This window comes from Seriola aureovittata, chromosome 17, assembly GCF_021018895.1.
Source record: "Seriola aureovittata isolate HTS-2021-v1 ecotype China chromosome 17, ASM2101889v1, whole genome shotgun sequence".
Taxonomy (NCBI): domain Eukaryota; kingdom Metazoa; phylum Chordata; class Actinopteri; order Carangiformes; family Carangidae; genus Seriola; species Seriola aureovittata.
Window position 1 is genome coordinate 9,650,797 of NC_079380.1, and position 125,435 is coordinate 9,776,231.

A 125,435-nucleotide genomic window follows, 5' to 3' on the forward strand; every position below is an offset into this window, starting at 1 on the left:
AACGTCTAAAACTGTACTCTTCAACAGGTCTGATCAACTGGAGATCAAATGCTCAAGTAGGCTATCTTTGACATTTCCTGTTGCTCCTTATAAACCTCTCAATCAAAAGGAGCACAGACTGTTTTAACATCCATACAGGGGAGCGTAAGGTCATACAGTGCTGCCATTTGCATCAAGATACATATTGATGTCATGCTTGTAATTGGAGAAAATATTTCTTTAAACCTGACTGTAACCATTAAGCAATATATTATGCATTGTTTTTGATTGCATAAATATATATCATAATATAAATAAAGTTAATATTTATGTTTAGTGTAAACTTTTCCTTAAACTTAACATTTCCTTTGACCAAAATCGTATTTCAACAATAAATTATAGAAAAATATACAAAAATCCTGAATGTTAAGAGTATAACGGACTTCAAATATTACCAGAGAGCAACAAATGTACGTATGTATGTCACATAGTATAACTAAATCTGTACTATAAATCGAAATGGAAAAACAAATCTGGTTAATAAGCAAGTTTATTGTGGTTGTGGCTGAAAAGTTGGTATAGAACCATTTTTGCTCAGTCCTCCTTCATATTTGGACTCTTGTTATTTGTTACTTTAGGCCAGTTTGCCACAAGACAAATAGACCTTTTAGTTATTTATGAATGGTTTTTTACTGATTTCTATTTTTTGTCGATTTCAGGAAAAAACTGCTTTGAAAATAAGTTATAGTGATTAAATGGGGTCCCTTGTTCGTTTTAGGTATTAGCAAGTCATATGATAACATAAAATTTCAATCACATAAAAGTGCAGTCTGTAATAGTATTTATGAAATATGATTGCTGATACATATAGTTACATAATTTGTCATGAAAATGACCCTATGGGGGAAAGTTTACACACTGCAATACCATCTTTGACCACTGGGGGGAAATCTTAAATACACCACTTTTGTTCCCTTCAAGGAAACTACTATCAACAGGCGGTTCTCTCTGATTCTAATGTTGTGTGTGTACAGCGAAAACTCACACACACACACACACACACTCACACGACGATACACAACATCAATACACACATACACTTCAACCTCCCTTGTTGTCTTCGGACAGGCAACCCAGTGGTTTAAATCGACCAGCTGATGTACAGTATGTGTACATTAAAGTCCCATCCAAACAATTTTCAAAGCAAAATGTGATCCATCTCAGTTCCCAAATGTTTGCCCTCTTCCGCCTCGAAGCTCTGTGTGCTTGCAAATATTTTTAAGAGTCAGTACCTGAGAATGTATCGACCCTTCTGACTGGATTCAACTGTTTGGTTTCCCAACTGATAAGAGAAAATGTGAACTGAAAACAAGAGTGTAGATGTAAATGAAAGTGATGAAGGTTGTTTGATGGAATGCTATTTGACAAAATAAATGGTAATATCTTAGATTTGTAGATAAGTAAATCAGAGTTAATAGTAGTGTTAGTTTAGGTAGATGTGTTCCTATTAGATTATATTGTACATGAGATGAGTAATAATTATATCATATAGATTATAACATGTAGAATGGAAAGGAAACTGTAGGCTACATAAACTGGAGCTGAATCAGGAGCACAGGGAAGCAAGCCAATGCTTCATTGTTGGTCGTGGTGGATGTGGAAATTCAAAGTATGAGCATATTTGAACATATGTGCGAAATTATAAAAGTGAACTGCATCAAAGGTGAATACACTGCAGCACAATACTGTAGTTCCCCTCTCACTCTAACTGATTGGCTGCTACCTATACTATATTCTTCAAAACGTCTCTCCCTGCACACTGCTGCTGTTCCTCAAAGTCTGATCTTGACATGATCTAAATTAAAATGATTTTCACCTGTCTTTAAACTCCAGCCACCAGCTCCAGAGTCATTATCTAACTCAAACACTTCTGTAACGGCTGAAATGTCAGTTGAAAACCTTGTTCCATTGTCTGACTGAAAGTTGCTTCCTGTGAATGCGATGTAGTTTTATTATGTTGCCGCCTGTATATTACACAAGGACTTAATTCATAAAAGCTGTTTAGCTATTGTGTGTAGATGTTCTGAACATGATGAGTGTGTTATTGACCACATTGCATGTTAAGAGTTCAAATGAACAGAGGCACTGAAGATTAACAATGGTATAAAAGGCAGGAATTGCTGGTAAACCAGGTGTGCACAAAAGCGCAGCCCTCCTCATGTTAGTTTAAGTATGGATGCATCCTAATAAACTCTTAAGCACTCACCATGATTAGCTATTGCATAACCTGAAACAGTGCCAAAGGGTTAAAGCCTAGTTTTAATGTGGTTCAGGCATTACTGGGCTTCAGTCTTGGGCTTATTCCAAAAGGACAATTTAAGAGAATTACTGTAGGCACATCAAGTTGTCAAGATACCCATTCCATCAATGAAAGCCTGAAGAAACATTGTATTGCTGAAGAGAAAATGCATCCCACACACGTGGCCTTTGTTAATTTGCCACATGTATAAATGAACTCTCTTCAACTGAAACAGGGAAGCTTAATGACTGTCACAGTGTATACATTGTCCTAAGGTTAGCCTATTGTATGCAGCTGCATATGGTGTTTTTCTTTTGTGTTTTTGATCAGTGAAGTGTAGACTGTGTGGGCCGACTGCGCCGGAATTAACCATGACATAGTAACAGTGGTCTCTTGCTTTGATTTGAGTAAATTTATAAAGAGCACAATAGTTTTTTATTTGGAAGAGGTGAGAAGAATGCGTTGTTCATGTGTCTTCCTACAGCTTACATATGTTTGTGTGCATCTGCCGTCATGATTATATTTAATATGAGATGGAAAAGCCAAGAAATATGGCAGTGAAAGCACTGAGAGACCTTTTGTTCAGCTTGTTTTTGAAAGGTTTTAGAGTGGTGTTCACTTTTGCAGAAATCCTTAAATGAACCATCAATCGTAGGCGATTAAATGCAGTAATTAACAATTTTAAAGCAAAACAAGACATTTTAATGACTTTACAGATTTAGGTTTATTGTCTGTGCTTTTGAGACGAAATAATTTAAATTCAGAGATATTTTTTTTGCATGTATATAGCTTAACTGCAGGCTCACAATATACATTTTATATGTAGAATTAAATTAAATATAAGGGTTAAAAGGTTACAAGGGGTTTGGGTTTGGATGGCTAAATTCATGTTGTATGTTTTTACCACAGATGCCAGTTGTTCTTGGAAGATATTTCCAACCATTTATTAAAAAAAATATTGGTTTACATGGCATCAAAGTCACTTATTAAAGACAATGGGTCTGTCAATGCTTTAAAAAAAAAAAAAAATTTTTTTAAGAATTGCATGACTGCTTTAACTCAATGTCCTGAAAAATATCTGATAATACTCACAGTACAACAGCTAGAGGATTGAAACTGTAGATGTTTATTTCTGGCTTATTACCAGCATTGTTTCACACTCGCAGAAAATACACTGACGACTTTCATGTACACAAAGTCTCTGTCTGTGTTTGCAGACCCCAGTCTCTCCTACCGTGTAACAAGAACTAATAAAAAAAACTAATTGTGTGCTCATAGTGCTGTGGAAAGGTGATCTATCATTGCAAAAAGAGGGAGAAAGTGAATATTCTAAATATTACTGTTTCATCTGGATTACAACAGATGCACAGTGAGAGGCTAAACCTCAAATATTACACAGAGCTGCAGAAATGATTTTGATGAACAAACGATGTCTGGACTGATCAGAGAGTTCATGAAAATCTACTAAACATGGGATGTTGGCACTGTCATGACTTCATTTTTGCCAAACTTTGATGATAGCTGTTGATATTGGTTCAACACCATCAAAGCATATTTTTCATAATTTTTTTTTTTTTTTTGTGAGGTTCCTCTGGATCATCCTTAGAGCTCAGAGAATGATTGGAAAACTGTAGCTTAAAGGGGCTATTTGTAAGTTTTTTCAAATGTGGTTTCTTGTTGGGAGTGAGTGGTGGGGATTGTTGCTTGACAAGAGCTTCAGCCATCATTGTGTTTACAAGACTAGAGGTTATGATAGGCCCTCTGAGCAGTGCTACGTCTTCAGGGCAGATTGGAGGCTACAGTGACTCGCCATCAGATAGCAATAGCAAAATTTGCAAATAGCCTGTAGTTCCTTTAAAAGTCTCATGTACAGTACATTTAAAGGAGAACTGCATTTACAAGTGTCGATGAGTATAGCTGTGTCCCAATTCAGTGGCCACATCCCTCGAAGGCTGCATTTGAAGACTTATTGCGTCACAGTGATGCATCCTTCTTTTCCTGCGGATGGATCCCTTGTGGCCAAGATTCATTGTGCGCTGTTAATGAAAATAATATGGCCACAAAAAACACCGCCAGAGAGCCTGAGGATTACAAGTATTACAAGTATTGTGTTTCAGCTCAGTTCAACAGCTAGCAGTACAACTGTTAAAACCACAGACCTTGGAACCTTAAGTGTTTGTGAAAAAAAAGCTAAGAGTTGTCAAGGTTTCTAGGCGACGGAAGCTGTGCTTTGCGATGGTCAGACCGCCTCATTTCGGTTTGGCCATCGCGCTCTACGATGGCTAGGAAGGCTACAAAGACCACACCTTTGTAGACTGCGTCCTCTAAAGGATGCAGCCCCTGAATTGAGATACAGACTGCATATGTGGAAAAAGTTGAAAAGATATCTGGTTCTTTTCCATCAACCCTTTTTTAAAAGAGCAGTGAGACCAACAATGACCAACTATATACTTCATGTTTAGTGAGATTTCTACCTTAACATACAAATATCCAAATAAAGATGTAACATGTTCTTTTGAAGGCCTGTGAGAGAAAGTTTGGGCTGCAGTCTACCTCTGCCTGCTTGCTCGTAACGTCCTTTTAAAAGACCCCCTCATTTCTTGCCAAAGAACATACACAAGCAGCGAGGTTACATCGATACAGAAAGGCAAATATCAGGAAAAGGTGGCCTTCAGTCTTTTCAATACACGAGTCACTGTGCCTGACCCCCGTACTGTGTTCAAGATTATGTAACTGCTACAAAAGGTGATACTGTAAGATTTGACAGAACTCTGAGATAGCCTTCACTTCTTTCCTCTCCTTGGTTTTCCTGCGAGTTTGTTGTTACATGTAGACTGAATCCTCTGGTTTCAGTTAAAAGCGAAAAGTTAACATGTGGGAGTGCTTCATTTGTCTGCATTAGTGTTGCCTTTGTTCTTCATTAAGAGAGCCCGGCCTGACCTGCTGTCCTCTCAGAAATTCTGGCCTGAGTTGATGGACACGGACTGAGCATAAATATTCAAGCTCTGTGGCACCATCTGTGCTGCCACATTAGAAACAGCATTATCATTTCACAAAACAAATGCCACACCTACTTGTGATAGAATTATAATATTGTTTTTGCAGCTTCAACAACACAAGTGTACCATTATTCAAACAAAGCAGAGAGAGATAGAGCGGAGATTCACAATGGGTCACTTTTACGATTATTTTCCAAAACAATCACTGACATTCAATTCAATCCAATGGATGAAACTGAAATCATAAAAGATCAACATTAGCCCATAATTTTCTACAGAGGAAACATTATTGAATGTTATGTTATGTTGTCTAAGATATCATTTCCTCTCTGATTTCATTTTAAACTGTGTTTCAACTTTGCTCTTCTGCGTTGTGAATATGTAAGAAGTATTCATATTCATTATTGAATGTTTCTAATGTGGTCTAGTGTGTTTACTGAAGCAGCTTAGTTCTTTTGACTGCCACTGAATATAATCATCAGTGGAAAAACGGCACATAAGTGTTTTTTAATTAAAGTCTCTTTCTTAGAAATGCCTGAGGCAGCCTCTAATCTCAAAGCTGCATGTTGTTGAAAACAGGGATATGTTATTTTCAGGTCAAAATTAAATTCTGTGCAAAGGTTGCTATCAGAATCAAAGACCTGCAAAACGGATGTCACTTCTTCATGTTTTCAATTTGGAATTCTTTTTTTTTCCTAAGATGCAAGAAAGAAAAACATCTGAAGTTGTGTGATGTCTTTACTACTGAGTGCAGAACTCGATGGAGCTTTTTATGTCTAGCTGCTGTCTGGCTGCTTCACTTCCTCAACAGGATTCACCTCTCCATTACAACCAGTTTTACTTTTTCTTGTAGAGTAAAAAGTTAACGGAGTGCTATAGAGGTACCTGAAACGTGTCCTGTGGTAGAAAATACTGTAATGAAGAGAGAGCAATGTCTGCTTTTAACTTTAGTTAAATATTTAGTTTGGCAATTTCAGCATTTGAATAGAGTTAAATATTTAGTTTAGAAAACCCCTTAATTTGGGATTTAGTGAAATATTTAGTTCAGTAAAACTCTATGTGTACGATTCAGTTAAATATTCATTTTCAGAAAACTTAACATGTAATATAGTGGTTCCCAACCTGTGGGCCGGGCCCACTGATGGGCCGTGAAGGGATTGCAAGTGGGCCGACAAAATTTTGGTAAAAATGTGTATAAATTATATTTTTTAAATGTTTTATAATTAAATGATTTTTAAAAACATTAAAACTGTTCAAAAACATTGTTCTCTTATTAAAGCCTATCACTGTGATAAGCCAGTGATAGGAACTCTTATGTTGTTGCCGCTGGAACACATTGGATACTTGTTAACTATCTCAGTCTGTTTGTGCGGTAAATGAAACATCCATGGCAAAAACTAAAATTGATTGCAGGTTAGCAACACGAAGAATTTAGAGGAAAGGGAGTCAAGAGTCAGATGGTGAAATGACAGGGGCGAGCTCTTTCAAACAAAAAGAAAAATTGAGCTTCCCTTGCTTTCAGTTCAATCCTAGATGTTCAATCATTACGTGAATAAAAATTGTTCTAATGACGCAATATTTGACCTCTGTATTGTTACGTGGTCAGATGTGGGCCGCCAACATTTTTTACATTTTTCAAGTAAGCCGTTAGTTGGAAAAAGTTGGGAACCACTGATTTATCATTTAGTCATATATTTACTTTGGGATCAACTCTTGCCATATGAAAAAATGCATTTTCACAGATTTTTAAACCAAATTCACTCAGACTTTTCTTCTGTAAAATGTCATTTTTGATTACAAAACAAATGGGGGCAGGCATGACAAATCCCCTGACTGAATCAGCAAACACATTATTGGAGGAGAGGTTTGACTTAGACCTGTCATTTGAGACATTTTGTTGAAACTCAGTCCTCCCCCAAAAAATAAAGAATAAAAACAGCGTTAGTTGCTGTTTCTACAACAAACTATGCTATGCAAACAGAATAATGCATGTTCCTTCTTTTACGAATCAAATAGAACCAAGAGCAAGAGCAAAAAGCAAGAACCAATTTCTTGCAAACACAGGTGGAGTGCGCGATTTAAAAAAGAATAGGTTTTAAATTAAGTAAAGAAGATGGTGGACGTGCAGGTCTACAACCCTAAAATCCCTGAGACCAAATCAGAGCAGAGTTTATCAGGGAGGGCAGAGAGGGGGAGAGTGTGGCAGTGGAGCTTGTAGGGTTGGATGAGGTCAGCGAGTCAGGTACGTCCAAGACCATGTGGGGATTTGAAGACGGCCATGTCCAAAAGCTGCATATTGGACAGGGAGCCAGTGTCAGAGCCGTGCTGTGGGGTGAGGTGTTCACAGGATCAGAGTGTACAGGTGAACACACTGAAAGTTTTGGCCATGCTACTACCTGAGTAGATGTGAACAGAATAGTGGTATTTATGTACCGGAAGCCTGCACTGGGTTACTGCTACACTGAAGCAGAAGAGTACATCATGTGCCCTCGATTTAGAAATAATAAGTTTACTGTGTCAATGAATATCTTTCATTAAGAGATTAAGTTGTTTTTTTTTCTTTTTAGTGTAGGCTGGCAACATTCAAATATTTGACACAAAAGGAGGAACCTTGGCAGTTCTAGCAAATACCAAAAGCTGCAGACCACTTCAGATCTGAATTTGGCTGGTACATGCAGAATATAAATTAAGCTCTCGCTGCACAGACCTCTGCATCATCTTTTCTTACTGTTTACTGGAGAAAACATTATTAGGAACAGCCCAGAGGAGAGTTATTTGTAACAATACACCCATAGGAGGGAGGAGGGCGTTTCGGCAACTTAGACTGACTAAAAAAAAAAAAAACAATCAACATACCAATCAAGCCACTTCTTAGAAACTACTATAGCACACCTTAAGTAATGTGAAGGTTATAAGTCAGAATGAACTTGATGTAAAAAAGGAAGAATGAGTCACTCAAAAAAGGATTCCACTTGAAAGCCACAAAACCTTTCACTATAGAGGAAGTGCAGGTGTGTATCTTCTTATTGTGTTTACAAGCTTTTCTGCTCTGTATCAGCTTGGTGGCATCTTTCTCTCTCAGTAGCACAAAGTGACATCGTTAATGTTCACTAATTCTAATTTAGACACACAAATATTTGGGCAACTGTGTACTTTAGAGACACTGGGAGCTATAAGGCAGTCTAATTTAAATAAAGTTTCCATAACTCCAGTGGCCAGGGAAAACATGAGACGTGATTTACAGCCTGTGGAGACGAGGAGAGAAACCACAGCACTGGTTCAGTCAAAAGCACACATTGTAAAATGTGCTCTTTGTTTCCTACTCCAGGAGGAATAGGAAATAATATCACAATGTAATAATATGTCACAGTGAAAATTCACTATTATCACAATTTCCCTTTTGATGTATCAACTTTTATTCAATGCTGAGAACTGTTCCCTCTCAATGACTCTGATTTCAAACCATGACACCATCTTTCCTTAATTTTCCCAGGGAAAATTACATCTGCTTATTTGGCAGATGCTTTTATCCAAAGTGACTTACAAGTCAGTATTCAGTTCAATATTATATAGATAATAATAGATTATAGATAATAAGACTCAAGCGGCAACCTCTGGGGCTGAAAAATTAAGCAAACATGGAAGCGCCAAAACTGCAGTTCCTGGAATGACCATTCGGGGCTGGCCCCAAAAGGGAGTCCCCCATAGACTCCCATGTTGAAATGTGACAGGTGACAGGTGGGTGTGTGTGTCCTTGCCACAAACCGTCATGCACCGAAGCCTCGGCTCCACACGCGCCCCACCTTTTTGTCCATTTTCTGATTAGTTTAGCGGAGTCAAGCACTGCCAAGATGGAGACGGCGGAGCAGCTCACTCTTAGCTTCACAACCGCTCTAACCTATGGGTGACATTACTGAGGCTATGGCCATCTTTATATACAGTCTACAGGTTGACTGCATCTAGCCATTTAAAGTTCAGTTCTACTGACACACACAAACTGTGAGTCTGGTTCAGTTTCATGGCTCTCAGTTCCCATCATGTTAAACCCTAGATAAGCGTTTCCAACAAGTTACCTTACAGTTACCTTAGAAAGAGGCAAAGTTAACAAGTGGCTGGTAAAGTAATACGAGAAACAACCTAAATACCAAGATGTGTTTCTGAGAACTTGGTTGGTTTTTCCTAAAACCTTCTCTAGGAGACGAGGATGAAGCAACTGTCACTGTGACAATAACTAAAGCATGTTAACAAGAAGATGCAGAGTGAATCAAAATTTAATAAAACACACAAGAATCCCACAGCACCACAGAAAGTCCTCTTATCATCATAAATTCGTTTTTACAAAAGTAGAACTGATACAGCAGCTATTTTTATTTCTACTAATAACTTTTTACTCCCCGTTTGCTAGCTCAGCTTCAAATAGGTCACAGACTTCCCAAGGATGTTGAGGACTAACAAAATGATTGCACTGAGTGATTGTTTGTGTTTTTTTTTTTTTTTTACTCCTGACTGAACATCTGATAAGAACTCTGCGCCGTGAACGGCTCAGTTCGACAAATGAAACACGCTGAAAAATGTGCTCATCGCTTTGTAACACGGGGTGAATGCTAATTGAGCAAAGTTTATCATGATGATGAATTTAAATGACAACAATATCTTTTTGTCATGAAATTATCATTTCAAATGCCTTCCTATTCAAGTACCCCTCTCACCTTCATGACCTCCCCCAAAGAGTGAAAATGTCCTCTGAATTTTAAACAAGCAATATGAAGTTCCTTGATGTGAAAAGGTCACAAGGTCTCGATTTTCATTTAGCCTTCGAGACTGTCAGCGACTATCGTGTTATTATTAGCGAGCTAACTTTCAAGGTTTAGCGGGAGTTCAGTCCAGACCGCTGAAGCCTCAACGCTGATGACATTAAACTTCCCGGTGTCAACTTTAAGTATTCATTGAAATGTACAATCTATTTTGAATGGAATGAAAATGCCATCTGTGCAACAAACATTCATGATTTATTGATGTTAAAAAAAAAATAAAAAAAATGCAGGATATAACACAGACCTGAGCCTTTGAAGATCGCAATCACATCCCATATTTTTCACTCCATCTGCTATGTTGATTTGCCAGCTTTCACACACTGACTTGTTTTTTTTCTGCATACACTTTGTTTGTGCAATTCTAAACTTTTGCAAAAGTAATATCTTTCTCTGGTACAGAGTGGACATGGAAGCCTGTCTGTTGTGAGCCTGTTTTCTTTCTGAACCCATGGACAGAAAAAAAAAAACATAAACATCACTGCCAGCAGCAAATTTCACTAATAATGTAAATTCAGTACCTAATTGGCAGCACACCAGCTGTTTCTCATCAAAATAATGAGTCTGTTTTTCTTTTATGAGGGAAATTATCTATGTTCTTTGGACGCTGGAAGCTCAGCCTCAGTTTTCATGTGTGTCCTGACTCCACCGCGACAGCCTGAGGTTTCCAGATAGAGATCCAGTCTGAACCTGCCTAATGTTGCCAGCAGCCTGAAAAGAGAGAGGGAGGCTTTTTACCACCAACAGGCACCTCAGCTGACTGATCCATTTCCTGCCTTTGTTGGTCAAGACAATATAGACCCCCTTCACAAGTCATCCACCATGTCTTCATCCTCCTTAATGGCTTGCTGCACAGTTTGATTGTATGTAGATGAGGGAGCCTGATGAAGTCAGTTTTTGTGCACTTGCATAACCGCAGGGTCTTAGATCCGCCACTTAAGTGCGAATTATTAATGATTTCTGGGACTCCAACTCTTACATATGCACTGGGCGACATAAAAGGTTAATAGGTATTTTATTTTCTCGGTCCAAAGGAAGGCAGACACCAGTGGTCTGAATGCAATTCTTGCCGGGTATTAAATAAAAGAGCCTCCTGGCATCATGCTTTAAAGATTGAACGATAGCCATTCAGTAACACTAATGAATTGCTGATGGCTGATTTAATGAGACTGCCTCAACTTGTAATGTATCTGAGAGCGAAGACATCCAGCTTCTAATTAAGTTCTTGTTTGATTTTAATGAGTAAACATTCAAAAAGTGTCATTGATCAATATCTGCTTGCTGCTCATAAGAGCTCGCAAGTTTCTTCAGATTTTACATGGAAATGTCAAGAACCAAACAATTGCTAATTATCACGATGGTAATGTCATTAGCTCTGCAGGTATTTAGTCATAAAACAAATTACTGGAAAGATTAAAATTTGGACGTGATAATGGCGCTAAATGATGGGTCACAAGATCACAAAAGTTATTACTGTTCATCTTGAAGGGCACGAGAACATGTGTGCAAAAAATCATGGAAATCCATCCAGCAGTTGCTGAGATATTTCTCTCACAAACACTGAATTCAGTAAGATTCATCCTCTGGGGACCATGAATGTCTGTTTCATCCAATCCATCCAATAGTTGTTGAAACATTTCAGTCTGGACCAATGCGGTTGGGCTGACTGACCAGCATTCCCATTCATAGAGCATGGATAGGAACAATTCACATTTAGCTAAATCAGCGAAATGTTCGAAAGAAAGAAATTTTGAAATTTTGAGCATTACTCACACATACAGCACACACTGTGCTCACTCACATATACACCCATAAAAATATGAAACACATGTAAAACACTTTGGAGACTTGCAGCGAACGCAAAGCTTACTGTCACTCTCAGCGAGTTTTTAGAGAGCTCTCTGGGGTAATTTTCCTGCACAGCACGAGACGATATTGTAAAGTGATTGCACAGGTTGCATGCGATGCTGTAAGTTGAGAGACGTGTCGCAGAAGGTTCACAGCCTGTGCGGTGATAAACAGTCACTGCATATGTTGCTCCATCTTTTCCCTTTTTTTGGCCTCCCTTTGATTTCTAGACTCCCCACATACTGTGCATGTGAGTCATAGACACTTCTGATTTGTTTGCATGAACATTTGACATATGTTCATGTACGTCACGGCTTCCCCTAGAACTGCACTCACATTTTCTAACATTGATGTAATTCACTCCATAGGTCAATGAAACTGAACATGCTCATGCATAAGACAAACATATATTGTTGCTTAATTTATGGTGGTTTGTCCTGCTTGTGCACCTCATTATTATTAATTGCATACTGTTATTGATTACTTGCACAGGAGCATAATCTACATAATGCCGGTATTGTTGTGATTCATAGAAAAAAAGATGCAGAAGAAGACTTTTAATATGATATACTAGGCTATTTATTTACAGGAGTCACCTCCCTCAAAACCAGGAAGGGCATCCGCTGCCAAACCTAGACCAAATCAAATATGCGGATGGTGATCCACTGTGCCGACACCTCATGGGAGCAGCTGACAGCCAACCACGACAACAACATACTGAGCTATTTGTTTATCTGGTCTGGACAACTACTCTACTTTAGCTGCTCATGTCACCGGTCTAATTCAGTGAGCCACAAAGTAATAATAGCATAACTTTAAATTCACAAAACTGCTGCTTCCTCATTATGTGACTTCAGCCACCAGAGTTTAACTACTGTGCATGTCGCTGTCATGATGTGTAGGTTTCTAGCTCCACCGGAAACAGAAATTGTTTTTTTTTCTCGTGTTTCCAGAAAGGATGAGAATGTGATTCGTTCGATTGAGCTGCCCATTACATGTTACAGTCATTTTAAGTTATTCTTTCATAATCACATCACATTTGCAGTGGACTGTACAACCGCTCTGACTTCCTTGTCTGTGGAGCCCAGTGTGACAGACCATTTCATACTCGTCCTCAAAACTGAAGAGATCAGCCAATTACAGAAACGATCATACTGTCGATATTACATGGATCTCATTACCGAGCTGCCTTTTAAACCTTATATGACACAGACCGTGTGACTATAATTCAAATTCTACAACTTCAACATTGATATTAATCCTCTTTATAATAATTACAGACACCATGGTTGATGATGAAAGAGAAAAAAACTTGCTGAGTACAATACACTAAAGGGTGTTACATTTACATCCCAGTAACGAGAACTCGCAACACCTCATGGTGGATGCGTAGGTAACCTTGAGTAAACCTGCATAATGTCTCCTATAGCTGGGTTGTTCAAATTCTACTGGGCCATACCGTGGGACTCATAAATGACTATACTGAATATTGAAGTGAAGGTGACCCCAACTTGGATGGAGTTATAACATAGTGATTCCTGCATTTTTAGACTGATATAAATGAATGGGTGGCTGTTTTGAATGCTCCCTAATGCATTTATTACTGAAAAGTTCATTCTGATTATTTTAATTTTGCCTACATACTGTAATGACAAAAGAAGTCTAGTGTATATCGACTACAAAAAGAAAAGGGGGCTAAAAAAATGCTTAATCAATACTTTCATTTTGATGCAGTTTGTCTCAACATCACAACTCTAGAGACACATTTTTACCAGTAACAGCTAAGCAATAACTTCATTTATTATCTTTTTTGTTAAAGTTAATCCGCCCCACATGTCTCAGTAGTTTGACAAACAGTAACACAATAAATATGAATGCAAGCTGCAATCACATTTTGCCAGGAGACGTAGCCAACAGTCTGTTTGGAATAATTATCTTTGCACTTTTTGTATAGGCAGCTAAATAAATAGTTGTGTTTAACTTGTATCAGGCCTTATTCACAGGTAATGTCAGTGCCAGTGACAGTCAGACTTACTCGCATGACAGCTGAAGACATCGGCTCAATCAGCTGCTGCGAGGGGATTAATGATGTTTGTGCTGCTCGTTGGGGTGTTTTTCTTTACAGTTCTGAGCAAACTTCGGGATGGAAGTGGATGTTTTATATATTTGTGATTGTATATTTGCTTTAGGAAACAAAGGGAATTACTGCGGTTACTGAAGTTTTCATTTAGCAAACTGAGCAGGATCAAATCATGCCTGTAAGTTTTGCACTGTAAATAAAATCCGGGGGACAGAGTCCTGTGTGAGGCAACCAGCTGCTCGCTCATTTGCACTCAGGTTTTTTTTAATAAATCCTTTAATGAGAATTTTTTTCATTTAGTGTGACATAGCATAACCAAATTCTCTAAGGCATCCTCTGAAACTTCCATTTAATTTAATGCCCAAGCTGTTACGGATTTGACGTTCAAAAAAAAAAAAACAACGAAACAGGGAGGAAAACTTGAAAGGTAACAGAGAAAATTGTACAATTGAAAATGAAATCATGTAGCCTCCTAAAGAGACTCCAGTAATTTGCATAATAATGAATACTCATGTGTTATTGTGCAGTCCGGTACATGCTGTTTAACTGCACTAAGAGTTTGAAATGGTTTGTTTCTGGGCTTTGAAACTCTCGCTGTACAGCTGATGACTCTGCACTGAGCAGAATGACAGGGAAATAATGAAAAACCATCTCTCTCACATCAGAGTTCTCCATGAATTCATTTGAACACATCTGTTCCCCTGGAGTGTCATCAAGTGATGCAGCTGTAAAATATGTTGGAGCGACATTTGTTAATGGGGAAGAGCACAAATGGCGAACATTACCCATCAGCCACCATTTATTTGGGAATAAAATGGGCTTATTTGTGTACTCAGTCAGTTTTCTCTGCTCAGGGGACAACTGAAATGATATCCTAGCAGCGGAAACAATAAATCGAAAGTGTACCTAAATGCTGAATAGCTGAATAAAAACCACTCATCTAATTTATCAATTAAAAAACACGCTTTGCCTGCCCATATGCCCGCCATTTGCATGTCTGTTATTCACTGTGTTGGCGAACAAGTGTTTTTTGCCCTTCACCTGAATGAAATATTCAGCAGGGAGCTTCACTGACACACAAACACACACTCACACTCTCTCTCTCTCTCTCTCTCACACATACACGCACACACACTGAGGTGGCGGAACACAAGTTAGTGTTAGCTTTGGGTGGGCAACAAGCAGACATCTTCATCTCCAGTGGTCTGAGTCACCGGGGTCGTCATTGCTATGCTCTGACCCACTCCAGGCCGCAGAGACACCTGAATCATTTTAATGGTTTCATCATATGGAGCCTCAGACACACGAGGAAGGATTACTGTGATTGCATCTGTCCCGCTCCAGTGATATCAGTCTGTGTGGCGGCATCACGGGGTCACGCAAGTCTGTGATTGAAGAAACCACTGCAACATTTTAACAAACCTACAAAAACATGACTGTAGTCTGGAGAGAGAGAAAAGTCTTTTTTTTTTGTAAAGTAATTTCAGATTATTTTTTTTTGTCTCCCCTGATAAGCAATTGAAAAGCAATTTCATGTTGAGAGTTGGGGGTAATATCTCACTTGAATCATATTTAGGTCAAAAATATCTGAGAAATGGATCTCATCTAAAACTGAGTTTTATAGCTCAGAATGTCACTGGTACAATACCGTATCTGGACAAATCAGGCGTGAATTCCTCTGATGAAGTTTTCCATACATGTCTGTGCAGTAAAAAACAGTAGCTACAGCTAGAAGTCAGTTAGCTCAATTTAGCATCTTCAGGGCTGAGCTTTAGAGGTGCTGATTGATAGACTGGTTTGGTTACCAATGGACAGACCTGGGCTAGCTGTTTCCAGTGTTTTTGCTAAGCTACGCTAACCAACATCTGGCTAAATATATGTCCAAAATTGTAAACTTTTCTTTTGAATCATATATATGTATAATTAAAGTAGAAAGGCATGGTTACATACACAGGATAAAACAGGGCTTTATGTTGTATTTGCTGAAGGAGCCAGTGGGCTTTTCAGCTGACTGCCTCCATATGCTGCATGCCTCACACGTGAAAGCTGCAGGCCGGAAACGAGGCAGGAGCTGTTCTCAGCGGCCCTTCCTACATGCTGCTTCTGTCTCTGTGGCTCTTGGGTTTGCCTTTGTGAGACCAAACTTATACAGCATTAACACTCTTCCTCTGTTTCACACAAAGTCCTTCATGTACACGTACCACAGTCTATGGCAAAAACAATGGCAAAACAATATTCATTCACCCCTGAAACTCTGAGTCAGAACAAACCTTATCCTCAGTCTCTTTTCCAGATCTGCGCTGGGAAAAATATGTTACTATTTCAATGTGATGGAACAGGCAACTTGCTTTTGCCAACAGCAGATTATTCATTGGATCATTACAGCAATACCAGCTGCTGCCCTTATACTTGCTGATTTGCGTATTCGACACCTCTGTAAACACTGCAAGCGGTAGTATTCATAACTCTTCCTGGCAGAGTGAATAGTACCAGTGAGTTACAGCGATGTTTAAAATCTACAGTAATTATTAAAAACGCTGCTTTCGCAGGCTTAAAGTAGCTGCGTTTTGATTTCTCCACATCCAGCCTTTCATGAAGCCTAGAAGAGACGTTTGGATTTATTTTTCCTTTGGCTTCTGTGGTCTCCTTTAAGGGACCCCCACCAGTGCTGTAGTCACTTGATTCAAAGTGTTTCCCTCCGAGAGCTGCTCTTTCAGAAAGTGATGTGTGATTATCTCCGCTAGTCACAATCCTAATCAAAATAAAGTTCAGACATACCGCGGCGTGAGCATTGTGTGGGACGGCACAGATGCTTCGGATGGTGAGAATCAGGTGTTACTCCTATTCTGCTGCGAACAAACAACCTGATGTGCAAGAAGTGAAGGGAACATTGAAAGTTTTATGTTAGGTATGAGGCCCGAGAGTCCTTCTCTGGGATTTTATTTAAACTTTTAGGAGCAACATAGGAGTATCTGTCCAACTACTGCTATGTTTTAACACTGCTCAGTGTCTCTGTGCAGGTTCTCAGAGACACCAGCAGAGTATTATAGCGGGAGAGACTGTCGGACAGTAAATACCTCCGAAAATAATCCAGGGTAAAACAATTGGGACCTGAGAAGTTATCAATATTTCATGACACTATCAACAAAATATTAACATAATGGAAGTGTGTGTGTATAGTCCAACACACACACACAGACAGACAGACAGACAGACACAGACACACACACACACACACAATCTTCTGTGTCAATATATGACTACAGTAATTCATTTATAGATTCAAAAAGGTTCATATAAGTGCACGATCCTCACAGGGATGGTGGTCCGTTTAAATTCCTGAGCTTTTTACTGATATTTGGAGTATATTATGCAACAGCAGCTCAAATCTCTCTTGCATAAACTCCCTATTCTTTTTGACTGCCACAGCCTTCATGCTAATGTCACAGATCAGTAACTGGAACTATCTATAAACCCCGCAGAGCTCTCTGTGGCAGCTCAGTGTTTGTATATCCTTGTGGTGACGGAGGCCTGAGCGGCCAGATGACAATTAGCAGCTTGTGCTGTACACGGCTCATGCATGACTTGACACTAACTGAATTTGATTGTAAGCAGCAGTATCATGTTTGCTCAGGATGGGGGAGATAAAGCTTCATTGGAGTTTTGGTTGCGGCAAAAAGTTAACATTCGCTATAATCATTTTACTGCACAATAGATCACTAATTTATAAAACAAGTTTCTTGAATTCCGTATTCTAGTTTAATTAAGCAGCCCCGCAGGCCTGAAGCCATTTGATTTCTTCAAATTAAAGCAAAGAGCTTTGTTAAAAGGTCCACACACAGAATACTGAAAACCCCTTTTTCTCCAAAAACTCTCCCGTGTAAAAACTTGGCAACCCAGGAAAAAGGCACAACTAATGGTTGTTTTCAATAATTTGTATGCCCAGACCAGTAAAGGCGTTATGCTTCCGCACAGAATAAGACTGAATGCACATGAGTGTAGATTGCTGCTGCATCAGTAATTACTTTTTCATTCTCGAACATTCAGTCAAAACCATCCTTTTGACACTGAGAGTTTACTGGTGCAGTGGTTAGCTCTGTCGCCCCACAACAAGAGTGTTATGGGTTTTAACCTAATGGTCGATCAGGGCCTCTTTCTTTGTGGTTGCCAGTTTGCATATTCTCCTGTACACGCATGCGTTTCCTTTGGGTGCGGGTTAGATTAATTGGCGACTCAATTGCCCAGTGTGAATGTGATTGTCATTGTTTTGTCTGTGGCTGATGTTGAAAAGTGAGAAAAATGTCCTTTCCTCACAACTTCCTCTTGACCTAAATGGAAAACATCATGAGGTCAACGAAAGATGTGAAGAATAATTTATAAGGATTTATAGGAAAAGGCAACCACGGTGCTGAGAGAATCTGACTGGATCCGACACTTATTCTAGGCTTAAATACAGTGACAAACTCAGTGCTATAGGCCTACAATTCAAGTAAGGCTTCCTGTCTCAAACAGAATCACACCCCTAAGAAAGGATCTTTTCAGCTTATAGGGGAACATTCAACCACCAATCAATCATAGGAGGTAACAACAAAAACAAGGACCGAAAGTTTAGCCAGTAAAATAATAATTAAATGAAAGTAAGGAACTGAGCAGGATGTGACAATAAATCATATTTTCCTGGCATGGACGCTTTTGAACTTTTTTATACATTTGTTAAGTATAGAAAAAAAATTTTTTTAATGCATTCCACAATGGGAGGGGATTTAATGAAACAATATTTAACTAAAATTCAATATGCTTCAGTGTGCTTGTTCTTTGAGATGACTCCTAACTGGATCTGAAAGAGAAGAAATCTATATTTATAGATTTTGATCTCAGCCAAACATGCAAAGATTTCCATAAGTTTTTAATCATGCCAGAAGCGTAAAACAGATGCTGTGTTGTCTACATTTCTGTAGGGTCTGTTGTGGTGAAACTGCAATGGTGCATCAGTTTAAATGTTGCTGACGCAAGGTACTGTGGGACGGCATTATTATTTTTATTATTATTATTACTATTACAGCTCTTATTGTGTCTGACACTTCCTAAGTTAGGAACCTACCTAAGCAAAAAAGACTATTCGACTGCAGCCTGGTTCTAAGTGTAAGCCCTGTGATTGACTGGCAACCTGTCCAGGCTGTATGCCACAACTCTCAAGGATAAGCAGGCATAGCTAAAGGATAATGGATGGAAATTATGCAAATTTGAATATCAATAATAAGCAGTGTTCGTTCTGCTGATGTGAGATATTTTAACAGCATCCCTGTGTTCATTTTGCAAACTGGTAATTTAAAATGAACAAAGTTATTACAAATAATGTACAATATAATATGGGTTCATGAATAAAATCCTGTGTTAATGAGCAGTAATTAACATGTCACACTAATAAGCTTATGAGGGATTTTGCGTCATGTCAAAACCTGGATGAAAATTTTAACTGAGAGTGAAGCCGTGCCCGACTGTCAACTTCCCAGAAATGAGTGTACGAATGTGTGCGTGTTCATACGTGCCTGAATGTGTGTGTGACATGCTTTTATTGCTTTATAGCTTCAATAACAGCACCTGCAATAATAGCTGAACATATGCCTGCTGTGTGTGAGTGCACTTCACTTGCCCCCCTCTCACCTTCACAGATGCAGTGGCATTCAAAAGAGTGAAGCACTTTTACCCCGAGTTTATCAAAACAATCCCTTTCCCTGCGCCATCTGTCAGAAAACACAGACCAGCTCACAACCTTTAACCCTCCTCTTTTTATTCAAGCAAGTCTGCAGAGCAGTAATGAAAAGTTTTACAGGAACTGAGGCAAGTATTTCTCTAAACACTTTCCAACCTCCACTGATCATACACTTCACAATCTGCTCTGCTTTTCTCACCGTTACGTGAGCTAGGGAATCATTTAAACAACACGATGTAGGCGGATGTCCTTTTGTCGGTATGCACAGCATCTGTGTGGGCTGCCTGCTGGGCTCAGCTCTCTTATGGATAGGGCACTGGAAGGCCCAGGCTCCCTGGCTGCAGTCAGACAGATGCAGACTGGTGGGCGCCTCATTGCTTACTGCCTGCAGACAGACACACAAGCAGCAGCTAGAAAAACACACCGGTTTGTTACGACTGGAAGAGCGATGTGGTTATACAGTCCATGCGTGCCTCAGTCCACGTCCCTGGTCTCTGAACCCACCATCAGTCTGTTTACATCCCATAACATGAGTCAGATGTTGTGAATGAAAAAACTAAATTGTGTAGGATGAGGAATGTTTCATCAGGATTATTATTATTATTGCCATTATGGATTTGTTTGTGGTGTGTACTAATTTAGCTTCAAAAAACTACACATACAGAAAGGAAGGAGGGTTAAAGGAATGGTTTGTCATTTTGGGAAATGTGCTTATCGCTCTAGAGAATTAAACGAAAAGATTACTATTGCTCTGTATGGTAAATATGAAGCTCCAGCCAGCAGCCTGTTAGCTTTGCCTAAAGACTGAAAACAGGAGAAACCAACTGTCCATTGTGCAACCACTCGTAAAACTTCACCATGTCATTAGTAAACGTTGGTTTTTGCTAAGATTAAACAAACAAGTTCTATCCATCCATTTTCTACCGCTTATCCTCTAGTAGGGTCGCGGGGGGGCTGGAGCCTATCCCAGCATCTTTTCAGGTGAGAGGCGGGGTACACCCTGGACAGGTCGCCAGTCCATCGCAGGGCAAACACATAGAGACAGACAACCATTCACACTCACAGCCACACCTATGGTCAATTTAGAGTATCCCATAAGCCTAGTCCCCATTTTGCATGTCTTTGGACTGTGGGAGGAAGCCGGAGTACCCGGAGAGAACCCACACTGGCACGGGGAGAACATGCAAACTCCACACAGAAAGATCCCACGGCCGAGCCGGAACCTTCTTGCTGTGAGGCGACAGCGCAAACCACTGCACCACCGTGCAGCTAACAAACAAGTTGCAGTGTGTTAATTATGCTATGCTAAGCTATCCGGCTGCTGATGGTAGCTTCATATTTAGCATACAGATATTAAAGTGGTATTGATCTTCTCCTTGGCAAGAGAGTAAACAAACATATTTCCCGAAAAGCAGAATGATTCCTTTACTACTATGAAATAAAGCTGCTCATTAAAATACTCAGTCAGCCACACAGCATGCATTATGTTGATGGGACACCAACACAGACAAAAGAAGAAGATAAAGTACTACAAAACTTTTACCAGATACTTTTTCCAGTAACATTTCTGGTTCAATCAAACTGCATGGCAAGTTGTTTATATTGCTTTGCAACTGAATTATAACAGTTGTTGGATATACACATATATAGCTAAATGTGTGGGTGAGTCTGACTGTGATTTTCTGTTTGTATGTTGTGCATACTTCAAGTAATAAGTGGGTGGATGGATGGATGGATGGATGCAGCGTGGTTGAGCAGTGGTCAGTGTAAAAGATAATTTTACATCAACTAAACATTAAAGCAAAGCAAATCTTTGTCAGCATGAACCCTTAATGATGGCTGAATCAGTATTGATGAGAGTGCCATGTAGTTTTTTCTGGGAATATTATTCATGTGTTATGAATGTATTTTTAGCTCAGAAAGTTAATGTGAAGGTGTCAGCAGTTTTTTTTTTTTTTTTTGTACAAACGCAGCATTTTCCTGCAAAATATGAGTCTGACATAAAGTATGAGCTAATATTAGCAGGCCTGCCTTTGTATTAGGTCCCATAATTACTACTAAAGAAGATTATAAAGAACCTGAATGAGCACCATCCTTCACGACTCAGAGGTTTTCCTCATCTGCATCTCTATTGGTATACTGCACGTCTCTACTGTCAAGTTGAGATGTTTCTTAAGACATTTCAAATGATGAAAGATGGCATCAGTTCCACAAGATGAATAATTAACTAGTTATTTTTACCTCTCTGGGGCATGAAGCGGCTGCCAGTACGTGTGCAGACAGGTGAGAGGATTGCTGACTGTATAAACGATGGCATTGAGTCAGAGGATCTCATGGTTTCACAGGCATGCAGCCAAGCTTGTTAATAAAAGGTCCTAGTAGGGGTTTGCTCTGCATTCAGAGTACTCTCAAATTTGAATAATTCAAATACAGAGGTATTGTACAGTTTGTCCTACACCCTGTGCCGCTGTTCTTGTATATAAAGTCATTATTGGGGAGAAATCTAAGAAAATGTTCCTCATTGTTGGGTTCTTAAAAAAGCACTCACTCCCTCACTTATTGGCAAACTTATTGGCATCAACTTGACGGATAAGGTTATGTTATGATACTCAAATGAAATCAGTCAATCCAAGTAACAGCGCTGTACTTGTTGACAATAGATAAATTGAGCCTAGGAGGCTGAACAAGCCTCTGAATCATGCATGTGGTACAATCCTCGCCAGTACTACGTGTAAAATATAGGTACAGCAGTATTTCCTATTTCTTGCCCCCAAGCTAATGGATAGAGAAGGAGTAGTAGGTAAAAAAAAATTATCAAAGCAAGCACTCAGGCACTTAGCCAATTTTAATTATATATGTCTTACATTCCCTGTCAAAATAATCCCACTGTGCATTCCCTGTAAGTGTATCAATACGAGCTGGACACTATTTACAGACATGGAGCTCCATTCCCTTGGTGGGGGGGGGGGGGGGGGGCAACCCTAAACCTAAACCAGAGTAGCTGGGAGAGCTGAAAGCACCAGCATCAGGTATTTTCAGCCTTTCTTCCATCTAAACCATAAATAAATCTCGTTCATTCCAGAGTCACGAGGTACAAGCTGCATGTCACAGCTGTTGGAATAACCGTGCCTCTTTTGTAAGGCTTTTAGTGTAGGTGGTGTGTTTATCCCACCGGTCACGCTGAGGCAGCCACCATGGGGCCTCGGCCATCCTCTCTGAGTGTTGGCTGAGTTTGCCCACGCTCTGCTCTCCACTGCGAGCTGTCTGTCTCTCACGGTGCCCGAGCTGTCAAATATCTTCACAGGAAACATAGAGGAGGAGGGGGCGCCGAGAGGGGACATAATTTTCACTAAATTACAGAGCAAGTATGACCCTCACACTATTTTTCTTTTTTCTGGCTCTTGGGGAAATTATGAGGTAAGTCTGACACCTTGACTGCTGGATGATGAGTGTCGACACAGGCAAAGCAGAGAGACAATAAACTTCACCGAGGGTAATACCTTGGCTTAAGCGACATTTCACTACCCCTGCAGAGCCACTGATAAGAAGATAAAATCTCAAATTGGTCTCCTTGTCTTAGTCGACAGGTGATTGATATTTCAGCGAAACAAAAGAAGTTTCAAAACCAGCTGAACCCAAACCGGCGTGAATGAAAACAAATCCCTCACTCAGGGACGAGTGCAAGTCCATCTCAGATGCCATTTAAAACTTTGGGGGACCTATAGCACGATATATGAGATGATTTATTATCTCGGTTTATCTTTGCTGACTAAATATTTAAATGAATGCAAATGGTACTCCCACAAAGGCTCATGGCTTGGGATCTGTGTCGTAACCTAGTCCCACTCAGTGCTCTACCTAGTGTTTATGCAAATGATTCAGAGTTAGTTTGCTTACTGCACTTCTTTGGTTAGTGCAGTGCAGGTTAAACTGGTGCCTACATGCATATTTTCTCTCCCTTTTATTGCTCTGATTTGTCTTTCTGTCGCTGCTTGTTATTGTCCACTGAGTCGAATTTCATATAAAGCCATTAGAGCAACTACAAAGGCTTCCATAATCTCTCATGGAATTATATACTTTATATTGTATATTGCATATTAGATATTGGACTGTTGGTCAGTGTGACAGCCCCAGGGCCACTACCAGGGCTTGTGTGTGTGTGTGTGTGTTGTGTTGCTGCTGTGTCGTGTTCTGTGTTCATGCAGGTTCCTGGGTGGATGGAGCTGATGAAGCCATCAGGGAAGTGGAGGCAGCTGGCCACTGTCCTCCACCTGGATTATATATATAAGACCTGAGGAGGCTCCCTCTTTGCGCTTCATCATCTTCTGTTGGAGTTTTGATTTTCTGTTTAGTTCATTTAGTATTTATTTTGTTAGTCTGGCCCTAGGTCCATCTGCCAATTTCCTTTGTAGAATTTGCCATTTTTCTTATCGTTGTTAAACAACACTCATTTCTGTTCAATAAACCTTCCTTTGTTTTAGTTACACCCATGCGCGCTTAAGCTTATTTGCTATGGTTTCAGAGCCGGGCCATAACAATCAGACAAAGCAAGACATCTGAGGTTGTTAATTTGAGTTCTAGGTAATTATGATGGACATTTCTCACTTTTTTCTTATGACAATAAATAAACAATGAATGGACTAGCCAAGAAAATAACCAGCTGATTGATCCTTAATGAAAATGCTCATCAGTTGAAGCCGTATATAAAATTGTTAAAATTACCTCCACCTTCTGCAAATGCTGCTTGAACATGAATGCATCACTTATAATATACTATTAGTGGGGTACTTTTACTTAAATACCATTTCAAATGCAGGGCATGTACGTTTAGAATGTTTACAGTATGGCATTGTAAAAGACTTCCTCTACCACTGCTAATATTTGTATTCAGATGTGCACGTGTGTGACAACATCATATTTATGGATTCTTCGAAGAAAATAAATAAATAAATAAATATATATATATTTACTATATCACCAAGTAACTCCATTTTGTCATTGGGTCACTGTTTATTATTCTACCAGGATCAGCTGACTGCTCTTTACTATGCTGTCATTCATTTCATTTTGTCCTTGGTTTAATCTTACCTCTGTATTTGTCGTCTGTAAACAGGGATGACAACAGAGAAGACGGGAACAATAGCAGAGAGACATTAATGCCAAGACATGTGCAGTCCCTTCACACCGCTGCAACACTCCATCTGTTCATCATGTCTGTGTGTTGCTATGAAGACAATAACAAGGTATGTAAGTAGGGCTGTTAAATGGCAACAAGCACCTCTGAGTGCAGCTCCCTATTTCTCGCACATAACATCATTGGTGAAGCAGAGCTGCCCGTCGCACTGCTTCACCAGTAAGATGGATCTCCTGCACTTCACTGACAGCACATATTCCATTATATCAACCAGCAGTCACCGTCTCCTCCCTTGAATCACTGCCAGCACTGGTACTTGCCTCAGCACCAAATTGGCTTAGCCAGTAAATGAAGGATTTGAATAATACATTCCACCTATCTGTCTCCTTTTCTTCTCCACCCGGACTGACTGGACTTCATTTAGTGACATTATAATCTTTCCACTTGCAGCAGTTTCTCCAGATTTACATGGCGCAATAGCAGTCTCCTCTGAAGCAAAACAAGTCAAAGTCTGATAACAAAAGCGGTATTGCTGTCATGTTTGTCTTTTAAAATTGCCTATTACACTTAAGTATTTAAAAACCTAAATTTCAGTTATATGTAGATGTTCTTAACTTGATTTAAATTTCTAAAACCAGTGGTACCACCACAGAGTTTTAGACAAGCCACAGGTAATCAAATCAGTTCCTGAGCAATACCAAAGCCTGCATCTACAACCTAACCTAACCACTTCAATGGTTAGAATTACCATTGAAGTTTTATGGAGGCTAAAATATTTATCATTGTTTCTGGAATCTCAAGGACAGATTCTTGAGTTTAATTTAGTATTTTTTTTTCTTCACAATAGCTCAGATAGATTCGAATTAAAATATGCATTTGTATTAAACTTAAATAGTCAATATGTAAATACGGGATATGTGTGAAAAAGTTAAAGAAAAAAGGAAATAAGATGCATATCAATGAAAGATTTGTTTGTTGTTTTGAATGCAATATTCAGACTTTGCTCAGCCATTCGTGAAATAGTAGACTGGAAAATCAGAGACACAATAATTGAGACTAATGTTTGATTTTAGCATTTGCTGAGGTGAAGTAATAAAATGTAGCTTAAAGCATGTGTACACTGTTGTGAAGTGACAAATTCAATGCTGCGCTTGCTTGTCGGGAAGGGACAATCAGGTTGAATGTAATGCTCAGCTTCGAGTTAAAACCCCTGAAAACATCAGTTTAGCTGGAAAAGTGGTAAAGCCGCTCAAATGCAAAGTGACAGAATAACTAGAGTGTTAAATATTACAATGTAAACACACATACTGCCACCTTGGATTGTATGCAAAGCCTGTTTGTTACATATGGTATCACCTTGTACCAAAACACAAACTAGATTTCTTGATTTTCTCAAAACCCACAAACCTGCTACATCAATAAACCCAGCAGCAGGGTGAGAAGAAGCCACTGCATTACACATTATACAGTCCCCTATATAGTATATATACTTACCTCAACTGTGCATTATAAATCATTAGTATATTATGAACAAAGGCACCTCATTCCATTGGGAATCAAAGCTCATACCTGGACAACATTAAAGCAACTGTGCCCTCCAGGTAAATTCAGCTGGGAAGGTTCATTCTAAAAGCCCATCCCACCTGCTGCACTCTGCAGAGTCCTCATGTCACATCTGAATAAAAAATAAACAAGACAAAGAGCCAATAAAAAAAAAGGCCTTCTCCAATATATCATAAGTAATATTTAGTGTGTTAGGATTCAGAATCAAAGCAGAAACATTGTCATTTGTCAAAATTCATGTAGCTTTAGCTGCTCAAAAGAAGAATAAGACCATTGGTTCTTCCTTATTCTGCCAGCTGTGGGCCCTCATATCTTCCAACCTGTATTTTGTGAATTCAAGGTGGTGTGCAGTGACGAGCGCAGAGGGCCGTCGGTGTCTGTAAGGGGTCACATTTCAGGTTCGCCCCGGGGTTGTGAAGATATTAGAGAGCCTGATACAGTGTGTCTGTCATTCAGAGTGCTGCAGCTGCAGTGCTGTGACTTCCTGGGCCGGGCTGTCTATGTCCACATTTCGCAGCTCCAATGTGACTGCTGCAATGAGACAAGACATTGCAGCATCTGTGCCAAGTCCTCACACAACCACTTGCTCCCTCTCAGAGAAGAGCATCTGCAGCCTGGCTGCCGCTTCCCGACTTGCTCGGGTCATCCCCAAGACTACGTCATTACAGAGGACATCAGGCTGCACTCTCCATAAATTAAATCTGGAACTGCATTTACACAGGGACAGACGATCTGGCTTTAACCCTTGAGGCACACATCAGATTTAGCCACAGCTACCATTTTCTATATTTTTTCTGCTCCTCTTGCACTGATCCCATTCAAGCAGGGGTTCCATCAACCTTGCCATGACTTCGACTGCAGGTTTGACCATGTTGTGATCACATCTGTGTGATAACCTTTGCGTGATTTTGTAAATAAACAGAGTGAAGAAACAGTTGGGTAACCACAAATTCAAATACACCTACATTTAAACATATTAACATCTCCTGTTTCTTTTAAGCACCGTCCTCTATCACACTGAGCGGGCGCAGGTGCATATGGGTGGGAATTTGTATTCTGGAGGTTCTTGCATTTAATAATTTATCATTGATATGTATTGATTTACTATCACAGGGACCAAGGCCTGACCTCTTCAGTGAAGTATGGTCTACTTCAATAGCTACCCTGTCTCCTCCCTTTCCCTACGCCTCCTACATTTAACCCTGAAATTTACAGACAAGTGCAAACACAATGTGCTCCTTTTTTCTTTTTTTTTGTACTTGTCCATTTATGTTACTGTGCCTGTGTGCTGTCATGACACATGCCTGTAAACATGCATTAAGACTTAAGACTGAAATCATACTGACTACAGTATAAAGACGCCATTTTTCAGAAACAATCTGTAGACACATTCATTTCTTTTAATTAGAACATCACATAGTCACACCAAATAGTATTAAACGGACATATTAACAACTTCTTTTGAATATTAAGGAGCCCCCTGCTGGTCGGACCAATGGACCTTTGTGCGAGGAGGAAAAAAAAAGAAAAAGATCTCCTTTCATGCAATACCAAATTGAACACACCCCCAACTCGACTGTGAAATTGAGCAATTCAAAAGCATTTCCAGCGCGGCGCTGCAGCCCATATTCAGAGGAGGGGGGGGGGGGGGGGGGGGGGGGGGGGGGAGGAAAGTTTGCTCATAGAGAAGCTGCTCAAGCCCCAAAGCCCCATGTATGTGACGTCGCTGACACTTCTCAGTCGCACTGTCTTCATTAACGTGACAATATTTTGCCTTTGTTGTTGTTGTTGTTTTTTTGTTTTTTTCTTCTCTACGAGACACTGACGACCATGCGTTTTTCACTTCAGCCGCTGGAGTTGGCATAAACCCTCCCGGCATCCGTGTTGAACCCGCCACCATTTATAGCCTCGCGGTGACAAACAATCTTATTATGAGATTTAAACTTTGCCTCGGCTAGACAGGAGGATCAACATGCGCTCCTCTCGCACTTACTCCCCACAGCTTCCCCAACTGATACAGTAGATACCTACCTACCTGCCTACCTACCTACCTAACCTACCCGCCTCCTTTGACTGTGGTTAAACGCCGGTGTCAGCTCTCGGTGTAATAGAAAAAGCCAAGCAGGGCTCCGGGTCTGTTCAGCATACATAAAGGCGAGCGCTGAGAGGAGCTCAGCCCTGAATTAAATCACTCACCGCTAAATGGATCTTTGAGACTCTATCTCGACGCAGTCAGCCGCCGCTTTGTGCGCCTTCAAACCGAAAACAGAAAACTGGGATTCTTTTTATTTCTACTATTATTATTATTACTTTTTTTTTTTTTTTTGACAATCTGACAGAAAAAAATCTCCCGTCTCTTTGAAAATGTCTCGTGTTCGTGGTGACATACAGTAAGCTGCCAGCTTTGTATCGGGAAGAGGCTCTTGCTCCGCGATCGTCAAGCAGGTAAGCTGGCACAGTGTTGCTGGATTTTACACTTTAATGTCGCAGAGTTTTACGCACAGCATACTGTATCCTACTTTATGTCTTTTGGATCCGCCTATAGCTGTCTTTAGGCGCTACGCTTTAAGGATTGAATATTAATGTTGGACTGTTGTGCTCTTGCAAAAATCTAAATGTTACTAAGTGAATACAAACGTTAGAAAACGCACAGCTGAACTTGCAGAAGTCGGTGCTTTTAGCTTCTGTTTCTGTGAGACCTTTTCCAAGCTGTCACGTCCTGTGAGCGGGACATGGAGGCACTTTTATCGCCTCGACTGCGATTCATGTGCGTGTGCTTGTGTGTGTGTGTGTGTGTGTGTGTGTGTGTGTGTGTGTGTGTTGCAAATAGTCTTTTAAGTTGAAGTTTTATCAATGTGAATATTCATTTACCTAAACAGTGGTGCGTTTTTATGACAGAATAGATTTTGCGTTTGTAATGCCGTGCAAACCCTCCACCTGATACAGCTCCAGTGAAAGTACTGTGGGCACTTCGCAACTGTAGACCTCCGGTATAACACCGCCCGCGTGAGATGTGCCTTCAGCACCACGGACAGCTCCCCGGCCGCTCTCCACTGAACCTGCAACGGCTCAACTTCATTTCACCTCTTTCTTCCACACACATACAACTTACATTAATTCACGTTCAAATGAGAACTAAACGCTAATGAGAAGGGTAGCTATTACTTATTACATCATTTTGATTTTAAACACAAATTAATAATAATAATAATAATTAAAAAAAAGAAGCTTTTTCTACTACACCACCAGGCCTACTCAGCCTACACAGTCACAGAATGACTGCCAGTTTCATCAAACTGCCCATCAAGCTAAAAGGACGCTCCACCATATCAAACCTTGCATTAAGTCATGATTCAGACAGTTTAAAGCACAAATATTAAATGATTAGTGCTCTGCATGGCCAGAAACTATTATGTTGTCATTACACAGGCTTGTGCTTACAACGCAGTGGCCCTGTGCAGTCTCACAAAGATTAGCTGAGGATTTTGCAGCATCTGAGCCATCTGTCTGGGAAATACATACTACAAACTGCATGCTAGACATGAATCTGATTTTAACTGCACAAGGATTGATTCAAATGAATCGACTTTTTCTTTTCTTTTTTCTTTTTAAGTCAGTACAGTCTAAATTTTCAAAAATGTTTAGTAGCCAGCTCTGAAGTGTTTCACACAAATGAAGAGTGAATTCTCTGTGTGAGAAAGAGGAGGAGGTGGTGGTGGTAGCAGTTGGGTGGGTGGGTGGGTGGGTGGAGGGAAAAGAGAGAGGGAGGAGGGGTCAGTCTGTAGTCCAAAGCATAGGGGTTGAAAAAATGCTGAAAGAATGCCAGGTTTAATATAACCTACACCTGCGGTCACAGCCAAAGAAATGACAAGCCTATAGGAACAATTCTGTGGCTTTCCACTCAGCTGCACTATGGACGTAGGTGTGGGAGTGCTGTATCATCTCTGTTCTGGCTAAATAATGTGTTACTGCCTTGGTGACATTTAAAGCTGGAAAGCATTTTGAATGTAAAGCTCAAACAATCTGTTTTATGCCACCGAGCTGCAAGTATTCTGTTAATTGTCAGCGCGTGCCCTCGTTCCAGTCATTTCAAACCGAAGATCAGCCCCAGCTCAGCCTTTTACCATCAATGTGAATCACATATCTTCCAACTTTTAATGTCTACAGTTACAACTGTTTGAAAACATCTCCGTTTTGCTGCTGTTGCTAAAGCTGTCTCTTGCATTAGCCTTCACATCTCCCTTTTCCTGTCCCCGTCTCCCTTATCTTGATTATGCAGCTGGATGATTGAGTCAGCTTTTTTGTATGCAAGTTGCCTTAGCTTGGTTCTTTGTGGAGGAGTGAGAGGGAGAGAGAGAGAGAAAGAGAGAAAGAGAGAGAGAGAGAGAGAGAGAGAGAGAGAGAGAGAGATCGTGCTGAGGATACTGAGAGAGAATTACAGCTTCTCATGACGGCGAGGAGTGGAAAAGACGAGGCCGCCCTGTACGATAAATTGCTGTTTGAGAGAGACAGATATCCTGGGGGGACAGCGGTTTTGGAAATGTGACCAACCTTTCTAAATGGAAATGGCAGCGCACATTATGGTTTTCCACAGCTCTATACCGAGGACGATTTAAATTGATGCATCCAAAACTCTTTGTTACCAAGTTTCTCTGATATAAACCTATTGTCTGACTTGACTGACGCACGTTATACAGTGAGTGTACACATATTCATGCAGGGTTATGGAGAGGACTGTACAGAACACGATATACAGTTTAAAGCACAAAAAAAAATCCTGGAATTGAAACTGACATCCGCAGTTTGAGTCTAGTTGGGAACTTTGATTAGATATCATTGCTCTCTTTCTCTCCCCATGTTTCCTGTTGCTTTCTACTACAAACTAAAGACATGAAATCATCTTTTAATCTATCCTGCAGCACTAACACAGGATAGATACAGTCAGCAGAAAGTACTCATGGGTGGATATGGGTGCGCTGAGGTGCTTATGCTTATAAATATGTCGTTTGCTGTGTCAGTAAAAAAAAAAAAAAAAAAAAGTTTATTTTCTCACACTAATGTCACGTTGTTGAAAAGTTACCGAGGCTTGGCCAACTGCACGATCAAGCAGCGCTGCTCTGGTTGTATGGTTAACAATGTGTAAAGTGTAATCAAAGGGACCAGTCAGGGTTTGCAGACAGAGCTGTGAAACATATGGCACAACAGCATGGCATATATCAGCTGTACAGCTCTCCACAACCGTAAAAATTCAAACGGCAATATGCTGTGCTGCGAGTAGTGTGTGGCATTTTACAAGAGCTGTTGCACCACCTCAGTCTGAAGTGTCCCATGTGACACTCAGCTGTTTAAAAACAAAAAAAAAAGGAGGAATGGGCTCTTTTTCCTCAGTTGTGAAGAATGGTAAGGTCATGAAATTAGTCACAGGGGGGAAACCAAAGAGAGGAAGAGAAAAAAATGTAATTTCTTCCGTATTAAGTGCTAGATGTCTGGACTAAAGAGGAAAAAAAGACCATATAAAGTAGTTTAGTTATAGTTACACACTTATTTGTGGTCCCATTTTTTCAGCAATAGCTATTAAATATATTTACAATCTGTAATTACCTCGTCATATATGTTTTTTTTTCAATGTTAATGGTGGGGGGCTCCATTCTTGGGTTGGATTAAAACTCATCATGAGGGATACACAGGAAATGATGCACACTTTTAATCCAGCATTACTGCTTCTCATGTTATCTCATTAATAACAGTCTCACTGTTCACTGAGTTGAATTAAGATACTGGCACTGTTTCACATCAAACACAATCAACTGGCAGAACGCGCGCTGGCGTTTTTGTCGCAAAGCACTCACGAGAATCCAAGCCAAGTTGAAATGATTTGACTGAATTCTTCATTAGAACGACACCAGTTTGTTTGTCAACAGATACAGTTGCTCTTCTGTGGTGCGGCTGAAAAAATGTTTGCTCCACAAGTGTTTGCGGCAGGACTGAACAGCACTAACTATTACCATAGACTGTAAATAAAGATGGACGTAGCCTCTGTGGTGTCCCACAGGTTTCTGAAGAGCGGTTTTGAAGCTCAGAGTGGGCTGCTCCTCTGGCAGCATCTTGGCAGTGCCTGACTCTGCCAAACCCTTGGCAAATCCCGAAATGGCCAAGGAGGTGGGCAAGTGTTGAGTGCCGGTTTGTGGCGAGCATACGCTCACCCACCTTTCACCCAAAGCAACATGCCCTAAAATATTCTGAACTTTAAGCCTTCATAAAATCTAAATATAATCTGAATCTGAAATATATATAAAAATTCAGCCGCTGTACAGTCATCTGGGGGGAAATTAGCTATAGAGACCAAAATTGTTCTTTTGTAACACGCTGTGACGCGCTATGACGCGCTATGACTGTACAACTCGCTTTTGGAGACAGCCTCTAGTGGCCATTCGAGGGACTGCAGTTTTTGGCACATCAATGTTGACATTTTTAGGCCCCAGAGGTTGCCGCTTGACTGTTACTATCACCAAATCAAGCCTGCCTGACATCCTAAGGATCACAACTTAAATGAAAATGTCAAATTATATAACATTTAAAAGAACGGATGAGTTACATCATCATATTTCAATAGGAAAGACCTTCGATTCATGAATCACAAAAGGTTAACCTTCATTGGTTTGTTTGTTTGATAATGTGGTCGCTACCCACAGTTATGAGCCACTTATTATCTTAGATTTGAAAACATATGGCAATGGAAGAATTATAACTGTAGGAACACACTGTGCTTTGAATCTTTATTTCTCAACATTTCAAATTCAGTTTTACAGTAGCAGGACTTGTGTAGAGTACTTGATGAAGGACAGGCCCATCAATGACACTGTCAGAGCTGCGCCGCAGGACAAGAGACATGAAAAGGAAATGTTATTGACAGTAACTTAACATTCAGGAAAGAAAGGCAATTGGTTGTGGATTTCCAATATCTAATAGAGGCTGTAACTAGCAGATAAGACTGAAAATACAAAAAGTGCTGCAAAAATGCAGCTGCCCTTGGCCACATTTTACTCAGCTGCTGCAAAACAAAGATGCACCTTTGCAGAGATGATATCTCTTAGAATACATGCAAAAATAAAACATTAGCACAATTCACCTTGAATCAGCAGCTCATGAGTCATTATCTGCACATTGCATTCAAAGAGCGGTGGCCTGGTCTCATCTCAGGAAAGAATGCATTTGAATTTACTCAGGGGAGTTTATTGAAAGTGGCAGTGATGGCCCTTTGGATTCCAGGCGCGTTTCAAGGAAAAAAAAAAAAAAAATGGTAGGTGCAACCATTATTGCTGTGTGCTTTCATTTTTTTTCTCCTTACATCTTATGTGCTGATTACTGTTGAGTACAAAATGAGATGACTGCCACTTACTGTGATTTTTACATATTCCCTGAAAAACCGATCGGCCTTGAGAACTAAGGAGAAGCTGGAGACAAGCTGGAATGAGCTACTGCACCACTGACAGATTGTGGGGATCAACCCGGAGATGTAGGGATTCACTCGAGGGTGTGAATCAGTCATAATTTAATTTAGAAGTGCACAAAAATTAATCCACGCGAGAGTGCCAGAACTGTTTCTGTGTAGTTTCCCCAGCCACCTGCTGGCTGCCTTATGATAGACAAAACCTTTAGTAAACAAGCTTCACGAAATGGCAGAGTAAGGCATATTGAACATTGCTCTGTCTCTTCCTTGCCATCTTCTCGGTAAAGTAATTAGATGCTGGGATACAAAAACACCATGGCAATGTATCTGCAGGCACCTGCTCTGCTTGATGAATACCCTGCACATAACAGCCCATTAAAGCTGGTGATACATAACAGTTCTGTCAAAGCTCACTTCAGAAGCTGGATTTTTTTGTGTGTGTGTGTGTGTGTTTGTCAGACGACCATGATTGCCTTCAGGGAATTCATGCTTTTCGTAACATCAGATTATGGGTATGCTGATGACCAAGGTGATGCACCCTATAGCGTGTTGGTCACCTTTTAATTACAGACTGGGTGCAGGGGATCAACATTAAAACTCTAAGCAGAGTTTGTAGATACGCTGCACACTAACATAGCGCTGGTTCCAAAGATGCAGCTCTGTGTGGCCAGTATGCAACATATTTCCTCTGTGCATTGTGCGCTCAACAGCACAAACCAATACCCTGCACACAAACACACACAGAGCTCTGGCATAAAAATAACTCCTATCTACTTTACTTTATGAAACGAAACTCTTTTCATTAGTCGTATTATTTCCAAAAGGCCATGTGGCATCACTTTTTGAATCAAGTCAGATGGTATAAATATATTTGCATCGCTAAGAAAAGTTCAACTGCCAACAAAAATAATAATATTTCAATCATGCGCAGTACCTTAAATGATCAAATAATAAATATAATTTGTTTTCGAACTCTGTTGTCAAATATTACTGAAAAAATTGGGATGTTTTTTGGATTTGTTCAGAGTGCATGATTTTTGCACATCTAAATAATACATTAGTAGACATCCTTAATTCACAGTCTGTGACAAATTATACACTAAAAGCTATTTTTTGTTGTAAATCTCTTGCCACGCAGGCCTTTCTTTTCATACTTTTGACTTTGAATAAAACGAGTTCTCTGTCAAACATCAGCATTCTATACAGTCTAATATACTGAAGGTGTCAATCATGAACTAATAGCATAGCATAGGCAATGTTTCGCCGTCATTAATGTGGGTTGCAAATATGGGTTTAATTATGTCTATTGTTCATTTTCTTTGGTCCAAATGATGCCAGAAGAGAATGAAAACAAAGTGTGATCTGAATGCTGCGCTCAAAGGTTTCACCTTTTGTGGTCTGACGAAGAAACAGACGATGAATGAATAGTCTCAGAATTAGTCCCATAGATTCTCTTCAATGACCACAGAAGGGATGCTGTGAAAATGAAGAGACAATGCATCCTACACTGCAGCTTCTTGAGGGACATGATGAATGATAATACAGTATCCTGTTATTTGAGTTCTCAACACAAACAGGCTGCAACTGAAGGGACACAGGCCTGTTTTTTTCGGGTTTTTTTAAGCAGTCTTGATGCATTTTTTTTCCAGTGCACACTTGAGTGTAAATTAAACTGATCTCACCTGCTCAATCAAACCAAACGTAAGGACAAAGCACTGAGGGATTCTCATGAATTACATCCAACAGACACAGTGTGAATGTACCGTCATGTGATGACAATGTGCCATAATGACGTATTTCATTCAAGGGGTGTAGCTAATTATCTTAAGTGGAGACGCTGTTTTTATAGTATGATTTAGATTAGAGCTTAGTGGCATCTTAAAATGATTAGACACTGTAGTTACTCCATTCACTAGCCATTATTTTAATGACTGAGAACTGCTTTCAGGAAGTCTTCGTGTTCTGTCTGTTCCATGACACACAAAGAGGCATACATGTGCTTGCAAAGCACACACAAACATACTCCCTCTCCCTCTCTCTCCCTCCCTCTCTCTCTGTCTCTATCTCTCTCACACTGAGAAGACAGGACACCAATCACATTAATTGGTTCCTTGGGGAAATCTAAAACCCCAAGAAGCAGGTCTGCAAAGTCCAAGCCACTCAAAGTCCCCCAAACAAGAAAATATATTTAAAATTGTGAGATGTCAGTCGATCAAATTAAAGTCATTTTATACAGCAGGCTTGATATGTTGTGTTTGGCTGCGAGCTGTACATCTCTTGTTTGGATAATTATATTAGATTTCGGCGCAGTTACACACAGCGTTGTAAGATGCAGCTGATTAGATCCCTGGTTGGTAATGCAGCGTGATTAGGCAGTTTGCCGTTTCCTTCCAATTATGAAATCTAAAACCAGCCGCTTTTAAAGAGGAGAGATGCTCTGTAAATGAAGCCACTCCCACACGTGCTACACTGAAGGCAGATACCTTTCATCAAACACCGATGAAAATTCTCAGAGGTCAATAGGTGCCAAAAGTGGCAACGTGATAATCAATGCATGGGCCCTCGTCCCTATGAATGTTAAGTGACTCCAGTCCGTGCTTGTACACAGCTACTAATGTTTCGCTGAGGAAATTAACCTGTTCAATGACTTCTACAAACATGAAGCACTACATGTGTTTTCATCTGTTTTTTTGTCTCATTGCCAGCATGCAACAGTGTGGCTCTGTTTGACCCTCGGTATTTCTATCCTGCACTCTGCTATCAGCCATTACTCCGCCTCTACATGGAAAAAAGTCTAATTCCTCCAACTACTGTTCAATGGCATTTCTTTGCTTTTCTCAAACCTTTGTAGTTTATCTTAGCGTGCACCTGAAGAAAAACTTTTCAGATTGCTTCTCGCAGCTTCTCCGGCATTTATTCGATTCTTAATGCAAGGACAACAAATTTCAACTGGAGGCTTCTAATCTGTTTAGTTAAGGTAACTCATCTCTCCAAGTAAGAAGCTCACGCTGCTCACTGTTTCATATTGATTCACGCAACATGAGAGCAAAATTGTAAAGTCACGCTGTTTCCAGGTATGTGTCCCATTTCATTGTCTGTGTCTCCAAAATAAATCATGAAACCAACCAATGATGGTTTTTTTGTGTTGATGTTAGAAAGGCTGTTTGTCAATCACAATCCATTCAGGAAAGTAAACTAACTTTTCGGTTTGTCTCATTCGACTATTCCGCCTGCTGTAGTCTGTGAAATATAACAATCACAGCTTAAAATTGCTGCAGTTTTCTTTAGTTGTAGTAAGATAACTCATGACATCTGGAGCAGGGATGGGTTCAGACGCCAGAACAGGATGGTACTACGGGTATTTGGAAAATAAATAATGCACAGCAAATAGAGGCCTTTGAATATTGAAATATGAAACGATAATAGGCGATAATAATGATAATACTACGATAATAAATAGCTGCTATTGGTTACTCCAATTAGCCCACAGGCTCCACCTCCCAACCTCACCCTTCCCAAGTGTGAAAGAGACACAATGTCAGTGTCAGTGGTCATTTTGCATCTCTTTGTGGTCATTTTGAATCATTTTGTGTCTCTTATGGCCTTTGCCTGGACTGTTTTGGGTCTCCTCATAGGGGTTTCTTTGTGGTTGTTACGTGTCTCTTCATGGTTACTTCCTACAGTTCTGATACTAACAACACAACATCAGAAATTTTGTAGTCGGTACCAAATACCATTGCACCAAAGTAAAAGCTGCTGCTGTTGTAAGCACCCAACTCATTTTATGAGCTGTCGCTATGTTAGCCTAAACAAGCTAATGTTAGCCTTTGTGAAAGTTGTGTGTGGAGCGCACTTGCACTTGCACTTGCTGCTGCCATTTCACGCAGTGTTACTGTTTAATGTGCCTGCCTTCTTCTTCTCTTCGAGTTTGATGTCAGTCTAGGAGGCTTGTAGAGTTATTATACTGCCTGCGTCAGGGTGTGAGGAATCACATCTCTGGTACCTATGATATTTATACTACCTTTGCTACCTATGGTACTGTAGAGGAAAAGGATTTTCAGAATTTTGGCATCGACTTGGCACCGAACTATCAGTTCTCGTGACATCACTACTAACAAGCCAACTACCTGGCCACTGGTGAAGCGTGTTATGATGAAATCAAAAATACTGGAGTGATGTTAAAGGAAAAGAGACCATAATTATACCAGAATTGTCCTCTCACTGTTCAAAGCCAACTTTAAGTCTTCTGCCACTCAGAGTGAACTCACCGTGTTGCTGAATAATGTCTCTTCTGACTCGGAGCATTGATTGTGGAGCTGTTTTGCCGTGCACTCAATTGCCCCTCACCGACTGAACAAACATTTCTTTAAGTGTACAATCATCTGAAGTGAAAGCCATGAAGACAAGGAGCAATCAGATGATCAGTCCAGGACTCATCTACGCTTTGATGTTGTGTGAAGGTCATCCCTTAATCTTCCCTCACACGGCAGCCAACCACATTGTCGCGTAAACATCTGATGGATGATTCCAGTGGGCCGATTGCTTCCCAGTGAACCAACTCCATAGAAGCCATACAGAGGACATACTGCAAAGTTCGTGATGGCCTGATGGCTGATGGGCAGCCCCCACAAACATCCAGCTGACCCAAATAACAAGGTTACCTTGGTCAACATCAGATAGTATTCTTTTGATCATAGAAATCTATGGACCTCTGAATTTATGACTTACTAACATTGTCTGGATGGTTATTGTTACCACTTCTCGTAGAAAGCAATCCGAGAAGAAGTCTTCTTTAGAGGCGGAAAAAAAACAATACATAGTTTATGTCACCTATGGAAAATGACGTCTCCTGGAAACTGCTTAATGACAGGAGCGTGTGCAGCTAGACCATAGATTGAATCTGTTGAAAGCCTTGTGTTAAATCACCTCTTCCAAGCTGAATTTGAATTGAATACTGAATTTTCAAAATGAGCTTTTATTTTGTTTGAGCTGTTTTATGTTTGCTTGTCTGCTGCTTGTAATGGGCATGTTTCAACGGCTTTGCAGAAGGCACATGGTCAAAAAGTATCTCATCACACATTTGATAAATTTTATCAGGACAGGGCAATTAAAACACCTAAAAAACATTTATATATGACTTCTATACAGCATACTTTTATACTTACTACAAAAAAACTTGCAGTAATATTTTTCATTTAACTTAAATTTTCAATGCAGGCCTTTTACTTGTAATAGAGTATTTTCACAGTGTGGTTTACATATCTCTCTTTTTCTTTTTCCTGCGTCAGAGATACATTGTGGCATGTAGACTTAATTCTCATTCAGAATGAAGAATAATTCTACACAAGTGATTATGAGTGATGATTTCCACTTCCTGCAGTAACAGCCTCTTGACTCTGTGTGCGCCTGTTGTAACAGAAGGCTTTTATCTCACAACAATCCCAGCATCTGTTTTACTATTGAAGTTCTGTGTCTCTGCCTTCTGAAAGATGGCAGGGAAACAAAACTTAAACTCCCCACTTTAGATTTTGAACAGTTCTGTTATTATGGGATCATCAAAACTCAAGTGAATGAAGTTTGAGCAGAGCTAAAGCAGCAAACCGACCACCAGTACTTCAACTGAGTATCTTACAATTTCACAAAGAAAAGGATTCACAAAGTCAAGCTGCGCCGGATAAGAGGATGGTTACTTTAAAGACCAGCTGAGAAGGGCAGGGTGTAAATAATAGGGTGACTTGACTCATCAATAATTTTATCAGCCATATGTCCAGTCTTTGCAACCTGCAGACGACCTTGTTTGTTGTATTGTGGGGATCAAAGGTGAGTTTTGTGGGGGAAATAATTAAGTAAAATGTCTTTTGATCACTATTGACTTACAGAGTGTGCAAGCTGCCAGAATACCTCTAATGCACCTCTACATCTCGACTTAAAAGCCTTTAAGCACTTCTGTCAAGATGGTGTATAGCTTTTAAGTTTTGGCCAGCCAGCAGCTTCGCTTACCTAAGCACATGCATCTTGTCATGATTAAAGAGTGCAACATGTTCCACACTGAGTCCATGCTATGGCTCTGCACAGGCTCGAGCAGAGTTTGCTCCAATGCAATCAGTAACACTGGCTAAATCTACAGATTGTCAGTGTGAAAGTGAGGACAGGACATTGTTACCATAGAAACTGCTTCCAAACTTGGAGCAAACGTACTAGCATCTACTTATGCTAAAAGTGTGCCAGTATTCACACCATTTATCAGGCCACAGTGTACCATAACACTCATACTGGAGAGCGTCGCTGTATACTTGACTTACTGTTCACTGACTCTATCAGACAGCTTTAATACGATGCAAATTACTCAAAGAGCGTGATCTGCTGAAGCCGTCTGAAGGCCTTGGTCTAAGTGCTTCACAGAATGACTTGAATAAGAGACCTTGAAACAACTAACATGATAAATTAATTAAGGCCTGCAGTGTTTGTGAAGAATCCCACTGTGTTACTTGTGTTTCCATTTTTGTAACTGATTAAACAATTCAGTTATGTTTTTACAAAAAAAAAAAAGTATGTGTCCTTTACAGAGAAGATTGATTGCAGAGCAACAAAGCGAGGCAGAACACTGGACTTTCAGAGCAATAACTGAACCGAGTCACATCAACTGGAAAAAATTGCTATGTTTGGTCTGCCCAGAGCAATGAAGTCGGTGTTGTGCTGTGCCAAGTTTTGAGAGTGCTGTTACCAAATACTACAGATCATGATTCAGATCGGATGCAAGACCTTTCTTGGCAGCATCCTTGCTGCTTACAGCAGCAAATCAGAAACATATCAATATTTACCTGGATAACTGCCATGCTGAGAGCTGATGTCTCTTAACAACAGCCAGATGAATACCATCTTGTGAATATAACTTATTTCTCACAGCAGCTGATGAAATCACAGTCGAATGTCTTGGTAGAGAGGACACTTTTGCAAAAACACTTTTTAAATGATTATTATAAAGGCCGACAGCTGGCGAGAAAAGTGGCCCAACCCCAGCTGCAGCGCATCAATCTGACGCTCCACCTGTTGTCTCTTCACTCACGCCCTCCATTGCTCATTAAACAGCGCTGCCTTTCAGGCCGAATCAGCTCAGCCTGGTGATCACCCACTGCGAGACCAGAGCACAGAGAGAGAGAAGGGATCTGGGGTGCCAGATTGTCAGGCCTGTGAGGTGTTATTCCTCAAATAAATATGGAGATTATGTGTAAAGCCTGTGCGCCAATTATGCTTTCCCACTTCTTCAGTAAGACCACTTGGAATTCTGTGCGAAGCTATGCACAAAGAATAATATGTACGGTTAGGGCCTCTTGTGATCTGATGAATATGTGCAATATAAAATGAACAGGAACTGGTGAAAAGCCCTTTGGGTGTATTCTTGTCCGTACAAACCAGGATGTGCATTGTTCCATCTGCACATTCACTGTTGGAGTCTCAAAAATCAAACCCTCTGCGACAAAACTGTAAGTGTTTTGTATTTGAAGACAGACTCTGTCCCTTCCCATGGGCATATAAAGCCAATTCCACATGCATATTCTCTCCTCAGTTTCTGTTTGCACCGCTTTACTGTCAAGGTGCCACTCCATATGGTACCTTGATAAAATGAAATATTCTGTGATTTTTATCCCAGGTTGTTACTAAGAAGTGGGTTTATGTCACTATGTGTTCAAGGCGCATGTCTCCCAAGAAGGAATCGGCTAGTCATCTTCACTGAGCCTGTAAAACCTTTTTACTGCGTGCTAAAACACTGAATATTCAAGAGACTTTACCGCACATTGGGTTACTGCATATTCAAACATGTGCCATGTTTTTCTAGCTCATAGACAAGCTCCCTGGTTTCAGTGTCTGGGGTTAAAATTTTTAAAAGCCGAAAACAGCCAAGACGCAGATCCCTACAGATATGTACATGACTGTCTACATGTTAATGATTCAATTAAAGAAATGTTAGCACAGTTTGACTCAATGATCAAACAAGTGTCCGTGGATTATAACACTGGCAAACACTGACTGTTTGACATCTGATCCTCACTATTATTACTGTCAGCGTGTCAAACTGTGCTCTGTTGTACCTATAAGCCAGCAGTTAAGTTCAGGTGTCCTGACCACACCTTAAATCCCTTTTTCCCAGCACCAAGGTGAGCACGGCAACCTATGGAAATCAGCAAAAACACGATTTGAAATCACTCTTTAAAGCAACTCGTGGCTAACTCAGTAGGAGTAACCTCAGTGTCTTCTGGAGTTCAACATAACATCTCGTCCTATCTAATAGTAGTAACATTGACAGAAATAACGCTGATCAAAAGCTGAGGAAGAAACCATTGGAATCAAATTATTACCATCCGCCAGTTTTTGATTAGTAATTTGCAGCAGCTAAATAATAATAGAGGTGTTCTCTGTGTTAGCAATTTCAGTAAATTGATTTCTACCCTTCCACGAGATGAGTTAGCTCTGCTGTTTAGGCATGTTTTCAGGCGACAGACTGCACAAACACACAGTTCAGGTGTTGGAGGAAAAATGAATCCAGAATAACACAGCTGCTAAAACAAAAACAGGAGACGGAGGCAATAAGAGAGCAAAAAAGAAAAAGAAAAGATGCTAAGGATTGAATAAATAAATCAAAAAATGCAAAGAGACATCAAGTAGTCAACATCACATTAATGTGAGAGAAAAACACTTTACATGTTTAATGCAAATGTAACATGCAATACATAATGTACAGCATTCTTTGTGGAAGATGGATTGTTGAAAGAGGTCTGTTGTTGGCTTAGAAGTGCCATTAAAAAAAGGATGCTTACACTTAAGGGAAAATACAGGCGCCAACAATTCACATTTACAACCAGCTTCCTGAACCGCATGAACTACATGAACTACATAAACCAGAGAGAAAAAAAAAACTGAAGCATGTTTGCATCTGTTGTGATCTGTCGAAGGTCCCATATTGTGGAAAGTGACATTTCCATGACTTTTTTGATTACAAAGCAGGTCTAAGTTCTATATGAATACTGTAAAAGTATCAAAGTGCGCAATCCACGGACAAAATGCTCATAGCATAGATTAAAAAACTGAGCCTTAAAATGAGCCATCAGGATTCCTGTAACTTTGTGATGTCACAACAAAATAGTCACCACTCTCAGCCATGCCTGCAGCACAGGATTTGGTTTCTAAACAGTGTTTACCTGCAATCTGCCTTATTTTTATTGAATCACTCAGAAAACAGTCAGCCAGTGATCCGACCGACCTGTTGTTACTAGAGCTTCAGGAAGAAGAAAGGAGAGAGGAGATGTGCATTGTGCAACTACACTGAGATGGTTTTTGGTTGGCAAAAAACAAATATATATCTTCTTATGAATATAAAAATGTAAAATAAAACAGCAGAGAAGTGTAAAATATGGAACCTTTAAAGAAATATAGCATTTATAATGTGAAGGATAAAATTATTAAAAAATTAAAAACAGATTGTAGAAATGCTGCCCAGTAGTTTCTGCTGCTTTTGTTGAGGTTTTTGCTGGTGTGTGTATGATTGGATTAGGATATGTGTGTGTTTTCGCGGTTTCACTAATGCATGTCAGAGTCAAAGTTTAAATTATAGTCTTTACTTTAACCTATGTATAGGCTCAACCTACAGTACATACAGCGCCATAGTGGAACATAAGTGATCATTACAGGTCCTCACATCTGTGTTTTTTGCTCTTTGAGCGTTTGACTAGAATATTACAGTTGAAACAAGAGGCTGAGAGATTGTCACCATTTCATATGCGAGTACGTGTTTGGAAAAGCAATTCCTGGTCTATCATAAGTAAGTGAGTGACTAAACTTACTCAGTTTAGTCACTCACTCTGCAGTGACACAGGAAAATGATAATCTTGCCAGTGACCACTTTAACTTTACATTTGCAGGCTTCATTTACATGTTGTTCATTACAGTTACTACATCAAGAACTTGAAGAAACAGAAAGAATCATGGATCTACAGTGGCCAAAGTACTATTCAGAGAGTTTCATAGTTTCAGGGCATGGACATAACCTGCAAATGAAGGGTGGAGCAGGGTGCTCACCTCATTATATAATGTATCCAGATCTCGTCTCACTTGCACTACATGTAGGGGATTTACATCAGTGAAATACACCTGATAAAATACAGTGTCCCTGCATGGCACAGGCAGAAGATATGTAGTAGCGCTCATAAATAATCAAAGAAGAGCCCGCTGTTTTCTTCTCCTTCCCCTGGCTTAGAACTTGAACCGTTTGTCAGTGATTTGACGCAGAGAGAGAAGCACCTTATGACCTGGGAGTGATGAATACCAGGACATGCGTTCTCCCCCCAGAGGACACCTCACTATGGGAACAGACTTTAAGCAGATGGTGTCACAGGGAGGAAAAATTCCTAAAAGCAGACACACGGTACATTACAGTACAGTGCTGTAGATTTGCTCACCTTGGGCGAATATGACAAGTGTTTAAGGCAATATCAGTAAACGATGTCTGCTCGGCTCTGTAGCCAGCTGGGCTTCAGCTTATAGTTTTACAGCATGATGTTCCACAGTCTGACTGTAAGTGCTGCACATATAACTCCCCGCACCATTAAAATAAACGAACACCACTCGGGCTCTTCAACATCCTCAGAGTGCTTCATAGGGCGCTGGATGAACTGCAGGAATAAGCCTGAGCAGTGAATATTACTACAGTATATATTGTATGTTTTATTTGAGGACAGGGCCTCCCATGAGGGTCAGAGTGCCTATTAGCCCTGTGGGTGTACCCGCTCAGACTTCAGTCCTATCTGCCGCAAGCTCAGTCCCTCTGTCAATTCCTCCGCGTTGTGCCTCCAGTCCTTCCTCCGGGGACTTTTTCAAAGAGGTACATCTGTTGTCACAGTAATGCTTGTCTGAACATGATGATGAACTTGTTTTGGGTGGGTATTTTTTCTACAAATTATCAAGAGCAGTTTTAAAAAAAAAAAGTTTTATCTTACACATCAAACTGAACCTTTTAATTATAATAATACTATACATGAATTTGAGTTGATCAACACAGCATTCATGTGGGAGCCAAAATGGTCTTTGCATTAATCAATGATAAATTCAGCTTTCCAACATTAATTATGCATTTAGTAATAGTATCATTATCATTCATTTCATTAATGGGAATAAACACATTCCTGGAAATGTGAGAAAACCCTTCAAAACAGCATGTAACACAAAAAAATTAGCTTTATTATAATTACATTAATCATGCATAAAAAAGGTTGAAATTTCAATTAGGTTTCCTTGATAGTCTTTGAAGATATGAGCTTGATTAAAATAGTATAATCCATTTTCACCAGCGTATAAATCCACATCAGAGGAAGTGGATATGACCATGAGGAGAAGTCCACCCTGTCGTGAATGTTGGGCTCATCCTGTTATTAGAGGTTAAAGCTTGACTAACTGTATCCTTTTCTGTCTAATCTGATTTGCACAGTTAAATGCTTATGAGTAGTGTTACGTGCCTGTGTCACTGTGATTTTAATTAAAACTATTAGGTCTTTCACTTTTCATTATTCCTGCTGTTAAAGGATTTTCTGATCTGATGTGATTATTAATATATGTAAATGTATATGACTCTGACTGGAGAGACTGAGCACTGCCTGTAACTACAAACTAGAGGACAGACTGCCCGAGTACAAGCGCTGTACTTTTAAACAAAGCAAACCTCACAGTAACACAGGAAACGATTCTAACTTATATTATATGAACGTCACAATCTCATATCTGACAATGTAAGTAACAGTGCTATAATAAGACTTCTATGCAAAGTACTCATTTACAGGGTCACGTTATAGAACACATATAATTCAAAGTGTCCTCATCTTTTCCACATTCATTAAAGTGTGAAAACCTGCTTGGTGGAAATGAGGATAAAAAAAATGTGTCGAGATGTATGAATCTTTAATGTGGACAGCGTTCGAAGCGATGACACTGTGCAGCTTCCATCATACAAAGAGCACAGGATGTTTCAGTCGTTAAAAATGAAATATAGCCTAAAGTATGTCGCTCACTGGTGGCCGGCTTGTACATCAAAGCTTTTAAAGTTTTTTTTTTTTATGTCTGAATACATCAGTGGGGAGAGGCCGATAGACTGGAGCCGGGTTCGTGTGGGCGAGCTTGGCCGGTAACCCTATAGCTCGGACTGCAGCCAAGGTTTCAACTGAGGCGGGGGCTCCAAAGTTTAAAGGGCCCTTGCATGAGAGAAAGAGGCATTTGAACTTTAGATGCTATTTTTATTTGATTGATTCAAAGTTGAGTTTACTGTCAAAATGAACTCCCTGATACAAAGTGACTTTGACCCTCCTGTCCCAGCTTCCATCAGAAGTTTTGTTTTTTTCCCCAGAAACATTCTCAAACTCGCCAAAGTTCACAAACTTTCAGATCTGTCCAGTGGTTTATATACATTACAGACTATACATGAGTGACTACAGACTAGAGCTTCATCAAGTATGGTATTTGTGAAAATCTTCATCCATGTGTTTTTTGAGCGGTTTCCCTGCCGACAAGTTCTAAAGACGACTGAAGAGTTCAGTTAGCCTCTTTTTCTTTCTGCTAAATATAGAAACTGACCCCTGCAAATGGACTTACTTGGCTTAAAGTGTATGTTTGGGCTGTAAAGAAAAAGATTAAAGATTCAGCTTCCCGTGTTATCTATTTTTCATGCTCGTATAATAATGCAGCGTTACAGAGGTTAAGGCGGCTTTTGGAACATTTGAATGTTTACATCTTTTTTCAATAAATGTAATATTATTATTAAGTAATTAAAGGCATCTGTAATCCCTGTGAAAAGAACTATAATAAGATTAAGCATTTTTGTTTTACTATCTTGAGCTCATTACAACCCTCAATTTCTCATAATCTGCAACTATCAAACCATTAATCTGCTTAAAAATTGCAACTGGTAAAAACTAAACTGTATTTCTCTGCTATTGTCTCTGTGTCTGTGTATTATGTTTAATTTTGTCTTTTTTTTTCCCCCACATCTGCAAATTTGACTTAAGAATCATTCACAACAAAATAACAAACCCTCGTCCTTCCATGTATATTTTCTGTATAAAAGCCTGCTGTCTTCCTCTGCTGTAGCCTGAACTGCCCTGCCATGATTCATTTGCATTTATATGCATCACAAACCATGCACGGCCCTGACCACATGGGGCTTCCCGGTGACCCAGTGTTGTGCCATGTAACCACGATGTCCTCAGTCTGGGGGCCTTTGTCACATGTCATGCCCTCCACCCCCCCGTGTTATTTGTCACTCTCCGCTGTGAACTGACAAATGAAGGCAAAATGCCACAAAATGATAGAAATGAATGATTACACTCAAATAATAAGAGTTATATTATAGAAGTTTGTCTTTTTTTTTCAGCTGCATGTGCAGAAAGTATCACTGGCCTCCAGTGATTCCTGTAATCGCACTGTATCCAGTAATTACTCTGAGTCAAGCTGGAGCGTTAAACTTTCTGGCGAATACATATGAATGAAATCAACCACTTATACAAGGATACACAGCAAGAGCTGGACGCCGCAGTGCAAAATACTCTCCTGGTTTTGAAGGAAAAACAAACCATGTTGTTTTTAAAAACCTAACACATTGATTTTTATTGTTGTTGCTTGAAACCTCTCGGGAGTTGAAACTCTAAAATTAAAGCACAACAACATATGGAATCAAACAAGCGATACCAGTGTTTCCCTACAGGTGGATGTTGTTTTTTTTTTCTTTATGAACAACAACACATCATAATGTGATGGTTATTTTTCATGAGTCTTTATGAATGAATTTATTTATTATATTATAGTGAAATATAGCATGCGCAGTATATTTAATGCATGGCTCAAAATCTCAGCTCAGCTTACTCTGCACGTGCAGCTCAAAACAATGCACTTTGTAATATTATTCAATGTATGCACAAGACTGCTGGTGTCTGCAAAAGAGACACGGGAGATTTATCTGGATTTACATCTTACTCAAGTTAACATTCACAAAAGAGCATTGTATCCGCACATACTGTTTCATTTTTTTTGTTATTTTTCATTCAGCGCATGGATTTTTGTGAACAGCCGGCTGTATAGGTTTTAACAACAGTGAAGTATGAGAAAACAGGCTCTTGTGGAATTACATAACAAGTCCTCTCAGTAAACTGGAGAGATGCCAATGGCATCTTTGAGGAACCAGCTAGACCGGGCCACTCTTCTCTTTTTAATGTGCTCTGGATACATAGCCATGAGCCATCACACTTCCCCTGCTAGCCTACATACACTCGCCTCCATTTTTTTTTTTTTTTTTTTTTTCCCCCTTTGGGTTTTGCCTCTATATCCTGCAGTGTCTGACTTTACCCCAAAACACCAGCATTAGTTTTAAATGGGAAAGTGGGAGGACCACTCACCTTTTAATATTGTTTTTATTGACTCAGACTGTTGAAGAGCACAGAGTGAGAGACTTGGAGAGGAAACAGAGACAGAAGTGTCAGGGACGATGCTGAAGGTACTTTTTGTTCTGAGGCAATGCAGAGTTGTACTGTACTGCTTTTTACGGCTGATATCTATAATATAAAACTACTGATTTCTGAAACCAATGTAAATAAATGCAAAATAATAAATGCACACAGTATTACATGTAAAACAATCCAACTAAAGGACAATGCAATGTTGCACTGTTACACATTACAATCCATGTAAACTAAAATCTTAACCTGTTGCACCCAATAGCAACAGTTTGTTTCAAAAATCTGACGTCTTCTTCTCAGAGCCATAACTCATTCAAATCTGAACACACAGATATGTTACACACTTTTACATTCAGTATGAATCATCACAAACATCCACACATCTGCTTAAATATCATAGAAAAAGAGACGTTCCATAAAACGACTCGCACATCCATGGTACAGTGCAAACAGGTTAACTAATTCAGCATACTTTTGACGGTGCCAGTTTGCCAAGACATAGATAAGATGTGTCCCCAAAAAAACATGGTTTTAAGTTGTAGCCCTGAGGTTCAGTCCACCTGCTGTGGGAATGCTCCTATAGGTCTTATCCAAGACTAGGCAAAAATGGCCTATATGATCATTTAGGTTGGAGGACTTGAGCAGCACCGCTCATATACAAAATGATGAACAGCCCAAATTATTCTGAAATTAATTTTATATAACATGCAAGATGTGTAGTGACTCTGCAAAAAGCCTGTTAGTTAAGGGGGGAAAAAAGCAAACAGGTTTGATACCACTATGACTCTATTGAAAGTCAGTAAATAAAATATTGTATTGTAATGTACTGTAACAGCTCTACTGTTACATAATAGGAACTGCACCAATATTCACATCATTTTACTTGAATAAATAAAAGGGTATTCCAGCCAGTGAGAGATGGACAATTAACTTCAAACTTTACTTTCCTGTCTCATTATCACTCTGCTGAGTTGTTCTTCAGCTCTAAAATATGTGTTCATCTGGACATGTATTAGAACTGCCAAGCACTTTGATTGCATGGAGTGTAGCAACCAAGGCCACACAAATGCCCTGCCACTCCTGCAAGCTGTAAGCTATCCCATGCACTCCTCTGAATTACCTGTCAGCATCGATTACAGAGAGTCAGTGTGGATGGGATCTTGGATTTTCTCTCTCTCAGAATTAAGATAAGCTCCTGCCTGCCTGTTTGAGATGCCCCTTGTTGACCCACCTGTGGAGTGTGATGTGAGATGTGTGTTCCTCCACTGTGACCATATTATCCTGCAGCTACACACAAACACGCGTGCGCGCATACACACACATGCACTCACACCGAGCTGGCAGCACTCGCTGTCCTCATCTGTTCATTTCTCCCTATCGCCCCCGTCCCTCGTCTCTCCTCTCACCTTTGTTTTCAGTCCTTGTTTTTCTTCTCTCTTCTCTAACCTCTCTTGCTAAGCTATCTGTCTGCTCCTATTCAACCTCATCTCTCTCGCCACACCTCGTTGACAGCGAATTCCAAAGCGAATGTCCCATTTCAGCTGTTATCCAAGCAGAAACAAAACATTCTGCTCATTTAGTTTGTGAAATTGGAAATATATAAATTTAAATAGGCCGTTTCCAAAAGGTTAGGGTGCACAAGAGTATCCACCATGCTTTATGAATACAACTGATGTCTATTCGCATGTAAAATATTTCTCTTTATCTGTTAAATCTGGAGATACTCCACTGTCTTTTTCATATTTAAAACTCCTGTGTTATTTCCTCAGGAGGCTGTTAAAGGTTATAAATTGCCATAAATGAATATTGGTTTTCTCAGGAAATCCTAAAAAGCAGTTGATGCATGTTTATCGATATTCTGTCAAAGTAATGAGTATTACACACTGATCATATGGACGGACCAACGAGTCCTACAAATTAAAAGACTAAATATATTGTTTATGCTGTAACTGCCCCCAGAAAAAACACAGGAAATATTCAGATCTGACGACATAATTTGTTTTGTACCTTCCAAAAACCATTACAAATCACTGCTGGAAAAATAAAACTATTTTCTGGTATGATTCAAAGTTTCCCACCGGTCGACAATTCACTTGTGGTGGTGGGTGGCCCGGCATATGATCGATGTGCATGCAGACACTCATGCAGTTCAGAGGGGGAGAGTATAACCCAGGTTATTTTCTGGAGCTACAATTCCCAGGTGTCCCCTAAATGCCTCACATGTGACATGGGTAGGAGCTAGCTATTCCCCACTCTAGTTTCTGCAGCACGCACAACTCAGATAGGTGTGTGGCTAAAAATGAGTTTGAAAAGCATGAAATAAGGCGTTAGGTTGAAACTGAGTGATTTTATCTACCTGGGCTGCCCAAGTGGGGAAATGCTGTGATGCCATTGTGGTTAAGGCTTCCTGAGATTTAGAGAAAGGTAAGATGGTATGGGTTGAAATAACTACTTGGTGGATGATAATGAAAACATCAAATTTGTGCGGATCGATTAGGAGACTGTGACGTTCTTTAAATTAATTGATGAAACAAACATAACTGTCATATTTCCATCTTGTTTTTCCACATCAGTTGAGTTCACTTGTTGTTTGACTGGCGCTCTTTTAATTACATGATCTAGCCCACTTGGAGAATTAGCACCATCAATCGTTCTTTTTATAGCCAACTCCTGATCAAAACAGTGATGGGTGGAAACACACACTTAATCACTTTCGCCAATTTCCAATTTAAATTTGGATGGGAACACTAGTTCATGTTTTGCCACTGACAGACAAGAGTCAGAATTCTTACAGGAGCTCTTGGCCACTTGTTAAGCATACAATGTTACCGGTCAGTTTTCTGTGAAGAAGTGAAGAATACTGCAGGAGTGCTTCAGGAAGGCTGCGCTTGTCATTTGAACCATAAATTCGACCACCAACAGCAGCATAGTGGGCATTACCAAATGAAACTGAAATGGATGTTGAAATCCTTCCTTATGAAACAAATAGAAAATTTGTGCTTCAGGATGTGGAGCTTGTCTCCATTTGACACTCACACACACGATGGAGTTTCAAATATTCAAACAGATATCTCTGCCAAAGATGAGAGTGCAGCTTTAAAACGTTATTCCTGCTTTAGAGGACTTTGACTTGCTATAAAATTCTCTATTATTAACATTAGCAGGAAAAAGAATAGATTTTTCTGACGTCTACTCTAATCTCCAGCATGCTTTTCTAATACATAAGACAGCTCCATAGAAAAAAAGACATTGATTAAAGGTTAGAAAAAGTGACCGTGGCAGTAAAGAAAATATTCTATTCTTAGCACACGACATCAGTCTTCTCTTTTCTGATAAGCAGGCTAATGTAAAGGTCCTTGTGCTGTAGTTCAGGCAAACTATTTATGAGTCAAGTCTGCATTGTGCATCTCTATGACACTCCAGTTAAGTACTGGTTCTCTGGTTTTGAAAGGGAGTTTTTCATCTTTATGGATTCTGATTGGACTTTCTAATACCCCAAGAAAATGATATGTGACTGTGGTGTTCCCTAAACCATCACCTAAGGTTTCATCAGAGGAGAGAAGCCGACCCCTTACACAAACGCTTTCCATAATTTCAAGCCTAATGTTGAGTTGATGAGAGTCCCATGGATGGGAGTCTGGGATCTAATATAATTTCAGCAGAGGGCTGATTACACTCTAAATGATGTGCGGACTTTTCAATATGTTGGGTTAAGTAGATACAGGGAGGATACATTTTTAGATTTCTCCTGAGGGATTTCAATTTTACAAACAGTCAGAGGACTTTTCAATGCCAGGAGAAATAAGATGTGACTTTGTGATGCTCTCCTGAACTCTAAATACATTTTCACCTGGAATGCAAGCTGAGTCTTAGCTAAATTTGCATTCAAAGACTAACGCCACCTTGGAAAAATGTCTTGAAAAATGAATTGATCTGGAACGTTCACACTAAAGGTCATTTTGGGTCATTATGGCGTTAATACAATCATGGGTTAACTTCACCCTATAGATAACTGACTAGATGACCACTCAAGACATGGGCTTGTTTTGACCCTGTGTTATTTTTATATCCCTATTGGGTTATTTACCAAGCTAAAAAAAATTGTCAACATTTGTTACTGATTGTCCATAATAGGTGTATACTTTGCAGTTTTGAATGTCATGTGGATGTGAAAATACATATGTGACAATTTTAAGGTAAAAGTTGAGCTTGATGTGTCATAGTAATCATATTTTCATTGGGTAAATAATCAAAATCTAAAAAAAACACTAACATTAGGTCAAAATAACAGCAACCCAGTATTTCAGTCAGCACTATTACTTGACGTTGAGTTAAATCGTACTCTGAGTTCGGTTTCCACCCTCGCGTCAGCAGTCAGCGGGAGCCCATTTTCAGACGTGACAGCGACTCAGGCCCTCGCATCCACGTTGCTGGCCTTTATCAGCTCGTCTCAAACATGGCAGCGTAATTGTGTCCTCGTCAAGCCATTTTGTTATTGTGCTTACAGTTCCTAATCCCCCAGGTAATCCCATCGACTTCACTGCAGCCACAACCTCCCTGGTTGAGCTTTCCTGAACAGCTGTCATCTGTTTCTATTTAACTGTCAAACTGTTAGGACAGATATGAGTTTATTAGCTCGGCGTGATGCGGTCAACAACTTTTTATCAGCTCTCTCTGGCTGAATGGCTGTGCCCATATGAAGACATGAGGACTTGTGAGGTGTGAGAATAACAGCCCTGTAATTGACTTCATTTGGAGATGATCATTGTCCCCATTAGTGCCATTTGTGTACAGTGATGTAGACTCAATCTTTCATTGCCTTTCATTGCCTCCTCCTCTCCCCTTGGAAATGAACAATTATCTTCCATAAATTGATTTCTGCCACACACCGAGTTGCACATCAAACACATGCTCATAAAAACCTCTCGGTCCAGAGCTCTTTTCTCTCACTTTGTGTCACGATGCACACATACTGCCACACTGGGCTTCAGTTTGTCCTTTGTTAAGAGTATAAATCCAAAGCATTAGAAATTCAGAACATATGATTCTTTTCATGTTTGTTTGCCTCTAATCCTCCAAATCCATTATTTGTCATGCTCAGAATATGCTCTACGTGTTTGAACTTCAGTATCATCAAATGATACTGGTGGAGAAAAGGACTCGAGTGGCTATCGTCACCAGTTGATACTCAAAACCATCTTGGGCACATCCCAACCTGAGGTTGACACCATTTCCTTAATGCCATCACTGATCTAATGTGGTCAGGCCGACTCTCAGAGCCGGTGTTTAAGCCAGCTGTTCAGAGAGGATTTTATGGTAAAGTCCCACTGCAACAGAAAAACACAGACATGCTCAAACCTCACTGTCTCCTATGGTCAGGTGCCTAAATCAGCTTATATCTTACAGTAGTTTGATTTTCCACATAGTACTGACAAAGGATGAATATAGTAGAATTGTTTTGTCTTGTATCATTTTGATGGTTGTTATTTTTCCGTTTATACAGTAATCAGACCATCCTGGATGCTTTAAAGGGTCACTGCAACATTTTGGTTGCTATGCTTTTTTGTTTTCTTGTTGAGACTTAGATGAGAAAATTAATACAACTCAGTTATGTATGGGAAATACAGATCTATATCCAGTTAGTGGAGCTTAGAATAAGGGGTGGAAATGAGGGGAAAACACTAGCCTGGTTCACCTAGTTATAGCGTGTGAGCTTTAAATGTGCCAGGCTGTTTCCTTCAGTTTCCAGCCTTTGTACTAAGCTAAGTTAACCAGCTGCTGGCTGTACATTCAAATTCACCATACAGTATCAATCTTCTCATGTAACTCACCAGAGAAGAAAACAACTAAGCATATTTTCCTAAATGTTGAACTAAATAGGCTTTTTCTTGATCTTTCCAAACAGTATGAGCACATAGTTACAACGTGGGCAGAGTAAACTCTTCCTTTTTGACACTGAATGATGCAAATGAATATCTACAATGTTTGTTAGAATAACATGTAACACTGAAATTCTGTGGTAAATCCCCCCTTAACATGTCTCACAGCCTTGTGTAGAGGATTAGAGGGAAATTCCACAACCAAGCAGAGCTCAATCTCTGTATTGTGTTTTCATCATCTTGAACAGCTTGGGGTCTCTTCACATACACGACTTTCACCCAAACTCGGAAATGGAGCCAAGCATTATATCAAAGAGCTGCTATAAAGCATGATGGTTGCTGAGCCCCTTCAGAGCTCCACAAAGCACATTGGGGTGCTGAGCCAGTGGCTGAAGGTGCTCTGTAGCTGCATAAACTCACCAGGTGTTGTCTAAGATGCAGTTTAGACCTCAGTCTCTTCTCTGCCGCTGCCTCCAGGCTGTCCAGCCTCAGCCACAAAAAACAAAAGCTCTTTCTCACAGTTTGTTTATCCTGTCTGCCTCCACAGATTCCCACCACAGAGACTTGTGCACTGACCACCACTGTCTGAGAGAATGTTTAATAGTCTGTTACATACATTGAGCCTGAGCCTCTTAAGAAAAACAATTCACCTCTTGTCACACTTTTCCACTTCCACCTCCACCACTCATGCTTGTTTACAGCGCTGGGAGTTGCTTGCTCTCCGTTAGATTTTTCTTTGTAGTTTCGGTATGTTGATATGTTTTGTGCACCTGTTTGGAAATTTTTAAATGTCAGAGATTGGGTGGGAAAACCAAGGTTGAGAAAGAATAACTGAAACAAATTTTTCAAATCAATCCACACCAATAAACATGAAATATAAGGGAGAGGGGCAGCAATAAACATGTCATGATGTACCTCCCACAGGTCCAGGAGGTAGGACATGAATCCACATACGCGTTGAGCAACAAGTCCTCCAAATGAAACAACAAAATATACAGAAATATATAGAAAGACGCACGTGAGCCTTTGCTGACGCCACAATCAACAGGATGACATTGCCATTTCAAAAATGATTTTCTGATCTGACAAAAAACAACATGATCAAGGTAAAGGAAAGATCAATCTCCGGGTTGAAAATACTTCTTTGTTAAGGTTAGACGACCTTCATTGTCATGGTTATGCTGATAACTACTTGATTATGGTGAGGGAATTACTACAGTCATGGTTCAAAGACACCAACGTTGACGGCCAGTCGGAAACAGGAAACAAATAGCAGATAAAGTTCAAAGTTTTGGCGACCCATTCATTCAACTGCTCTATAACAATATCACCCGACATCCTCCTTTGGCTGGACAGGCAAGTACATTTACCTAGAGCTGCTTTGAGGGCTTTGTGACTTGAAATCAAAGACTATGATTCTCACAAGATTCCTCTACAGGTGGATCAAAAGCTCTATGTAGCAGGTACACCGTGTCTGTCATCTACAAGTTTATACAGCTACAAACACAGTGATAGTTTTACATAATCAGTTGCTCATTAGGTGTTAACACAGATGATATGATACTTTGCATAATGCTACACATGTATTCTATATAGGGCAAATAATGAGAGACAATAATAATGTGATTTTGCTGATTCTACTCAAGTCATTTTCACAGATTTGCGCTACTTAAAAAAAAAAAAGTGACACATGAAATATTCTTCCTTGAATATTCACAGTTAAAGTCTATTTTGTCATATATGATAATTTAGTTTTCAGTATATAACTTCTTATTATTTAACTGTACATGGGGATGTGTGCTGTACATGAAGGTAGAAGGTGGTGAACTTAATCCCTCATGCCATGTGAAATTTTGCCTGGGTCTTACATTAAGCAGCGCACCTCCTCTGAGGCTCAAAGGGAAACTTGAAAGCAGCAAACTGTCACGCAAAAGTGTTCTTTTTTTTTCTTTCTTTCTTTTTTTTTTGGCTCCTGACAGAAGTGCCGTACCTTTCTGAGCACTGAGGCATGAGTCAATCACAACTCTAAGCACAGGACATCTCTGCAGGTCCCATCTCCCCTGAGCTCCTTCAATACATTACAGTGATGGACGTGTGTCAGGCGCTGAGGAAAAAGTCAAGTGACTTACACCAACCGTTTGCTGCCTTACACCTCGGTGGTTTAACGGGTTCGTGTAAAAGGGAAGATAGACAGAAGTAAAGTGTTCTCTCAGTTCTCCTGGAGAAGACAGACCTCTTCCTACAGATCAGCTGTTAAAGTCAATGAACTGACAGTCGCCTATTTTCTCTCTCAAAGAAGCTGTAGCCCGCGTCTGCCTGCTGTGAAATCGTTCCATTTTTGAAACAGTTTATTGTACGATATTCCTCTGAGTGTGTTGCCCGTTTGCTGTGGGGAATGTTCTTCCACTGGTTTGTAGAGAAACTAGCACAGAGAAACAAGTGTTCTGACAAGTCGTGGAGTCAGTACAATCCCACATTGCACCCTAGCTGTTGTTTTCGTCGAGGTTGTGTTGGCCTATGAGCGAGGCTGTTAAGTTTTCACAGCCATGTTTGGATGACATGATGGTATACTGTGAGACATTGGGGTTTTTACCATTTTCACCAGGTAGCTAATCCTGAATATCTCTGTCAGGACTATGCAGGAAATGTTGCAAATCACTAAAGATTGATTCATGCCAATATTTGATTTAGAGGATTTTTGCATTAAGGGCAGAGCTGATTAAAAAAAAATCAATTACCTAATTTAGTAGAATCAGCTAAAACAGACGTTTAGACATCCCATTTTGTATTTTGTATTTATACATCATCACAATACACATAATATACAGTATCCTATCACAGCAGCTATGATAAAAGATTTTGTTCATATCAGTGACTCCTAATGTGAAAACGTGTTATATTAAAAAATAGATTATTAATTATTAAAGCCATATCATATACATATAACACACATATTAAATAATACTAGTAGTTCAGCTGCAGCCTTTTACTTACAGCACTAAAATAAAAAGTGATCTGGATTAGATCATGGAAAAACATTATATTTGCCAGGGGAACGTCAAGTACAGAGAACAGACAAAACACATTTTTTATACATTACCCTACTTATCAAAGTTGTTGTTTTTTGGTCTTTAATGGTCTTTGCCCAGCACACACACGGTTGCCACTTTAAGAAGAACCAGTAAAATGTAATCTAACAGTACAGTCATACAGTTTCAGATACTGCTGGACTGCTAACAATGGTCGATGTAGATGGGTTTTTTTTTTTTTTTTTCTGTTGTTTTGTATTTGACTACATTAAAAAGAGGATTACATGACATAATAATACATAAAAATATGTGAAAGTGCTGATTGCTACCCCTCTGCACACAGCTGCTGACATACTGGCCTGAACCTAATTTGACCCACCGTGATAACAGTATTACTATAGATTTGCTTTTCCAATGTGCTGACATCCATCCATTGTGACGCTCACAGTCACAAAAGCAAACTAAAGAAAAAAAACGCTGAATATACTCAGTGTGCAAGGGGATATTTAGTGCTCATCATTAGCTTAGTTGGTAAATTTCAGGCTTATTTACTGATTACACGAATGGGACATCATGAACTGAAAGTCACCAAATGGGCAGTCATTAGGGAAGCGGGCGATTTGTGGAAGCATACATCCTGCTGGCTTTGACAGCACTCGTGGATTCATTGTTCTAAAGGATCCATTAAGTACAACTCTACAGATTGAACGGACTGATTAAAATGTTGCCATAGTGATGATCATTACGTATTGTAACTCTAGTCCTACAATCACATTCAGAGCTTTTTATTCAGGCTCTTTGCCACCTATCTCTGAATCTCTGCATGTGCTCAACCAGTCACGATGATCTAACTCAGCCCTCCTGGGGTGGGGGGTGGGGGGTGGGGGGGCTGCAATGCAACACCACTTCTCTTAAGTTTGTGCGGTAAAGTGCAATTACTGCGACCTCTGCCCTGACACTGACACAGCAACGTAATTATATCTGAAGTTGGCCCAGTGCAACTCTCATTATTTAACCCCCGTGAAAAACAGGTCAGCAGGGATGGCCTGCCACTCCCCATCTATCCGGAAGCATGGTCTGTATCGAGCCTGACAATAGACAACTGCCTAACAAGTAAGACAGGAACAATCCATCACGTCCCACCTCTGCTGAGACGTTGATGGGTGGCCTGACGCAACACTCCACATGTGGATCGGGAGTCCCACTGTGCGGGACAACACACAGGAAACACACACTTACAGCCATGCAAAGCAAACCACATGGAAGCAAAAAATAAGTGATATCAATTTCAGTTTCTAAAACATACCTACTAAAAAAAAAAAACATGGTTTTTGTTTTCTAATATTTCAGTGCATCAAGTCTCTTGTTTTTAAATGCTACCTATTGCACCTGGCAACACCTGCTATAGCTGTAAATGCTCTGCAGTTGAGTCATTAGTTGTTAAAAAATAAGTCCACCCACATAAATATTACTAACACCATGACGTGTTGTTTGTGAAATTAAAGTTTAAGTTTAAGATATAAAGTTTAAACAAAACAGTGTCACTAGAGTTGTTGCAGGGAATATTTGTCTTTAACATATGATGGAGCTATGCTCCTCTCCTCCTCCTACTACTTTACTGTCATCTTTGAGACACATTTCCAATCTTACCAAGATGGCAAACAAGTGAAATGCTCCTTTGGTAGCACTAGCTTTCTAACTAATAACCAGAACACACAGGAAATATAATAGATAGAGTATGCACTGATTGAAGCACTGTGAATATTATACAAAAACTAATTAGTGGTAAAGAAAGAAAAAGAAAGAATTTTATCCATTCAGATTTTATATGTGTTTACAATTTAAGCCAAAATATTTTTACTCGAGAATAATTTTAGTGATATAACAGTTGATTCTTTGAGGACAGACAGTTCGTTACACCATGTTTTTAATTGCTTCAGTGATGCTGCATCAACTGTCATAAGACCACTGAAAGCACCAACAGCTTTGATCACCTGAAAAACTTTTCACTTTGCACTACAGAACACAAACTCTGCATGAGTGGGCTGGGAAGTGTTGCAGCTGTTTCATTAAGAGAGTGTAATGTGTATCCTCTATATGCTACGTATATCACTCGCCCTGGATAATGAGTGTGTAGTTTAAGTTACAGTCTGTAGTAACGTAGCCAGTGTTTTTCAGGTCCTCTGAATCAGATGGTTCAGTACATTTTGGCAAACATCTCTTCCCCCGTAGAACGATGATGTAAGCAAACAGGCTTTTTAGGTGGCTGGTGTGCAGCCAGGTAGAATGACATATGGCAAGGAGGCATGTGCAATGTGCTGCAAATCACACTTAGGTGAACACAATCTCTGCCTTGACTTTTAGGTTTCATAAATAATTCAGCGCGGGCTAAGGAAAACATTTGGATTTCCCAGGAGCAAAGACAAATAACTTTTAAATCCCACTTTTAAGTGCACTTGTTTAAAAAAGGAAAAGGGACTATTCTCATCGACCCTCACTACACTACTCAGATCCAAGGGTCCAAACATTTATAGCCACAGTAGCCTGAAAAGATCCACTTGACTGTTCAACTTTGACCTGGAAAAACACTCATCTATTTTAAGACAGGACATAAATCCAACCGCTGCAGGTCTGGGACTTGAGCAGAGTCATGTTCAGACAGAGCTGTGGCTGTCTCGGTCAGGTGTGCCCAGGTGGTCAGAGTTCAGGCAGACTGTCAGTGAAGCCAAATTCATTCACAGTGTGTTCGTCTCTGTTAGAGACTGAGCCTCCACTGAGGATTGTGCTTCCAATAATCGGCCACACATTCTTTAAACAGTCTTTGCTGATAATCCTACTGCTGCACCAGGAGACGTAGACTGAGTTTCAGGTGATACAACAGTGTGAAAAACAGTGTGAAAAGTGTGTACAACATTTTCAGTGACTGGATTGTAGTTATAGTTGGGAAAAGAGCAAGGGGTATGTCTGTGATAGGAAGGTTAGGGGGGAAAAAAAAAAAAAAAAAAAAATATATATATATATATATATATATATATATATATATTTATTGGCGTTTTGGGTAATTTGAATATTACAAAAATGTGCTTATTAAAACAGATTTTATGAAAAATAGATGGCGCCCCTCAGCTGTCAGGTAAGAAAATGTTTTCTACAGTCTTTCCTTAGGGGGTGGAACAGTTAAGTGTGTCTGAATGTGGCAAAGAGAAGCCTTAAGTAAATTTAAAAGCCTCCAATGCCTGCCAGTATTTCCTTGAGCCTGACTTCAGGGCGGAGAACAGACTTCAAAAGGCAGTGACACTGAAAGAACGTCAATAAGGCATGAGTAGGTCACAAAAGCAGAGAGCCCGGTGGCAGCAAATACAAGTAACAATCCAGAAAATCAAAAACAACACAACAGGGACACCAAAAACAAAGCCTCTGTGGTACAACAAAACAGTTTAAGAACACAACCAATGCAAGAAAAACCTTTCGTTTCGACGTCACGGAGCGGATTTTTTTTTAAAATTGTAATCATTAGTATCACTTTTTAGGACTATATAGATATTCCATGTGTCTCTTACTCTGATGGATCTGGATTAGTATTGGGTTTTTAGAGTAAGGAGCTGCATACGCTCATACTGCAGCAGTGGAAACAAGTCAATGAATAAATGAGAGAGCAAAAGTGAAAAAGAGGGCGAAGAGAGACAAATGAGGAAAGAGAGAGAGAGGAATAAGAAGAGAGGCTGTTCTGCCTCAGACAGCTTGTGGGCTTTTGTGTGATAGCTGCTGGCTGTAGGAGGCTGTGAAAAGATAAGGTTTACTAATGGGGTGTTTAGGAGAATGTTTCATTTATTATCATACTTCACTAAGGTGAGCATGGAGTAATATCGAGGGTCGGGCGCTATTCATGAGAGCTCTGAGAGGGTTTTGTATTGTGGGGGACTGTTAGTGGTGCTTCCAAAAACCGCTAACCCTGGTAGAGAAGAGGCAGCTGCAGCGCTGAGAGGCTGTTATGAAGTGTGGTTTTAGAGCAGCCATGGGCAATGTTAGGTCTTAATCCTTCCCATGAACACATGTCCGGTACTGTCCAATCCCCCTTGGTACTTTAATGTTGCAGTTCAAAGCATAATTTCGTTTCTCCCTGTGCAGACTAAACACACACACACCGAGTCATTTACAGAAAGTGACGCCCACATATAAACATGATCGTTGCCTTTTTTTAATCTTTACAAAAACTGCAAATGGTAGAGTGAATTTTAACTGCAATTTTACATGTGAAAGGGTTTGCACGATGTGACGCAAAAGGGGCCATCATCGGCACAGCTTTCAAACCATTTAATTCTAGAGATACAAACAGGCCATCAGACTAACAGCAACGACCAATCAATCTTGGGTGTGGCCGCTCGACGTACAAGAAAACCACACTTAATGCGTACAAAATGCATATGTCTTCATACACATCTCATGTATATATACACACAACAAAAAGGAAAGGTGGCAGGATTAATCACCAGTTGGACAAACATTACAGAATATTAATTAAAGACAATTCTTCATTAAGACCGTCTTGATATATTCATATTCTTATTTGAGCTGACCATAATCCACACTTAGTATTTCTGTGTTTGATAAGTTTACAGTTACAATTTATTGCTTTTTCCAAATGAGTTTTCTTTTTTTACTTTCCAGGTGGCAGGTCTTTGAAATAAAAGCTTCCCAACCACTTTGGTTTTCTATTTCCACAATAATGCATGGAGCAGCAGGCCACACACCTTCCTGGTTTTGATCTTAAGCCAAAAAAACAAATGAGAGAGCGGTACTGTTACTGCAGTATTTAGCATTGTGATATATGACCTCATCACTGAGCGTTTCCATTGGCTCTCTCCCGTATTTAGCTTGGATACTCATTTATTGTGTATGATGTTATTATTTTGTCATGTCGGCTGTGCCAGAAACCTCTGTAGGAGGCATTAAGCACCACCAGGAAGATAGTTTATTACTTAATGCCTCTAAACTATGTATGAAACTGGACATTATTCCCATAAGTTGTAGTAAAGAATATAATCAGTAATATTACACTGAAATGCAAGTCTTATGTAACTAAAAATTTGACATTTTGTGTGAAATGATCCGTTTAACAGCCAGTCAGATCTATAGATCCCTAAAAGTTTTACTATAGGAAGAGTTTACCTTTATCATTTAAGGCAAGACAATGATAGCCTAAATGCAGATGATGATAAACCAAGAAACAGTGTTAAAAATGACTCAGCAAATATAGAGTAGGATGCCACAAACCAGATAATCAACAGGAGGAGGAACATGCATTCATTGGACAAGACGTTTCTCATCAGTGACCAACGCTGGGGAGTTCTGGAGGCAGAGAGAGAAAGGCAAAGCCCAGGAACACAGCCAGTACAAGCAGATGTTGGAAATTGTACCAAAAATCCAGCACAACAGCAGGTGCCGGTTGGAAGAATGAAAATGGAAGAAATGTGGAAAAGGAACAGTGAGGAAGAATTCTGCCACTGCAGGTCAAGTAAAACATGCCTCGGCTGAAGAGGAATGGAGAAATTATGGTGAAGTGGGAGGAAAAAAAAATGTATGCATGTCATGTCATGTCAAGCCCAAGAGTTGACAGATTCGATCAAACTACACCCTAAGACAGTTCAGAGTGGTTGTTGGATTGCCTTGGACAAATTTTCTCTATGCAACAAGAGGGCTAACACAGAGCAGTCGAGGAAGTAGAAAGTGGAAAATACCACGTATGAAGTAGCAAAGATGACAAAGTGCTCCATACTATGGGCTCAATCATGGAACTACATTATGCACCAACACCAAAGATAAGTGCACCACAGAGAGTAAAGGATCATAAATGACAAAAAAAGCGACATATGATGATGAACTGTGTGTCACACAGATGTCGCGTGTGATGAAAGGAGATGCCAGAACTTGTTTAACTGAAGAAGCTGAATGATAACCAACAGGAAAAAGAGGCACATGATGTTTCCCACTGAGACATTAGCTCAGCTATCTGTAGCACTCATCTCCTTGGTGCAGCTATAGTGGATTTTGGCAAATCCCGCTGCACTGAAGCAGCCTGGACTGCAAGCTGCTCAATGATGCTGCATGATGACGTATTTTTTAATATTGCTGCGATGTCAACTGATTAGCGCGTTGCAAAGGGTAGATACCGAACGGAACAAATGAAATTGCGGGTAAACAAAAAGCTTGCTTCTAGATGTAACTGTGTTGATGATCAAAACAGCAGTTTATTTCTATCAGCGTGACCCATGCAAATTCCTTTAAGGAGTCAGTCTGCTGATAATTTGGTAGAGAGTCCAAGGTTAAGGTATGCAACAAAATATCTCACTTCTGTTCCCCCTTTTCTCAATACCTCTCAGGTCCTATTAGATAATAAACCCTCATGAGGGAAAACAAGATCAGGAAAGAAATGAAAGAAGAAGGGGAACAGGGGAAAACTGGGTCTACTTCTGTGCCACAGTGTAAGTGATGAGACAGTAGCCACAGTGTGAACTCTAAAATAACTAAGGAGGAGTGGATGGAAAACGCCATGTAGGAATAAGAAATGACTATACATTTGCTATGCAGAGATTTGAACTTCAGCTTTAGTTAATGATGATCTTTTTTTCAGTGGATGTCTTGCTTCCACACAGAGCTACATTCGACTTTACGCCTCGAGGCAGGAAGTGTTTGTTGTCATACCTACCCTTTTAAATTCGGTGATTTAAATCATCTTGTCAAGGAGCTCCCAGTTGAATTTGTCTTTGTTTGTGTTCATGTTACGTGCGATAGGTAATCCATCATAGTGCACAGCATGTCACCTTTATGTGTCACAGTAATGTTACTATTGCATGCTAATGCAGTGGCATATTACCAACATGTCCGCTTATAAACATCACCAAACCCTATTCCTCCCTGAAAATGTTCTAAAGATTCACTTAAATTATCATTTTTTCATAATTCATTTGTTTATTAATTTATTTAACCTAATATAGCGAGGTGTAATTCATATAAAAGCCCAATAAAGCAGACCAGGAATCTGATGTATGAAAATACTTTTGATTTAAAAGAAGAGTCTACTCTACTGAAAAGAAAAAAAAGAAAAAAAAGAAAAAGAAGAAAAGAAAAGAAAATTAAGATTAAGATTGTTTCTGCTAAATATGCTATAAAAAAGACAGAACAGCATCCACTAAGATATTTGTACTGTGGAACAAATTCAATTACTTTACCCTGGAAATAGTAAATGGAAGACTTAGTGACCTACTTCCAGAATTAGAAAACACCTAGAGTTTAGTTTCATCAGTGTTCAGCATAACTTTCAACTGACATAAAGTGTACTGAACTACATGAACCCAAAATTAAAATAGCATGAATTGTTTGGGTGAAAAAACAAATTACAGTGTCATCAGCGTAAAAAAAAAAGATGGGTATTCAGAATATTTTGGTCTATATTGTACATGTAAACATGCAATTGTCAATTATTTGTATTTCAGCTATATTGCAGACACTACAGTTAATTAAACTTTCGGCTTGAGCCACTCATCAGAATGGTCACTTAATTAACTGTAAAACAATTAAAATGCCCGTTTTCCAAACAGAAGGTTTAAATCAGGCTTGATTAGGCTTAATGTTGCACTGGTCTTTAGCTCACAGTAACCAACTTAAACTGAAACAGTATTGCAACTAAATTAATGACAGCACATAATGACCATAATAAACAGAAAGTAGGCAACATTTAATGGTGCAACAATACAAGTAAAGTACAAAGTGTATAAACTTATGTGATATAATAAGCACTTATAAAAGAAGTTTTAGTATTTGAGTAAATTCTGCTTCACTAATTGAGTGAATAATTCTGGGCAATGAGTTAGCTGCTGCTCAGAATTTAATAACAACTTCAATCCTTGGATGACTCAAATACTGGGGGTAATTTAAGCCAGTACTATTTTTGTTTTATTACTGTACACTTTGCAATTTCTTTCTGCGGATACACTTTATTCAGTAAATGATATACCATCATTATGTTCTCAGAGCAGTATTGAACATCTACAAGCCTTTTTCCATTGAGATACAAAGAAATGCAACGCAAAAGGATTTGAAAAAATAACAGTAACTGGCTATTTTAACATCTCAGCTAATTAACTGCTGTAAACATTCTTCACTACACTGCAGGATGTAGACTGTAACACACACTCTTTTGCCTGAAACTGGTAGAGATGATACTTTAACATCAATTTTACATCAGAAAAGGCAGACTTCTGACTACTTACTACATTTCGCTCTCTATGTTGCTGTTCTGTAATTGGTCATATTGTTTTTTCTGAATTGGCTTCAGTGTCGGCACTACCAGCTTCATCAGACCCCAACCTGCATTTCCAGCTCTACCCAAACCGTTAATGAATCAATTCTGGCAAGACCCATCAAATGAAGACACTGAATAATGCCTTTAGTGCAGACACTTAGCTTGTTACCCTATCCATTCCATGAGTGCTGATTGAGGAAAACAGGGGAAAATAGCTGCAGTGCACAGATTGCTTTCATTTATGGTGTCAACCACAAATCTGCTGGTTAATATCATTAATTTGATTCATTTCTAACACAGATATTGATACTGTTATGATGCCATGCGGTTATTTAGTGTTACATAAAATGCCTTTACTACACTTATATTAAGATTTTTTTTCTCCTGTAGTACACTGTAAATTGAACCATGAAATGTTACACCAGGTTTTTGAACAGGTCTCTCACAGACAACAATACCTGTACATGCATGTATCTCAAGTTACTTTCTACTCTTTGTATTATAGATGATGTCTGTTCATTTTCCCTTTTCAATTATTTAATGCATTCAAAGGGGGCAAATTACATTAATCATCACTCATATTGACGGAATCGGTGGTCAAATTATCCATCTGTGGTCGTTTTCTATATTGAAACTAACTTTGATGTATTTTCACAAATTTGTCTCCGAACTCTTGTAATAGAAAGCCAAGGCACACCTCTTTCAGCCAAAGGTTTGCTGAGTCATGACAATTTATCCTCACAGGCACTGACATTGGTATCTTAGCGGCAGCCGAGTAAAGGCGGAGCGCTGCACTGTGATTTATTGAGTGGGCCTACTGCAGAGGGAAGCAGGGAGGATAAAGTGCTCTCACCTGGAAAGTGAGGCTCACTCACTGTGGTCAGGAGAGATTTTACCTGAGGCTTCACTACTCACATCACTGTAAGAAGAGCCAGTGAGATCTGAATGATTCCATATTCATGAGTGGATTAATGAACGGTCGCAGGGAATCGTTTCCGCAGAGCCAAATTGATTCTTAACATTTATCAACGTTGAATATATGAATGGACGAGACCAAAGTGTGCAGGAGGTTGACGCGTTGACCGCTCGTTCTAAATGATGAACATAGAGGGAAATGTGTACAGTGCATGTTTAACTGAGTGGCTAGGACATGCCTCTGTAAACTGCTTCAACACACTCTCAGTGCGAGGGCAACACCGTGTCTGGCGGCCTCGCAGGTTTTTCCGTGTTAACATATGTACAGTGCAGCCCCATGGGCCCAACGCTCCCTCTCCCCTGTGCACACGCAGTTTCGTGAGAGGGCGACAGACCTCGTGCCATTTTTCATTTCAGATTTTGTCCCAGATATGCATCGCCTACCAGTAAATGTAGGGAGTGTTCCCCGTCTCATGCTTGGATTTTTTGACATATTACAGGCACTCAAGTTCTTCACAGTGAAAATTTCAATCTGAGCTGGTTTAGGCATGATAATAAACTTAAACACAAGGCTTTTTCCTGCCTTCTGTCATCTCAACATCTGCAAACAACTCAGAGGTCTTAACGGTGCTCGCCAAAGATGCAGCAATTCCAGGCTTTTACATCTCACAGTCCTCTAAGTCTCCTCTGATCCCATCAATTAAACTGCAAGCTTCTCTTTATGGATGGCTTATACCTTTTGTCCTTTACACAGTCAAGCCTGCCTTTAAAGCTATTCATATAACCTAGCTGTGACTTAGTCAATCTCAGCAAACTCACACGAGCGTGTCTGCTTAAATTTCATAAAATGAACTATAAAGTATGGTCACTAGCAAAGAATCTAAAATGAATTCCATTACAAAGAGAAAATACGTACCATGACTATTCTGAAATAAACCAGAAGAAGAAAACTTTTTTTATTTCAGATAAAATGTTGATATCAATTAGAGTAAATTGCCCAGAGTGAACCATGGGATGCTTCATGGACTCCCTTTGCAAGCTTCAGAACCACAGTTTGAATTCAGGTCTAATGATGACACTGATGACAGGACTCATTTTAAATTGATGCTAGAGCTTTTGGTGAGATTTTGCTCTGCTGCAGGTCTTAATTGAGTCCTTGCAGCAGCGCTTGAGATGTTGTGTAACTTTTTCCAGACATGGTCTTTATTTGGAACTAAAAGAAAAGCATTGCACAGTAACATCAGCGTTTCATTGCACCATATGTTTTTCCAGATGCCTTTGTGCTTATGACTCAAAGAGCAATTATATTGTTCACAATGCATCAATAGATTGTCACATTGACACCAGTTTATTCATTTGCTCCAATTCGAAATGTTGAAGAAAAACCGAGCATCATTAGTGCTAAAAGAGAATACAGTATGTGCGTTACATGACTTGCTGAATCTCCTCACTCAAAGTGCACAGTGTAGCATGAATCCTTTTATTTTCCTTGAAAAGAGCCTCTGTGCATTAGCCTGTTCTATTTGCGCACATGTTCCTTACTGTTCCTCTCAGGCAATCCTAGAATACCAGCACACAATGGCCTCTTTAACTGGTCCTGCCCTGAAGAAAATCTGCTAAAAGCAATATAAGCAGTGGGGTAAAACCATGCAGAGGCCCTGTTATACTTGTCATCCTTATCATTCTACCCCACTTATTCCAGATAATGACAAATTACAGCCCGTGTCACTCAAGAGATACGACTTTGACCGAGAATAAAATGCTTCACAAGATGTTCCTGATGAATAATCCTGGAGAGCAAAAACAGACATGAGAGTACATTCATGTCTTTGTGACATGCATGTGCGCAAGGCCACTCTTGGTCACAGATTGTCATTCAGTTACTATTGATGACATTTCAGAGCTGCCCTGGGAGCAAAGAAGAAGAAATCAAGAAGCAAAGATCAGGCATTAAATGAATGATTTCCCTGGGCAAAAAAAAACTGCCCAAGAGTTTGTGCCACTTAAGCTTTCCTGTGTCTGTACCCCAGGGTCCAGTCTGTTCACAGAGCACAGAAAGGGCTCCAACAAAAGATTCTCCTTCAATATGGCAAAGGTTAAGTGCAGAGCTTTTACATGCTAAAATAACACGAGGCACATCACTTTAAGTGCCAGGTTCATAAATAGAATGTTATGTAATAAACTGACAAGAAGTACAGTGCATAAGAAAAAAAACATAGCTAAATATGCCATCAAAAAATCTGTGAGAGCATGGATCACATTAAATTGAGCTACCTTGAAAGAATATAGTGTTTTCTATCCATATTTCCTCAGTGAGTTGCTCCCAAGTTCAGGATCTCTGCCTGTTACTTCTCACTTTGGAAAATCTGACAGGCTGTAGATTCAACACCCACTGTACACTGGAGTTAGATGTTAGGATATACACCGTAAGACAAATATTCCTCCGAAACTGATTCAGCTAAAGCTATTGCAATTCTTCCTTAGGTAAAGGGGAGTCCAAAGAAAATATTAGGATATTTTATTTTATAGAAAAATAAATAAATGCATAAAGGATGGCCTTGCTTTTTTTTTTTATAAATTAAGATCATACTCTTCCTTAATTATTTCTAATTCAGGGGCGAAAAGTGTATGTGATGTTACTGTGCAGTCATACAGTATATGATTACAAGATGCCTTATTGTCATGCAATCAGGATCACGAAAAAATGCCCATAATTCTTGTAAGATCTTGTAAGATTGTAGAACACAATGCAATATGACTGATTTTGTTTTATTTTCAATAAGGTAGCATGCACAGTTTCCATTTACATGTATGAGATTTCAGCCTTTACATGATAAAGTGGCAGCTTCTTGCGTAATCAGATCTCTCTTTAGTTCTCTGTTAGCAGGGAGCCTTTCACACGGGCTCAGCTTGGTGCGATCATTTTTTAATTCAGCAGTAAAGTCCACAACCAGCCACGTTCTGTTTTCCTGCGGAGCCATTACAACATCATTATGTGTGCTCTAGAAAGCATGCCATGCTACTTTAATATTGAATGAGTGAAGAACTAGCACACCAGTATCTTGTTTTCATGAAGCTATCAGAAAACCCATTCTGCCGCCAAATGTGTTTTTTTTACTGTAGATAGCATTTGCTATGGTTGACGATACAGTAGGTATTACTGCGTGTCTATTTTTAGAAAGGCAATTTCAAAGTTTACTGTGTGCTTACACATGCACATGGGTTGCATGTGTATGTACACATTATGTTTAAAGGGAGGGATTCTTGAGTGTGTGTGCTGTGCATGTGTGTGTGCGTGTGTGTGTGTGTGTGTGTGTGTGTGTGTGTGTGTGTGTGTGTGTGTGTGTTTTGCTTTGCTCAAGGCTTGTTGTTTGTGGGTTCAACAGGCAGCACATACTCTTTTATTCCCCATGGGAGGGAAACTGGCTGTGTTGCTTTCTATACTTCCATACCTTCAGGCTTAACTGAGACTGAGTCACTCAGATGTAAAATCAAGAGCCTGGGTCTTAGCAGATGATATGTAAATCTAATAACTTTACCCCATGTTTCGGTTATATCATGGTGAATGCTGTTTTGATCGTACCCAAACACAACCCCAGGTAGTGATCACTTGAACTGATTCAGTGTCAATGCAGGTTCAGTCAGCAAGATCAACTAAACTGACCCAGCCGGCAGCGTTCATGACACACCTCCTAACACACACTCTCTATACATCAAAATAGACCTGTCAGACACCAGTGATACTTTCAGACAGTGTGCTGCTCACTCTGTGCAGTCTGTCACTTGTGACTGTGCAGCACGCTACAAAGATTTATTATTCTTTTGTACAGCCTCCTCCACTCTAGCTGCCACACTTCTAAGTACTTCAAAGTGAGGTGCACCTAGATTGACAGCTTTTGATCAGTGAAGTACATAAGCAGAGATGTGTTCAACAGTGAAAAAAAACCTTGTCAAAATCAAAAATTGTTTAATTCAACACAAGTTACTCTGAGTGAAGTTCACAAGGCAAGGAGCAGACGACGTGTACAGTTTGTGAAGAGCAACACTTCTGTCATTTCGTTACAGTTTCACGCGGTGATTTATCTCTGCTGTTTGGCCACTGGCCAGTGAAGGTTAGCACATAATATTACGAGATAATATAATCCTGTCAGTGCATTGTCAGCTTATGTGACTCGGATTTATAATCATGAAAGACAAACATAAGAAATCAAAATGAATGATGTATTTTGACATCAGTGTGAGTCTCGTGCTTCCTCTTGAGCCGGTTGCCCCAACCAATATAAACAGTGAAATAGTCAATTGAATTCATTTCCCGGCTGGATGCCACAGGAACACGTCTACAGTGTCACATGACCTATGTGCCAAGGTCAATGCATTTTTAAGGACACTCTCTAAATTGCTGATGGTTGTTGGTAACACCTGATGCCCACTGGGTTCACCAAGGAGTACGACACTTGAGATGACTCCCACTAGAGGTAGAGGTAGAGCTGAAGTCATCTCTGTATGGAAACACTGGGAATCAGCCGCAACCAGGAAAATTTAAACCTCTTTCAGTTTCAAAATTGTTCCATCAAAGCTCGGCTCAAAATGTTCGTTTGAATTTTCCTCCTCATTCTTGTAAAGAAATTAGGGTGTGACTGCTTCCCTTTCCAGACAATTCATGAACCTCAAAAAATAAAAAATTACTCTATGGGTTATGAAAGAAGATCCTGTGCCAGCTGTCATTTTGAAAATAGGCCTAATTAGCTTTATTTTTCAAATATTTCCCTGAGGAGTAGTACTTTATTAATTTTTCTCATTGCCTCAATGTATGATCAAGAAAACTCAGACCCAGAGTCAAAAAGTAATTGCTGGTGGTGCTCACTCTTCCTTAGCAACAACAAGGAGACTCTCAGTGGAAGTCAAACTGTAAAACATATCCTAAAGCTTCTTCTGAGCAACGTCCAAAAGATGTCACCTCCCACCAGCAACAAATGATATACCATCAACGTGACTTGGCTGGTTCCGATGATGGCCGTAATAACTAATCACCCTTATTGGTGCCACTACCAATGAGAGCTATGATAACATACATACATTATGTGCACTTTTTTGAATTAACAATTTGCCAACTGTACACCGCAGGAGCACGCGGGGAACGGGAAAATGTAGCTTCCTGGTTGGTTTTAATGTAATATTCATTTAGAAAATCTCCCTCTCTGCTACATTATCTTTGTTTTATAACCATCTTCATGTAGAGGCCTTTACTCTGCAAAGCACTTAAGCACACTAATGTCTTCACTTAATGAATGACCACAACAATGGTCTGCCACAAAAAGAAGAGGAGGGCACATATAATTTGAGTTGGGTTCGCTTCTTTTCTGAATGTTTTAGCTGGTTTCTTTATTCAAATAGACTGTACATGACCAGCTTGAACAACAAGCCTGAAATCCCCATCCTCATGTTACGAATTGGATTCTCTGTTCAAATCAAATCAAATGAACTGAAACGTCAATTATGTACAATGACAAAATACTGCCACATTGTGACGTAAGTCATCTGACCACTGAAGTTGACGTGGGGCAGAGTAAACTGGCAGAATTTTAAATTCTAAACAGTTGCGTCAAGCCATGGACGACAGCAAGCTATTTTTGTCCTCATATCCATGAGCGCTTCTCTGCACGTCAGCAGCCGAGCAGAATCAGTCAGATCGGTGCCAGTGTTCAACCTTTCAATGCTCTGGGTCAGCATCCTGGAGATGTGCCAGAAATTCCAGTTCCTTAAGACCATATGGGGCCTGTTTCCTTTCACCACCCCCACTCTCTTCCTCCAGCACCCCTTCCTCCAGGGCTGCAACCTGACCCATCCTCACGTACATCAGGTCACATGTAAAGACTTTTGACAGTACTGACTGTTTCTGTTCAAAATATTTCTCCAAAATAGAGATATTTGGATTTTCCCTAGGGGATACATAAAGTATGTATCTATCTATCTATCTATTAAAGATTTGCTGTGTATTTTTAGACAGTGTTCCACTTCTAGGAATTTAACCTTATTATAAGGAAATTATTTTAATAAAGAAAATTCACATAACAATGGACCTGTATATGTAATCCTCTAAATAATCTTTAAAAAAAACACATGGTAGAAAAGATGGAGTAGAAAATATCTGTTATTATAATCAAAATTAAACATTATACTTTTTACTTCCATCTGACTGTGACTTGTGAGTTTACTGAGAAGACAGTCCAGCCAGTGATTTTCAGCTTATGACTGACTAGGACTGTAGGGCACACGCCAGATGGGTGCCCAAGAATAAAGGACCCTTCCCCCATATTCACCTACCGTATAACCACAGCCACTACATCCAGAATCAATAATTTTGCAGGATAAGCAGCGGGCAGTCAAAGCAGAAACTTGACCTCTGTGGCTGAGCAAATTTAACTTTGTCACTATACCCTTCATGGGGACAATAAACTTACTTAAGATATAAATAAAATCATGGGAAAATGATCACAACTACACGATAAACGAGTAAATGAAAAAAACGACTCAGTAGCAAACAAAAACGAAAACTTTACAATAAGACCATCCTTATAAAGGATTTATGAATGGTTTATAACTAGTTTATTAATTAGCTTGTTAACACTTTAGAAATCATTTATAAGCTGTTATAACACATTTATCTGTACTATTAAGCCTCATATCTCATTAGTTTGTGTTCTCCATCACCCAGTGTTTATACCTGTCTGCTTCATCAGATATTTGTTACTAGCAATTAACCGCCGTCAGCATCTTAATGTTGAAAAGGTTTTATTTGGCTGATCAGATTATCATATCAAATAATCGGATTCATACTCTAAGGCTACTTTTATTTAGAACTGGCAACTCATTCATAAATAATGGTGGGTTTTTGACACTTTACGATAAGGTTCCCTTTTAACAGCTATAAATAGTAATAACTCATTAATAAGATAAATGAGTAGCAAGCATTAACTTGAGCTTGCCAAATAGTGAGCCCACATCAATGCATGAAAACTGTGTTATAACTTGTTTATAACTGTTTATTTCTGATTTATAAAGTGTTAACAGCCGAATTAATAACCTAGTTATAATCCATTTATAAATCCTTTATAAGGGTAGTCTTACTGTAAAGTGGTACTCGACTCTTTAACAGATCTACCTGCCTGTTTCTAAGACCTAGACCTGACTGGCACCAACATGACAAACAAAATCTTTATCTGAATTATTAACTATTTTCCTGAGCTCTTCTTTGAAATGAATGGAGCGACAATCATTCCATACTTCATTTGTGCCGACGAAGCCGCTCTGGACATGTTTGAATGTGTTGCGAGGGAAAATTATTGAGCAACCTGTCTGTTAAAGCCCAGTGAGGAAAAAAAAAAAAAAAAAAAAAAAAGTTCCTTCTTGGTTGAAGCATGGCAGCAGGGGCAGCTGCAGGACTGACCCTGCCAAGGACAGAGAGCTTCCCATGCCTGTTCAATGCCGTAAAATGGGTCATTGAACAGCTAAATGGAGTCATTATGATGAGTAATTAAAAGAAAACTGCTGAAGACTCCCCAAACTCCCCCTTTTCTCTTGGTTCCGCTGCTTTTTGTGTTGTCACTGGCCTTTGCTGAAAGACAGCTGCCTTGGGCCACTTAAACTATCACCCCTTTCACTGGAATGCAAATAGCAGCCTTAGCAGCTAATTGAATCGCATTATCTATTGTCCTCTCATTTACTGGAAATCTACCCATTCTGCAGATTTCCATTACTGATTGTTGGAGATTGAATTTTGCCTGTGCTTTTCATCTGATACAGCATGTCATACACTCTGAGTCACGGGAGATGAGAACACAGAATTGTTTCATTAGAGCAAGAGAAGTAATATGAATACTGATTGTGCAGTAATCTGGCGCTTGTCTTCTGCAGACATTAATATGTATGTAGGTGAGAAATTCTGCAGCCTTGCATCGCTGCATGCCATAGAGGCTCAGGAAAAAAGAACCACAGAAGCAAGGCCGAAGCATGGATAAAAGATGAGGAAATTATGTTTAATTTCTGTTTCACTTATTGTGGCGAATACAAAACATTCGTCTCTCGTTGTTACAAATCTTCACTATCTCCTCATTTTAACTTTCAATAAAAATGCATGAACATGTGCCTGTGCAGCCTCCCCCCTGGGCGACGCGTGCAGCACATTTCTCATGATAGGCCGGGGTGGGGGTGGGTGGGTGTGGGGGGGGATTGATGTTTGATTAATGAGTAAAAATTAATTAATTAGTTAAACTAACTTTGGCAAGACCGGAAACTGAAACAGAGGATTTCATTAGCTTGTGCTTGTAAGATAAGGTTAATGAGGTGGTACCGATTCTTGAAAAAAAAAAAGAAAAAAAGAGAGAGGGAGAGTGAGATGAAAAAGAACTTTCATGCTGCTGAATTCATTTTGAACTGAAATGCCAAAAGAAGGTTATCCTCTGCAGAAGAAGCTTTTTATTACATGCCCCATTAAGACTGGCCTCCATATACTGGATTTAACATGTTGACTAGAATACTCTTTTCAGACTGGTCACCGCATGAAATCCATCTCTTGTGCTATGCTGCTGGAAAACAAACAGCTTGATAGGAAATGAGGCATCAACATCAATCTCTATTTTTTTTCCCCCCTCAGAGTTCGAGAGGAGAAATCAGTGAACATCTTGCACAGCTGGAGGACACCAGGGATGCTCTCTCACACTGAGGACTTCAACCCAGAGTACAGAGGTGAGTGCAGGTATTTGGTACAGTCGCACCTCGTGGTTTGAGTCAACTGCAGCTCTGCATGAGCAAACGCCCCCTAAGAGGATCACAGAGGATCCATCGCTAATCCACTGGTCAATAAACATGACAAGTACAGTACAGTGCCAAAGACAAGTCACTCAAAGGACATGTCATCCCGAGAGTGTGTGGCCTGAATATCAGGGTGGATTTATGTTGTGTTCAGGTTTCCCTGCTTCAACCTCTGCTTTTTCATTTATAATACATGTCAGCACCAGAAAGTAAATGTTTATTATAGGCTTTAGAAGGCAGTGGAGTCTTACAGTACAATAGGCTAATGGTTATACTTTTTATTTATGGAATCTTAATGGGAACATTACAGTTAAATGTCTATAAATGGCTGTAAATATCTAGTCTTTAACCCTCTTCCCACCACCTCGTCAGAGGTTCGATAGCTTTATTGTTTTATAATAATTATTGCATTAAAATTTCTATTATTCCTCCTCTAATGCTTCTAAAGGATTTATTCACCTGCTAAACTTGAATTATCAGAATCATTAAAAACCACCACTGTTCTTCACTGCCAATGACAATGGGGAAAATTAGTGGCAGGAAGTGTGTGTGCACACTGAGCTATTAGTGCTAATTAAGAGGCCTTTCACCAAAGAGATGTGGCCTTGACATTTGAATCATCACTGACTCACTTTCTTGCAATACATTTTCATAACCTGCACAACCTTTCTACTTAACTGACTCACTAGTTACTCAGCTAGTCAGTCATGTAAAGCAGAGCAGATGGGGAGTGCCCTGTGGCTTCATCGAGGCACATGTCATGTGGCTCAAAAGAAACCGTGCAGTTTTTTTCCACTAAAAGTAACACTTCCCTCTTGCTATTTATTCAACTGTAGTTAAAGGTGGACGCTGTAAAATACCAGCATGAAAGATAGTTGCCATTAACAACTGTAGTATAACAGCAAAATGCCTTAATATCTTTGTTTAACTCCTTTTAAAGTAAGCAGAGACCCTCCACACCCTAGATGTATATGATTCATAGCTGGTAGGGTGACAAGTTAGCATGTTAGCATGTTAATAGCATTAACTCTGAAGCGCCGCTGAGCCTGAGAGGCTGACAGATGCTGCTAGCATGAATATAGTCTTATTTTTTTGTCCTAATATTTTTTATGATTGCTAATACATATCTTTCAACATGTCCAGGCCAAAGTCCCAGTGTCCTTTAAACAAAAATAAAACTACAACAGTTGGATAGATACTATATTAAAGCAGGGCCTGGAGAAGAATGATAATAATGATGATGTAGACATAATTATGACGTATTTGAAAACTGTTTTCACACTGAAGATAATGTATTCAGTGGATCCTGTGTCATCATCTAAATCTGCTTGTAACAAGATACTCTGCCGGAAAGCTCCTAAACGGAAATTGACCAAAGAAAACCTAATAATTGTGTTTTTGATATGTTTCATTTAAAGGGTTTGTGTTTTAGGTCTTTCATGTTTACAGTGTTTTTGTTCCAAATGGGAGCTGCCATTTATGGCATTTTTTATTGAAACGAGAAGTTGAGAGACAATGAGCCTTTGTATATATTACCCTTTGTATATATTCTTGTCAATCATATAAGGAGAGGCATGTTTGGACAGACTTCAAACACTAAATCCTCGTTGGATATATCAAATGTGAATTTGAGTGCTGGATGAATGACTTTGATTTAATCCTCACTGCCTTTCAAGTACGGCCAAAGGGATTTTTCTTATGTCAAACTGTCCAGAAAAATCTCTTCTCTGGGTATAAATATGAAACCGTATTATGCACAAGAAGCACAAGCAGCCAATATATACATACTATTTACTGCCATTCTAAAACAAGTTTGGCAATCCATTAAAGTGTATTGTAGCAAGGTTTTAACCATTGTCATTACAACTGAAGATGTAGTGCCGTTGCAACACAAGCTGAAGTCTGAGGGACCAGAGCTGGAGAGGGACCACAAAACTCCCAGTTTAATTATTTTATTTTAAAAGAGAGTGTCCAGAGCAATATCCTTTTAGGGGACCTATATTTCCTAGTTTCCCTGCAGAGATATGTGCCTTTACTGATCTGTACAGGATGTGCAGTGCGCTCAACAGGAAATGTGAAAATCCTGGCTACATTGGGCAACAACATTTTATTGTAAATGTATTTTTTGCCACCACTGTGTGATTCCAGTTGTAGGATTTTGATTTGTCATGATGTTTTATCTTTCCGTCGCTTCCGTGTTTTTCAGTTTTCCTTATGAAAGCTGTGTTTAAATTGTAATTGATAATAGAATATTGTTAAGTAATTGATCACTGTAATGATCATTCTCCTGTCCAGGTCACTACAGCTTTAAGCTTTAGCCCTATCAAGCTATGTAGTGCCAAGTCCACCATCAACCTGGATTCCTAATTGATGGCACTAGAGAAGAGTTATTTGAATGGATTACTGTAAAGAGCATCATGGATTAGCCTGAGAGACATGGATCCCGTGGGAGCCTTAAATTGGTAGCATAAAGTGATTATAAAACATCGGTATGGCTGACGATTATTGGGTTCCTTATTGCTTGCTCAATGCATCGATATCGCTATGCCCTGCTCTGCCTCACGTGCATGTTGGCTGCAGTGGTGCCCGAGCAGTGCACATTATGATGTGATCAATGGCTTGAGGATGGGAACACAACCCCTTGTATATATAGCATTGGTTTATGTAGTTGCATTGATGACTTGAGATGTCAAGTTGGTAATACATGGTGGCTACATAAAACACACCTGTCTTCTTTTTAACCACTATGCTCTTTTAGACAAGATCGATGCAACATACCACAACCCTCCATCGCAGCACAATCCATATTTAAAAGACGAAATGGCTGCTTTACACTTCGTGATTCATGTGATTACATTATTACTGGGAACTACAGCGTTCAATCAGGATGAAAGAAAATCCGACATACAGCCCTGCCTCCTCGGTGGTTCTGTGGTGGTTCCATATTGGTGCGTTTCCCTAAATCTACCTCATCCACTTGCCTTGACCAGGCTGTCATCAGTGCTAATGTACTGTAATTTTTAGTGATCACTTTACTCACTTGATGCTCTCTCAAGTCCATTACTTTTTTTTGATGAGAGCTACAGCTATCAGAGTTATGGCCGGTTAAAGATTAAAGGCTTTTCCCTGAAAAAGATGAGAGGAGCCAAATCCGCCTAAATCATTCCTTCAGTAAACATTGTGTGCATTGTCGAGTCCTCCAGTGTCAGTCAGGGTTAAAACTTCAGGGTTATTTGTGAAACAAAGCAATTAAACTCTAGAAAACCTGACATCTGCATGCTAAACTTAACACTGGCTCTACTTCCCAATTGTTCTGGGTCTCACAGACCCCACTACTGTATGTGTGAATGTAATAATTTTAATTGCAACAGATATTTCTGTATCTATTCTAACCTTATTATTCCAACCCAATATGCAGAAAAGTGGTGACCCTTCCTTTTTGCCACAAACCTGGCTTACACATTTTATGAATGTGGCAAAAATGAACAGAAATGACAATAAAGAATTTTTATTACACCAAATAATAAAATAATATTTGATGTTTCATGTTTTATGGACTGTGCCTGAACTGAAATATATATTATTTTGTGTTCACCAAAAAGTCATCCACAGCCAAAGACATGTGAAGTATGTTATTATCCTACACAGTGATGTTACTTATGTTTTGGACAAAGACTAATGCAGGATTTCGGGGCAGTGAAGAAAGTATTACAAGATTTTTTTTTATGTGTTAAAGAGGACCCGCAGCCCACAATGTACCTATACAACAAATACTTGTAAAATAAGCCAAAAGAAGCCTCCAGAGATTAAAGCAAGTCAACACAGGGTCAGTTCTTATATTGTCATCTCCATTACTTTAATCAAGTCCTATATTTAGTTAATGAAGACATGCACAGGCAACCGGGCTGTGACTTTGCAATGAGAAAGGCAATCGTGGGGAAAATGAATGGAAGTTAAAACAGGACTACATGGGTTTTGACAGACAGCTGTCAGCCATTCATTACAGACTCCATAATGATTTTTTTCCACCTCGCTGATAAAACTCTGCGGCACCTTTCTCTGAATGACGGGAGACTTTTCTCAAATCATGACACCTCAATTCTTCCCTCTTATTACATGCCATTCATTCAGTCAGAGCGCAGAAGACAAAGCCTCTTGTATTTATTGGAATTTAGCTAGTCAAACTAAAGCAATAACACAAACCATCTGCATGTTTAATGCGTCGGTTGTTTTGAAAACACCGACTGGATTTAGCCATGTTCTCGAGTGAGAAAAGGGGAGATAATTGAGGCCTGGGTTTATCGTCTTCGGAGCAGGATTAAAACCTGAGGCCACTCACCTTTAAAGAAGGATCTCATGGCCATCTGCTTTTATGTTTCCTCTCGTCAAAAGCTGGCCTTCATTTTTAAAATGTCTTTTTAGTGTTGACCTTTTAATTTCTATTGTAAGAGATTATCCCATATGCTTTGTTTTTTATACCTGTAGTTTACAGGCTTAAAAAAGATTTCACAAAAAAAGAAGAAAAAAAAAAGATTTCACAAAGATTATTCATATGAAACCAAACATGGTGGTAAAGGAACCTTTAAAGGCATTCGATCAGCATACATTATCTGTGACTACTAATAGTTCACCCGATTAAGGAAGCTTATGTGACTCTATTAATAATAAGAAGCTAAAACTAATGTGGAAACTGTCTCATGTACATAAGCTTCCTATGGCACATTTAATCTTGTATAATGATTTTCTCAGGAAGTTTTCTTTGGTCGGAAAGATAAAGAGATTGCAGTAGGTGAGACAGCACACTACTCGACTGAGAAATCTCTCTGACTCACATCCTTCTTTACAGATTTGGTTCACCCTGCTTATTTGCCATCACCTTTTAGTAATAGTATAAAATGATTATTTATAATTTCCATAAATACCTGCTGTGTTTGTTTATTTTTTATTTCAAAGGGAAATAATGTATGTACTTTACATAGTCATTGTGCTTCTTGACTCCTTTATCCCTTTGGAAAACAGCTCTAAAGCTGAAAATTACATCTCAGATGGATTATAGATTAGTATCAGTGTCTGACTGTCCAACTTGGGTGGTAACGTGTCAGGATTGTGACAAAGTCCCGACAACAATCACTCATCCGGGGGGATTTTGAAAACCTAGCTGAAGGTGTAATTAATCTACTATATGAACAGTGTAGTAGTAATAATGATGTCTACGTTTCATTTATTCATATCACTGGCATCCGTTGTCTCCAACTGTGCACTATCAAGATTCATATGTACCCAGGTTTATTGTACAGCAGCTGTATTTACTTATTAATCCACCCTCAGGGAGTGAGAGGGGATGAAGCAATTAAATAAACAGCTGTAATAGTTGACTGTAATATACTGATACCTGTATACACACGCCTGCGTGTACTTCATAAATGAAGAACAATGACTTCCATGTAGAGTAGCTTTATTTCTACAAGGGCAAGATATTTCCTGATAGATTGCGTGGTTCTCAATGGTAAAAATTGTTACCACCAATATACATAAACCAACAGGCTAATATTGTAATGAGAGGTGTGGTTAACCCCTCAACCTGCCCAGAGTGATAAACATCTAAAATAAAAAAGAAACAATTCCTGAAATATACTATGAAAACTTAAGAAAAAGTACATCAGTCCCAAAGAGTGGGTACAGACAAAATAATATATCACATTCAGTGCATCAAAAATATATCAAATACATCAGAAGATTCTTGTAAATGTAAATATTAGATAGATACACAATCATTATGCATTGTGATTGAGAGTACATAAAAAATAGTAAGCAAGTGCATTAATCTTTAAATTGGCGAAACACTTGATCAAATTTAATAGATAAATGGCTAAAATAGTATTTTAAGTAAGTATTGTATAAATTGAAATAGCTAAATGTAATGGATAAATTGTTCACTAGAATAGATGGATAAATAGTTGAAATAACCATCTATCCAGCAGCAATAGTACTAATGCAAACTTGATCAAACCAACCTAAACACTGACAGTTCAACTGTATGAAAAAAAACCAATATCTTTATGTTTCCTTTCATTTAACGTCCAACTTTTTAAAATATATTTTTGATATATTTGATACATTATTGTTTGAATCTTTTCATCAGTGGTTATCAATGATCTAATCAAATCATCATATTAGCAGGTAGAACTGTCCTCTGTCCTCAAGATATTAGATTCGCCTATTTTTGTCACGACATTCATACTATTTCATCGGAGCTACTGTAACTTTTAAGAAAGTAACCTTGCATTTCCTTTTGCAGACTCTTTCAAACTTGCACCTTTTATAAAAATCAAACTTTTCTTTAACAGCACAGTAAAATCTGAATGTGACAAAGACGAAATAACATCTCTAAAGCCCGGCTGAGAACAGTCATTTCGATAGGGCATGGTAAAAGTAGAACACTTTCATCGGCAAAGTGATTAATCACATCACATAAGGCATCTGTCCACTATGTAATATAGCTTGCCACATGACCTTTCGACTTTGATGTAGAATGATAATTGCCTCTGCCTCATCTCCTTAGTAGGTTATGACACAGATGACATTTATTGACTACTCACCCTTGTACCTAAGTATTTTACAAGAAGTGTGCTAAAGGCAGTGCAGATGAGGAACATCTGTGAAAGAGAGGCTGCTGTTGTTATACGGATTATGGATTTGTAATATCCATTTTGGTGATGGAAGCTGCTATTTAAAACCTAATTAAATTGTTTCTTTAACTAGGGTATCAATTCTAATAAAATACTTGCTAGATAGGAGGCATGTGAGAAACAAACGTGAATGGTTTTGTTACGGCTGTGACAACGACAGGATCACATGTGAGAGCTGCTAAAAGACTATATGACTGGTTTCCCACTGTTTAGTATTAGGGCTTACTTTAATATGTTTCCTTCCTTTCTTTTTTCTTTTTTTTTTTTTTATCACCAAGGCTTGTTTCCCATGTGCGTTTGTGGGAGGAAATTCAAATGGACAATAGCTATAAAAATGCAAATTCTGACACAATGCTATCAGACCATTTTATGTCTGTTTATCTCCACTAATGTCCATTAGCATTTAAAGCCTTTATTTGTTGCGTCCTCCAACCTAACTGCAATAAAAAAAAAAGTCTTCCCAGTGGTATGCCTGTCATCTTGTGTTGAGATCTCCTTCAAATCTAAAGGTGGCTTTCTGTGGTGAACCCACAAACCTTTCACTCCTTTGATAGTGAACAAGCTCTCTGTTGCATCCTCTCCCCCTTGTTGAGCCTGAGAGAATTTGCCCTGTCAGAAACAATAACTTTTCTTTCAAGGCAGAGACAGTTTTATTTTTTCAACATTGCCATCGCACAAGGTGGTTGTTTCCATTTGCCACCCCCGTGTTTCCTTTCATTCCAGTGCTCATCATAGATGGATCAAATTGCTGAATCAGGAAAGTCAGACTTCTCTAACATCCTTGCCAACACAGATTGATTTTTTTTTTTGGTTGTCACCTTGTCCAACTTTAATACTCTTTTTGAGCTCTGTAAAAAATAAAAAATAAAAAGACTGTAGGTTTAGAGAGGAACATGAAGTCATTATTCCCCCGCAAATCAGATGATCATCAGCTGGTCTCCCTGAACACCAACTACACTCATTTACATAACAGACTGATGAGCCCCTGCTTCATGAATCTGTTGCTACTGCCGCTCAGATCTGCTGTCACTGACCACCACAAGCTCAATGCACCACCCACGGATGGATTACAGAGCAGGCCTATCGAGCGCAGGCACAGGAGGCCAAGGGTCCAGGCCACAGCCTCTGTACGAGGTGACTGCTAACATTTGTTGTTTGTTTGGCAAATGAAGAGTCAATCAAATAATCACAAAGATCCTCAAAACAAATACAAAGAGGCAAAAACCGACTACACAAAGACTCAAAATGGCTACAAAGATATGCAAAACAATGACAAGAGAAAAAACGACCACAGAGACACAAAATGACAGAGAGATAAACTTCAGCAAACTGTTAGAAAGACAAAAGGCAAAACCACTGCAAGTACATGCAAAATAATTCGAGAGAGATTTGAAACAACCCCAAAGAGATTACAACTGACCACAAAGAGACACAAAGTGAACAGGAGAGATATAAAATGAGCACAAAGACCGACCACAAAGAGACAAGAAAATCACTGCAAAGTGATTCAAAACAACCGCAAACATACATACAACAAACAAAATGACCACAAACAGTTGAAAAAGACAACAATAAGGCACCAAGCTACTACAAAAGATGCCACATGACCACAAAGAGAAATAGCACAACTACAGAGAGACAAAAAATATCTACAGAGACGTAAAAACCACTACGGACAGAGATGCAAAATTGGTAGGAAGGTTCATAACCAACAACTATAGTCTCAAATAATATTTTCAGTTTAGGCTGTTGTGTCTTTTAACCGCTATTTTTGCTATTAGTTGGCAAGTGGCTGCCATGCATTGGAGGCTAAAAACACACCACCCACCACCCCAGTCTTCACCTACGTGTTATTCAATTGCAGATGGTGCTCCAGCCAATTCCTGAAAATTGCTTGTTGCTGCTGGTAACTGCTGTTCACCTCCAACAATCCAAGCCTGTGAATGAAACTGTGTTTTAAGTTCATCATTATAACAGGCATGAACATGGTGCTGTGAATGAAGTCAGTTCAATCAGGATCATGTATTTGTGGTGAGATGTGATGAGAATGCAATTTGTTAGACATCAAAACATGGATTAATTTTTTTGATAATGACACTGAACACATGAAGATATGCACTTGGCCAGGGTACCATTGGGAGAATTTAACCAAAAGTGTTAATCAGCTATAGTCCCTGTTAGTGTTGCTCCTTGGTAAATTTACAGTTCGATTCATTTACCCAGCGCCTTAATTTGTAGACGCATTTAAAAAAAACCCTGCCGTGTAAGAGTAAATCATGTCAAATATTGAGCTTACTCTAGAATATGTCAGTGGGATTTGTAGCTAGCTGCTCCGAGCTATACACACCACTGAAATACATCCCTCTAAAGATTGATGGCTGGTCTAACTACACTACATGCTGAAATCTGTGTGTTTCATACAGTCACAGTTTTTTTTCCATTAGATAACTTTTTAAAGAAGCTCCTACTTACCTACACAGAATTACAGATACAGAGCAACAGCTAGCAAGAGAGTAGTGAGTTTATGTTTTAATCAGGTGAGCTGCTATTCAGTTTTATAACATTATTAAAATTTGAGACTACAAAATAAGACAATGGCTGCTATGGAAAACACATCAAAAGACATTTTCCTCACCAGCAAATCCCATTGTTTCAAATGGCTTCCTAGAGTGTGTGGTTGTGATTCAAACATTTTATAGATGCCAATAAATAAATCTAAACCACAATGCAGGATCTATCTAAATTAAAAATAAAATATCATTAAGCCATGGGAAGTTATCATTCAAATTGGGGATGGGGCCTCATGGTAGTTCAGGCAGGAAAGGAAGTAATTTTATAGACACATTCCATATATTCTCTAAACACGGATGCTCACGACCTTTGTCTCATAATAGGCAATCCATATAAACACATGAGCAGAAAAACAACACCGAGCTCTGCATCCTCACCGCATCCTCACCACAACTATGAGGGTAAATCTGTGTATGAAGGTAAAATTGTAGAATCCCCTGGAAACCACACTAATTTTTCAAGATGTAGATTACCTGAGTCAGCCCCCTTTGTGGAGCTAATCTCAAAGTGATAATGTCCTCTTCCTAAATGTGTCAGATAGTCCATCGGGTCAGACAGGCTGGCTGCTCCTGTTCGCAGCTTGTCAATCAGGAAACTGAGGCAGGTTGGGCTGTCAGTCACAAGCGTGGTCCTGCAGTACGGCATAATTGAATTAGCTCCAGTCACTCTGTGAAGGTTAATTGATGGGGAAAACTTGGCTGGGCACGGCGGGAGTAATTGACAAAGATAAGGATAGCTGTCTTATCTCAGATTTTTGTCAGCATATGCGAACTTTATCATTTCTCCAAACATTAGATATTGATAAAAGTATAAACATAAAGAAGTTCACACCGAGCAGCCTGGTTAAATCCGCCTGAATAGCGAGTTTCCGTAAGTTTTTGTCACAGTGATGCACAGTACTTTTGCTCGACATGTCATGAGTCAGCAGCTAGAGACACTGCTGGCAGACGCTTTTGGCTTGGAGGCCAAAATAACGTGCCGAGCTGATGGTCAGTTGATGGCCTGGAAAATTGCATTTAAACCTTCCGGTGTTATTCCAGCTTGTATCTTACTATCAAACGTCCAGAATTAAATTAAACTCCACTTTGCTCCGTCCCTTTGATAAATGCTCTCTGTAGCCCAGTTGCATCCTGTAGAGCTTAACTGTGAGGTTTTGTTACAGAATAGCTTCTTATGTGTACAGTGCAAAGATCACGGCAATGATGTTCCAAAAGAGCTTTTGAAGGCTGAGGTGTTTTTTTGCTAACGATTGTGCAGGGCAGCTTTAACTCTCCTGCAGGGTTTCACCGATGCATCTGTTTCCATCAGTGCAGTGTGATTCCATGCCATCCTCCATGGCTTATCATCTTTATAAGAGGTGTCACCCAAAGTAGAGCTTTTAGTTTGTAATGAGATTTTTTGTTCTCGTCTAAGCATGAATCGTACTAGGCCATGAGCCTGCTGAAGGACTCTTGATACACTGAAGAACAATGGAGTGAGATATTGGGAATTTACAAGAGATGGCAGGGTAGTAAGTCATTTAAAGTTTTACAAAGTATGACACCTGAGTGGAATACCAAGTAGTAAGTGGACTGAATGTAACTTGAGAATACACCAAGAGGCTGTTTTAAATTCAGGATGCCTGTGCATATCTGTATCAGCTCAACCTTTGCACTCAAGGCCTTAATTATCCAAAAAGGATCTGTTATTTGACATTTAGCACTAATGTATGATCAGCATTAACTGAGATCAGCCCACACTTCAGCAATACTTATTATCCTGATGCTAATTTGCAGCTTATCAGCAGTGAACAGTGCTAATTGGCAGCAGTAAGATGTTATTTGTCTTTATTAATCTCTGCAAAATTTAAATAAATCCAGGGTATTAGATTAAAAGGGTTAAGTAAAAAAAATAATGGATTATCTGTATTCTTTTATGGTTTTAACTTCAACAGTTATGGTAATGTAAGAGGCTTCAAACGTGAGTTACCTGTGATGGGTTATGTGTCCTGTTTTATACGGAAAAGAAGCAGACAGGAGATGTTAGTTGTGTTCGTGCAGCAGGCTGCTCACTCTTTATTGAACAGAGTTAATCTCTTTTTAAAGCTGCAATGATTGGTCAATTAATCGTTTTATCAATTAGTGAATCAAAAGAAAACTAATTGGCAACTATTAAACATTTTAGTAGTTTTTTTAAGTAAAAAATACAAACATTCATATTAATAGTTTGGGCTCTAGGAAATTAAATGAGATTTTTAATTGGTTTCTGCTGTTATAGAGGCCTTATTATAGGATTATAAACATAATCGTTAGTTGCAGCATTATTGTTTTGTCTCTTTCATTTGACAGTTTTTTATTTATTTATTATTCTTCACAATAATCTTTCATTTAACAAATTTCACCTTGCATAGTGCTCTTCGTTGTCTATTTATCATGAAATAATAACTGAATATAATAATATATTACGTCTCCTTATAGGTTTTTCTGCTGAGTAATTCAAACATCTTTTTTGTTGCATTTACACAAGCTTAAGCAAGCATTGTGTTGCAAAAAAGAGATGTCAGGGAACTAGAGTGACATTAAATAAAAATACTGACAGTAAAGGCCTTGATTCTGTCTCATTGTTTACACACAAGCGCTAGGGAGAAGTTTTTAACCTGACTAAATGCGCAGTTCCCTGCATCAAATGTCTTTACGGCCGTTAAAAATAAGTTATGATGAGATAGCAGAAATGGATGACCAACCATCGAGTGCGCCATCACCTTGCAGCCAGTCTGCATCACACTTGCGCTTCTCTTTGTAGTATTTTTTTCTCTTTTGGTTGCTATAGACTCTTTTGACCCTCAGGTACATGACCCTGGTGACCTTAAATGTCTCCTTTGTCTCGTTTCTCTCGTCCTTTCCTCTTTGATTCTACATATCTTATATATATGGGGTGGCTGCATGTGGGTCTATAGCAGTAATAAGCAAATTTAGTTTATTTAGCCTACAGTTTAATACACAGTGGTCGCATTTACAATAGGTCACTACTGTAGAGAGTGTGTATGCACATATACCACTACATGTATAATTACTTACAACCATTAGGAACAAAAATATTGACGGATGTGACCTTTTTGTTTTCTGTCAAAAACATTGATTTTAGTGTCGGAAAAGGAAAGAGTTGCAACCACAGAGAAGCAGCAGGATTCCTATGTCTGATCAGACTGTTGGGCGTCTAGTTAAGAAAATATTTTGACAGGGAGTGCTGTGACATGTGAATACTTCTGGAGTTAAAGTTGTATAGTGTGGCGTCACATGCTGTCACAAGCGTTCATATTTAGGGATTTTTTTTGTAATTATCTTGAATAATTTTATTTTCAAACATCTGACCTGCGACATGATAAGAGTGGAAAGTGAAGTGATACACAGAGCTATCTCCATAGTAGTGAACCATCAATAACATTATCAATATTATATCAAACTATCATCTTAAATTTGGGATTATCATTATCGTGGAAACTGTCATTGCTGACGTCGGCATATTTAGACTGTTTTTTCTTTAATTTCTTTCATGATCGCAACATAGGCACTGGTTGGTCATCTGATGTGACAGCAATACTCAGAAGTCTTGGTTAACTAACATCTACCTCTTACACAGTAAAACAGCAGAAACAGGAGTCGGTAGTTGTGTCCATTCAGCAGCCAAGTATAGCTCACTCTGCTGGGTAATGCCCTGTGTGGTGGAAGTGGGGAAGTACACTTTAAGAAATAAATCTAGATATGGTCTTTTTCATACAAAAATTTATCAAATAAAAATTTAAAGTTAACAACTTTTACTATAAATTTGCACATGTCAAAGTAACAATACTAAAAATACTTAAATCTATGTGAAATTCTGTGAAATGTTTTCACTTTGTTGTGGGGAATCAATGTTGTTAGATCAAAAATCTTTAGGGAAATCTGTGTTTTCAAGTTTTCTTATCTTTGGCTCATAATTGATCAACAGCTGTTCACATACATTATGTAAGTCCAGCTACAGTTCCTTATCGTTCCATTCATGGTTTAATCTCTCCGGAGGTCACATTGAGAAAAATACTGCGCTGAAAGCTTCTTCTGGCTCCATTTTATACGAGGAAGCAACTCCAATTGTTGTGTGGGAATAAAAGGCTTTGTCCGTAAAACAAATGAATTCAGTGCATTGAGGTGGAGTACAATACTCATCACTTATAAGAGAAGTTAGGTTATACTACCTAAAAAAGTCAATTTGCTGAGTTCCTATCTCCTGAAAATGACATACAAAGTCCAACAAGTATATCACTGAAGCCATAAAAAGTGCAGAACTTTTACCAAACAGTATTCAATGAAGATAGGGCCATCAATTCTCTTCCAGGCAATATTCCCCGAGTAATTAATGTACGACTTTAATATCCTCTGATATAACCCAAGCATATGTGCCCTCGTTCTCCCTTTCTCCCGAGTAATTCAGTACCTCAATGAGCACAATGTTTTCCTTCCCCAAGAGAAGTAGTTCCATTTCAACTCAATTGATTCTCCACTCCATGTTCCCATCTTTACTTTATTTCATTCTTCCCAGCAAGAAGTGCATGCATTTTGAATGACATCAAATAAAGGGCAGTCATTGGTATGGATGAGGAGGGTCCTCAGAGATTGAAGTACCTTTCACCGTCACAAAGCACAAGATAGGAAGCATGGGGAGACGCAACAAAAAGCAGGCCCTGAAATTATAAAAACAAATCCTTAGATATAATGCTTTTGTAGACCCTTGGAGATAGAAGAGAAAAACATTTGCTTAGTATGCACGGTGAAATTGTTTGGACAGAGCCACTGACAAGCAGAGGGAGGTTGACAGGCAGAGATAGCCGGAGAGGGTGGTGAGGTGTGGTCTGGCTGGTTTGCATACAATATACTGACCGTTAGTGGGAACGGAGACACAGTAGATCCAAAATCTTTTTTCGTAATGTGATTTCCTGGAGCTTCTGTCAAAGTTTGCCTATAACCACCGGCTCTCGTGGTGGAGCAGCACTCCTGAGGCTTTGTGTGAGAGGACAACTCTCCTGCTTCACATGTTAAGCCTCCAGTGAGGCACAGAGAGCTACTGCAGCTTCAAGATTTCCCACAAAGTATAATCCAACCTGTCACTACCGCAAGACCTGCTTCAACCCTCTCTCCTCAGCAGGTGACCTCTCGTGTGATTCTCCACCAGATGACTAAAAGAATCAGATTCTCAAATTTAGTTTGCTGCCAAACTAGAATTACCGCCTCACGGTTGTAGGACTCCGCCAACCACGTCAAGTAACACTTCTGTCCAAACTCGTATAATATATGTTCTGAAGACTTAGACAGAACTTGTGAACATATTTCACATTTGTTTGGATACTGAACTGGAGACACTTTGAAACTGTGATGATTGTACAGATCTTCTGTGCTGCCGAGGTTCAAGATGTGTGTGAAGCATCCAGCGCAGCAACATCCATATTTGAAGCATTGTCCACTGTCATGGCTACAACTCTGCGTTCGTGTGAACACAAACAAGGAATTTGACTCTGGTTCTTTGCATTCTCAACCAACAATTAAAAAAATACACTTAATACATTTTATTAAATTCCTAAAAAGTCTGCACTATATATATATATATATATCATATGAGTCTGGAAAGACATAGATGTAAACTGCAACCTGCCTGCTTGGTGGAAGTGTAAAACAACAAGGCAGTAATTCTAGTTTCATAAGAAAATAAATAAATAAGTAAAAAGGAGCCAATGATTTACTGAGTAGAAGTGAAGTATGAAGGGGCCCTGAGCAACTGGAACAGAAATTTACAAGGCTGTGTTTGAATCATTCTTCAAGAGCAGGGTTTCAATAGGTTATCCACAGAACAGGAAAAGAAAAAGAAAAGCCTTCATTACCCAGAGCATAAAGCCTAAATGGAAAAGAGACTGTGGAATGGCTGCCTGTGTCTGATAGGGGAATAGACTCAGCTCTGATGCCTTGGGTGTTCTGGCCTACTGCACTCAGGGCTAGCACTGGACCATACAGATTGCTGCCATTATGGAAAGTGGGTCTGTGGTGGCAAATAGACCTAAGCTCTCATAAGGCAACATACACTGCTGGTTGCCGTAGGCTCAGTTGAAGATCTGAATATACAATATGGTGTGATTTGCATAAAACTAAAGCACTGAAAATTAATTTTAATGTAGATTGTTGCTTTGTTTATCCCTCAACAACTTAGCACTCCAGGCATTTTTGTTGGCATATGCTGTGGATTTATTGGGACACCAGTTGCCGGAGTTAAGATACAGTTTTTGAAAGCGAAATCTGTGCAAGCAAAAGATAGAGTATCACCTATCACCGTGAGCATGCTTGTGTTTTTGTGTTTACCCTAACAAGGGGATCTAGCCTGACTGTAATTTATGCATGGGTTTCACTGGTGAGGCAGTGAATCAGTTGGAAGCTCACTAGACTGAGTCACTGTGGACAAACAAAACACAGTCAATGCATTCTAAATGAGAGGAGACTTCTCCAGTTTAACTTAAACTTCCATTTAGCCGCTAAAAGATCTTGCACCATGTGCCACGCTGTGAGCGAGCGGAGGTCGGGTCAGATGAGCTCAGTCTCTCCCGTGCGGTATTTGCAGTAAAGGTCAGAGACTGGGGAATAATAACAAGACACCGTTTTTCTTTAAGAGATCTCTTGCCTTGCCAGATATTCTGCAGAGCTGTATTTTTCATATTCATTTCATGGAACATTTGATTTGGAGCCTCTTTCTTCCCAGGGGCTTTGAGAGTGTTCTTTTCTTCGCTGCTCCTCTGCCGCTGCTCTTTTCTCGTCATGAAGGTGGTTTTGTTGTGGCAGCCTTTGGCATTCTGTTGCAGTGTTGTACACCACAGCATGTCTTCCTGCTCTTTATCTGGACCTGAATAGCTGACCAGTGCCTTTACTTGATTATCGGAGCCCCGTAGCAGATAATTTCTTTGTGCTGTGTAAACCAAGGAGAATGACAATAAAAACTGTTTCTCTGCACCAAAAATGCCTTTCATTTGTGTTTACAATGCTTTCTTTTATGCACTTTTGAATGAAACTCAGGTCATGTGCTTTTATGTGTGTATGGAATGTCTTGTAGAAAGCCATAGACGCACAGATCCGAATTCAATGACAGGGTCAGCCCTCAGTTATGGACTTTGTAAAACTGATATTGCCAATACAATGTTCATGCTCACTGCCATTAAACAAAATATCAAAGTTAAAATGTGATTTTTGCATACACCACATAGCAAAAATAGCATGCTGTAGTGTGGATTCACTCACCACACATGGTAATGAGTGGGAATTGGAAAGCAGAAGTAGCGAACAGGCAAAGAAAACATACTGTACCAGCTTCCTTATTTATAGTAAATTTATGGAATGTAAAGCACAAATAGGCTAATATATGAGCTATACAGCAGATTCACATATAATCTCACCCTCTAGGCCCAACTCAAATCTACGTGAAACATATGAAGCCCTTATAGCACCAATGTTCCAGTGTATCAGTTTATCACAGTGCAGTGCTCACTGTTGGCATGATTCAGAACAGCCTTTTTTCACCCTATACCATGCAAAAGAATTATTCTGTTATTATCTGTTATTATCATTATTATTTCAAAGTTCTTATGCTGTTTTATTATATATCATTTTTTAAGGCTATATTTAGGCACTTGCAGCACTTGCTTAAGGTTATGTAAAGACTGTGGTCTGAGTTAAATATTAAAAAAGTCGGCTTGATTTACATGGTTATTCTATTAACAATTTAGACAAAATCACCATCTTCCCCTAAGCAAAGTGATTGTTCCCTAAACTTAACTTAACCACATGAAAGGCTCGGGATGCAAACCTTTGTCTCTGGTGTTAAAGTCCTGACTCCAGAGACGGGGTGCTTATTACTTTAATATATTTTTGCTATTGTTATACTACATTATCCTGTAATTGTATGACAACTATCCACCCCAAACAGTTCCATAAGACTTGCATGTGGTATAAAAACATAAAAAAGTATGAGAAAACATAACTGAGCAAAACAAATAAGTAAACTCTAGGAGAGAGGGCTGTTGAGTGATGAAATAGAGTTGCAGAGCAGACCCACCCAAGCCATGTATTTAAGGCATTAGTAAGATTACTGCCATTACCCATTAAACAAGACAATGTGGTGCTGGTCCCTAGTCGGTGACCAAACAAAAAGAAAAAACTGAGTAATTGTGTTTCAGTGCAGCAAGAACTCCATCACCAAGGTGATGTACGATAAGGAGAACCACAACACTCATGTGATTGTAATGTGATAAACCTAACTCACAAAAGGTCAAATGACAGCAGGAATGGTCTTTAGGTCTACGATGGCAGGTGGGGTTTCAGCTTGAAGTATATTCCCTCTGCCATTAACTGTCACATTTCATCTCTTCTAACAGTGTGATAATCTCTGTTGTGTGGAGACATGTCCTCTAACACACAAAAGCCTCTTCTCACCCCCTGTGTCCCCCCACAAGGCAAACCATCCTGGCCTGTGTCAGAGGCAGAACTGGTGAACTAAGAGAGAAGAGAAGCACATCAATACCTCTGAGGCTATGTTTTCACCAACCTTCATGCTGTGTCTTCATTTCTACCACATTTTGATTAGTATTTTCATTTATTACAAATCAGTGGCTATAACAAGATCAATACTGGTCTTACATATTTCTGAGGTTACACAACAGTAGGAACTACTCAAACAAATTGTGTTCTCTTTGGTCTACCTTTTGAAATTAAAGGCAATTAATACTATTGCCATTGCTGTTTATTACACTAGATATGTGAATATGGTGGAAATTGCTTAAGAAATAATGCACATTTCGCTGATTAAAATGCCAAATTAGTAACTTATAGCTCAATATATATGATAGCCTTCCTCACATAGTACAGTATAAACATCCTCTTGCTGCATGTTAAAATCAATCCAACAAATTGCTTCATTATTATTAATGGTAATTGCAGTCTTTCATCCACTACAGCATACCTGTGCAAAGGGAAGCATCACATTCATTTTTTTATTTCCTTGTCAGCAGCAATACATTGACGAATGAACAATTAAAGTCTATAATGACGGCTATAATAATGAGTGACTTGGTGATGGAATAGAGTAAGGTTGTGCTATGAATTCATCTAGCACAAAAAGAACTATGAAACACACCCTTGTTCAATATACTCTGGGGATTTGCTGTTACAGCCTTATGTGGTCTAGTATGATCAGATGGCTAATGTTAGGTAGCTTTTGATAATACTGCTGTGCCGCTGACATTTCACAGCAAGTTTGCTGACTTTATGACCTTGATCTACAAGTGCTATTACTACACTGCATTTTTAATCATCAACCTGCAAGTGTCACTCACTGGCTGTAATTTGAGCAAAAGTTACACAGGATCACTTTAATGGCAATCTCCACCCATGGCAATACCTGGTAATTGCAGGTTTTTTGACACCCAGTTCATAAAACTAAAATGCAAGTACTTTTATAGCATTTCCTCAGTGGGACATTGTGTTATTTCATTCGGTGATAGCTATTGACTTCAAAAACTCTTTAAATGAAAATCTGCTGCCACTTTAAATATGGTTTTAAATTATCTGTGAGATTTTGAAATACAATTAGAAAATGGTTTTTAGTCTAGCCCAACCTTTTAAAATGTACCTTTTACCTGAAAACTAGAAACAAGATAAACAAGTGTCAAAAAAGAAAAAATAATAATTTAGAAACATTTTTCTTTCTGTGGGTGCTTGCTCTTTAGATTATAGAGCAACTTTATTTTCCCATTTTGTAACCATGGCTTGTCTTCCAAAAGATCTTAATCTAATTTAGGTATGATCCAGTAATCACCCCCTTGAAGACAAATTCCCTCTTTTCTCTTATATAATCCAGTGCCAAAAAGAGTTTAATTTATGCATGAAGTTTTTCAGAGGAAAATCCTAAATACATTGATCCAAAGTGTCATTTCATGTGGTGTTGTATAATTGATTTAATGCAGCTTCTTAACATTGGCCTCCCTCAGTTGCATCTGACAGTCCTCAGGTTAATGGTGTGAAAACAGGGACCCTGCTTTTCCCAACCTGTCAAGTGGTAATTGGCCAACGGTTTCCTTTAATAGCAGTCTGCCACAGGGACTGCAAACACCTCTTAAATTGTGTACAAAATAATTGGTGGGCCATGAACAAGGAGACCTTGCAGTAAACATGACTCCTAAGATCTAAGTGCAACATTTCAATACCAGCATATGCCATATAAAGTGCATTTCCTAGCCTGATAAAATGTAATTAATGTCAACTTTTTGTTCTTGTCCTTATATTGCAGGTTATTCCTCCGTGCACATGAGAGAGACAGAGGAAGGAAGACAGTGGCAGGAACAATATGATGAGACCATTTAATGATGGTAACCTCTAAGGAGAAAAGCACAAGCCAACCTGAGGTGGTGAAATCTCTTTCAAACCACACGGCCATAAGTTCACTGCAGGCAAACCTCAATGAAAGAAACTCAGTATAAAGGCAAATACTCAACATCTTTCTGAGTTGTACATGGGGATAGAACCATCCATCAATGAAGAGGACACAAATAAAGGGATTGTTTCTGGCCCTGAGAACAACAGGATCATCTAAGCTGTACTGAAACAACAGCAGTACCACCCTCTTCTCATTTTTTTGGCCCTGCACATGACTCTCAGAGAAGCACCAATGGCCTGCAGCTTAGGCATGGTGATGAGTGCCTTGTTTTGGTCTGTAGCCATTGTATATTTGACTCACATTGGCAGAGTCAGTGGAGACTGCTGGTTAATTGAGGGTGAAAAGGGCTTTGTATGGCTTGCAATTTGTAGCCAAAACCAACCACCTTATGAGGCCATCCCACAGCATATCAACAGCACCATTGTGGACCTTCGTCTGAATGAAAACAAGATCAAAAGTATTCATTATTCTGCCCTTAGTCGCTTTGCCAACTTGACCTACCTGAACCTGACAAAGAATGAAATCTCCTACATAGAGGACGGGGCCTTTTCTGCTCAGTTTAACCTACAAGTCCTTCAAATGGGCTTCAACAAGTTGCGGAACCTGACAGAGGGAATCCTCAGGGGTTTAGGAAAGCTGCAGTACCTCTACCTCCAGGCAAACCTGATTGAGACTGTGACACCCAATGCCTTTTGGGAATGCCCCAACATAGAGAACATTGACCTCTCCATGAACCGAATCCAGCAGTTAGATGGGTCCACGTTTACCAGTCTGACTAAGCTGACCACCTGCGAGCTATACACCAACCCTTTCAACTGCTCATGTGAATTACTTGGTTTTGTCAAATGGCTCTCTGTTTTCCCGAACAGGACGAATGAGCGGATGGTTTGCGACTCCCCACCTGGCGTCTCTGGTTATAGTTTACTGAGCCAGAATCCTAACAATCCAACATATCGAAATGCACTTCACATGCTCACAACGGTTTGTACTGATGACTATGTGACGCCATTTATTGCTGTGCCTACTGAGTCTACAACACCTCCACCTGACTCAACACTTTGTGGGCTGGAAGACTGCCCCTCAGGCACAGAACCAGATGACATTACCATCAGTACAACCTACAGCAGTGGGGAGGTAACCCCTCTGATGAAAGTGAAGCAAGTAACCAATACGGGGGCCACCATCACAGTTCAGATTCCTCATCCTTACAAGAAGATGTACATCCTGGTTCTCTACAACAACAGCTTCTTCACAGATATTCAAAATCTGAAAGACATAAAGGAGGATATTGAACTAAAAAACCTTAAACCCCACACTAACTACACATACTGTGTCGCTTCAATACGCAACTCTCTTAGACACAACCACACTTGTCTGACAGTCACTACCGGCCCTCGGATTGAAAAGGACATAGCAGTAAACAATGCAACTGCTACTCATTACATTATGACAATTTTAGGCTGCCTCTTTAGCATGGTCATTTTTCTTGGGGTGGTCTACTACTGCTTGCGAAGAAAGCGTCAGCAAGATGAAAAGCACAAAAAATCAGGAAGCCTAAAGAAAAATATAATGGAGCTCAAATACGGACAAGAACTGGAAGGAGGAACTATTTCTCGAATGTCACAGAAGCAGTTGTTGGCTGGAGAGAGCATGGCACGTATGCCATACTTACCATCTGCTGCTGAAATGGAGCAGTACAAATTTCAAGAGATAAGTGATACTCCTAAAATGATGAAAGGAAATTACATGGATGTGCGAAGTGTGGACCACCACGAACGCAGGGAGTGTGACATGGGAATGGCTGGGAATAGCCAGGGGTCAGTGGCGGAGATTTCCACCATTGCAAAAGAGGTGGATAAAGTCAATCAGATTATTAACAACTGTATAGATGCTCTAAAGTCAGAATCCACCTCTTTTCAAGGGGTGAAATCTGGTGCAGTGTCCACAGCAGAGCCTCAGCTCGTACTAATATCAGAGCACCCACAGAGTAAATCTGGCCTTCTGTCCCCAGTGTACAAGGACAGCTACCATCATTCTCTGCAGAGGCATCGGTCGTCTGATGTCTCACCAAAGAGGCCCAGCACTGCCACTGGAGGGCCCATGCGAAGCCCCAGGCCTTATCGCTCTGAATCCAAGTACATAGAGAAAACCTCCCCAACAGGAGAGACCATCCTCACTGTAACACCTGCTGCCACCATCCTGAGGGCTGAGGCAGAGAAGATCCGTCAGTACAGTGACCACCGGCACTCGTACCCTGATGCTCAGATAGAAGAGCTTGAAGGCCCCGAGAGCCACAAGTCCTCAATGTTGGAGCCTCTTACTCACTCCCGCTCCAGAGACTTAGCATATTCCCAGCTGTCCTCTCAGTATCACAATCTAAGCTACTCCTCCAGTCCCGAGTACTACTGCAAACCTTCACACAGCATCTGGGAGCGGTTCAAACTCCACCGGAAACGGCACAAAGACGAGGAGTACATGGCTGCAGGGCATGCACTGCGTAAGAAAGTCCAGTTTGCAAAGGATGAGGACCTGCATGATATTTTAGACTACTGGAAAGGTGTTTCAGCCCAACATAAATCATAACCTCTTTAGGTGTTTTTAAAATGGACCACACATTGCATAAATGACACAAGAACCTCATCTGACAATTGAATCAATGGAAACTTCCATATTATAATCAACTACTCACTCACGTGTAAAAAATTCTCTTTTGACTGTGAGGAAAATGGGGTAAACATTCTTTAAATTTGTCATATTATGTAAAGCATCCAACGGGAAAACTTTTATCTATTAAAGAGAAAATATATTGCAAATTAATAATATATATGTTACAATGGATTATAGGTTTTTGGGTATCGCATGGCCAAGTCCTGTGACAGTGGATTTGCTGTTGTGTAATATGAAACTACTATATGAAGATATGTCTAATGAAACCTCAATATTTTTTGACGAACTATCTGGACATTTCATTCAAAATGAACTTTCTTTTCCTTCCCTTCCTGCATTTGTTTAATTCAACAAAACTATGTACAGATATGGGTTTCTATATTTGCAATGTTTGATGTGTAAATGGAACCGTACTAGTGGATGAATCAGGTTTATCAAATGGAGCGCTGTTTGTTTAGATTATCTTGTTGCTAAAGAACAGCATGTCCCACTTTAAACCTGTCAGAATATTTGTCTTTTTAACCATCATCGCCTGTTCTTCTTTTCTTTTTTCTTATTCTTATCTTTCTTAAAGCTTTTACATCCATTTTACGAGATACAGATGGATTCAGTTTTAAAGTCCCCTAAATCACACAATGTAGTTTTCACTGGATGGCTGCTGATAGACTTCATGCAGGCAAGATGCAGTATCATCACATGCTGTAATGAAGCTCATCAGTTTCATGAGCCATCATTTCTATCTTTAGTACCAAAGTAGAAAAAGCTGAAACGTTTACAATATTTCTGCACAGTCTGGAAATCGTATGAACATACAGCAGTAGGTCCATGTTGACCTCTTCTCTTTTTTCTATTGTATCAGTTACTCCTTTAAAGGTGGAAACATTGGGAAACCGTAACATCCATACACACAATATGGTATTGAAAGCCTATTATTAATCACTAACACTTCAAAAGGGAGGACAGCTGTTCTTTGTCACCTGTTGTTTAGGTACACAGGGAGCTGTTCATCCCTACAGGAGAGCCCGATGGATGAATGTAACAGATACATATTCTGATCTGTCTATGGCAGCTTTTATGTATATTTTCACGGAAATATTTATTTAATGCTATTACTGGCTGTGTTTTTTTTTTCTTTTGCTTTAATATTTCTTCCAGTGTATTATACTGCATAATGTTTGATCTGATAAACACGGAAAAATAGTCTGTTATTCGGCTGGGCCTTGTTGCTTGCTGAGAGGTTTCATTTTATTTTTAACTGCTAGGCTGTTCAATCTTTTTGTATATTATGAAAGCTACATACCAGACGAATATCAACATGCTAGAGTAAAATTTGAGAATGTGAAACTGAATCCTCTGACTTACTGGCTGTGAATTTGTATATCATGAAATTTTTTGAGTAAATATAAGACTTTACCGCTTTTTCTTTGTAAGTTGTTTTACATAACTTATTCCGAGCAGGCTCATGATGATTCATTGCAGATTTATGAATGAGCAATAAATATGCTTTCAATTTTCCTACTCATTTGTTTGGATATAACACTAAATGTGTTGTCAGTGTAGGATGTGGCTTTATCTAAAAGCAGAGAACAGCTCTTTGAGGTCAAGCAGTTAAATTTCACACCAGTCATTTTTCGAGGGCTGTCTGAATTTAAGGAAACAAAGAGTACTATTTCCCAAGCAGCAGCAGGTGTTCTTTATATTTTAAATTTTCTGCTCTCATTAGTTTCCATGCAAGTCTAGTGCAAATTTTAACAGAATAACCAAAAAAACTCCCAAAAAAATAGCTGTTTAGTGCATCTAGGAGTTGGCCTCATTGAGATCAACAGTTGATGGTGCTACTTTTTCTAATATTTAGGCTTCAAGTTCTTTTATGCACATGAACACAAGTGCTTGGAAACTCACTTACTGTGGTCCTCGTTTCATAAATTCGAACAAAACTAATTAGTAGTTTATTATGTTGGACAGCCGTAATACAACTTTGCCCGGAATCTGTGGTGCTTTAAACAAAAGAAATCACCAGATTACAGATGACCATCGACTTTTTGGAGCACAAACATCTTTTGTGTTTTCCTCTTTAACACCAGGCAAAACGTTCTTTATTGCTTTGATTTTTTCTTGCACTTGTCCAAAGATACTGTTTGTCAGATCATCTCACCTGCTCCTCTGTTTCTGCTTAACTTCCATCTTGGTAAATAAATATTTAAACAATTCCGTATCAATGAATGAAAAAGCATTAAAGCAGGACAGACTTATACTACAATGTATGTGTGGTGAGTTGAGATAGAAGAGCTGACCCGAGGGAATGGATTTGTCTAGTGACACATTTTTCATCAACTCCTTCTTTTTTTTTTTTGTTCCATTAGACATTGAGTATGTAAGTATTACTGCAGGCATCTGTTGGCCCATTTATATTTTTCTGTGTGGTAACGCTGCGTCCATTTCTTGTAAGCATGTCATGACACTGTTATTATTCATTAATGTGAAATGAAGCATTCATGAGCCTGATGCGAATGTGTTATGTAAGCACCTTGTAAAGTGTTAACTTGGTTGTCTGACTTAATATTTCAACCGCCTTAAGATTTTGGGATATGTGTACAAGTGTAAATTTCCTTTTTGTTTTATTTCAATGTTGATACTGTTGATGAGTCTCCATTTGTTGTTCTTTTTATAAAAGCATTTCAGTATCTTCTGAGAGCTGTCAGGTTTCTAGTTCATTTAGCTATTTAGCAACATGTTTTTATACTTGCATATTGTAGCACTTATGTGTCTAATACAAGTTTAAAGTGTTGAGAAAACCTTTAGAAAGATCAACAGTTGTTGTTCAAGTGCATCAAAACAAACAAGAGCACAAAAATGTGTTGTTTTTTTTTTTTTTGTATTTTATTTCTTAATACTATATTATCTGCTTTCAGACAAAGTACTGTGAAATAAAGTTAAGGGTGCACATACAGTACACACTCAGCATCTTTATTATGACTTTTATGCCAGAATGACTTTGGAGCTTCTATCACGGCCATTTGTCCACCGGATCCGACTGTGTCACATTCAGGGTCTGTTGCAGCTGTCGGAGACGATACGTCATACTAGCCAGTGTAACAATGTCCGGCGTCTCCATGATCAGAGTGTCTCACATGCTGATCTTTTTGTGGCTCTGGACCCAGTTAATCTTTGCTAGAGCAGCTCACATCTCAGACCAGTGAAATCCACCTGGCCAGTTGTTTTTCAAGGCCAATACTGATATTAATATTTGATTTATATATATATATTAGTTCTGAAAATTTGATAATGATATATTGGGCAGTCAGTTGAAAAATCAACTTATCATTGCTCTCTGGTAGCATATATGTGGATTTTTCCATGAATTTGTTACACCTCTGTAGTTTGTCTCGGTCCGCATGACACAGGGGGGCACACACAGGAGAGTCAAAGTTGGAAGTCAAGTGAGCAAAGTAGCCGGCAGGCGGGCAACAATCGCGGTCACGTGTTGCGATCGTCATTTCCGTTGAGTGCACAACGGCAGTGTTTGATTTAGGACAAAACTCCCCTGTTGAAATTAACGCACTACACCAGTGAGTATACTGTGCACACAGTGTACTTCATGTGAGTGCACTTACTAAAATATCCAATTCGAGACACAGAAATAGTGTCTTAGTACAGTGCTGTTCCACCTTGAGCTTCCAAATCAGCTTCATCGCTTCCTTGTCATAGAACCCTACTGGAGGGATGAACAACATTCAACCAAAGGATATTCTCACATTCAGTGTTTTGATGATGGTGGAGAGTGCTGTCTAACACATTATTCCAAAATCTCCCATAGGTGTTCAGTTGGGTTGAGATCTGGAGACTGTGAAAGCCTTTTAGCAATGGGTTGAAGAAGCCTTGTTGAAGTATTGACACTTTCAAGCCAACTGTGTTGAAAGTGTTCACTTGGGACATGTGGAAAATAACCCCTTCACACACTGTCTCCATCAGCTCCTCCATAACTGAGGAGTGAACATTTCAAATTATAATATTTACAATGCAATGCATTTGTATTGACTTTGTCTAAACACATACACGGCAAAAGTAGTTTTTCATGACTGTGGTTAGTAATAAGTTGGTAAAAAGAGAGAGAGAGAGAAAGAGCGAGGTAGACACAACTCTGTGATCACAAATAGTGTGTTTTAATGTGTCACTGAACTGAGCCGAATTCACAATACAATTGTTCCTATTTAGATATTTTTCTGTTTCTGTTGTCAGACAACAGAACAAGTGTGGAATTCAATTGTACCACTGCCAAGCTGCTGCACTGCAGATAAAATAATTATTTTATGACCATGACAGTGTCACACAAAACAAACAGAAATCAAGTACAGACTCAGTGTTTTAGTCTATGCTGGACTCACTCTTCACATAATCTTGACAAATTATATATTGTTTGAAAGATCGAAGTCTCCTGATTCCATCCCTGCGAGGCACTTCAGGATCCACATATCACAGCAACAGCTGTTGACACAGAATTGATCCAGAGTTGTAGCTGTGACTCCTAAGTGTTTTCTACTCAAAAGTTACGACCACAGGCTTTATACTCCATTTTCTGTGCCAAAATATAGCTAAGGCAAAAAAGAAATTATATTTCTACCATGATTGTGCTTCTATAAGTTCTACTTCTATAACTTTAGTTTGGCATCTCTTATATTTATTCTGACTTTTTGGTTGTAAATTTCAAGGGGTACCTTTCAAAGAAGACCAGGGTTAGGACTGCAATCAAAAGGGATGAAGAACACTGTATTTTGGGTACATTTTTCTCAGGATTATAGACAAAACGGTTGAGTCTGGTGTCAGCCCGACCCATATTGGATTTTTGGGGCGAACATAAGGGCAATAACATAAGAACAAATATGTTTATTATCTATATCTATATATATATTTAACTTGAAAACAAAGGATCAAATATACATAAAATGCTGCCTATATAACTTGACTTGACCCGAGCATTTCCACTGCAGTATCGCTTCTTAATAAAAGAATTCATATCAGAACATATCGGTGAATATATGCACCGATGCTTATCTGTCTGTGATAGGCTAATACCAGCCAATAAAATCGGCAGATTTATCAGTCGGGTTCTAGTTTTGAGTATGGTTGTGAAACACGAAGATTCCTGTAAAAAGAAAAAACCTTCAACTATATTACAAATGTAGCTGCTGAAGAATAGATGCTCTGCTTCTAAAACATTTCCAGAGGACATTGAAACCAAGGTTGTGCCCTCACTGAGTCGAAGCAAAGCTGTAACATGACACAGCTGGATCCAGTAGGCATAAGAAGTAAGATGGCATTAGTCTACACTTGAGCACGGTAAGTAAAATTGGTGGTGATACTTAAATGAAATATACTTTATAAAACAATTAAAAGCAGCATTATGAATGCCAGTTGAGCAAAACCTTTTATGGTAATGAAAAAAAACAATACCATTTTCTTTTGGCAAACTACGCAGCCTTCCAGTCCAACTTCCATTATTTTAGGTGAAATCCACACATTGATACAGATAAGCAAGACACACTGAGACCCATCTTAATATTTTTCATCATTAAACAAATTCATGCAGCAAGGTGCTCCATAATCTAATTGAATCATCTACATTAAAGATCAAACATTTTCTCTTCAGTATGAACCTTGTTGTTCTTGAGTAACTGAACCCAGTTTTTCTGCTGTATGCATTAGGAGTGTAACGCTGCAAATGTGAAGGTGGATTTTTTTTTTTGAGGTTCATTATGACATATGTGCTACACTCGGCAGTAAAGAAGATTTGTAAGACAAATCAGGTCAGCTTGCAGAGCTGGTAACGGTGCACCAATATAGACCTCCCCAAAAATCACAGCAGCTCCTTTCATGTCAGTTTCGCTTGTCTGTCTCATTTTGACAGGAATTCTTCAACTAGCAGACATGTTGCCATGCTTACCTAGTCACATATTTTTAATGTGATTAAGGTAATGACAGTAAGCACCCAGCGATGGATTAACCGACAAATTAACTTGCATTTTCTGAACCCATGTCGTTGTTTAGGTGTGTATTTCATGTTTCAGTAGATCACTGGCCAAATAGGGAATGTGGTGCAGTTTGGTGATGGTGATTCGAATGCTGAACAGTATTTCTTTCCAGGTACTGTATAGAAAACATTAAATGTGAGGCCTGGATGTCATACTCTCAAATCAAAGAGCAGCGGTGTCTTTCTGTGCCATATTACATCCATCACAGAGGCAGAAAAGGAGCAGAAGTACATTTTTCTCCAAACAATGCTTCAGGAGACCACAACACAATGTGGCCACACATTACAAGAGCTCTGCCATTGTCAAGATTGAACCATGTTTGTTGCAACTGTAACAGGTGGTAAAAAGCCACATTTGAAAGCTTTTTGTATTCCCCTTACAGCCACCATTCACCAAAAGCAAAAGTTCAGGCACATTCAGAGTCAAAATCGCCATACTGAAGATTCTGTGTGTTTGCTCATTCTATCTCTGCTTTCTGGAAGCAGAATATGAGTAGTAAATATCTGCAGGGGCTGCTGATTAGTAGAGGCAAGTAAACAAGTACACCATCCAGACTGCATTCAAAATCGCAGAGGCAGACCAAGGCTGCTGAAGGTCTGACTATCTCACTTTGTTACATTTTCTGTTTTTCACAAGCTGTTCAAATTACTACATTTGATATCAGTTAATTCTCCATATAAACAACACTTCCACACCTGAAGCTAAAAGGAGTCTTATCAACATGCTATTAGCCTCATATACTGTACACTACTGGGAACTGCTCATTACTAGCTTCCAAAAAAAGGCAATGAACTCCAACAACAAAGCAATAACTCTATAGACGTACTTTGCTTAACTTCCCTCTGCCATCGATAACTTGTTTACAGTGCTGCTTTTCTGCCTTTCTATTGCAGTTTGCTTGTTTGGCTTGCCTGCAGGGAAATGAAGGGGAGAGACTGTGAAAGGCATTGACTTTGATTTGCTCTTGTTACTCACATCACTGAACTACAGAGGTTAGCATTAAGGCAGAAATTACACACAGATTCAACCCGGAACTCCTCGTTTAATCTTTGTACAGCAGAAGTAATGCTGGACCAGCCTCGAAAGAGTGGGAAGGTTTACAGCTATATCCAATTTACACATTTCAATGTTGACTGTTATTTGCCGGTTTATGATTGAATTTCAACTATTATTAATAATGATGAGGTAACTTTGACAGAAAGAAGAAATGCTGTTTGCTTTGATAGATTTTCATATCTCAACCAAGTCTCTGCAAATCAGTTTTGCTCACTATTTACTGTTCAGTGCAATATATTTTCTGAGTGTGTGGATGTACCCACTGTATGGTCCATGGCATATACACTACTTTCTAGTAGAAATCCCACAATGGGATGTGCCATGTTCTATAGATGCGGAAATCACCAGAGAGTGACACTGCATCTTCCGGTGATGACTCAAAATGATGATTAGCTAGTGTCCAAAATCTCAATTTGTGACTCACTACTGAGGTAAAGGGAGTGAGTGACAAGAGAGATTTGGGACAGCTCCATTCTTCAATTTAAAATGACAAGTCAAGCGGCTCTGTGAGGCTGCACTTGGGCACAGCAGCCTGAAGAATGTGCTGTATGGAAAGTTAGGGGATTATCAGAGTCAGGATGCAACCTCTGAGAAATGTGGATGTCTGTGAAAAATTGAAGTGTTGAGATATTTCACTGGATAAATGGGAACTTTGGACCTGGATGGATGTCTGTTGAAAATTTCAGGCAATCCATCCAACAGCTGTTTAAAAGACATTTCACTGAAAGACAAAAAATGTCAACCGGCTGGTGGTGCTACAGGAGAAGTCAGGGCACCACCAAAGTCACTTGGATTCATCCTCTGGGAATCATGAATATCTACAAAATTTCATTGCAGATCATTTATTAGTATTTCAGTCAGGACCAACGTGGTGAACCTATCAACTGTTCATCAGACAAACTGACCCTACCGTGATAACCATGTTGCTAAAAGCGTATATGTTCTTCCATGGAAAAAATGACTTTTTAGTGAAAGTAAAGTAAAGGTCCCATATAGTATAAAGGTAGATTTCCATGTCTTTTTAATTATAAAGCAGGTCTAGGTTCTATATTAATACTGCGAAAGTATCAAAGTGCTCAGTCCACAGAGAAATATACACAGCCTATATTCAGAAACTGAGCATTAAAACGAGCCATCAGGACCTCTGTAACTTTGTGATGTCAACAAAGCAGTGAAAACTCACAGCCATGCCCCAAGCACCGCCCACCTGGACCCAATCTCCAACCTTGCAGGATTTGGTTTCTCTGAATGATAACCTGAAATCTGCTATATTTTTAGTTGATCACTCAGAAAACTCAGTCAGAAGACAGATTAAGTGCCTCTCTACTGATTGACTCACCAACTTCTTATTACTATAGCTCCAGAGAGAAGCATGAGAGAGGAGATGTAAAACTACACTGAGATGGTTTTTGGTTCTTAAAAACACAAATATATCTTCTTATGGATCAACACTTTGAACACCGGAAGAGTGTAAAATATGGGACATTTAATATATTTCTCAAGACAACAATTGTAATACCATCTATTCTAAAGCATGAGTAGTGCTCACTGTGTGGTGGCACTGCTCTCTCTGTTTGAAAACAACAGCTGAGTTGGCACACAGCATGAATCATGAATCACCAAATGTAAACAGGGATCCCTGATATGATGTTCCAACTGTTATGACCACGCCCAACACTGACTGTCAGCTTGCACTTGACCAAAATCCCAACTGCTGAATAGCAGCTTATGATGATTCATAAATGTTCAAAATTAGCTGCTCTCTATTTAATAACCCAGTCAGTGTTTATTATGTAGGGAATCATGAATGTGAGAACTGGTTAGTGATTTCAGACAGAGCACAGACTGAGCTGCACTCCATCATGTCACGGTTGAGGAAACAGGGCGCAGTACACTGATCACAGAACTGGGGCTTTACCCAAGGGTTTGTGTTGATCCTGCACAAACAAATGTTTTAGGGGACACAGCATAACAGCTAGATAATGACAAGAAAAAAAGGTCAACCTAATCCCTCAACACGTTTGTTTATGTTGTTTCTGGTTTTCTCCCCTGGAAGAGCGACATCATGAAAAGACAAAAGATCATGTCCATAGTCGAGGTGAAACACAAGCCACAAATATTACTTTCATTTCAAGACATTTTTTTTTTTAAATCCCCTTTCACTGTAAGAAAGATTGCTTTTTGCACATAAACACCTCCCTGTCATCCTTTCTGTGAAGTGTAGCGATGGAGACCCTCTATCCCTGGACATTCCACAGAGTGCATTAATCAGCTGTCAGCAGAGCATGACTAAGATTCCGGGTTTAGAGTATTTGAGGAGAGGAAACAGTTCCTCAGCTCTTGTCAAATTCAATGTCTAATTGGATATGGGTGATCAACTAAGAAGAACAGAGCATTTACAGTGGGCTCTAAAATGAGATCTGCATAAAAATCAAAGCTCAAATCACTGGGATAATGAACAGATCGAGCTTGTCTAAAACTGCTTTGCAGGGTGATGAAATAAGCTAATAGCATTTGCAGCATGGAGAGTGACCAGCAGGGTCTTGGGGGGAAATTAAATTGTATAATGTATTTGAATGCGATATATTAATGTAGATATTAAAATGATTATCATTCAGCAGCAGAGTTGGAAATTAATACATTTAATGAAGTAGTGTACATATAAGAACAAATTTGATGTACTTGTACTTTACATGAGTATTTCTATTTTATGCTACTAAATACTTCTACTTTCCAGATTAAGATATAGGTGACAAATAGCTTACAATTCGTTATATATATGTATATATATAACCCAAAGATATTAAATTGAATACAATGTTAGACAAAAAATAAATTAAGTTCTCCCTTTTGTGACCATGAGACCTTCAAATGTTTCTTGGAAATTTTGCTTATAAAATGACCAAAATAGTGATCAACCTTAATTTATCAGTTATTAAAATTGTTGCATTGTTGCAAATTAACTTTCTACCCATTTACCAATACATTAATCAACTTTCTTTTTTTTGCAGGTCTTCAAATCTTTATGTTTTTCTTTCCACTACCATAACAATTTTCACAACCTCTCAGGTTCATCTTGTGACCCTCTGGAGGGCCCCAACCCATAGGTTCAGAACCACTGAACTATAAAAAAAAAATAATAATCGCTCCACTTTGACCAGTAAAATAAACAGTAAAATGTTGCTTGATGTATCAGTAGCAATAGTCTACTAATGTGGTGTATGATAATCAGTCACAGGAGACAGTTTTCTTGTAATGGGTTATTTTTACATCATGGTATTGGTGCTTTTACTTAAATCGAGTACACCACTAACATTTTCATATGTAGCTAAGTGACTGATGTGCTGTGGCTTATCCCCCAAGAAACAGCATTATGAATGAATCTATAATTCTTTTTACCAAGGGGTGTAGAAGCCTGTGATCTATGAGCACCTTCATGTTGATGGGCTGAAACTCTTCACTCTTGTTAAAGAAGATTTATGCTGATGGATGATTCCAACGAGCTGAAAAGACTGAGGACCGCTCATTAATACACGGCACAGCAGCCGAGATGAGAGCAGCAGTGATCGCCAAGCAGAACAAGTGAATGATCCTTCAAATGAGCGCTGTGCACAGGCAGGTCACAGGGACCACCAGTCAACACTACTGGCAGGAAAGAGAAGAAGAACTGCTGAACACACTACATGTTGGAGCAGGAGACGCCGAACGGCTCATTACGATATGAAAGTGAGAGCAAATCAAAGAGTCTTCAGACACTAGAAAATATAAGACATGTGCCCACACAGGTCACATGACTTTTGTTCCCGGAACTTTTGCTTCTGGCGATAATGAGCCTGCCTGTCTCTTCCCCGCATCTTTGGTCCTCTTCTTTTTTTTTCCAGCCAAACAAAGACTCCTCTGATCATAGCGGAGCACAAACGAGAAGAGGCTGAGCACACAAGAAAAAAAAAAATCAATGCTTCCATTCTTGTGGAAGATAAAAAGCTTTTAGGCTTTAATTATTTCCCCCTTGTAGCTTTATGAATTTGCTTACTACTCAATTCAGAGGTGAGGACTCTTTTGAACACACTTACATTAGGTTGGATCAGTTCATTTCCTTTCACCGCGTTTAAAGTAGCATGTTAATTATTTGCCTTAATTAAAGACCGTCTGTTTGCGTACAAACTTACATATATCTCATAGGAAAAATATATTTCATAAGTCCAAAACAAATCTATTTTCTCTTTGTTTTTGTTTATAAACAACAAAAAATATTATAACAAAACATAAGTGTACATATTGTTTTGTATTAGCCTATGTAGAAATATTGAACAAATTAAACAATATTTCACAGGTGAAAATGATAAAATTAAAGATGGCTGAATTCCATTTAGCTGTTTCAGTCTTCTCTTATTGCTCATGCTGGCTCACTGTCACACTGTAGTGAGCTATTGGGAAACTTGAATAAAACAAAGCCCTCGTTAATGTTATTAGGAACATCTGGGCTTTTCCTACTACGACACGTCAACATGTGTGCTGTGAAAAAGGCCACAATGAATAAAATAAACAGTGAATGAACGACCTCTATAACCATATACAACCATCCATTTTTCTTTATGTCCGTCATATACAGTAGGCTATAATAAAGGTAATGGACTTGAGCTGACACATGGCGATGACAGCCTGGCTGCCCCACCCCCCACTGTAACGTGAACTCTCATTGGCTGTTGGCTCTCTACACCAACTCATTAGGTCTCCTGTTGATGTGATATGTCTTTCAAGCTGTGGGAAAGAATATTGGAGAGGGAGAAGTTGACAGAGAAGAACTCTGCTGTTTGTGATCCTTATAAACTTGTTTGTTAAAGGCAGGTCCTCTATGTTAAATAGTTATTCAAAACACATATATTTTAAGTGTGGTTTTTTTTTTGGCAAAATATCTTTCTTTTCTCTTTCTGTAAAATATTAAAATATCTCTAGTGACTCATCCTGAACTTGAGGGTGTATACATAAATTCTCACATCAAATGTGATTTGGGGCGGTATATGAAACGGCTCATGACCGTTGACTCGTCAGTAGATCGTAGAGCAGTGTCACGGGTCAGAGCAGAGGTGTGTGTTTGGATCTTTCCAAAAGAATGCACTTGAGGTCTAATTTTGTCACTTCTTTCCCAACCTCCTTCTCCTGATTTAACAATGCAGGTGAAGGAGGTGTGGGTGGAGGCCAACAGTCCTCTTCAGTTCCAGTCGTATTATACCTCACCCACATATTTCATTTCACTCGGAGATACTGTTTGTCACATCACTGAAGCTAAAGATGCTCCAAGTTTCACTTCAACATGACTTTAAATTGTTTTTGGAAGAAACAAATACAGTTTTGCATAAATTAAAGCCCCATGGAGGTGTTTTCTCTAATTTTGCTTGATTAGACGTGTTGATTAGACCTCCTGTTAGGAGAGATTTATTATTGTTATTGGTTCATGAAATTTAATGACCACTTGTAATTCCAGCATAGCCTTGCCTTACCTCAGTTTGAGTCTTACTATCCAGATTAAGTGAAAAGATCTCCTTAAAACAAAGTGGTTGTAGAAACTATTAATCTGTTATTCTTCTAGTAACTTTGCTCTTAAACTGGTAACTGTCCACAGCAATGACATGTTTAAGGTACATCGTGGAGTTTTTGATCACTAGTAGCGCTGTGGAGCATTGGTTTTATGAGTGGGTTGTTTGTCCTCATCCACGCACATGAACTCAGGTGACACAACTCACATTCCTGCTAATACTTTCACACTAGGGGCTCCCTGGTGACTCACCTGGAAGACCTATTACCATGAAGGCTTAGTCCTAACTGCTGCGGCCCGGGTTCGAATCCAACCCGTGGGGTTGCTTACAGCTTTAACACGTCCACTAGAGACTGCAAAAGGCATATATTAGAAGTTTAATCTCTGGATTTTATGAACCGATATCGTAGTATTCAAATGAAGATTGATTTGAATTAGAGAATTGATTTTTTTTCCAACCCAGCCCTACTACCTCACAATACAGAATTTGAAATACTTTTTAATAAAATAGAAAAAAAGGGTTTGTAAATGTATTATGAGGAAGGAAATGCATGTTTGTTGGGCATCAGGGATACAGACGATGGGTTTTGATGAGTAACAGTGAATGTAAACAGTAACTTTGTTTACCATAAAAATTCACATCTATGGCTGTGTTCAAACACAACATGAGCACTAGAAAAAAGGTCATTTTCAGTGGGATTTAGCTGAACTTTGTAATTTTACAGTTATATAAAAAAGACAGTATGAAAAATGCTTCAAAGATTTTGCTCTAACCCCATTAGGAAACATTTCAGATAACAGAGGGACCAAATCATTTTGTGAGTGGAATGACATCCTGCTGCTGCGCTCTGTTTTTGTATGCATCTCAGAGATCTTGAGCAATGATGTCACACGATGTAAGATTTCTTTCTGTCACACTTTGTTGGTGCTTTTGTCCCAGCTGGGAATTCACCACAGCTATGTCCTCAGTGTGGTGTCTTTTAATCTCAAAACACTGCAATCACAGGGTTTTTTTTCTCTCCTGGAGGACACGTTTCTGATTGCGGAGGCACTTGTTATTTCCTGGATGAGGCTCTGGTGCATACTACAGTCCTCTAATCTGTCCAGCAATCATAAAGTCTCTGGAAGCCGTCACTGATTGCCCTGATAGTGACATGATTTCAGAAGACATGTAAAAAAAAAAAAAAAAAAAAAAAAAAAAAGAAGAAGAATTTATTCACTCACTGTCGATGAACGGCACTTATAACCACTACCAACTGATAGTCCATGTATTTGTTAATAACCAGATATTTACCATACAAATTAATTTACAGTGCTCTTCAAGGCTTAGCTGAAAAGAATCAACATTGAGTGCTTATGTTCTATATGACAGCAAATCAACTGCTATTTCTGTGAGCTATAAGATGTTCTGAATGTTTTTTCTGTTTAATTATTAACTCTGAACTTTCGCCGCCTGACACGATAAATGACTGTGGTGCGGAATAAAATGCAATTAGACAGAGGCTTCATGACTTTAAATAGCTTAGATTGCAATCTATTAGCGTTTCCCATCATACACTAAAAGCATTTTCAGAAGCCTCTGAATACTTGATACTTTGGTGTATTATTTTATCTTTTCAGTGAAAAACAATTCTCTATCATGGCATTTCTACTGACTGTTTAATCACACAGAAAAGGAGGGAAGCGTCGTGATTTTCATCAGCAGGAGCTCTCACTCTGCAGGCTGCTACATATTCTACTACTCCTACTTATCCTTCCCTCTCTTTTCTTTTTACTTATGAATCCAAGCATTAATCAGATGTAAGGAAGTGAAGAGGCTGATGAACATGAATGGGACATCTGCACAGAGTCAAATTGAAGGCGAATTACTGGATCAGTTATGATGCCACTGTTTTCTAATTAAATTCTTATTAGCAAACTGTCATTCACTCATTAATTTTCCATGCCCACAGGGTCAAATGGGGGTTACAGCCTATCCCAGCGTGCACTGGGCTGAGGGCCCAGAAACACCTTGGACAGGTTTCCAGTCAGTCACAGTCCAAACAGTTACACACAATCAAGCGATTCTTGCTCGCATTCAGGGGCAGGTTTAGAAACATTTGAATGGAGGGCCAGACTGGGGCGTGGACTCAAAGAAGGGTGCACATTTGGGGAATGGGTGAAAATGTGCTAAGACTCCCATTTAAAGCCCTAGTTCTTTGCAGTAACAAACTGTAAATTATTAATATTTAAACTGTTTATTCAGCATAATAAATTAATGTCAAATACAGATCTGTAACTCCAAATAGCATAAAGCCATGGACACACTATGAGACAATGGGCCCCTGAACATGCACATGTAAAAGGCCCCACCATCCCTCCTACACAGGAACAAGACACCCAGGCTAAAAGAGAGACCAAACGACAACAGTATCATATGTAATAATATGTGGCCATTTTGCATCTGTATGTAGCTGTTTTGTGTGTCTTTGTTGTTGTTTTGCTTCATTTTGGGGTTGTTTTGTGTCTGCAGTGATTTTGGGTCTTTTTGTGGTTGTTGTGTCTGTTTATAGTTATTTTCCATCACTTTGTAGTAATTTTGCATCTCTTTGTGGTCGTTTGACTGACTTTCTCACAGGAAATGATAACACTTCGTACAGATGTGCGGATTCTGACAAGTCAAGCGAGATAGTCCACCCTTAGAAGAACATGCAAACTCCAAACAGAAATAACAAAAACAAATACATGGACTTCATATTACAGACAAATGTTCTAACCCATAAAATGGGAAAATTATCAAATTATCCTGTAGTCACAACATTAAAGACCTTGCACTTCGTAAATTTGCATTTTAGGACTAAACAATGTGCTTTGTCACTGAAACAGAAACTGCTTTTGAAGGATAAAGTGTGAAAAAAAAAGTGATAATTCGGACTGAACCTCCTCTGCACTCTACTTAACAACAACACACTTGCTGAATAGAAAATGAGATGCATCAGACCAGGGAATGGTGTGTTGGTATGCATTGTGCCTGAAATTAAGCTTTGTTCTTCATTTTACAGCCTTGGCATGCAGAGAAATCAGAATTCTACGGAAATAGCTCCTGTAGGTGGCCGTGAATAGATTCATTATAGTGAAAGCATTAACAGAGATTCCTACATTTTGTTTGTGTTTTGCAGTATAGAAAATGAGCTCTACGTCTTTGTCTAACAGTTATTAAATGGTGCTGATGTGAAATCAAAGCAGGAAAAGTCAATGTATCAAAAGGGCTTCCACAACATTCACACAATGAGAATTGGTTTTATTTTGACTGATTTAGTGTGAGCCTGGATGTTTGTATGCTCTCAGTATGTTTGCATGTGTTTCCTCTACGTGCTCTGGTTTCCTCCCACAGTCCAAAGACAAGCCCTAAGCGGGATGGGGTTAAATGGATGGATGGTGTGATCTGCCATCTGAAATACATAGGGAAGATCTCACACAGAGTTTTATAAGAATCATTTTAGATGTTTTTTTTCCTCAAGAAAGACTGTTCACATCTCATGACTGATTCAATACAGTTACAATTTTTTCCAAGATTGAAAATGAGGACCAGTAGCTCATATATCTTCCATATACTGTATCTTATAATTTTAAAACATAAAACTTTAATAGAAAGATATAGGTGGCACTAGTACAGAATGAATCCATAGAGGTTTTAGGAATAAGAGTTAAAAGCCACAGAGAAATTATGTATAAATAATTAACTACATCTGTTATGGAAAACCTTTCAAAGTACTCACAATCTAACTCTTTGATGAGAAAGACCTCATGGATTCAGGAAGTAACGCATTCATTCATTCATTCAACCAGTTTGCCTATCTGTCGTCAAAGTCTGCAGATGACAATAAAACATGACGATCCACTTCCCTCCAGCACTGTTGACCTCTCCAGCTGTTGTGTGCATTTTTGTTTAGGAACATTCTCCCCCATTTACCAAAAAAAGCTCTTCTACACGGGAAAGTACACTTTGTGTAAATAAAACATGAGTACAGGGCTAACCTTGATGGGAGAGCTTACTGAGTTCCTGAGAGTTGTAAAGTTCTCAAAATAGTCTGAGTTAAAACCGGCGACGCTACTTGTGGTTGTATTTCTTAGCGGGACACACTGGTTATGCCATGATTTGTTGTTTTGTTTGGAGAGGAGTTCAACATTTATTCATTTTACAACTGTATTAAATATAACATAATATAATAAGTATAGTAGGTCTGCTGCTTTTTGGGATTGCCTGATGGTAATGAGCCACACATTCGTTGAACATATCCACCACATTGTTTTATCATTGCATAACTCCCTTTTTCATTCGACACATTTTGACATGTAACAGCGTGAAAAGCACAGCTGTAAATAATAAAATGAATGACGGCCAGCTGAATTCCATTAAGCTGATTTGGTTTCAGAGTCCAAACACTGCACATGCTGCCCACTGTGCTCGGGATATGGCCGAAATTAATATCAAAACATATTAGACAATCAGTAGTTTGCTTTCTAGCGAGCAGTCAGATTAGATTTTGGGCACCTACAGATCACTGTCGTTTTGTGTCATCGCTGACAAGAGCGGTGTCTCACTACATTGTCTGAGAATTAAAATAAAACGGTAGAGGGTAAATACAGTGCACAAAATCAGGAGTGATTCTGAACACATCCACGGTGTCGCGGCTTACTGGGACATTTGAATATAACAGAGCTACCATTAGTGTTATTAATGACATCTGTGCAGATTTTTGTGACAGTTAGTACAAGTATTGTAATCCCTGCAACAATGGTGAGTGAGTGAACAGTGCATTAGCATTCCACAAGCAGTCCAAAATATACCTTTCTAGACATTTCGAGACAGTAATAACATTACGGACGGCTCCATTAGAATTCTGTCAGTTTCAATTTCCTGGTACTGTGTGTACTGGCTGGTGGCTGACTGGGACGCCTAAATGTAACAGAGCCATCATTAATATTTTTAGTTGTGCCTGTGCTTTTCCTGCTACAGGTATGTGAGAAAAGCATTAGACAACTTCAGTTAATGACAAACATCTCTCCTTTCAGCAGTCATATCACGTTAATATGAAAGTAAGAATACCAATCTAAACACTAAAGCTATTCAATGTCATTTGTGCTTGGATAGCGCAGGATGTGATTAAGACAATTAGATCCACCTGTTCTCGGCTGTCCCCTGCGTCCCTAATGTTCCCCAACTCAACTACGCTCAGTGATCAGAGGCTCAAGAAACGGTCTAGAACTGAGCAGCAGACTTGCTTGATAAAACGTTGTTTTTCATGTGAGGAGGTGTGTCCCCTTCAGGTTCTGTATACAATGTTTGGCTAGTCTGAGTGATCGACCCCCTCTTTATTTTCCTCCCTGCTTTTCAGGCCAAGCTGCTGTTGGTAGGCTTGCTGAGTGAGTGGGCCAGGTATCCAGCTGGTAGTGGGCTATATTCTCTGAGAGCATGCCAGTGTTACATTTTCAGTGAAGTAGTGCAGACAGTATAGTCTGTGATTGATCTTAATTTGCCTTCTGCTCAGAAACACCTGGACAGAGCAGTGAGACGGGTCGGAGGAAAGAAGCCATGTGCTCATTCTGTTTATTTCATTTTCTCTTTGGACACAAAAAAAAAAATGATTGAAATTTAATTACACAAACTATTTGAAGATATCACCTTGGAGTTAGATTAATTCATAACATAATCAATTTATGTATTTGGCAAGTTGTAAAAATGTTGATTCTGAAGATCTCAGTAAAATGTTCACACATAACATATTATTAGTGAAAGAATGTGGTATGGTTTAATACAGGACTCGGATGCAAAATTTAAACTCATGGTGTGACAGTCCTTCCATCTGAAGGCCTGCCATCAACCCCAGCCACCTGCTGGCAACTCTGTTCCCATGAATAAATGTAACACATCCTTCATACAAAAAACATGTTGCCCCTGACCATAATCCAGACAGAAATTACGTTTGCCACAAAAATGTAACTGGAAAAAACTATTTTGTTACATGTAATTTCTAGGAGACAGGATTTGTCTTCGTCTACTGTCACCTCTACACCTACTACTGCACTGTTGGTGAATTCTGAGTACAGATTTTGTCTGTCTGCATAAAAACCTTGTCAGACTCCTTCAAGGAATAGCTGCACTCAGGACAGAAGATCATCAGTCAGATTTACACATTTTTCAATGACCTGCTATGACTAGAGGCGAAATTGTTCAGTCTGGTCCATTTACATTCTACTGGGGCATCTGTACATTTATAGACATATTTTTTAAGTTGGAAAATATTAAATATCAAGCACTGGCCTCTTGTGCAAAAACACTACATCAGCCACTCTGGATCATTTACCTTCTCAGGGTCTAAACCCACATAAATGTACATATTTGTCACAGTCAGAAGCTGCTGTCTGATCTTCTGCAGGTTTATTCACCTCCAGGGGCTCAGAGGGTCCTACTGTTTTCAAATATTCATTAAAATTTCAAACTGTTGCCTTGACTGACATAATCCATCATTTTAAATAACCTGTCATTTGTTCCCAACATGCCCTGAATGCCACCATCATCATAGATGGATCAAAAGCAGGGTGTAAGTCCTGGAGATCATTATGTACTGAGATGTCTGCCCCTCTAGCTAAAGGGTTATTTGACTTAAAGCAGGAGGGAAATTATGGAAAAAGTGGCGATTAAAAAGAAAATGAGCCGGTTAAGGTGAAGGTCTAAGTCAAAGTAAGTTTAAAGCTGCTGTTTGTTTGTTGAAGTAAAAGGCATTACAAGAAAGCAGCGACATCAGATTAAATCATTTGATTAATGGAAATTGATTCTTTGCATGTTTGAAACATAAATATTCAAGTGCAAGTGAACATTGCCCTACTGCTAGAGACTTTTTTTTACCCATCTTGAGACTCACAAACAGCTGACGTGCTTATTAGTAAAGCAAATGTAGAGCGGTGGATAAATTGTCAGGAGGCATTAGAGTCAAGGCCACTCTGTTTTCCCCAGAGAGTACCTGCTGAAAGATGTAACGTCATAACAGATACTTGTTCTGCCATCTGTGTTATCCAAAATAAACAGAGGCGATACTTAGTGAGGATGCTTGGGCAATCTGAATTAAAGTCTCTGAATGTTTTTACCTTGACTTCAAAGAGGAAAAAATCCTTTATGTGTATTTTTCCAGCAATTAACTTTAACAACTTCAAGTCATCCAGGAAGAAGGATGCAGTGTATCATAAAAGCATATTTGAAACAGTAATCTATCCGTTTGGCCTCAAAATACATTAAAAAAATAAATTCAAAAAAATCAAATACACAGTGAAAAAAGAATCTCAAAAGATGAACCAATAATTCATAATATTCCTCCCCCACCTGTTGCACTCAGGTTGACAGAAATCTATACCTCCTACTGGTACAAAGTGGGCAAAAGGATAGAAACACTCTTCACACATTGCCACTCTGTGACAGATCTAACAAAGACAAACACCCTCGACTTCACATCCCCCAGCAACAAGATGGATTAGGACCTCCAACTCTGACTTGCAGGCATTTAAACTGAGAAGACACCAACACAAACGTGGGCAGAGCCTCCAAACTCAATGCAGGAACTTTTTTTTTTTTTCGACTTGTGCGCAACATACTTCAAAATCACATTTACAAAGCCTCACACTTTTAACCCTAGCTGTTTACGGTAATTACTGGGAATAATTAGCATGGGGAATAGTGCTGTCAGAATACCAGCTTTTACTCTGACGTGGAATAATATCTAATATCTAAAACCATTAAGCAAAGTTACAGATCAAACACTGCACTGCATTTTAATAAGTTACACCACAGACTGCTTCATGACTTCAATAACAACTGAAATAACAAAGCGCGGTACTGGCCAATACACTGGCAGCACTAATTAAGAACAATGACACTGAGAGTTGGGACTTCTGCTAATATGATGTGCAGCTATCAACTAAATCCTGCTGATTAATGTCAACTGTCTCCAAAACAGAACCATGGAAAACTCATTTGCCTTTAATCCATTGTTCACGACAACATGTCAGTCACTGTGGAGCTTTGTATCGGACAGCTTTGTCACCTGTGTGAACAGTATACTTTCATTTTTTAGCTTCAGGCTGCAGTCTTTTTAAAAAATAAAAAAAAAACTGTAATTGGACTGAACATGTTGCCAGTGTCCGTATCATTAGAAATTTAACTGCAGCAGTAAAAAAGAAATGCTAAAGAATGAAAGAGACACACTGTTACTCAGTCTAATGCAATTCTTTTTCTTTCTTCTTAAGGTGAAATGGAGCAGTGGAAATACATTTTCCAACTCCAACTTCAGCACAGTACACGTGCAGACACTAAAATAACAAAACTGACTTCATAGTCACATTTGCAGATCTTAACTACTTCTTAGAAAATCTAAATTTCCGAAATATTTCAAAAGCACTGTGTAGGAAGTAGGAGATATTAGGTAAATACATCTCAGATCAAAGCCTCTGGCACAGCAGTGAATGGAACTAAAATATAAAATGTAGATGGAAAGCCATTGCTATCCTCTGAGACACACAAAAAAAACCTCAGTAAGTCTGGTATTATACTTATAGGGTCACACCCATTTTAGATCTAACAAATTTCATTACACTTTCATACCATGGCCGCAATGAATACTCGATTCTGAATGACTCAAGGGGTGTTGATTAATTTCAGATAACAGCATGCAGCTTTGATGGAGTAGTCTTATCACTGTTTCATATTCATGCACCACAGTGATGTTGCAAAGACATCAGGCTGATGCACCGTCCTGTGGAAGAATGTGTATAAATACAGAAAATAACTATAAAATCTGCTCAGGCTGCAGTATAAAAACTGTATATACACCATAGAACCACTGCGTTTTCCTATAAGGTCTGTTGTAATAACATTTTTTAATGATCAAAATTGAGTTCAGAATCAGAGTACTTTATGGATCCCCAGGGGGAAATTAGTTTGTGTAACAGTTGCTCCTCAGCAAAGACTAGAGAATATGAAGTAGAAAAATCTCTGAGAGATGCATTTATTGTATTACATCACAATTTTGCCACTGCTGCAGGTATTCTAGGTAAATCTATCATTTATGGTAGTGCATAAACTGATACATCCACAAACTTTCCTATTCCTGTTTACACAACAGAAAATACTGTTTTACATATGAACAAAAATTGGGTTTGTTGTTTTGCTTCTTGAGATCTTTAAGCTCAGGACACACTGAATGCTTCCTAGTGAAGTTATACTTGTGTTAATGATCTGTATTGAATTATTTAAAAGCTCTAGAGCTGAAGTTAGTGGATTAATCAATAAGTCGATAGTCAGAAAAATAAATCTGCAATATTTTGGATAATTAATCGTTATAGTTTTTCAAGCTAAATTCACTGGTTCCAGCTTCTACAGTGCGAAGATTTGCTGCTTTTCTCCGTTTTATATCAACGTTAAATCTTTGCCTTTTGATGATGAAAATGTCACAGTGAACTCTGGGAAACAAGGATATTTTTTTCATTATTTTCTGACATTTAGTAGATTAACCATTTTAATAATAATAATTTGCATTTGAATAAGTAATTTAAATAATTGTAAGTTGCAGCCCTAAGACGTTCACACTGGTTTTCATATGTTCTCAAGCAGATGTAAATGACATTACTGGTAACAATTATCCAGTAATCAAATTTACAGTCTCAGAAATACATACATCTCTTTACAAAAGCACCAATATGACTCACAAGCTAAGGATTTATCAGTGCATTCTGAAATGTATATTTCACTTTTTAGTATCTGTTTTGTGCACACTTTACTTTTGGTTTACTCTATTTGCACCTTTGCAGGAGTATCAGCATTACATTCATCACCTGTTCTTGGCTGGTAACCTGATGACACTACTCGCCTACAATTAATTTTTAACTATATTTGGATGGGGGGCAGGAGCTTATTTCAAGCACTGGTGGGCACCCATACACACAGTCTCATAGTTTCAAAACAAGCACACAGAAACCAGGGGGTATTATCGTATCATGGTCACTGGCAAAGGCTGACATTTTTTTAAAGCTTCTGCAGAGGAAAGATGAATGCCTGGCTGCAAACTCTCCGAATGTCTTCTCAGTTATCTCCCTAAGTAAACTACAGCCTCAGCATTTTGTGACTTTGCTGCAAAACAAACCATTTACTAGAGTTGATCGAGGTTTTCAATAACACATGACAAAAGGAAAGATGCAACAAAATAGAGATGTTGGCAGTAATCATTTCACAGTAACTAATGGCATACATATAACTTATTGCTATTCCTTTGACATAAACATTAACATCATCTGCATAGAATTACAAACAATAAATAATCATTAATATGATCAATTGAAACAATGAAACATCTGACATCAAACCAAAGTGAGAAGTACTAAAAAAAAAACCTACTGTCGCAAAATATTTTAGTCTTTACAGTGCTTAAAAGTGTTGAAAATAAAATGGCTTCAATATCTGAAATACTGAAAGTGTGAAAACAGACAAATTATCTATGCAAGTAGTAAAAACAATGCATAAATAATATTTTTTCTTTTATAATCACATCTTAGAAGTTGAACACCAGAGATTTGTTTTGAAGGGCTTGGTGATCATACCAATAAATTTGCAAGTCAGTGCAAATGAGAATGCATCACTTCAATGAGCTCTGATCTACAGGGGGGGTTCATATACAGCTTCGAATCACAAAGCATGTTGCTAACTTGGATGGTCAAAGTACTAATGACTTCATAATGCAAAGCCATTAGTAACATGTTTCTCACAACAGTGAGCATGCCCACCCACTCTAAAACTATACCAAAAAAGTGTCTTGTGGGGGATTGGGCGGCCTTTGATAGATTTGATGTCTAGGACAAATGTTTGCTAATAAACACAGCTGATAAAATTTATTTATTTTTCACTCAGCATGACATCCACAGACAGTTTTAAAGATTCACACAGTTGTTATCTGTCTGAGATGTTGAGTTGAGGCTGAGGACAGCTCTCTCTTGTCTTTTTACAGACTCACTGATTTGTTCCTCACTTTTACTTTGCGGTCACTTCCCACACCTCCCTTGTGCTCTTGTAGCACAATGTAACACCCACTACAATAAAAAGCCTGGATATTGAGTAGTTGGATATATGGGAGCAGTGGTGGACGGGCTGTGAGCAGGACTTGCTTTGAGAGAAATACCAAAGCGGATCTGCAATAAAGGTACAGTGGTGTTTATTTTTCCCTGCACAAAATTAACTGCTTAAGAGTGTGTGGTAAAATGATGACCTTGTCTCACTGAATCAGTTTTAACTGTTCTGTTGCGAGGCCTTGGCAGCTTGAGCTGCAGGAATAAAAAGTGACTGGGGAGTGAAAATTACAAGGTTGTCTGATTCTTACATTTGAGCCGACGACCTCAGGTCACTGCTTTAGACAGCCTAGATCCAAAGAATACAAGAGCCATCCTCCTCTCTAATCCTCTCTACAGTGATTTAAATGGGCATAATGTACACTAAGACAATTACATTTCAATTTATGATGAGCGCTGTCTCTTCTATGGATGCGTATGTACAGATGGAGATTGTCCTCAAGAGACACTGCTTCTTTGGTTAATGCTTTGTTTTACCGTGTTCGTGTAAATGCCCATTCTCTCTGGAGAAACAGCAGTATAGGTCACTCTGGAGGTAACAAGGAGGAAGGCAAGGTGTGACATTGATACACCACCACAAAAACTGTTAGGGAGGAGGTCAGGGTGGAAGACTGATGCAAACTCATGATTTTGAAGCTGGAGACACTTCTCTTTCTATCTTATACTGACAATCAGTGTCCTATCTCTCCTACACAAGCTCTTGTTCACTTTGGATTCATGTAAATCTGATAAATAATCATAGACCAATATCTAATTTATTTCTTCTAGCCAAAGTATTAAGGAAGGTGGTGCATACACTCATACTCATATCCTTTATGAATGAGCACTCTCTGTTTGAAAGGTTCAAGTCAGATTTTCGAATTCATCATGGCGGGGAATCTGCACTACTAAAGGTTGTTAATGGCGTTTTACTGTTTCAATTTTGTTAGACCTCTCTCCTGCCTTTGATCACTGCATATTAATCAATGGATTAGAAAAGTGGTGTGGCAGGTACTGCTCTTTAGTGGTTCGAATCTTATCTGAAAGCAAGAACTTCCTGTGTGTCTGTAGGGAATGCATCATCTGCCAGTGCATTTATTACCTATGAGGTCCCCCCAAGGGTTTATTCTTGGCCCTTTATTGTTCTCAGTGTTGCACTGTGTCAGTATTTGAGAATAGTCTCACTGCACTCACTGTTATTCTGCTACTGAAAAAAAATACAAACTCAAAGCTTACAAGCATTATTTTAAACAAAACATAATTGTAGGCAGGCGCTGAGCCCCAGATCCAGCGGCAGTGCCCCTGCAAAAAAGTGAAACTTGTTTGGTGGAACATTTGCACATGGCAAGGTGAGTGCTGTCGTTAAAATGGCTAATTCCCCGCAAAGAAAACACCACAAAAAACAGCAAAGATATAGATGTCGACTATGGGCTTGAGAATTATCCAAAATTTAATGTCACAGAATTACCTTACCGTGTGCACAACCAAACAGCAAGCAAGAGATTGTCAAGTTTAGCTCTTTGTCGGACACCCTGAGTGATGACAGTAGGATGACAAATACATTTTATGGCTATAAGTAAACAAAATTGTCATGACAAACAAAGCATTCTCAATATTCACTGAAAATCAGTGGGGAGAGGCGCGTAGAAACAGCTGTTTATGGCTTGCAGTTCTCTCTCTGTCCCTCTGTCTCTCTCGTTGACTGTCATTTCACTTCCCTGTTGGGCTGAAAGTTGTATTTACAACCATGAAAAGCAGTAGGCTAAAGAACCAAACAAAGTGACGTGTTCTGTCTATCGGCACCTACACACAACAAACAGTGCTTCAATCAATCTGACAGTCAGCTGGGGATGCTCGGTATGCCAATGTGAAAAACTGAATTAACATTAATTTAATACTACTACTACAAAAAATAATAATGATAATGATAATGATGATGATGATAATAATAATAATAATGATAATAAGTTAATGCATTAATGGGAAAATGATCCAAATATCGTCTTGACATCGGCGAAAGCAAAAACTATCAGTGATTACTCTGATGATTGTCGATCATATTGATCAACGTCCACTGGAAGTTGTAGAGAAGGAGATTTTCAAAACAGTAACAGGCAGTGGAAGCTGAAAGGGACAAGAATGTCACCTGAAAGAGGTGCCCAATGTCAGGCTTACACCCACAGTCTACATCTGTTGAGTCGGACTACGTGACTTGCAACCTGCCTAGCAGACATAAAATCCTACATGGCAAGTAACTTTCTTATGTTAAATACAGATAAAACTGAAGCACCAAAAGCACATAGAGAATTCATAGAGAAGGCTTTGGTTCCTTGGACTTGCATTTTGCACAATAGGCCAGAAATCTAAGGGTGATTCTTCATTCTGACCTAAACTTCCTTAAAATAGCAAAGACAGCTATGTGTCAAATCAGGAGTATTGCTTGTAGGATAAGGTCTTTCTTTCATTCCAGGGTGCTGAAAACCATATTCATGCCTTTATATACAGGCAATTTGACAATTGTAATTCTTTATTCAGTGGTGTGCCCCAGAAATCAATTTAACGGCTCCAGCTTGTACAAAATACTGTTGCAAGGGTTCTCACAAGAACTACAAAACTGATCATATTTCTCCTGTTTTGGATTCCTTGCACTGGCTACCTGTGGCCTTCAGAATTGATTTTAAACTTTTATTACTTGTTTTTAAGGCACAGATAGGCCTCGCCCTACCTTAAATTGCTGACCTTCTCTCTCCCTACTGTCAGACACGTAACCTGAGAACTGCTGACCTCTTATTGCTAACTGTCCCCATCTTCAGGCTGGAAACAGTGGGAGTATCGTTTTTGCCATCAGGGGTCCTAAACTCTGGAACAAGCTTCCACTGGAGATTTGACAAATCTCTATTAAAGACTTATTTTTCATAGATTTGCTTTTAATTATGTTTGTACTAGAGCCCTAAAAGAGTCTCATCATTTTTAAAAGGTTTTGAAAATATGTTTCACACCTCATAATTTTTTGCCATTTTCCACCTGTCATTTACAATAAGTAACTATTTGGCAGGAAGCTGTGGACGAGAGAAAGTTATAAATCTGAATCCTCCCACCGCCTGAGAAAAGAGACACGCTCACCTCTTCCTCCATGACTACTGTCACAGTGCCCTTGAGCAAAGTATTAACATCACTAACTGCTCCAGTGGAGCTACTAATTGTTCTACAGTAGACACAAGAAAACAACCGTTCTCCTGGGCAGCTCCCAGATGTGACTGTTGTAACTGTGCAAACATGAAGCTTACAGAAAGGGTACTAAGATCTCTAGATAGTGACAACAGAACTTTTTTATGGTTATGTTTCAGGAGTGTGAAAGTGTGTCTTGTACAACACCATCCAACTCAACCACCTCCTGGCACCCCCGCTGCTGTTAATAATGATTGGACTTCATTCACACAAAAAATAAAATTAAAAAATGCAAAGAAACATTGCCTCTGAATGTAATCCAGTCAGCAATTACGTTTCCAACAAAACGTATTTGCTGCTGCACTTCAGTTGTATAATACTTAATGTCCAGGGGATAGGGTTGCCACAGAATTAGTGAAACCAGCTCTGTGGCTTTGGCGCAGGACTTTCCCACCTCCTCACATTCCACTTCATTAAAATATATATGAATTAGATCCGTTAATGCTATAGCCGGATAAGAGATCAGATGTCTGACTGTCAAATCAAAAGAAATGACACCTGAGATGTATAGCTGGGTGTGTTGGAGACTTTTCCTTCAGAAAGCTGTTACCAAGAGTGCACAATTAAAAATTTATTCTCACAAGGGAAGAATGAAATCAACCTATCAAATGTTTGTCACATATCAAGCTGGGGCTTTTAAACATCCCACGCAATGGTTTTTGCATAGATACTGTAGATTTTTCTCTCTAGTTTGATGTATTTCTACATGAAGCAGGCTCTTTATTGGGGACTTTATCTTCAAAGATACTAGAGTG

General features: G+C 39.2%; 1 protein-coding gene across 1 annotated transcript; it reads left to right on the plus strand.

Annotated features, from left to right (window-relative positions):
• The first annotated feature begins 28,099 nt into the window (after positions 1-28,099).
• elfn1a (extracellular leucine-rich repeat and fibronectin type III domain containing 1a) lies at positions 28,100-100,657 on the plus strand. The gene is made up of 3 exons (XM_056401899.1): positions 28,100-28,871; positions 75,144-75,235; positions 94,891-100,657. Exon 3 carries the CDS (start codon positions 95,248-95,250, stop codon positions 97,618-97,620), a length of 2,373 nt encoding a protein of 790 aa, XP_056257874.1. The 5' UTR covers positions 28,100-28,871; positions 75,144-75,235; positions 94,891-95,247; the 3' UTR covers positions 97,621-100,657.
• Positions 100,658-125,435: the final 24,778 nt, after the last annotated feature.

Excerpts from the sequence above, each read along its gene's own strand:
- elfn1a (XM_056401899.1), top strand. The coding sequence starts at position 95,248 with ATGACTCTCAGAGAAGCACCAATGGCCTGCAGCTTAGGCATGGTGATG.